Here is a 140867-nt window from a genome sequence, read left to right on the forward strand (position 1 = left end):
AGAATGCTTTCCCTCTGGAGAATTAACACATTTGACCAATAAGATTTTTTTTATTTATAACTCCTTAGATTTTGTAATGAATATAAAGGAATTGCTGAAATACACAAACTGCTGTTTATTGAAGCCATGTACTTGTCTTTGTGCTATACGATAAAATTTGGAAGACAAGTTTTATTCTTGATATGCCAACATTTTCGAATAGTCCTGCCAATGTCAAGGTAATGAAGGTAACCTGTATATGAATCCGTTTTATTTTACTTAAAGAACACAATCGGCAACACAGAAATCCTCTAATACTGGACTGTGGTCACACTTTCTGTGAGGGATGTCTGACTAAGATGGCCAGAGAGACAAAGACCTCGGTGTCATGTCCAACATGCAAGGTTAGTTTCAGAAAAAAACTTTGATGCTTTTCTTGGTCAAATTCAATGTATCACACTGATAGGCATGATTGAAAATTGATTTTAATGTATGATATAAAACATTGAAAGTTTGTTGAATTTGACAATTTGTACAGAACAATACAAACATCTGTATTGTAAGCTAGACACAGGAACTCAAACCTCATAATCTTGAACTTGTTAATAAATTGAGCTGAAAGAAAGATTTTCAAGAGATAATACTTAGAGTAAAAATAGAAAGATTTCAATTTTAATTTACTTTGAAATATCCAAGGTATGTAATAAATTCAAGTTTTACATGTATAGACCAGGGTTTAGCTGTAAATAAATTAGAGTTTAGCAGTGAATTGATATTATGGATTGTAATATGTTTCAGGCAGTGACACAATTACCACAGGGAGAAGCCAGTGTTAAGAATCTGTGGCCAGATGTCTATGTAACAGGATGGATGTTGTGTCAACAGAGGGCGCTGCTCAATCAGTAAGTCTCAATCTTTACTGAACTTTGCATTTGAATTTGAAAAAATAAGTTACCCTTTTGTGATGAATAGAAATTAATACAATAAATGATTCAGTTTATTAGTCTTGAACTTTCCTACAGTATTAATTTTCCCAATATAAAGTATTTTTTTCTCCAATATATTGTAGTGTTTTCCCCTTATTTCAAAGTAAAAGGTTAGAGATCAGTTGTAATAGGCTAGGGGCTGAGGTCTACGAACAAAATCACTTAGGACCTTACAACAAATTTTTATTTCAAAGCTGCATTTTTAGCTCACCTCAACGAAGTTGGGGGAGCTTATGTAATACCCTCAGCGTCGGCGTCGGTGTCCCGGGTTAAGGTTAAGTTTTTTGGAGCAGTTTTCTTTTTAAGTACTTCTATGTCCTATATTGATTAGACATGCATGGAAGATGTTTTTAGTGTGTTTCATTGTACCAGTCAAAGTTTCAGATGCTGCAATTTCAGCAAAGAAATAACCAGGTTAATGTTTTTGGAGCAGGTTAACATTTTTGGTGCAGTTTTTGGTGTAGGTCTCATTTCCGAGTAACTATAAGCCCTATGTTGACCAAACTTGCATGGATGGTACATCTTAGGATGCACACTACTAGACTTGCTTCGGATGCTGAATCTGACCTACATTTTACGAATGAGTGAACAGCTTTATGTTTTTGGTGCAGGTCTCATTTCCAAGTAACTATTAGCACTATAGTGACCAAACTTGCATGGATGATGATACATCTAAGGATGCATACTACCAGACTTGCTTCGGATGCTGAATCTGACCTACATTTTCTGGTTGAGTGAACAGGTTAAAGTTTTGGGTGCAGGTTTCATTTCCAAGATACTATGAGCCCTATAATGACCAAACTTGCATGGATGGTACATCTTAGGATGCATACTACCAGACTTGCTTTGGATGCTGAATCTGACCTACATTTTCCGGTTGAGGAAATAGCTGAAAGTTTTTGGTGCAAGTTTCATTTCCAAGTTACGATGAGCCCTAGATAATGACCAAACTTGCATGGATGGTACATCTTAGGATGCATACTACCAGACTTGCTTCGGATGCTGAATCTTACCTACATTTTCTGGTTGAGTGAACAGGTTAAAGTTTTTGGTGCAGGTTTCATTTCCAAGTTACTATGAGCACTATAATGACCAAACTTGCATGGATGGTACATCTTAGGATGCATACTACCAGACTTGCTTCGGATGCTGAATCTGGCCTACATTTTCTGGACGAATGAACAGGTTAAAGTTTTTGGTGTAGGATTCATTTCCAAGTAACTTTGAGCCCTATAATGACCAAACTTGCATGGATGGTACATCTAAGGGTGCATTCTACCAGGCTGGCTTCAGATGCTGAATCTGACCTACATTTTCTGGATTAGTGAAAAGGTGAGTTTTTTTATACAGGTTTCATTTCCAAGTAACTTTGAGCTCTATGTTGAGCAAACTTGCATGGATGATACATCTTAGGATGCACACTAATGGACTTGATTCAGATGCTGAATTCGATATACATTTTCCAGATAATGGACCTTTTTAAAAGTTATGGGTGCAGGTCTATTACCAAGAAACTATAAGGCTTATATAAACCAAACTTGCACAAATCATGCATCAAGGGATAAACACTCTCAAACTTGCTTCAGATGCTGGATTTTAATTACGTTTTCATGATGGAGAACTAGTTTGAAGTTTTTATATAGGTCTATTCCAAAGTATCAAATCAAAATTGCATAAATTTTGCATTTTTGTATGTACACTTTTTGTTGGTTAATTGTGTGACTTTGCCTTACTTAAAGACAACATTCATTGAGGTGAGCTCTGTAATCTCTGATTACCTATGTTTGTCAATTGAAGCGTTCAATTTGGCCGGTAGCCGGTTCTTAGGGAAAACACTGTATTGGGAGGCTTTCTAACTTTTGACAGTATAAACTTTTAACAGAACTTTAAAGCCTCATAGAAAATATCCTTAGTATGATATTAAAATGGTTTGGTTGAAGATATTTTCTTTTTCTTATTTTACTTGTGGCTTTTATTGCTCCAGAGAACTTGAGAAGTTATCCCCAGCAGGAATGGTACAGAACACTGGGTTCAGGACTGCCCCAGATAAAGGAGGTAGCTCAATAAATCAGGCTCAACTTAAATTCAATTTTCCCATTTTAAAACTCATTGATACAATGTGTTTTGAGTTCACACATCTGTATTGCTTTATTCTAAAACAACTTCAGAAAAAGGGAAAACGATTAGCAAAAAAGTGAGAATAATTTTGGTTGAATCTGTTTTGGATGAACTGTCTTATTTTAAACCATTACTTTATGGCTATACATCTTTTTGCAGAGAGGGAAAAAATGTGCCGAGAGTGTTTTCGGAGATTAGCGATGTGTCGATGTGACAAGTGTGATGTCATCATGTGTCATGGATGCTTTGAAAAGGTACAAGTAAGGGAAATACATCAAAATAAACAGAAAAGGTTCAGTTTGCATGTACATCTAGATGTTGCATTAAATTACATGTGTAAGAAAGATTCAATCTGCATCCAGTTTAATGGTCCAGAAAAATGTCATTAGTTGTAATGATAAATACATTGATGTATACAATTTACATGTTTTTATACGCCCGTCTTACGACGGGATATGTTATAGGCTTCGTGTCCGTCCGTCTGTCTGTTAGCTTTTTCGTTTCCGGCTCATAACTTTAATACTATTAGGCCTAGGATTATCAAACTTTGTCATCTGATGCATCTTGGGTAGAAGGTGTGTCGCGCACAAAAAGTAGGTCGCTCTGACCTTTTATTAAGAAGTTATAGCCAAATATGGAAAAATCCTTTCCGGCCCATAACTAGAAAACTATAAGACTAACAATCATCAAACTTGGCCAGTTTATGCATCTTAGGTAGAAGGTGTGTTGCGACCTATTTCAAGGTCACTGTGACCTTTAATTTAAGTGAAATTAAAAAAAAAATGTGTCTTTTTACTATTCATTTAAGCATCCCAAATAATGTAAGAGTATTGCTCTCTCCCTATTAAAAAAGTGTTAAATCAAGAAAATACTTATTTTTTTAAGCATATACTTGACAGCAATCTATAACAAATATAATGTATGTTAGAGAAATCCTACCTCTCCCTTGAGTGTAATTATCGAGCACTGGTCAAGAAAAATTTCGATAACAGAAAATTGCATGTCAAATTAGAGAGAAATTAATGAGTTTTGAGTGTGAGGATCTAACTGATAGAACATCAGTGTTATCTACATCCCTTGGGTATTGGGCAGATGGGTAAGCCTGTTGGATTAAAAATAGCTCTTGTTGGCTTTAAAATGAATTTGATGAAAAGTAATTAAAACTAATTTGATATTGCATAATAGACTAATCTGACATTATATAATATTATTAATTTAAAAACTAATTTTAAGGGGTGGGGTGGAATCAGCATTTCCATATGAATTACATATTAATACCTGTAGGAAATTAAATCTCAACCAAAAAAAATCGTTGAATATTTTATATGTTTAGAAAAAAATTTATGGTAGATAGTGCAGACCCATTCATCTCTTGGTAGTAATGAGTAGACAAGCATCCAGTTAAAGATTAATTAATGAGTTCAATGTAGGAAGGCTAGCTGATCAAGCGGCTTATCTGTATCCTTTGGGGATTAGACAAAAGAAGTGCTGGTCAGTTTATAGCATATGTCATTTGATGGCCAGGCCTTTTCTTTTCAAAATTAATTTGGTATAGATTAAGATGTTAAGACTAATTTGATATTGTTTAATATGATGGGCATTTGACAAGGTCTAACACAACCAGCATAGAAATCTATTAATGATGTAATATTTATTATAATTAATGCCTAGATAACAGGAAATGGATAAATATTTGAAGGAATGGAAAAATCATGGAAATCTTGGAATCAAGGTTGACGTGATTTTCTTGCACACTAAAATGTTCAAGAAAATTGTATTTTTTTTGACGGGCGTATCATGCTGTGGCGCGGCACTTTATTGTAAATCTCCTGTAGGTCCATTCTAAGTCCAATACTTTAAAACAGCACCAAGCACTTCCAATGGAAAGTGAGGACAGGTATATAAAGTTCTCGAGTACTCTTTTGAATTTATAAAATATTCCATAAAAATGTTTCACCAAAAGTATTTAAGATGTAATCTTTTTTATAAGTGAGTTAATATGATAATGTTTTCTGTATAATGTATAATTTTAAATAGGTATTAGTGCAAATTATTAAGTAGCATATATTGGTATGAATATATAAAATATCTACCAACAGGGCACTCTATAATGTAGACAGTATAAATGGTTTACATATTGCTTTTGCAGTTTAAAAGGGGAGTTAACTCAGGATTGTCCACTGCATGAAGGGAGAGAACTGGAATATTATTGTGAAGATGACAAAATGCCAATCTGCTCCAAGTGTGTGATATTTGGGAATCACAAGGATCATGTCATTACATCTATGGAAGAAAAGGTATCTCGTGTCTTAGTTGGTTTGAACATATTTTATTGTATAAATACTATACAAATAGTTTGAACACAAGTTCTGACAACTTACAAGGTTCTCACCATAAAATGCTACAGTACAACTGTCTATGTTTATAAATTAGGAAAAAAAAGGAAAAATGATATTGATATATAAACATGTTTGTTTAAAATATACATTCTTTACACATGATAAATATATATACCTACTAGTGTCTAGAGTTTAAGTGTTAAGCTGCGATAATTAATCAAATCTACCAGAATCTCTTATAAATTTTTGAACTGATTGAAATATATATTTATTGATAGTGTCTTAGTTGGTTCTAGTTAGTTTAAATGAAGAAAGCAAATTCAAAAACTCTTTCTTTAACACCCTTCCCCGCAGTCACGCATTTTAACGCATATACCATTTCCTATTTCTAACGCAAATTCATGCATTTACCGTTTCCCCGCAATCACGCATTTTCACGCACTTTAAAAAGTTCATTTAATCTTCAATTTATTGCCAAATTCCAACCTATTTATACTTGCTTGAATCTCAAAAAATAAGAAAAGTTATTTTCTATTTAAAATATTATTTCAGAATATTATTTACGCTAAACTTTACTAAAGTCTTTAGAGAAATTTGTACCCCGCTATAAAGTGCTTGCGGGGAAATGGTAAAGTAATATTTCTATGACGCGAGGATTCAATGTATGTTGCATAGCAATTCTGTAAGTTGTAAAGGGTTAAGGCTTTCTGTAGGTGCTGCTTAATGAAATGAAGTTATGTATTGTTTGAGGAAGTTAGCCAGTGTCTTCATATTTACAGAACAAAACAGTTTTCTCTGAAATGGAGCCAGCTTTGCATCTTGCCAACAAAGTTGTAAGAAAATTGATTAAAGTTGACAAGGTAATTTTTATTTCTGTTTTATTGATAAATGAAAAAACCTACACAATAGAAATTTTAAGTATTTAGCTAAACCTTTCTTATGTAGTTTTCTATTAATGACCATTCCTATTTCATATCATACTTCAAAATCTCTCCTTCTGTGTTCTTTGTATGGATACCCATATAAATTAAACTGGAAGAGATCAAAGTTTTAAAACCAGTACATTGTATATGTGTAGGCATGTCTTATTTGTTGTTTTACAGACAGTGACAGATTTTTTCCCTGATACAAAAGTGGAGACAGCTGCTGTGATATATGAGATCAGAGAACACTTCCAAGAATTACATGGACTTCTCCAGGCCAGGTATGAATGGTTTTATGTATTTAATATCTTCTTATACTCAGAGATCAATAATTGCATATTATGTCTGAACAAATGTGCTTATTTTGATATTGTTTGCTTTTAAACATTAATTTACAAAATTAATGAAAATACATGTATATAATTTTATGATTTTACTCATGTCTATACATGTATTATTAGTTACACAGTCAGTTAGTGACCTAATACGGATTCATACAGGGTGTGAAATGGAAATCCGGATTGGGCGAGGCGAAGCCGAGTCCCAATACGGATTTCCATTTCACACCCTGTATGAATCCGTATTAGGTCACTGACTGTGTAACGAATTTATCCCGCTGAAGACCTTTTTCAATATAAAAAAAATATTTGTGCATATTGTGAAAATATTAAGTTTTAATCCAATAAAAATCAACATAAAATGTCGTTACGGTAACAAGAAATGTAACTAAACTACCTACGTAAACCGTTTCTTAGCCGCCATTTTTATTTACAATAACAACGCTTCGAACGGAATCGCGTGCCCGATTTTCATATTACGCCTCGACGGAGACGTAATACGGAAAATTTCAGGGCGTCACGTGATGAACTTTTATCCAATCAGTAATCGACAAATTTGTCTGAAGCGGGATAAAATTTCATATTGATTGGATAATCATATTAACGAGTTGTACATAGAGTGTGCATGTATTTCAGAGAGAAACAGCTGATTGACGAAGTGTTTGCTGCATACAGAGAAGGAGTAGAACCTCTGGAAAATCTGGTATAGATAATATCATCACAAACAAGAAACAGAGTATTTAATTTCTGGTAGACGTATAAATTGGAGACAATCAAAATCTCAGCCATATTTAGTAGGATTTATTATGGAAAATAGATGCCATGTGGGTTCCTTCCTGAACCTAACTGTACAGTCCATAGCAAGGCAACTTTTATGCTTGAGATGAAAAAAAAATGTTTTTAATTAGTCTGTACCAAGAATTGAATAACACATGATAGATTTAAGCATCTGATATTAGAAGAAAATCATTATGTTGCCATTTGTTTTCAACAGAGACAGCAGATGCAGGATGAGAGAATGAAGTTGGAGGTGGCCATTAGAGGTTAGCAATATGATCACAAGTCACATAAGCATAAGTATTTGCCAATTAAGTTGTGTGACTTTAGCATGCTATGAAAAGGTAAGTTTGCATTAAAATAAAGTTTCTTTCAAAGAAGACAAGCTTCATTAATTTCAGTACTGTCTTTTCTCAGTGTCATTACATGTTATATTACAAAAGAGATGTATAGCAAAACAAGCTTATAACAAAGTTCCAGGGGCAGACAAATTTGCTTCTTTATAAGCGTAATTTGTTCCATCCGTTAAGTTTACAATATATTTAAAGTGGAGGACTGAAAATCACTTTGCTGTTAAAGTCAATTCATTATAAGCATGTTTAACTGTATATAATTGCTTTCTTTATGTTGCAGCTGCTCAAAGAGTGTTGAACAATAATAATGAAGTAACGTTGAATGCTAAACAGATTCTGGATCGCTTAAATCAAGCCAAAGAGATTCCCTGTATCATTCTACCCAAGGAAACAGAGACAACTGAAAAAATCAGGTGGGAATGCTGGTCATGACAAGTTGCCTATTAATATTTAAGCTGTGTCCTTAATACTTTACTGATATTAGTGTATGAATGTAAAGCACTTTTATCTATGGTAAAAAATGTGTTGTTTTTATTTTTTATTAACTCACAAATTTTAGAGCCTAGAAACTTTGGTAAATACAGTAAAAAACGAAGTTACTGGGACCTAAGATATTACTTTGCTATATCTTTAATTCGTTATATGGATAAGAAATTCACCAGATTTATTTAGCTGGGAATACAAGATAACTTCGCTCTATCCGTGAATTCTCAATATCCGTGTTTGTACTAAACAAATTTTACTGTATATTATTAGTTACACAGTCAGTTAGTGCCCTAATACGGATTCATACAGGGTGTGAAATGGAAATCCGTATTGGGCGAGGTGAAGCCGAGTCCCAATACGGATTTCCATTTCTCACCCTGTATGAATCCGTATTAGGTCACTAACTGACTGTGTAACGAATTTATCCCGCTGAAGACCTTTTTCAATATAAAAAAAAATATTTGTGCATATTATGAAAATACTAGTTTTAATCCAATAACAATCAACATAAAATATCGTTACGGTAACAAGAAATTTAACTAAACTACCTACGTTAACGGTTTCTTAGCCGCCATTTTTATTTACAATAACAACGCTTCGAACGGAATCGCGTGCCCGATTTTCATATTACGCCTCGACGGAGACGTAATATGGAAACGGAGACGTAATACGGAAAATTTCAGGGCGTCATGTGATTAGCTTTTATCCAATCAGTAATCGACAAATTTGTCTGAAGCGGGATAAATGATTATGCACATTTACATATAGTTCATGATTTCATTGCAGTTTCATTGAAGATGATTCCTTTGCAACCTCCATTCTCAGTCATGGAAAAATAGCAGGGAAAAGTCAAGTCAGGTAAAAGTAACCATGAAGAAAAAGATGGCAAAATTTATATTAAAAAATGTTCTGACGGAGAAGGTAAGCTCCAAATTAAGTAACTAATAAATTTTACAACTCTCTGTTTCTAGAGCTACATGGCACACTTTAGCTGAGATGCCTGCGGAGATAATGAATGATGACGACAGCGTAGGAAGTCGTACCCCTGTAGACACTGTCAGTGTGGTGTCCACGCCCTACTCCCAGGAGTCAGAGGAGGTCATCATTGAAGGTCAGCTATAAATAGATATCGCTCATTTCAGAATGAGTTTCGAGTTCTCATGGTTTGATTTATTTGATAACTGTAGAAGTACTTTTTTCCACGTGGTATTAATTTACGCCATGTACGCAGTCACAAATTTTCCGCGGAAATTTGACAAAGCGTACTTAATATAATTGCAAGGCATATAATGCCAGTCTGAGAAATCCACGTAATTTTTTACACACGGATTAAACTGAAATTGAGATTCCATGGAATTATGACCCCATAAAGAAAAGTACACCTACAGTATGTTAATTTTTTTTATGAGATTAATAATTATTTATGTAAAGTTGCAAACTGTAAATGTTTTTTATTTAGTGTGTACATGTACAATAAGTGCTTCTCATAATTACTGATTGTATTTATGCATGACATTCAGTAATGTAATAGATTTATTAGAAACTGCTTTAAATTTCTGCCAAAGGTGCTAAAAAGCCAATGGTGAATGTTTGTATTGAATATGCAAAAAAAAAAAAAACAACAACAACAAAACAACTTATTAGACAAGGTTAAAAAAAGACTATCAGAGAATGAGAGGGAGGGAGAGAAAGACATGTTTGACATGTTAGATAACTGTTCTTCCATCATAAGGCCAGGTAAAATTAATCTTTAGATTCTCATCCTAATTTGCTAAGAAATTGGGGCGGGTGGGCGGATTTTATTCTTTATTTTTAGCTCACCTCGACGAAGTCGAGATGAGCTTATGCTATACCCCCGGCGTTGGCGTCGGCGTTAGCGTCGGCGTCCCAGGCTAAAGTTTTAGGAGCAAGTCCATTCCCAAGTAACTATAAGCCCTATCTGAACCAAACTTGCATGGATGATGCATCTAGGGATGTACACTACCAGACTTGCTTCGGATGCTGGATCTGACCTACATTTTCTAGATGAGTGACCAGGTTAAAGTTTTTGGAGCAGGTTAAAGTTTTTGGAGCAAGTCCATTCCCAAGTAACTATAAGCCCTACCCAGACCAAACTTGCGTGGATGATGCATCTAGGAATGTACACTACCAGACTTGCTTCGGATGCTGGATCTGACCTACATTTTCCAGATGAGTGACCAGGTTAAAGTTTTTGGAGCAGGTCTATTCTCAAGGAATTATAAGCCCTACCTGAACCAAACTTGCATGGTTGATGCATTTTAGGGATGAACACTACCAGACTTGCTTCGGATGCTGGATCTGACCTACATTGTCTAGATGAGTGACCAGGTTAAAGTTTTTAGAGCAGGTCCATTCCACAGGAACTATAAGCCCTATTTGGACCAAACTTGCATGGATGATGCATCTAGGGATGGACACTACCAGACTTGCTTCGGATGCTGGATCTGACCTACATTTTCATTCCCAAGTAACTATAAGCCCTACCTGAACCAAACTTGCATGGATGATGCATCTAAGGATGGACACTACCAGACTTGCTTCGGATGCTGGATCTGACCTACATTTTCATTCCTAAGTAACTATAAGCCCTACCTGAACCAAACTTGCATGGATGATGCATCTAGGGATGGACACTACCAGACTTGCTTCGGATGCTGGATCTGACCTTTATTTTCATTCCCAAGTGACTATAAGCCCTACCTGAACCAAACTTGCATGGATGATGCATCTAAGGATGGACACTACCAGACTTGCTTCGGATGCTGGATCTGACCTACATTTTCCAGATGAGTGACCAGGTTAAAGTTTTTGGAGCAGGTCTATTCTCAAGGAATTATAAGCCCTACCTGAACCAAACTTGCATGGTTGATGCATTTTAGGGATGAACACTACCAGACTTGCTTCGGATGCTGGATCTGACCTACATTGTCTAGATGAGTGACCAGGTTAAAGTTTTTAGAGCAGGTCCATTCCACAGGAACTATAAGCCCTATTTGGACCAAACTTGCATGGATGATGCATCTAGGGATGGACACTACCAGACTTGCTTCGGATGCTGGATCTGACCTACATTTTCATTCCCAAGTAACTATAAGCCCTACCTGAACCAAACTTGCATGGATGATGCATCTAAGGATGGACACTACCAGACTTGCTTCGGATGCTGGATCTGACCTACATTTTCATTCCGAACTATCTATTATCCCTTCGTGAACCAAACTTGCATGGATGATGCATCTAGGGATGGACACTACCAGACTTGCTTCGGATGCTGGATCTGACCTTTATTTTCATTCCCAAGTGACTATAAGCCCTACCTGAACCAAACTTGCATGGATGATGCATCTAAGGATGGACACTACCAGACTTGCTTCGGATGCTGGATCTGACCTACATTTTCATTCCCAAGTAACTGTGAGCCCTATTTGGACCAAACTTGCATAGAGGATGTATCTAGGGATGGACACTACCAGACTTGCTTCGGATGCTGGATCTGACCTTTATTTTCATTCCCAAGTAACTGTAAGCCCTAGCTAAACCAAACTTGCATGGATGATGTATCTTAGGATGGACACTACCAGACTTGCTTCGGATGCTGGATCTGACCTACATTTTCATTCCCAAGTAACTATTAGCGCTAGCTAAACCAAACTTGCATGGATGATGCATCTGAGGATGGACACTATCAGACTTGCTTGGGATGCTGGATCTGACCTATATTTTCCATACAAGAGACCAGGTTAAAGTTTTGGGAACAGATCAATCCGAATGAACTTGAAGTCTTTGATATCTGCAGTTTTAACAGTTATGAATATTTGTTTACACAATACATGTTTTTCACACTAAACGCATAGAAATGTATATATGCCATGTAGAGGGTTAAGCACAACTTGCAAGAATATTGTTGTTGGGATGAACACTTAATATTAAGAAAATATGATGTAGGATTTGCATTACTTAAACTGATAACATTCGTCGAGGTGAGCTTCGTAATCTTTGATTACCTATGTTTTATAATTGTTAATTTATATACAGGCCTAAGTATCAACCAAACAATGGACGCCCCGTACACATTTTTTTTCATTACCTTACTGCCAATATGAATAGATTTAATTCTTTTCATATTCTTTTAAATATTTAAAGAAAATTTTTGCTTTAAAAATTAGATATTTATTGTTAATTAACAAATTATCAAGTACACATTATACGGCACACCCTGAACAAAATGGGGTGGGGGTACTAATAAATTGTGTATGCGTGACAGTATTTTGCAAAATCTATATAAATGTTCTAATAATTATTCTACTGAAAAATCTAGGCCTTCTCTTAAGTCTGTCTACGATGTTGTAGATTTTTTTTTTATTTCAAAGCAAAGTCACACAGCTGGAGATCGTTATATATAACTTGACCAGGTGTCATTTTCCTCGTCTATTTTTACTTAGTTACAATCTCTCTACATACTTGCTCCTGCCAGTGATGGTATCTATAACTATGTGTTTATGCTATTTTTTCTTCTCTGCTTTCTCTATACTGACAAATTATCTTTTCCTTACACATTTAAGCTGCTTTTATTGCCGATTTTTCTCCATTCTTCACATGGCGTTTTTGCTATAAATAGCGACACGCGACTTTTAATACAGACGGGAGATAACTCTTATACTTTGACCCAAATTCTTACTGAATAAAAATACATGAAAATACCCAAAAATCAAAATAAAAAACATCGGGGCGGGACATTTTGAGAGGGGCGGGCGGGGATGAGAATCTAAAGATTAATTTTATATGGCCTAATGGGTTTAAAGTAGACTAACTTGTGTCAAATTGAGTGAGTTAAATACAGACTTTGCTTCATTTATGAATTAACAATATGCTTTATAACATATTTCAATGTAATAATAAGCTTCCAAGCATAGATTATTGTTAACAATTTAAACAAAAAAAAACCATATACTGTAAACCAACTATTATTCGTGTCATCTTTTATTCGGGAGTCCTCAGTTTAATATCAATCCAGGACAATAAAGTTCCACAACTAATGGGAACATCTGTACAAATGCTTAACAAACTGAATGGTTTGCTGCGATTAATATTCGCTAATTGAAATAGGTCGCGGAACTTGCGGATATATCTTGCACTCAAATAAAAGTTTGTTTACAGTAAATAAAGAAGTAAACAGGTATCACTACAAAATTTGAGGTAATGGGATAAAATGACTGACAATATTTTCTGTTTTATAGCAGAGTTATACTTTGCAGATGAGGAGAACTGTTCTGTTGTGGGCGGGGTAGAGACAGGTCGCCGGAGGTCACGGGAGTCTGGTCCAGGGTCGTATCCACAGGCAGGGCAACAGCTGTCAGCTCCCAGGTGTAGGATCAGAGGTAATTATCTCATCAGGGCTGATTTGACATTTAATATAGATTTGCACATGCAGTGTTGACTTGAGGGTAGCGTTATTTTTGTCTAGAAATTTTCAAGACTTATTTTGTTGTTAAGTAAAGTTGAATAATGTCTGAATTTGTTATTTGTTAACAGTCCTAAATGAATAATAATAGACACTTGAAAGAGAACAACTTTATTCAGGAAAAGTTTTTAAAGATGATGATTATAAACAATCAGAGGTGCTGTTTCTTGTTTTGGGTTGCTAATAGATAATTTGTGAATGTTAGGCAGTGTACGAGTATGTCAATGAATAAATTGTTTGCTTGTTTGAGGAGAAGTACTACGTAATTTTTTTTTATCAATGTGGAGTAGTAACCCTTGTGCATCAATTTTCAGGAAAAAATGAATTTGTGTCGGTGACACACATCATCAATCCTTGCAAGTTCATGGTTCAACTCAAGGAGGATCAGCCGAGTCTGAGGAAGCTCTCCAAACAAATCAACTCATGGGCCAATACCAGCGGGGCCAATGAAATACCTATGGAGGTCAAACCAGGTCAGTTCGCATATCTAATGAGAAAAATACCTCGCTCAAGTCAGGCATGGTGAAATGTGTCTCATTTTTATAAATCTGTAGAAAACAGGAGAATCTCCTTGAGAATAGTTGTTTCACTCTAAAAAATCTTGATGGAAATATACAGTGTACATAAATATTGCTGTTATCTTCCTAGCACAGTATGTAGCTGTTAAGTTAATTGAGGAATGCTATATTTATGCCCTCCTTCGAAGAAGGGAGGGCATATTGCTTTGCTGCTGTCTGTCGGTCGGTATGTCGGTCCATTTAGTTTTTGTTCATTTTCTTCACAACTGTTGCACATATTGAAATGAAATTTGGTATACAGATTTATCTATGAATGTCTAGGTCAAGTTTGTTTTGGGTACGATCTTGCCATTTTGTCAGAGTTATGCCCCTTGGACTTAGATAAAAATTCCAATTCCAATTATTTGCAGTTTCCGTTCATTTTCTTTGCAGAGGTTGAACATATTGAAATGAAATTTCGTATACAGATTAATCAGCTGAATATCTAGGTCAAGTTTTGTTTTGGGTACGATCGTGCCATTTTTGATAGAATTAAACCCCTTGCACTTCGAAAAATTCCAATTTGGGGAAGGGGGGCATAAGTGTTCTACAAACATCTCTTGTTCTCTAGCAATTGCATGCAGTAATTTTTGATATATATACATTGTACATGTATTATAAGTTGTAGATATGAGTCTTGTTACTGAGTGCTTGTTTGTGTAGGTGACTTGGTGATTGTGAAGTACACACAAGATGAGGACTGGTACAGAGGCCGTGTCAAACAAATCATCGGGAAAAACAACGTCAATAACATGCAGCTGGAGGTCCTATATATCGACTATGGAAACTCAGAGATTGTGGGACTGGAAAGGTACAGAAGTGTGGGATGGAATTTTTCAAAAACAAAATTCCTGGCTGGCTACTTTCCTTAAAATATTTGTCCTTCTTTAAGTGGAAGAATAAAAATGTTTAAGAAATAGTAGTCAACCAGTATTGAAATATAATGGAGCTGAAAAAGATATTATTGAAACCATTATACTGATAAAGTTTACTTTTTTTTACTATAACCAGAGTGAGGAGAATGCAAACTCGATTTCAGAACCATCCTGAGTTTATGGTGGAGTGTAGCTTGTTTGACATCATTCCTCCTGATACTGTGAGTATGGACTGTTAGAATGACGCACAATCATTTATATACTGTGTATATTGTCAAATTGAATTCAGTATAAATTTAACAAGTTAACTTCATGTATGATCATTTGTTAGAATATTCATTTTACATATTGAAAAAGGAGGATCTTTTTCAAGTTACCCTGAGATTTTCATACAAAAGGAATACAAATAATTTGAAATGTCATTATTTTTTAGAATATTCATTGTACCCTGAGATTTGCATACAAAAGAAATACAAATAATTTGAAATGTAAATATTGATTGAATTTATTTTTTTAGGGAGGTTGGTCCAAGGAGGCTATTCAACAGTTCTGTAAAATGACGGAGAACAAAACTCTGTACATGACGGTGATACGAGAGGTCAACAACGTACTACATGTCGACCTCAGCAAACCAGCACTGGACATGACGAAAAACGAGGTCCCTGTCTCCATACGTGACGCTCTCGTCTTCCTGGAGTTTGCTCAGTTTGTTACCCCAGATTCTGGGAACATTACAGGTGAGACCGAAAGTTCATGTACATCAGATGGTCATACATGTTTTACAGGTAAGACCAAAAGTTACAGACAACAGATGCTAATGCATGTATTTCAGGACACACAGTTTGTCAATTGTGTATATATTCATCAAGTCAAATATTTTTTTGATGGCAGATGATGCATATGTCTGATTCTAATTTCTACTTTATGCAGCCAACAGTTACTTGCGGAATTGATGAAATTTAAAATGGTATCATTTTTTGTTTGTTATGTTTTAAAGTAGGTGAATCTCTTTCATTTTTAAGTTACTTTAATTCTTATTTTTAATTCTTAACAGGAAAGCCAGCTGTGATGAGACAGTACATAAAACCCGAGCCTCACTATGAGGGGGAGATATTTAATGTGATCGTGACCAGCGTAACAGACCCCCACAACTTCTACATACAAGAGGTCAGTACTTAATGACCAGTTAACAGCATGAATTACATGTACAGTAGATGATAAGTCATTTGTCGTTTTAGGAGTTTTTGTTGTTTTGTATGTGTTTTGGAATGTATCTGTAATGGCTTCATGTTGTCTACAAATTTCAGTGCATGTGTCCTGGGAAGGTGAGAATGTGTTTTGGAGACTCTGGAAAAATAAAAATTGACTTGTTTGTTCTGGATTTATTTGTTTTGCATGTAACTGTCTTGAACAGTGAACAAACTTTCTTTGCTTCTGTTTGATTCTTATTTTTATGCACATGTAGTAATTTTCTCAAAAAAAAAAACAAAAAAAATGGAGAGCACTGAATTTACTTTTGTTCATGTTGATCGTACTGCAGCTATTGTTTAACTGCAATATATTTTAGTAATATGGAGAGAAATTTGATAAATATATGTTAAAAAACAAATTATGAGATTTTGTTAAATTTTGTTTTCAACATTTCAGTTCTTATTTAATCAAAAATATTTTGCCTAGTCATTTTACTGTTGAATCATCTCTGTTTGGAATTGGTGTTAAGGGGTTTTGTGGGTAACCTTTACCTCATACATGCCAACTTTTGAAAATCCCCATGGGGGATTTGGCACCCTCATGCGATCAATTTTCAAGAGCTTTTAAGTTACGGACATTTTGTCTGAAATTAAATGATTATGAAATGATCTTTTTTTAAATTTATAATATTGACAGCGTCTTATCATTACATTAAAAATTAATTTAACACAAAAAATAATGTTTTTCTTTCCAAAATTGAAATATTTCTGCTAAAATAGGTGCCTTTTTATACTTAAGATATGGGGTATTTATTTTTAAAATCATATTTTTTCTATGGTACATTTAATTTAAAGGTGTCAAAACATCGAAAATTTTACAACTTTTAAATCATTTTTTCAAAGGCTAAAAAAAGGTCGCCAGGTTTTTCGTGTGTTGTGTTTAAACTTTTTTGAGATTTTTTATATATATTAGAAATTTTAAAATTTTTAAATTTACAAAATTGATTGTGGAATTGAAAAGAATTTTTAATTATTTTTTTTAAAACTTTTATTTTGAATGGTCAAACTTGTGTATTCTTTAATAAAACCTTGCTTTTGGGAGAAGCGGAGGACAATACCTCGTGCACATTCAAGCATAATAAAATCTTTGTGTTTGCCTTATATTTTTTCAAAAAAATTTCATGCACTTAGAAATATTTTTTATTATAGGTACCGATAAACATCATAGCTAAATTTTAGTTTTCTACTTTCGTTTTCAAAAAACGATCTCTTTGTCCACGATTTTATGGTTTAATTAGTATTTTATTGTCTTTAATTTATGTTTTTAATAAAATGACTAACAGTTATCACGTTAATCTATGTGTTTCACCTTGCATACCCCTTAAAACGGAATGGTATTAATGGGGTCAATTGCCTGAAATATAAGCTTATTAATTACCTAAGCGGACCGACTTATAGGCGAGTATATACGTGAAGTGATTTCCTGGCTAAAAAAAAAAAAAATAAACAGTGAAACTTTTGTGTGCATGAATATAATCGTACTGCAGCTATTGTTTAACTGCAATATATTTCTAGTTCTGGAGAGAAAGTTTGTTCACTGTTAAAAGTTCAATTGTCTTTGTTAAATTTTGTCTTCAACATTTCAGTTCTTATTTAATCAAAAATATTTTGCCTAGTCATTTTACTGTTGAATCATCTCTGTTGGGAATTGGTTAAGGGATTTTGTGGGTAACCTTTACCTATGAATTTACATCCGTATAAACATTGATTCACAATGCAGGTTCATTTAGCACAGAAGCATATTATACCTTATAGAAATATTTAATATAAGTGATGAAAAATATTGCCTACATGGAAACCAGTACATTTAGGTTACTCGATAAACAAAGATGATTCCTCAAAAAATATTTTGTTCTGTGTTAATACCAAGTTAAGTTCTCACTGATAAGACACTACTGTTAACTTAAAAACTGACTCAAATATTTCAAAACATATGTTTTTGTTCAAACATGATTCAGCATATTAGATGAAATTTCTATAAGGAATGAGATGTAAACCATTGAATCAGTTGGAAGTGTTTACAAAGTTAGTGACTGTCTTATGGTAACCATATGTTACTTTTATACAGTTAGGAGATGTGTCCACTTACTTTGCTGAAATGATGAACAAAATGCAAAAGGTCTACTCCAAGGAAAACTCTATGGATCTGTGGAGCATATACTGTCCCAAAAAAGGTCTGTCACTGTGCTTGATGTATTTCTTAAGAGCTTAGTAAAAAGGCATGTAATTGATACATGTATTCATTTTCAGGTTTTATGTAAAACTGTACATGACTGTGTACTGTTTTTGAAGCAAAGTTGATGCTTGTTAATATCAATATTATGACAAAAGTAATATGATTTTAATAAGTATATTTAAATGTTCCAAGTCATATATTGAACTTTTGTTTGCAACCAGACTTTGATTGCACCTTCTGATAGAAGCAAAGAGATGGTGTATAGTCTTAAAAGTAATAAATATTTATGAATATAAAATTTTCTCTCTACATTTGATTCCCTTTGAACAGACATGGTGTGCAGCTGTCAATATTCCCTGGACAAGGTGTTTTACCGGGCCCTCATCACAAACTTGCCTGGTCGTAAGCACGTGGATGTGTTTTACGTAGACTTTGGTAACAGAGAGAGAGTTCATTACAGTCGACTAAGAATACTTCTGGATGAGTTCCTCATTCTACCAGCACAGGTCAGTCAGAGAGGATAGAGATATCAAGCATTCCCACTGGGTCTTTTGTTTGTTGTTATTCAGAAATTTGAGAGAGTACATATATTAAACATTGCTATTCTATCTTTTGTTTGTTGTAATTCAGGAATTTGAGAGAGTACATATATTAAACATTGCTATTCTATCTTTTGTTTGTTGTAATTCAGGAATTTGAGAGAGTACATATATTAAACATTGCTATTCTATTTTTTGTTTGTTGTAATTCAGGAATTTGAGAGAGTACATATATAAAACATTCCTATTCTATCTTTTGTTTGCTGTAATTCAGGAATTTGAGAGAGTACATATATTAAACATTCCTATTCTGTCTTTTGTTTGTTGTAATTCAGGAATTTGAGAAATGTAAGGATTCCAATTTTCCAATTGTTCTTGACTTTTTGTATAAGTTGTTGCTTTAAAAGTCTTGCTGAGAAAATGGAATTTATAAATGTTGGAAAACATTCACATATTTGTATTAATGTATAGTTGGGGGGGGGGGGGGGGATGTATATGCATGCAAATGTGTTGTCAAGAGCAAACTGATCTTCTTTCCTTGTACTTATAAAAATGATAGTGTCACTGTTCAAGGTAAAAAATTTGCAGTTATTGATTTACAGGCAGTAAAGTGCAGACTTGTTGATGTGGAACCTAAAGATTCCAAATCTTGGAGTGATAGTGTAAGTTACCTAAATGTCACTTTTATAGTGCAAGTAGAGTCTACCTTTTAATTAATTTCACTTATGACAGTGCATTTACAATATAAACACAACAGATTTTAACGTAAAAATTAACTATTTTCACTTACATCGTTTCATTGTACATTTTCCAGGCATGTAGTTTTGATATGTTTTGTTTTTTATAACTTACAGGCCAAGCAGTGGTGGACAACGAAAGTATATCTAAACAAACTCACAGTCAGAATTGCAGGTTGAGTTTCATTTGTATTTTAATATTTGCATAGATGTGAAAATTTGTATGAAACTCTTAATGTGATAAATTCATAAAAAATTCAGTTTTAAAAGGGGGAGGGAGCAGAGGAACCAGGGAGTTGATTTCACATATCTTTTTCATCTCTTGGCTCAAGATCAAATTTTTATTTTTTCCTTAGAGGTGACAGATAACAAGGTGTACTCTGTTGTTCTGATGAATGACTTTGATGAGGATAAACCCCAGTACAGCCTCAATAGTGAACTAGTCAGCAAGGGGTATGCCAATAGCACAGGAGACAGGTAGGCAGACTCAGTAGTGAACTAGTCAGCAAGGGGTACGCCAATAGCACCGGAGACAGGTAGGTAACCTCAATAGTGAACTAGTCAGCAAGGGGTACGCCAATAGCACCAGAGACAGGTAAGCAACCGCAATCTTGAACTAGTCAGCAAGGGGTACGCCAATAGTACAGGAGACAGGTAGGAAGCCTACAGGTAGGAAGCCTCAATAGTGAACTAGTCAGCAAAGGGTACGCCAATAGCACCAGAGACAGGTAGGCAACCTCAATAGTGAACTAGTCAGCAAGGGGTACGCCAATAGTACAGGAGACAGGTAGGCAGCCTCAACAGTGAACTAGTCAGCAAGGGGTACGCCAATAGTACCGGAGACAGGTAGGTAGCCTCAATAGTGAACTAGTCAGCAAGGGGTACACCAATAGTACAGGAGACAGGTAGGCAGCCTCAATAGTGAACTAGTCAGCAAGGGGTACGCCAATAGCACCGGAGACAGGTAGGTAGCCTCAATAGTGAACTAGTCAGCAAGGGGTACGCCAGTAGTACAGGGGACAGGTAGGCAACCTCAGTAGTAGTCAGCAAGGGGTACGCCAATAGAACAGGAGACAGGTAGGCAGCCTCAATAGTGAACTAGTCAGCAAGGGGTACGCCAATAGCACCGGAGACAGGTAGGTAGCCTCAATAGTGAACTAGTCAGCAAGGGGTACGCCAATAGTACAGGAGACAGGTAGGTAACCTCAATAGTGAACTAGTCAGCAAAGGGTACCCCAATAGTACTGGAAACAGGTAGGCAGACTCAGTAGTGAACTAGTCAGCAAAGGGTACCCCAATAGTACGGGACACAGGCAGGCAGCCTCAATAGTCAGCAAGGGGTACGTCAGTAGTACAGGAGACGGGTGGCAGCCTCAATAGTCACTAGTCAATAGTCAGCAAGGGGTACGCCAATAGCACCCGAGACAGGTAGGCAGACTAGAAAAGAGCATTGGTTAATTTGTGTGTCAGTTTATTGCATATAAAGAATATTTGTTTCATCCTTTCAACTTAAATTTAAAGGTTTATGTTCTAGGAAATTAGATTTTATTTGAAATATTGATATAATTTAAAATTTATATAATCTGCGAAGAAATCTTTGTTTAGAGTCAGTCTGAGAGAAAACCATGCAAAATTTTAAAAAATCGTCCAAATGGAAGATTGCAACTTTGGGAGTTTTTAGTGGCTTAAAATTTTCTACATAAAGGTAGAAGTCAGAATTGCCACAAAAAAATGTTGAACCCTGCATTTATTTTTAGTAACAGCTCATTTGCATATTTGTCGAAAATCACACAAAATTCAATGGAAAGTCTGTACAAATCATGATCCATTCAAAAAGTTACATTCTGTCATCAATTTATTTTCAAATTTTGTTATATTTTCGAAGTCTTGGTCCAATTTACACAATTAATGAGGAAAAACTTAATTCAAATGAATGTTTTAATTTTTAGCTCTACTGGTCAGAGACCAGAAGAGCTTATGCGATAGTAATGCATCCGTCGTCCGTCCGTCTGTCTGTCTGTCTGTCCGTCTGTCTGTCTGTAAACAATTTTTCAAAATGCTACTCCTCCTACAGTTTTAGTCTGATTTCAATATAACTTGGCACACAAGTAGACTACACTAAGATACACAATTCTGTTTATCTGTTTTTGATTTCGATGAAAGGTGTTGCTGTGGTTACTAAAAATAGAAATTTCTGTGAAATTCTTTCAAAATGCTACTCCTCCTACAGTTTTAGTCTGATTTCAATATAACTTGGCACACAAGTAGACTACACTAAGATACATAATTCTGTATATCGGTTTTTGATTTCGATGAACGGTGTTGCCGTGGTTACTGAAAATAGAAATTTCTGTGAAATTCTTTCAAAATGCTACTCCTTCTACAGTTTTAGTCTGATTTCAATATAACTTGGCACACAAGTAGACTACAATAAGATACATAATTCTGTGTATCAGTTTTTGATTTCGATGAACGGTGTTGCCGTGGTTACTAAAGATAGAAATTTCTGTGAAATTCCTTCAAAATGCTACTCCTTCTACAGTTTTAGTCTGATTTCAATATAACTTGGCACACAAGTAGACTACACTAAGATATATAATTCTGTATATTGGTTTTTGATTTCGATGAACGGTGTTGCAGTGGTTACTAAAAATAGAAATTTCTGTGAAATTCTTTCAAAATGCTACTCCTCCTACAGTTTTAGTCTGATTTCAATACAACTTGGCACACAAGTAGACTACACTAAGATACACAATTCTGTGTATCGGTTTTTAATTTCAATGAACGGCGTTACCGTTGTTACTAAAAATAAAAATTTCTGTGAAATTCTTTTAAAATGCTACTCCTTCTACAGTTTTGGTCTGATTTCAATATACTGTAGACGTACTTTTTTCCGCGGGGTCATAATTCCGCGGAATCTCAATTTCTGTTTAATCTGCGGGTAGAAAATTACGCGGATTTTCTTGACTGTCACTATATGCCTTACATTTATATTAAGTACGCTTGGACAAATTTCCGCGGATTATCTGTGACCGCGTACATAGCGTAAATTAATACCACGCGGAAAAATGTACTTCTACAGTAACTTGGCACACAAGTAGACTACACTAAGATACATAATTCTGAGTATTGGTTTTTGATTTCGATGAACGGTGTTGCCGTGGTTACTAAACATAGAAATTTCTGTGAAATTCTTTCAAAATGCTACTCCAAATACAATTTTAGTCTGATTATAATATAAATGTGGCATGCAAGTAGACTGCACTAAGAAGATAAAGAGACTTAATCCAGGATCATTATTCTATTTATTGCTGTTGAAAAGTTTCAATTTCCAACTGCTTAAGTACTTTTCTCTTCCTTTGCTATAAGTACAAACCAGTAGAGCTTCAGTCTCGACAGAGACTTCTGGTTATACATCTATTTATAGATCGTAGATCAATGAGTATGATTTTTAGCCATTTTTAGCTGCTCTTTACTCTCAAGACCAAGTTTAAAGTTAAATTAAATTAATTGTTACTTTAAGAATGATTTAAGGTGTATTTTGTATTAAAATATTGAGCTTGGGAAATAATATCTACATGTTGTAAATTAACTTTGAAATACCATACTTGGCTACAATTTCACATATTTTAATTAACAGTCTATTATTATATTTATGGATTATTTCTATGATATTTAAATGAAAAATAGAAAATTCTTAATCTAATATATTTTTAGAATAGGAATAACTGATTTGGATACTTCATATAACTTTCCTTTGCTTATTTTAGCCCCATGTTACCAATTTACTGGAAATAAATTGTTATCTCCCCTTGTTGGAACTCTTTAGTATTATTGGGTAAAAAGTGACAGGTGAGTGGTGAGTCAACATTTAATTTAAAGAAGAAAGTCAAGTATGATCATTTTTTTTTCTTCACCTAGGGAGTTGTTTTGGAGCATTATTGCACTATGAAAATGGGAAAACTTTAGCTTATTTTAAGATATTTGAATGTAAGAAAGAAACAACAACTTAGCTTGAATAAGCAAATGGCAGGCCCATAGGAAGCAATTTTAGTGTGAGGGAGGGGGACAACCTACATTATCTGTATTCATTAAAAAGTATATAAAAAAAAATGTACTATGCGGTAATTAACAGTTACAAAAATTTTCCTAACAAGTACAATTGTATAGGAAATTAATGCAGTTTTACTTTAAAAGTCCTTTTAACAACAGATATTTTTTTTTTTCTCAAAATATACATTTGATATTTTGTTTAAGGCACCTGGCCCCATTCAAGTTCAAGTTCATTTTTTCACTCACCATTTCAAATACATGGTGCATGAGGACAATGAAGAATATTTACAACATATAAATTCAGATCAGAGGTACAAGTTTATGATATACATAATCAGAATATGAAAAGGAGGAGAAAAAAAAGAAAAACAAATTTGAAACATGTAATAATGAAATAAACTAGGGGGAAAATCATGGAGGACAGACTATAAAAATACATAGTTTTCTTAGTGTCTTAATTAGCATCTTGTTTTGTCATCAGTTGAAAAAATTTACAAACAGATGAGGCATCCAAATACATGTAGTGATATAATGCTTTTCAAAAGTTTCTACCTTCATAAGTTCAACACCAAACAAACAGATGATTTAGTAATTATGGAAATGAACATAGCAATAGATTTACAGAATATTTTCAATAGTTATATATCTTTACATTCAATATGTAACCCATTTGAGTTTGAGCAATTTTTTTTCGACAAATTGGCAATTTGTAAATTCCTATATGTCAAGAAATTATTAGTTCCCAAGCTTAATATTTTGCAAAGGTAATGTATAGAGTTCTATTTGTACAATAAAATCAAAAATTTTAATTTCAAAGATTGGTCTTGGAAGATTTTTGGCATTATATTTGTAATACTTTTGACAATTTTTAAAAATTGGCATTGTGCCAATTTTCAAGAGTTGTCTGCCCTCTGATATGTTGCATATGATATTTGATTATGACAATATCAATTTTGAAAGAACATAGTCTAATGTTACTTAAAAGTACCTTAAAATAAATGCAAATTTGATTTTGAGTACAATGAATTAAATATGATTTTTACCATTTTGCTTAAAATTTTTAAGTGTATTTGCACTAAAATGTGCAGAAAGGAGGTGGCACGGCCTACAGCTGCCATGTTGAATGAAGGGAATTTTTTGGGGGCTTTTTTTTGAATAAAAATATTATGAAGTCTAACTACCCACCAAATTTCATTAAGATATGACAACCTTTGATTTGTACAGTTTTGCATGGTTTTCTCGCAGACTTCAGTAAAACTTGATTGTAAGAAAGTCAGCAAGACTCTTAATTTTCCTTCCTTATAATTGAGATGATAAAGGTACAAGGAACTTGATGTAAAGTCTTCTAAGGAATTTGTAAAAAGTTCTTTATAAACAAGATTTTCTAATAATAAAGTTTTAACCCAGTTTTACAGTAGAATTGACTTAAAAGTTTGTGTTTAATGATTACAGTTGATTACATCTGTCATTTCAAGGTCATTGCCAATCCCTGAGGATCAGTTGTTGGCTTCTGGGTCACAAGAAAGCTTGACAGACTGCTCCACCAGGGTGAGTGTTCAAAGACCCAATGTGCCCACGATTAGTGATGACTGTTTAATTTATCACATTAAATAAATCTTTTATGCAATGATATATGCGAACAATATGGAGTTTTAAAGGTATCTTGTGGTATTTATGAGCTTTTGATGCCTTATTGTAATAGTAAAGTAATGAAATGGTTCATTGTGTTATATGGAATTGTTCATATAGAAGTAAACAATTTCTGTGGAAAGTTGTGAACAACTGCAATAATTTTTTTTAATTTGCCTTATAAAGCCCTGAGAACCTGATAGCATATGTACATTGGATTCCAATTGAGTCTGATGTACTTCAGTAGTCTGTTCATTTTAAGGGAGGTTACTGTGTACAGGGAAGTTTTCGTCCCCGTTTTATTTTCGCTCCTTTCACCCTTGTGAAAAGTGGGTGAATTTAAAAGGGGCGAATTGAAAGAACAGAGTATAAATTCTTAAACAAAACTGCAACTTGGCGAATTTAAAACAGGGCAAAATTGTTAGCAAGTGTAAAATGGAGAAAATAACACAGGCAAAAATAACCCTATGTGCTACATGTATATTGAATTTGATTCAGAGTTCATCAATGGCGTTGGGAAGAGAGAGCACCTCTGTGTCCACAGAATCCCTACCCTCATCGGCTCTGTCCTTCACCCCAGGGGCATCTCCAAGGAAACTGTGTTCTCCAGCACCAGAAGAAAATGTCTCTGACTCATCCACAGGGGCCAGGAAAAAGTCAAGGCAGGCCTCCAGTCACAAAAAGAAATGTAGGGAACTTCTTTATACCATTTGTGATATTTAACAGATCTTAACTTTTCTAGGATTTACATGTAAATATAGAAATTAACAAGATTGTGAAATCTTGCAGAGATACATCTATTTAATCTAAACTGCAAAAATTAATCTTGTAATGATTTTGTTATTCTCTACTGTAGATTCTTAAATATACGCGTGGAATTAATTATCGCGTAATTTCGGGAGAAGCACCACACGCGAAATAAAATTACTCACCTTTATTCATATGGTGCTGAAATCCATGTAAAATCTCGAGACCAACCGTCCATTCGCGAATTATTATTCTTCCGATTTGACGTTGAAGAGCCAATTCGCGATAATAAGTACTCGCGAAAAATAAGGAATTTACAGTATTTTTGTCACAGCTAGTATAATTTAGCAAAAAAATTGCAAATAAAAGAATGAAAGAATGCATTAACAATACTAATGGATAATCAAATTACATGTTCTGAAATGAATGTAGTCAGGTAATTTTTAGTAATCTTTAAAGACAGAAAAACTCTATTCCAGCAAAAGTTCAGAAGGGCAGTGAAGAAGATCTAGATGTTGAAGTTAAAATTGGTCAGTTTACAGACCCGTCTTGCTTCTATGCTTACGTGGTGGACGACAGCTTAGATAGGTGAGGGGACTGGGTCATTGAAATTATATCAGAAATTTTGACAATGATTGACCTATTGTAGAGAAGACTTTGTTAATTTTTACAGGAAAATCTTAACTGCAATTTGAAAAGAAATATTTTATGAAAAAAATTTTGCAAGTTGTGAATAACTGCTTATGAAATGCCCTCTTTGTTTGTTAATCCCTTATGGCTTACCTTCTCCATTCCCTGGTCATTTGTGTGTGGATTTTTTGAAGAGTTGTAATACCTCGCAGTATGTTCTTGACCGTTTTTTGTAATAGGATAATGGACAATATGGAGGAAGAATATCGAGACTCTGAGCCACAGTGGATTAACTGGGATGAGGGGACGTTCTGTGCGGCGAGGAGACCGGAGGACGGGAAGTGGTACCGGGCCAGGATAGAGCAAGTCATGAACAAGAACGTCGTGGAGGTGAGTACTGGGCCAGGATAGAACAAGTCATGAACAAGTACGTCGTGGAGGTGAGTACTGGGCCAGGATAGAACAAGTCATGAACAAGTATATCGTGGAGGTGAGTACCGGGCCAGGACAGAACAAGTCATGAACAAGTATGTCGTGGAGGTGAGTACCGGGCCAGGACAGAACAAGTCATGAACAAGTATGTCGTGGAGGTGAGTACCGGGCCAGGACAGAACAGGTCATGAACAAGTACCGTATAACTGGATTTTTCTACGGGGTGCTATTTTTTGCGAAATTCTGCGATCAAATCTTAATCGCAAAAAATTCAATCGCAAAAAATACATAAATAAAATCCGGAATTTTCAGTTGCGATCATCGAAGTTCTACTTTTACAGATACCGGAAGTATATGTAAATAATGCCATTGCACGTTTTCAATCGTATTTTACAGGTAATTTACTTGATATCAACAACAATGATTGTTTTTCGATTGAATAAAACGAATTCCTAAAGATTCAATATTTATTTGTTCCTTCATTGTATTTCATGATTTATTTATATGAAACCCGAATAGCAATTGTCGGTTTGGCTATTCCGCGGCTTGATCGGGTCCTTCGAACACCAGTGTTTACCAGATTTTTCTTAATCGGTATTCTGTCCTTGAGAGAAGAATTTCTTGTGTAATATTTCCTCTACTGGGATTATATAAACTCTTTATAATCATAAAGGAAAGTTCGTAGTCTATGGGAACTTACTGAAACGAACTTCTATAAATTAATTTCAAAGAATTATCGTCTCGGTTTCAATTCAAAATAATTGTGACTTTGTTCCTAATTTACCTTGTGAATAATAACCCATTAATTATAACAACACACGGACGACCCACAGGTGTAGTGTCATCTATGTAAACACCCAATTAACAGCCCAAGGCCTTTACTGTTTCCAGGTAAGTCCAGACTGCATCAGTATTTTACGCTTGATTGGCTTGGATTACAAGTGCAATCAAAACTTCGAGAGATAGAGAGTAAAATTCAATGAAATATGTGTAAAGGGACCCAGGTTTTGGTTCGAGAGATAGAGAATTTCGAGAGATTCAAGAGATCAGGAGTAAATCTGCTTAGTTATATAGAGGAAAAAAACGGGACCGGAGGTTCACTTCGAGAGATCGGAGTTCAAGCCATCGAGAGTCACCTGTATTTTAAATTGCTTTGGTTTGTTCAATATAAAAATAAAAATAGATTTATTGTTTAAATGTCTAGTAATAAAATTCAATAAAAATAGACTTTATTGTCAAAGTGAAATCGCAAAAATTAAAATCGCAAAAAATAAATATACCTATTTCAGGATCAAATCGCAAAAATTTGCACCCGCATTAAAAACCAGTTATACGGTATGTCGTGGAGGTGAGTACCGGGCCAGGATAGAACAGGTCATGAACAAGTATATTGTGGAGGTGAGTACTGGGCCAGGACAGAACAGGTCATGAACAAGTATATTGTGGAGGTGAGTACCGGGCCAGGACAGAACAAGTCATGAACAAGAACGTCATGGAGGTGAGCACTGGGCCAGGATAGAACAGGTCATGAACAAGAACGTCTTGGAGGTGAGTACCGGGCCAGGATAGAACAAGTCATGAACAAGTATATCGTGGAGGTGAGTACCGGGCCAGGACAGAACAGGTCATGAACAAGTACCGTATTTCGGGGAATACAATACGCACTTTTTTCCTAAAATAAATTACTGTGAGAAAGGGATGCGTATTTTACATCACAATGGGATTTTGACAAGTTTTTCTTTCAGATGAAACATGGCTATCATACGTACATACCGTAGTATTACCTAGAGACATATGCAATTTCTTTTGTTTATTGCCATATTTTAAACTTCGGAAAGTTATTGTTGGAAGGTATGCTTCTTAAAAATGTCACTTTCACAACCTTTTGATACCAAAATAACATGAAAAATAAGTTAAAAGTAACTTGAACTGCATGTTGATTGTCTCCGAGGAGGCCGCCATTACCGATGTTATTTTTAGACGTTAACTCATGCTTATGTCACGTGTTTCCGTAATGATAGTGCACATGCACCTTATCTGCCAGACAAAGTAATAAATCATTTTTTAATAAAATACAATAAAATAAATATTAATATTAGGTTTAAAATAACTCATTGATAATCTGCAACAATATTTAACACCCCTCCATACGTCCCAATGAAAGGAAGCCAATGTTGTGACACACGTGCGCTGGTCAAATGATAATTACCTATCAACAGTCAACACCCCTCGAGGCAATTAATTGTCTACCGACTCCAAAGCAATGTTTTTACAGTTACAGCACTGATTATTTACTGCCATGTTAATTGTTTTGATTATTTTCTTTGTTAAAAAGGGGGTCGGTTTATGACCTTTCGTATGTGTGAGCATGTGTTGATTACGGCACTTTAAACAATTAAACACTTGTTAAATATAATTTTACCTTATCTTATACTTATCGGCCTCTTGTTTAAATAATTGAGAGTTGACAAATGAAATATTAATTATGCTAAAACTTTTAATAAAAGTGGTATCATTTAGAAAATAAGATATCCGCGAAGATTCAAAAGAGGAAAATCGTAGTCTTCTTAAAGAAATAAATACTTTGATGTTTCAATTTCGTTTCCTGTTAAAATATTGTAAGATAATTTTCAGCATGATTATCTAGAACCAAAATTAAATATGACAACTGATAAAACTTTCGACAATATCTCTTGCTTTGTTGAAATAAAATTATTTCATCTAAGAATATGGCGACGCATCATTTCAAAATCACCGTAACTATTCTTTAAAAAAACCTGTTAATACTTTAACGCAATATTATCTTGTACTTTGTTGAAATAAATGAATAAATAATTTTCTCCAGATTGCCGCGATATGGAATGTCAGGATTAAGAGAAGTTATAAAGTGTGTATTAAAAAAAAAAGTGTGTTCAGTAAATTTTTGACACTTAATCCTCGCGCCGATTTTCGTAACAAATTACCGCGATTTTCAAAGTTCAGAACATCACTTGGTAAATTTTTCTGCTGCGTATAATACATCCGAACTGCGTTTTTTTCCCCAGTTTCAGACTCAAAAAGGGGGGTGCGTATTTTACATCAATGCGTATTATACTCGGCCAAATACGGTATGTCGTGGAGGTGAGTACCAGGCCAGGACAGAACAAGTCATGAACAAGAGGAGGTGAGTGAACAGGAAATGGAACCATGTCATCCATGAGAAGTGTAGGGGCAAGAATAGATTTTTTAGTATAAAACACTCTGGACTAATTCATTTGTATAAAATCTAATTTTACTTGGCAACCAGTGCCTGTGTTTACTCACATGTTTACCTATTGTGATGAAAAATAGGGAGATTCAGACCTGAAAAGCAGTAGCACTTCGAGTGTGTTGTTTTACTCTTGGATTTATGAAGATATATTTCATGATACCCAAGCGAACCAAAACTGCTGTAGACAATTTTGTAGAAAAGTGGTAGATTTATGAATAAAATTAGTAGGCGGGAGATGGAGTAAAGAAGCGGTAGACTCCCGCTTAAATCAGTAGTGTTAACATATTTGGTGTTATTAAAAGCTCAAGTAATATTAAATACTGTAGATCACTCAATTTTCGTGACACCTTATTTCAGCAATATAGCATTTAAACTCTTAATAAGCAAGTAAAAGTTTTCTAAATTGTGGTATCAGCTCTTTATAATCAAATGATATTTTGTGAGTTCACCATCTTACATAATTATGAAAGAAGTTCTCGCAAAAAAAGTAATTTACAGTACTAGCATTTTATGGATCCTCAACATTAACCTTGAGAAGGTCAATTATTAAGATGAAAAAAATTATAAATATTGGTTCTATAAAATCTATCATAAATGAAAAATTGGACGCAAACCCCCCAAAGTCGGATCTCTTTAATGTTAATTACCATTGCTGTTTCTCACAAAAAGAAACAGGATAGGAGAACTAAACTTTGATTCTTCCTCATGTTCCTTGGCTTAAATGTTATAAACAGGTAAACGATGTGCATTGGCGTCACTATTACTTTTGTTTGACAAATGTGAATAAAATATGCAATGTTAGTCTAGATAGAAAATTTTCCTAAGAATATATTGGATACACCCTTTAAAGTATTCAAGTAAGAGAAAAGGGAAGCTAAGATATTTTTATTGTATTTAGTTTAATCACAGAGTTTCCAGCTCTTAAAATATGCAACACCTTAAGTTTCAGCATGTTCAGATTTATCAGAAAAAATTACATTTGACATCAAGACATCATGTTGAAATCTGCATGCATAATAAGCAAAATGTTTAACCTAAAACTAAAAAGTAAAAGTTTAAACTAAAACTGGACTTTAACAGTATGGTGAAATGTTGAAAATGTTAAATCTTAACTAAAAGTTTCCAATTGTACCTCTGCCTTGCTACCTGCAGACAGAGTAAACAATAGTCAAAATCCCCAATACCCTTCACAACCAGAATCTTTCAAATCAGTGCACGGAAAATCACATATTCAGTGGATAATTCTGATTTTGGCATATTCCATAAACTGAATAATACTGATTTTGCTATTCCATATACTGGATAATACTTCATAATGCTGATTTCGTTATTCCATATACTGGATAATGCTGATTTTTCCGTTGGAATGTCCAATCCACAGTTTGCCATCAGGGAAGGCTTCAATAGCATGGGGTGTATAGCTACACTTGTGAAGGATGCATTTGGCTTTTCCCGATATCTTAAACATTTGAATGTTCCTGCTGTATCGGTCGCTCACAACGATGTTTCCTAGGACATCAAAGGCCACATCCCAGGGACTAAATGTGTCTTCATCTTCCGTCTGCGAATGCCTGAAGATCACCTCTCCATCCTTGCTGAGGACTACTAGCTCTCCAGTGAAATCCCCCGTCCAGTTAATGACTGCGATGTCCCCTGTCTGTTCATTTTCAGCGATGCGATAGGGGTAGCTGAAAATGTTGGACGACGTCTGCCGACCAAAGAAAGACTTTTTGGTCTGGTACTGAATTGTCTGTAGTTCCTGGCCGTCGAAGGAGAATCTTTTCAGGAGTCGGGTGTTTTGAGCTGTGGTGGTAGAGTATTTCAAACTGTCTACTAATCCAACAAGAAAGTTACCACTTGTTCTGTTCACATATATGCTGATGGGCAACAAACCCTCCGGAAAGTCTATCAGTGTTGCTGATTCACCCTCCGAGTTTAAGTTTTGAACACAGTGCATTTTCGGGTCAACTGTCATTAACATGCCACTTTTGGTTGTGGCAAAATCATGGCATGTCGGTTTCAAGGGCATTGTCTTGAGCAGTTTCCCTTGCTTGTTGTACATTTTAAGTTCATCCTCTCTAAAACCTTTAACCCAAGCCTCTGTGTTGCTGACTTGGCAGATTTTGGAGATGAAAATGTCAGATTCACAAGGTGTCAATGTCGAGTCAATCCTGACGTAACTCATCAGTTTGAGTGAAGACGCAAGGTCCGAATAAAAGTCCCCCACCATTGACTGCAACTTCTCGACACTCTCTTCCCCGCCAACGAAGCGCGGAGTAGCCACGTGGAAAATCAGATGATCCTCGGACATTTTCATTAAAAGCTTGGCGCATTCTTTTTCTAACTGAATGATCTCCAGGTGAGAGCTGTGTTTGAGCCTGTCCTCAACGCTTTCGAGAAATGAGTTCCCTTTTGCAATGAGGTCTTCCGTTACCTCTTGTGTACCGCTGAGTTGCCTGGCTGTGTCTTTTCGTTGATTTTCTGCATTAGCTATGAGGCTGGATATTATGTTGTCTAGTTTGCTGCGGATGCTCTCACCTGCAAGATTCAGAGATTTTATTGGAACATAATTTTTCCATAAGTTATCTTAGAAAGATGTTTTGCAATTTTAATTCTAACAGATTATTCAGGCATGCTTTATAAAATTAATATGTCTTAATGCATTTTAAAACTACAGTACATTATGATTCTGAAATTTCAAAACAATATTTGGACCTAAAATATATTCATCTTGTAAAAGTTTTATGCCCCCCCCCTCCCCCCTCAATATAAATGCCAAAAATTTACCATGTTAACCATTAACGTTTGCTTTGTGCACTAGCTGAGTTAAATATTGATAACAAAATTGAATGCATGATTCATATAATTTCCCCCTCCTCTTCCATGTTTACGAAATACAAATTAATGAAGCCAGGTGGCCCACTGCTAGGCACTCCTACACATCTATTCTAAATATATCCATGAAACCAAATTAGCCAACAACAAAAAATGGTATTGGGGAAAACCAGATGAACTGATGAATATAAAGTTGTAGTACCTTTTTGTGTGATGCTGGCTATGACAGCCTCGGTATCTCTCTGGTTTTTGTCGTCCTGTATGGAGAGTTCAGCCACCCTCTGTTGTAACACTGGGATCCTCTTCTTTATCTCCAGCATGTGCCCCTGTAGGGAGCCCCTCTTCTCCTCTACCTTGGCCTCGAGGTCTGTAAACGTGTGTCCATTGTGGTGTCCCATCATACACTTGACACACACCACTTCATCACAAGTGTCACACAAGCCCTGGATTGATTCTGTGTGCTTCTTACATTTCCCTCCAATATTGCTCTCCATAACTGCTGCCATGTTTCTTGTCTGTGGGAAATTCAATGCTGCATGTGATGTAAACAAACGTACAGCGCTGTCCAAAAGTTGATATGCATGTAGTGTAGTGATACATGTATAACATCATTTTCTTGTAAAGGGTTGTACAAAAGTGTATATGCAAGGTTGTGTCTATGCAAAAATGCACACTATGAATTTTAATTGAATGGTTTAAGAAGTATTTATAGGTAATTATTAATTAATAATTTTATCATTAATTAAACAAACAGCTCTTTAACATAAAAAAGAAATAATTTATGTTTGTGTGGAGTTTGGATAACTGAGGATTCTTCGAAAGAATAAAACTTAATGATTAATGAAGAGGAAACGTTCTCAAGTCCTTGAGAGAAAAAGAAAGATTCTTTTTTTTTTAATTCTTTGTTACCTGATTTCAATTTTTATTTTTTAAATTGGAAATTTGAGGTTCAACTTTACTTACATTAGTAAGAGCAGTACAGGGGTACAGATAAAAAGCATTCATTCATTTGATTTTTTTGGGGAGAGAAGGTAGGATTGGAGAGTGGTTCTCCTCTTTGAACATGTTGTAGATTAAACTAGATTTTGACATAGATCACATTTAATTGATTAAAGCTCAATAAAATTTCTTACTTGACCTAAAAATGAAATAAAATAAAATGAAAAATCATAGTTTTTAGCTCTACTGGTCAGAGACCAGAAGAGCTTATGCGATAGTAATGCGTCCGTCGTCCGTCCGTCTGTCTGTCTGTCCGTGTTTACGAGAGTGCATTTATTGGGTATTTTTCATGCCAAGATTGTACTTATTGGGTACTTTTTGCTTATTGGGTATACCCAATAAGAAGTGTCGCTGAATATGCTTAAAACACCCTAATTGGGTATTTGCAGGTTAGTACCCAACAAAACTTGGACACGACGATTTGTCCAAAAAAGTGTCCAAAAAAGTTGCTTTCACGGACGCACCGTGTTTTGTTGTTTCAGTTTTACATTCGGAACTCTAAATTCCCGAGAGTTCCGAAAATCAACTTCCGTTGATCCTGATCATGACAACGTTTGTTTTCATGGAAAAAAAATATGGCGACTAAGAAACACTTAATGTCAACAAGATTTTCTGATTGACAAGAGAAAAGGTAAGTTTATTCGATTAATGTTTATCTATTGCTGGGTTCTTGTTTAAGGAAAATAGATTTTAATGTAATTTTGAAAACAATTGTGCACAAAATTAAAATAGATATATCGGAACACTTAATCCTAAGTTGCACTTGTTTGTATTTTGAATTTTCTCTGTCTTTTTAACTCTCTTGAGGGCGAGAAGTATTTAGTAAATGATCGTATATTGTTAGATAATCTTTAATAAATCGAAAGTGTTTATTATTTAATTTTATATCGTAACCAACTAAGTATGTTCTGACAATGTATATTGGAAAGGGAAATGAAAATTTTAACAATCGTGTGTTCATAAATCAGCTGTAAATTATCGGTTCATGTGGACAGTATTACAATCGCAAAGTGAGCTGAGATGATGATAAATGGGATAATTGACAACAACTAAATAATTGTATGTAAGTTTATCTCATCTGATATGTAACTTAAGAGATTCATTGTATTACTGAAAAACTTACAGTCAGAACAGTGCTTCTTTCTGTCTTTGATTTTGACTGAGTGTCTGCTTTATTTTGATTTTTTTTTTAATTATTGTTTTTGTCATTTGTTTTAATTAATTTAAAACAATACTGAAATTGATATAGGGCTACTATAACTATTTCACATGATGGGTGTGTAATTAGCATCGCGCTACACCCGGGGCTTCCATTTTTGAGGATGGGGCTAGTGGTTTTCTGCACTGAGGAATCCCCTTTGGCTATTAAGAATTTTAAAATACACATGTAATGCATGAAAAGCACCACCGGTATTTTCACTCTTTTTTGCTATTAAATTCCCTAATATGGAAATATTCCAGACAGCATGCTCATATTATCCATAAATCTCCACAACTGCATCCATTTTGCAGTACTACAAGACTGATTTACTTAAAAACGATCTTTTATTTCCTAATTTGAATTCCCCCCTTTCCTTCGTTTAATATAGCAATATTTGCTTGTACATATATGCCTCACAGATATCTCATTATTAAATTATATACATTTACTCAATCAGCTTAATGATAAGTGTCATGCAATTATGTAGCGTTTTTTAAAAGCCATATATGGCCTAACTGATCAAAAAATATATTATTGAAAAATACAAAATTAAGTAAAGAAATATAGTTAATACATTTAGATTAAAGCTTTTCATACAATTCGGAGCACGGAGAACACCTCGTTTTATCTAATAATACGCTTTTATCTTTTCTGTAATGTGTTATTCAAATCTTTTGTATTTTCTTCCAAGTCGGAGAAAATTCCGAGAATCCAAATTAAATTTTGATATCTTTATAACGCAATTGACTTAGATTTTGTAATTTACGGAAAATTTCTATCTTTATCATGTTTATATAAAGTAATGATACAAATAATAAGTTCTTATAATTTTAGTCTAATAATTTTCATTGTACATACGCCATATATGGCTTTAAATGATTCAAGATAAAAACAAAATGATTTTTGCTTCGTTTTAATTAGACGAACTAGTGAATGACCAGAAAAGGAATATTTAAAATCTTTTTTTCATTTTTTTAAATCATTAATTTATATATGATTAAATTTTACCAGCGAAAATTAAATTAAACTTTAATTTTAAAGAGAATCATCTGTAGTTAATACCCTGGGGTCCGTTTCATCAAAGGTCGTACGCCCAGTCGTAGCGCTACGCCGGCGTAAAGTCGGGACTAGCACGAATATTTGCATTTCATTAAAGAGCGTATCGTTACGCCTGACTAAATTTAGGCCAAAATTTTACGTCTACTCATGGGTAGGCGTAAGTTAGGGCGTAAAGTTAAAATAAGGCCTTTCTATTAATTTTAGCGAGTTCTAAAGAAAAAGTAAGGTTCTAAGAAGAATTTAAAATACAAACAATGCATTATTTAATTATACATATTATGAAGAGGGGGAGGGGGGGGGGGGGGTGTTGTTACAACTACTTGGGGACGTAGTTGATTTGAGTAATAACGTACTCAAATAATATTTTGATAAATTTCTGCTGAGAAGAAAAGATTGTTTTATTAGAGATTTCTTACGTTTTGACAATGCATTCATACACATTTGATTGTGGTATTGTATGTCTAAGGTATTGTAAATCAATTTACATATATAACTGTATTTCTACACCCCGCTTGAAAAGCGGGACGGTACATGTATATGTACATGTATATACTATTTAGTAATCGGGATGTCCGTCCGTCCATCTGTTACGCTTTGGGGGTACCCATCTCTATCCGCAACTCCTTTCATATCACTGATTGAAATTTGGTGAATTTTTCACAGAATCTTTATTATATATTGCCATTGTGCCTTATTGTACTTTTCACAAAATCTTTATTATATATTGCCATTGTGCACCTCTAATTTTACTTTTTGATCCGTCACGTATTTTGGGTTTCCCACAGCAAAACATGGACACTGCCATTATATTTATACGGAAGGCGGGGGGATATCTTTTATTGAACTCATTGCTTACGGTACCTCTAGTTTCTTTTTCATTTACTAAAAAGAGACCCATTAAAATTGTCTATTTTGAAAAATATTTTCCAACAGCATATTTTCTGAAAAAACAAAAATTCAAAAAAAAAAAAAAAAAAAAAAAAAAATCGGTTTCAAAAGCATGAATATCATCTTTCATGTAATTTTCTACATTTAAGAAAAAAATTCAAAAAAATAACCCATCTTAAAACCAAATAGTTTTTGTCATGTTTGAAGACTCCATTTCTTATTAACTTCTCGTCCACATGCGTGGATCCAGAGGGGGTCGGAGAGAGGGTTCAGAATCTCCCGAATTTGCAGATTAATTAACATTGAATGTACAACAGTGTATTATTTAAAATTGGAATTATTCTGATCATTGGAATTTGGGGTTTTCAAGAAAAAATCCCTTAGTTAGACTAACTTAGACAACTAACAAGAATTTCCATTGCATTTTGTGTTAGTATTTGACTAACTTAGTTAACTAACAGGAATTTCTATTGCAAATTGTCTTAGTATTTGACTAACTTAGTTAACTAACAATATTTCTAATAAAATTTGGCTTAGTTTTAGAATGTAAGTTTTTTTTTCTATTTATTTTATAATTATTTTGTGTTAATTTATTTTATTTGTTTCTGGAATGTTGTTTGTGCTGGTGTTCTTTTTTTTTTTCTTTGCATGCATTTTATTTTTTGGACTTAGCCTAAAATCAAGGCTTAGTCAGATTTTTGTCAGTATCAGCAGGGTTAGTTAGCGCACGCGTAAAATGGGGTTAGTCATGCCAAGCACAACTAACCCCCTACTGCGCCTGTGCCGCTACTTTCTAATCGTAGATTATGATAAAAAACGTTCAAATTAACATCCCATCGTGAATAATGTTCAGTAAATACTCTCAAAAGATTCCAGAATCCTCACCAGCTTGCGTAAATTTCGTAACTCGTAATGTATTTCACACTCAAACGCCGAGGAAGGTCGGGTCATTTCGTTGTCTCCAATTTTTCACTAACCTTGCAGTTTCATTCAAAAAATCCCATCCTTCGCGTCAACATTGCCAAGAAAATGCTGTAGTAAATAAAAATATGTTAACAATAGGAAAATATGCTTTGAAACGCGGAGAAACACGAAGATATGTAGCCTCCTTCGATCTAAACACAGCCAGTGCAGACACAGCTCGGCGTCACTTCCGCTGTGACGTCAGATTCATTCGTATTCAATCGTAGCTACTCGGTTATTTCCGAAATCCTCTTCGGGTCTTGTTCTCCTATACGGAAAAGGACGAGTTTAATCCGACCGCCCCTCCACTATGTAAAAGGAATATTGGGGTTTCATTTGTAATATACTTTGGACAGTGTTATGAATTATTTTAGAAAATGTTAATTAATAAATATACATAAAGACTTGTGACGAGAGTACCTCGAAACACGTATATATTAGATTTAATTAACGTTCCTTTCTTTTGCAGCTTGCGTTACATCACAGGTATATAACTCTGTCTCTCTTTTTCACAAAACTGTTTGTTCGTTTTAATGTTGAATTTAGTTTCTTTTCTCTGGTGAAGGTAGTTTATGTTCAGATTGTAATAATAATTCTAAAAAACATATTTTGATATAGGAATAAAAATCTGGTAGTGTGGGGAGACACCCCTTTATGATAGTGGACACATATAACAGAATGTTTACGATACTACAATGTTTCAGTGCTTAAATGAAACGAAAAAGATTGAAGATCTAAGGTCCGCTTATATCATTTCACTGTCAGTTAAGAGACGCATTTTAGGGTGCAAATCTTGAGTTTTGGGAGAAAAAATGACGTATTATTGCATTGTTACGTCATAGAACATGTAGAGCTCTACAAAAGGCAAAGGAGTGAGCTTGCTGACCTGTTACATATGTATGCAAAACAACAGGATAATATTTAACCGGCACTTGAAATGTGGAAGGGCATATAGTAATTGGGGTATCTGTCTATTACGCTTTACGGTACCCATATCTTATCCTCTACTCCTCATTTACCATGGTCCGAATTAAATAGCTGATAACCCCCCCCCCCCCCGTCCCTGCATTGTGTAAAATGTTGAGGTTTCATTTGTATATTACTTTGCGTTGTCCAATTTTATGAAATATTAATTAAATAGATATACATAGACTTATGATTAGATTACCTCCAAACACGTACATATTAATTTTTATGCACAAATAAATAACACCTTTCTTTTGCAGCTTACATCACAGGTATATCTGTCGATCTAAGTGTTCACCGTGTTCACTCCCAATCGTTTGTTTATTAGGCATTTCGTTTTCTATTTTTTAAGTTGAGTTTTAGTTTGTCCGGGTGATGGTTGTTTTCAATTAGATGAAACACACTAATTCAACAGTTCTGTCTTAAAAAAGCGCTAAAAATCGTAACATTTAAAAAATAATGATCCTGTACCATTTGCACCTTCTTTTTATTTACATGTATATGAGGCTAGCTGCAGAACTGTAGCTCTCTATTTTATCTGTGCGAATTTTCTCAAGCAGAGAGCTACAGTTCTGCAGCTAATATGGGGAACAATTAATTTATAGTCTATATCCTGAATTTAGGGGGGGGGGGAGGTTGATGATTAACTTAACAAAATTGTTACACTTCGAACTATGCTTCTTTCAACGGTGATTATATTTTTATAAAAAAAATATTTGGGGAAAGACTAAAAAGGATTTATTCTATAAATGGTACTTTTAAACTCCGTACCTCTGCATTGTTATCGACATTATGTATAGGTCTTATACTTTTTTTTAATACAGCGTTTATTGCATTCTTTTTATTATTTTAATTCTCTCTTTAAAGAATGCCCATGTTTTTATTTTAATTTGACAGCGGAGAAAGTGAATCTCAGGTGATTGCCTAAATATGAATAATCAACATGCATGGGGAGGATCCAGCAATTTTTGAAAGGGTTTAGATCGGTGCCCCCAGCACTCATGCATAGAATCACATCACGGCCAATTCAAGTCCGTACAAACAAAAAAAAACAACCAAAAAACTATGCAGCACACTTTTAAATCCCTTTGGCGGGGTGTGGGGGTGGGTGGGTAGATGGGGCTTTCTGTTATTTTTCTGTTCGCGGTACATTACTTTCAAATGTTCGAATCTGCGTATTTTCCGGCAACAAAAAATGTGGAGGGAACTTCCAAATAAAATATTGATTAAAACCACAGCAAGAGATTATTCTCAGAAAAAGTGAGCCCCCTCCATCTGCATAGTACGGGAACATCTTAAGGAGGCTCATTACACCACTTTTTGATGACGTACTACACAAAAAAATAAACCTCCATTGTTTCGACCGAATTACTTTGGGGTCGAATCGTATGGGTACCTCACTTATATGACCCTGACCTTTAAAACGCTTTAAAAATAGATGAAACATGCGGTGTTATAAACAGTGAAAACAAAGTAACGGATTCATTTTACATACACCAAGAGGGATTACTTTTTAGCAGAAACAAAAGAAAACAACAGCCAAATCTTCGCCAAACAAGTAATGCACTTGCACAATTTACTGTGTTGGTGTTATTTTGTACATTTGCTTTATTGATTTAAATATATATTATGGAAGTTTAAAGCTTTATTTTGAAATTTAGATGTAATGTTCAAACGTTCCTTTGTGTTTTGAGTCTTGGGTAATTAGGAAAGATAACTCTTGAAAAAGGACATTTTATACCAAATATTTTCGAAATTGGAATTTTCATTTCGTTAAAACATTTTTCTTTCAATTTGTCACAAGCAATTCATTGAAATACATTCCTTGTCTCTTCAGAACTCATTTTTAAAATATTTTATGCGCAGATTAAAAAGATAATGACATTTATTGTTTTTTAGAAGAAAACTATTTTTTCTAATAAAATTAATATTAGGTATTATGAAGTATTTTCATTGTTTGTACTTGTCTAAAGAAGATGTCCATCATTTGACACTGAAAGTTCTGAAATTCTGGGAATAATAAACTTGAAATAAAACATTTCACTAAAATAAAAAGAAATTTAAAAAATTCTCTAAAAAATATTTACGATATCAATATCTCCATTTGGATATTTGGCATCTACATGATAAGTGGTGCTGTCATGAAATCTAAAATAAACGGTGGATGTAATGAGCCACCTTAAACTTTTCTCTTCATTGATTAAAAAATATTTTATGCATACTTCTAAAAGTAAGTTACTTCTGGAAATGGTCCAAAAATGGTATATATATATATATATATATTCTGGATTACTTGTGGATGCTCGGAGCCCTTAGCCGGGGTTGTGAATGTACACGACGGAATTTAGAGCAAATCCGTGATAATCTACAGACCTAGCGAGCAGAAAGGACAGAGATTTTTCATATTTTCAAATTATTAGACGTATTTATGTAAATATCCATTTTATAGAAAAAAATATGACTCTCTCTGTATCTCTCTCTCTGTCTCTCTATGTGTGTTTACAAAAATAAAGGGGGGTCCAACCCCCGGACCCCCCCCCCCCCCTTCTGCATCCGTCAATGATCAAGGCCTTCTTGTATACATGACGAGATTTTTTCCAACATACATGTATTCTCATTATTTTTGTTTTTTGAAATGACCAACCAATATTGATATTTTCTAACTTTAAATATACGAGCAAAGCAGATAGGGAATAGTCGTTGACTTAAGCTTCTTGGGTCAGATAGGGTATAGTCGTTGACTTCTTGGGTCAGAACCCCAAGGAATTTGCAGAGTTTTAAAATGAATATTTTAAACCAAGTACATGTATTGTTGACTTCCAGAGCTTCATATATCTATGAAATATAAATCTTTATTCCAACTTAACACAAATTGATGTTTTCTATATATAAAAAAGGGGGTGGCGTTCACTTTTACTTGATTTAGCCTATACATTCAATAACTTCAAATTCAAGGAGTGGTTTTACTAAACCTGGACAAAGTATTTACCCTTTGCACGGTTGCCGTGCGCAGAACAAGGTATTTTCCACATGTGGAAGGGGGTATCCAAAACTGTTCATCCTATTATAAAATAAAGTACAATAGACCTTATAGTATATTGGGGGGGGGGATAAAAGGGGCTGACGTACATGTATTAATCTGACTATTTGCCTTAATTTCATATATCTCTTCATAAATATCTTGCAAAGCTTCAAAATTATCTGACATTACAATCTATAGGGGTTGAGTTTCCCGAGATGACGAAAAGGGTATTCGCCTAGAATATTTTTTTCACACTGTAAATTAAATAATCCTCAAAATTAACAGAGAAGGGGGCGGAACCGTGCACTCCACTAGATCTATATCCGCGTATATGGGTACATTTCTTCTTTACGAGAATAAGCGAATAATCTTGTTTATAAATACCAAACACTTTGTACCTGTACAAATTGTACCGGTACTAAATCTTTCTATATAAATTATTATTAGGACACCAAATTAATCATATATATAGTACCATTCTTCAGTATCCAGAGATTTGTTCAAGCTAAGCCACTAGCACCTGGCGTTACTTATTTTTCTTATATATAAAAAAAACCCATACCTATTATATATCATTAGGTACGGGGTTTATTATTTATAAAGGAAAAAATAAGGACTGTGTATTAGATATGATTTTTTTTACTATATTTTTTATATAAGGAAAATAAGTAACGTCAGGTACATATGTGGGTAAGCCTCGACTTGTAGCTATTCTCCTGTAAGCATCAGTAGTATAGTGTACATCTACAATTGGTCCTGAATAATATACTAGAAGAAGAAAAAATCCCCACACAGACTTTAAGGGGATTTTTTAAGAAGATGGATATCGAGGAAGAAAAGATTATTTTATCAATTAATTAATTTTATTACGTCTACAGTACAGGGGTGTTGAGGAATCCACAAATATCTGAAACGGGGATTTAATGAATATCATATATGTGCAAAACAGAACAAACTGATTGTAAAGTATAAAGTGAAATTAGTGGGAAAATCCCATATTTTCAAGAAAATTCAGATTGTGGATTTTATTCGCTCAGTGGCTCATACCGCTCCTGGATCAGAAACCCTTAACTTGGGAAAATGTGGCTCATATTAAGGATATCGAATACTAGCCGTTCATAATGTTTCAATTAACATTTTTCCAATCATCCATATTTTACCACGACATGTACGGCATCGGATATTTCCAGTTCCGTTTTCCGTACCCAATTCTTGATCTTAAAAATGGTTTTGATCATGACTAACTAAACTCAGACTTAATAATCACCAATGAATAAATAAATATGAAAAATTAATGTATTCTGTTTCTAGTTTAAAATTTATATTTTAAGTGATTTAACATGGAAGTATTGTTTCCGTTTATTTTGAATTTTTCGAGTGGAAGTAAATACAAAATATACTTTATGACACCATTGTTAAACTCATTTGCTCCAGAATATATTTATATATTTATTTAAGACCCCCCCCCCCCTCCCCATCAAAGATCCTTCAACTAGAAGTAAACGAGTTCGTATATGCACGCATCTTAACAATCATTTTGTCTGTCTGTCCGTCCGTCAATCTGTCCGATTTTTAGACATAATTATTACTAGTATGGTGGTATGTATATACGCTTTTCAGAGAATCCATTTTGTGTTGATCAGTTCATTATAGAGGCTTCTGTTTAGAGAATATTTAATCGTCCATCGAAGCTTTTTGAAGTCAATACACACGTGAAGATCGACTACTGCTCATGAACATGTTGAAGTCGCCTGGCTGATCCTCTGGCTTCCATGTTTTAAAATATTTGACGCCTCTTATTTCTTTGCTGCATCTCCATTCGTAAAACTGTGACTGCCCAGGAGTACCAGCACTCTACTAACCAATCTCTCACCAGAGGGCGTTTTACGCTCCGTTCCACCACATGTGTAAGCGGAGCGCGCCCTCTGGTGAGAGATTGTTTACTAAATAGTGATTCCTTAAATAGAACGTGTTATCGACTTAAACATATTTATTTCTCCATTGATCACAAATATAAATTTATTAATTGGACAATCTTAGCATTTTTTTCTATAGTTTAGCAATCAGTACCAATACCTATCCATCAATATTTTGTGGTTTTTGACTAGTTTGGAGGAAGAATATGGAGGGATAAGTACGATGGTCAGAATGATAACTCAGTATTTACACCTTTTGATAGTCCGAAGAATCTTACGTTTTCCTGACTTTTTACGAATTTGCTATTTTACATGCCAGGAAAACGTCAGAACCGGCGCCATTACGAAAACTGGGAAATCGCCGCCTCCAAGCGGAGGCGGCATTCTCGAGTTGATTTTAGATACTTGCGAACCGAATTAAATTTCAAAGTCACAAGGTAACAATAGTACAATAAATAAAGTACTCACCAATATAGTTTTTATTGTTCATTTATAAAACATACAATCCGTTGAAAAGATTTTATCACACTGTCGAGATTTGTCATCATTTCGTGCATTTTAATATCTTGCAACTCCTTTGACGAAATGTATAGAGATATTTTCTTCACATTGATATTGGTGAGTGCTAAAGGCAATTTTTTTTTATATAAATTCTGAATTCGACATTTAGTTCGGTTTGCAAGTATCAAAAAATGAACTGCGGTTGGAGACGACTAAATTTCCAGTTTTCGTAATGGCGCCGATTCTGACGTTTTCCTGGCACGTAAGATATCAAAATCGTCAAAAATCCTGTAAAACGTCAGGTATTTCGGACTAACCTTTTGACTACAATTTTGTTTAAATGTTCAAAGGCAATTCTATTTTCATACATGTATAGAGAAGAATCCTCAAGAATTTTACTCCAATATACACCTAGCTGTTCCAATTTTAATGCATGTAAGTATGAGCGCGTCATAAAATGGTGACAGTGTGTTCAACATTTTACTAAGAATGCTAGAGATAACGAAAATTGTCATATGATGCTCAGTCTTTTTCTTTTTTTCTAACAATTTAAGTAATTCAGTTTATTGGTATCTGCAACATATTGTCATATTTTGTTATTTCAGATACTAGTATTTTGGAAGAGCGGGAAATGGGAAATGTCCTAAGATTGAACTTAATTCAATGCTGTTTTTTTAAACGCTACCATTTACATGTAAACTGCACTGTGTCTGTTGAAGGTTGGAAGGGTGTGTGTAAGAGAGAGGGTGGAACTACGCCCAAATGTTCAATGCATAATAATATATATCTTTGCAGAAAAGGGGGTGGGGGTGGGTGAGGGAGGCTAAGCCAACCCACCTTAAAAAGAAATGGAAGGGGGGGGTCCTGCCTCGAAGTGCCTGTGGTTTTATCACAGTTTTATTCATACACTGACAGCAATATTATCAGTCGTTGTACACTTTACTTTTGGCAGCACTCGAACAATTATTTTATAAAATACAAGGAAGGACGGCTCGTTCTTGCTTTTGAAGGAAACGATCAACATTGTGACTAAAAATGAAGGTGTCAATATAATCATACAATCGGATAGAAGTTTTACATGACTTTAAAGCTCAAGAGATGCTGGGATAGAGGGGGGTGGTGTCAAGCAGGGGTCATTCAACTGACATGCACAAAGGAATTCATTTTTATATGTTTTCAGAACTTGAAATCCTTCGGCCCAATTACAAATGACCTTGATATGTATTGAAGGACTACTCAAGAAAAATATGCTTCGTCTTATTCAAGTCTTATTTTGAATTCATAAACTGTGTGAACACATCCATGTAGAGCTATACTGATACGCAACAAGCAGTAATCTACAAATGTTTGAATTTCTTATCTAATGATTTTCAAGAATGTATACAGTAAGGTAAAACTCACTTTTCAAAGCATCAGATATTTGAAAAAAATGTTACAATATTTTTTTTTTACTTTAGAAAGAATCATTTGACTGTTAAAAGACCTCTCCCAGCCATTCAATCTAAACGTGCAAAACTGCCCTACACAACAATTGCAGATTAATTTCTACGTTCATCAATATTGAGATCTGAGCGAAAAAATTATACTTTGTCACTTTTAGATGCCTGTTTTAGAGTTTTTCATATGTTTGGGTCGAATTTTCTCTAACCTAGCGCAATGGAGAGTGTAACCATTGGACTTTCGGTCCAAGGACTGTAATTTAATGCATAGGATACTTAAAAGTCTGCCTGACAATTTGGTTCGAGGGTCGACAAAACCCATTTTGCCGTCAAACGCGGTCAATAAATGTTTTGTTATACTTTTCATTGATTTTATTTATTTTTTTTTTTGACTTACATGCATTTTGTACTGACTTCCGTGCATGTGTTGTTACTGTTGAACATCAACGAATGAAAATGAGATTATACACCGCCCATCCTGTGACATAAGCGGTCTAACATCTCATCGAACGGTCCAACATCTCACTCGGCGTCCAACATCATTTTTTTATGCCTGCTCAGCAAAACATTAGAAATGTTAGAGTTTTTTTTTCGAATAGATTTTGTAGGAAAAAAATTATAAAGGTATAACAATAGAAGTTAATGTTGATTATGCTATAGTCGTTATTGACTAATTGACAAAAGAATTTTCTAACCAAATATGAGGGATTGGTGTTTACTGGGAATTGGGGAGGGGGATGTACAAGGTATTACATGCATATGTTATCACAGAACACTGAATTTGAAACATTTTTATTCATTTAAAAAAAAGACACTGACATAATGTATCATGGCTGCGGTGTTTTACTTTTGAAGTAATTTAAAAAAAAAAGACACTGACATTATTTGTCATGGCTGCGGTGTTTTACATTTGAAGTAAAGTGTATAATAACTGCATGGATATACAAGCGATGGGCGGAGCCAGGAAAACATGTGCCGTGTAAATAGATTATTAAACACCAAGGCAAAATTACATGTATATTAAATCTGAATTACAGTATGAAATGGGCTTTGTTATGTACAAAGACAAAATTTCTGCAAGTGAAATATAAGTCTTTAACAAATTACAGTGCGTAGTACAAACTACGAAATGCTTTTACGGAACCCTGCAAATATTCGACCAATCGCAACGAGAAATCAAGTTTTTGACATGAATTCCACACAGAAATATATCAAAATATCACACCTATTGTAATATAGCATTTTAGCAGAATAATCCATCTTTGCTGTGTTCTTTGCTCAACTAGAATAAAGTGCAGCTGTACTTCATCCACAGGTTTAGAGTTATCGACCCTGATACAGATTTGTCGTGAATGTCACAGCTCTCGAATATGTGAAATGATCAACGGGTATCTTTTTTCTTGATTTTCGAACAGCACCTGAATTTCGAATTTTTCTTCTGTAATATTCACAGGTTTTTTGTGAATTTCTTTACAATCCGTGTTTATATTAAGCTGGACTTCTGAAATCCGACGTCCTTTCTCATGAACACACATACGTAAAATGTGTATATTTAAAATACTGTAAGGAAGGAGATATTATCCATGCGGTCACTTGAATGACAAAAACTATGTGACATGAGGTTTTATTGAACATGATACAAGAAAGTTATTGAATTTTTTATTTGAATGTTTATTATGGATTGGGTTTATGATTGGGATGATTTATATTGACGAATGGCATAGACTCGTGTTTCGCACTCGTCATCACATGTGCCTGGGGACGTGACGCCCCCCCCCCCCATCTTCCGTGTTCCGTACTTCAAGGGTTCTTTGACTGTTCTGATTAACACATTCTTCTGTGACATATTCACAAAGCATTACTACTAAAAAATCCAAAACAAAACCTTTATCAAAAATCCGTACCCTCTTATTCTAAAACAGAAAGGCTAGTTTTAGCTTAAATTTTGGAATTTAATTGTAGTATCGTAAACATTCTGTTATATGTGTCCACTATCATAAAGGGGTGTCTCCCCACATTACCAGATTTTTATTCCTATATCAAAATATGTTTTTTAGAATTATTATTACATCTGAACATAAACTACCTTCACCAAGAAAAAACTAAATTCAACATTAAAACGAACAAATAGTTGTGTGAACAATTAGAGAGACAGGGTTATATACCTGTCAGCCTACCTGTGATGTAACGTTAAGCTGCAAAAGAAAGGTACGTTAATATTGTGGATTAAATCTAATATATACGTGTTTCGAAGTAACCTCGTCACAAAACTTTATGTATATTTATTGATTAACATTTTCTAAAATATTGGATAACACTGTCCAAAGAATAATACAAATGAAACCCATTACATAGTGGAGGGGCGGTCGGATCAAACTCGTCCTTTTCCGTATAGAAGAACAAGACCCGAAGAGGATTTCGGAAATAACCGAGTAGCTACGATTGAATACGAATGAATCTGACGTCACAGCGGAAGTGACGCCGAGCTGTGTCTGCACTGGCTGTGTTTAGATCGAAGGAGGCTACATATCTTCGTGTTTCTCCGCGTTTCAAAGCATATTTTCCTATTGTTAACATATTTTTATTTACTACAGCATTTTCTTGGCAATGTTGACGCGAAGGATGGGATTTTTTGAATGAAACTGCAAGGTTAGTGAAAAATTGGAGACAACGAAATGACCCGACCTTCCTCGGCGTTTGAGTGTGAAATACATTACGAGTTACGAAATTTACGCAAGCTGGTGAGGATTCTGGAATCTTTTGAGAGTATTTACTGAACATTATTCACGATGGGATGTTAATTTGAACGTTTTTTATCATAATCTACGATTAGAAAGTAGCGGCGCAGGCGCAGTAGGGGGTTAGTTGTGCTTGGCATGACTAACCCCATTTTACGCGTGCGCTAACTAACCCTACTGATACTGACAAAAATCTGACTAAGCCTTGATTTTAGGCTAAGTCCAAAAAATAAAATGCATGCAAAGAAAAAAAAAAAGAACACAAGCACAAACAACATTCCAGAAACAAATAAAATAAATTAACACAAAATAATTATAAAATAAATAGAAAAAAAAACTTACATTCTAAAACTAAGCCAAATTTTATTAGAAATATTCATGTTAGTTAACTAAGTCAAATACTAAGACAATTTGCAATAGAAATTCCTGTTAGTTAACTAAGTTAGTCAAATACTAACACAAAATGCAATGGAAATTCTTGTTAGTTGTCTAAGTTAGTCTAACTAAGGGATTTTTTCTTGAAAACCCCAAATTCCAATGATCAGAATAATTCCAATTTTAAATAATACACTGTTGTACAGATTACTTAGTTAAGGACGAAAGTAATTATTTTCCTAGGTATCTGGGACAAGTGATGTTCCCGGCGAATCATAGACCCCAACCCAGGGAGGGGGTTGGGGTCTCATAGACAATAAGAGATTTTTGAAAGTGGTAATAAATTATTGCTTTTATAATATCGATGTAAGATGGTGATAATTACACAGTTAAGTTCAAGAATGAATTATTCCTATTTTTTTTTTCTCAGACAAACATTGATGCAGAAGACATCTTTAATGTTCATAATTTTGTTTAAAAGAGCAAATCTTACATAGTATAAGATCATGTGAGTGCATATAAAGCACATAAGATGAAAATATACATGTTTTTGATTTCCTGCATTACTTACATTTTAATGAAAACAAAATAAAGAGTAGCTGTAACTAAATTTTAAAGACAGAGACTACACAAGCAGAGAATTTTTGTAAGAATATCTTTGTAGTCATTTTTCCAATCCCCCCTCTCTCTCTCTCTCTCTCTCTGCGTACTTTTAAAACGGTACTTCACATTTAATCTGCAGATAGTAAAGAATCTTTTTCTATAACTGAACAATTATGAATCAATTGAATTGACAAAAAATTAATAAATATAGACAGGATTATCTTACATGTACCATAGTAGTAAACGTGTAAAATTTATTTCTTGACTCAAAATGTGTTCATATATATTTACATCCACTGAATATATTCTCCTTTATTTCTTAAGAAAACCCATTGCGTTTATCACTGCATGAACTAAAGTCGGAATGTCGCTTGTACAGATTTCTTGATCAGTGGCTGTTCTATCAATGAAACGTATAAAGACGTTCGCATCATTAATACAATAATTAATCTTTTTAATCCTACTTTAAATAATTATTTAAACAGATATAAATATAAACAATAAAATGTCTTTCTTTGATTGTTATTACTGGAATGAACGGTCGCAGCTATTACAGAAAAAATTTACATAACCCCCGCTTACGCGGGTTATGTATTTTTTCTGCAACAGCTGCTTCCGTTCATTCCAGTAATACCAAACAAAGAAAGCATTTTATTGTTTAAGTAAACCGTTTGCATTTTGTTTTCATTAATTTTGCTTGCATATGCATTTCTTATTAAAATTTTTAAAAATCTTATTATGTCTCAAACTTAATTATTAGTATTTGTCAGTAGAATCAGTATTTATCGAATCATGAAATTTATTATCAAAGGCGAAGTTATTAACCTGTATCAATTTTGGGAAGAGGGGGTATGGCTGTAATTAAATTTCCAAAATGAATAGTTTTGCTTAATTCCGAAATACAAGTACATGTACTGTCCTTTTCATCCTTTCAATTTATTAGACTTTTATTATTGAAATATTGTAAAAAACTAAAATTGGTTTCTTAAAAGATGCATGTCTCTTACATAACACTATAAACCCATGCATGTTTCAATTAGTGCAAGTATTAATTTATCTATAACTTGTGTAATTCTGTACTTTGACGTGCTACAATTTATACATGTTTGTACGCTTTGGGCAATGTTTATGTTTTTGCGCCTGCGCAATGTAACGTTGTCAAGGACTTAATCCTGTGACTAAGCGTATCTTTTACGACTAGACTTACGCCACTTGGTGAAACGCAAATTACGCCCGACTAAATTTTGGCGTAATCCCCGGAAGTACGCCTAAGTTAAGGCTTAACTTTACGACTTTTGATGAAACGGGCCCCTGACTTTTTTCACGATGAACTTTTTTTTCAATGTTACTTTTTAATTTTTGCCTCTATATTTGGGCTTGTCACTTTTTACTCGGGGATAGTAACTTTATTGCCACAAAGCTGTGGATTAGTACTTGATTTCCTTTATTGCACAGCGATGACTTTGATTTAATAGCACAAAAAGCTAATGGGTTTACGTATGTGAATTTATGATTAATGCTTACTTGTGATAGGATAACTGGAGATAATGATTCCTTTTTTCCATTGATATTACATAAATATTTTCCTAAGTATTATGTTACAGTAAATTGGTTTAGATTTTTTTAAATAAAAGTAATCAATAATTACAATGGAAATTAAAACCATAATCATGTTCATTGAAGATTTTCAATATGTAACAGGTCAAACAGGAACTTCAATTGTGAACATTGCAGAGAACACACCCATCAGAAGATGACCCTCAGAAATAGGACAATTGTAAGTAATCAGTAAAATGAACAGGAATACTTCATGCCAACCATAAGATTTTTAGAGACATTTTCGCTTCTTAAATTTAGAAGAGATAGAGGGAAAAACTTGTACATACTACATAACTACTAGGCAACCAACCTTTAACTGCAGGAAAGCTTTTGGTATGTGCAATACAGCTACATAAAACCTCTTTAGTATTCATGTTAAGTTTGAGAAAGTACCTTAGTATTTTTTTCTAGTGTTTGCCAACATTTTCATGCACACTGTTTGCTTGTTTGTACTATCATTTTATTTTAAATTCTTCAGATGCCCTTTACCTTTGCCAGTTTAGAATCATTTGTTTTAAGGGCAAGTGAGGGTTGGTTCCAGAACTTAATTAATTGTAAAGTAAATACTGGGCTACTATATGGTCATAGGTTATGTTAATACATGTATAACATTTTGTTCTGATAGAGGTGGCATACAGGAAAAGAAACAATACTAGATATCACTTCAAAGGAATAAAACAGCTACATCTTGTAGGTGTATTTTATTTAAGGATCACTACTTCATCTCTGATGTGCTGAAAGTTATTCATAATCTGTTTGACTGTAATTTTTCATATTTTCAACTTCTATCCAGCTTAGTCAATTTTAATTAAATTTTGTGCAAAGCATACCCCAGGAAGGGGGGATGGAGTGTCAAGTGTGTCTCTGTCCCTGTCAACATAATTTCAAAGCAGTTAGTAAGGTTTGGGTCAATTTTAAATCCTCTTTAGCAGAACCATTGGGCTAAAAACAATACTAATGTGAAAGCTTTATCGTTAAGTGTAGAGATGTTTTTGAAGATTATGTACCCCTAATGTACTGATAGTGTTACATTAGAAGTCTCAAATTTGCAAAGAATAGGTGTAAAATCTTTTTAAAATCTACTTCTTAACACTCAGAAACTAACGTACTGTCTAATTCATATGCAACATCGTTTTGTGTGTTGAATGATGATTCCATTTTGATAAACTTATGGCGGATGGGGGGTATGATGAAGATGCAGTTAGACATAGAAGAAAAAAAAGAGTTGATAGAATTTAGTTTTTCTTCCATTTTATTTATCAATACATATTTCTGAATAAGAAATATACTAGTACTTCTACTTCTTGGTTGGGTTTGATCAACATAAAGGGTGATCTTGCTGTAGTCAAGAAAAACATGTTTTATACGGCAAAGAAATGCCTTTATCTAATTGCAGAATGAATAAAATGGACAGAGGCAGAACTGAAGGAGATGCATGAAATGAGGAATATTTCAAAGATTGCCTGAGCATAACCACTGCTACTGGATAAACATATGGCAATATAAAAGAGCAGGGTCAATCATACAGTATGGGCCATGAGAGACCCTGAAGAAGAAAGTATTGAACAGAAACAAAAATAAAACCATTTTGACATTTATTGAAATATAGGATCAAAGTCTTACATGTAAAATTTGGGCATGTAATGACTTTTCTCTAGCTCTAAGACTTATAACAGTGATGATTTGATTTAATATCTTTATCCCGATTTGTCGAAAAGATTTGGACATAGTGCATCAATTATTTTAAAGTTTTGATACAACGAATTCATTCATTGTACTTGTAACTGAGTTTTCTGGTGCGACACTGTTTTATCGGCTTCAAAACTAAGTTTGTGATTTCCAAACCAGATTAATGAGATCATGTAATATCTTTTAACATCGGTGACTATTTAATCCATTCTTTGACATCCCAGAAGTATTTTTATTATTACAGGGAAAATATGTCTTGTACATGTATCTGTAAAAAACAGGATTATAGAAATTTTCCATATAATACAACACAATCTTAGCAACTGAAGGCAAATATTTTATCAAGGGTGTGATCTATTTATCAATATGGTTTTCAGCATCTTGCTCTACCTGTAATGACTTGCTCCAAGTTCCAATATTTAAATTTAAATTTTGCAAACATGGTTATAAAATTCTTTAAAAGCCAAATAGTTTAGGCACAAAATGCTTATATATTTCCTATCATTTGTAAAGTGTACACTGAATGAGATGTGGAATGTTAGAATTAAAGTATTAAATATGTTTTGGACTTATGTATGCTTATGCAGATAAATTTGAATTCAACTAGGGAAGGTAAATGTCATACTTATTGGGTTTGCAATCTAATGCAAGAGTATAAATATCCAAGACAAATTTGACAATTTTAATGAAGGGTATAAGTAACCCAAGAAGAATTCGACAGATAAACATCACCTGTTGGGTTTTATTCTAATGTTGGGATGTAATATCCAAGAAGAGTTGAACCAATGTCCAATACCTATTGGGTTTTCTTTCTTATGAAAAAAAATTTGAGTAACCCAAGAAGAATGTCCAATACCTTTTAGTTTATATACTATTGAAGGGATGAAGATATCCAAGAGGAATTGGACAGGTGTCCATTACATGTTGGGTAGTATTCTGATGAGGGGATTCTCAAGAAACCCAAGAATTAGACAAGTGTCCATTGCCTGTTGGGTGGGATGTAGATATCCAAGAGGAGTTGGACGGATGTCCATTACCTGTTGGATGGTATTCTGGTGAAACAATTCAAGAAACCCAAGAAGAATTGGACAAGTGTCCATTACCTGTTGGGTGAGATGTAGATATCCAAGAGGAGTTGGACAGGTGTCCATTACCTGTTGGGTTGTATTTTGATGATGCAATTCAAGAAACCCTAGAATTGGACAAGTGTCCATTACCTGTTGGGTGGGATGTAGATATCCAAGAGGAGTTGGACAGATGTCCATTACCTGTTGGGTGGTATTCTGATGAAACAATTCAAGAAACCCAAGAAGAATTGGACAAGTGTCCATTGCCTGTTGGGTGGGATGTAGATATCCAAGAGGAGTTGGACAGATGTCCATTACCTGTTGGGTGGTATTCTGATGAAACAATTCAAGAAACCCAAGAAGAATTGGACAAGTGTCCATTGCCTGTTGGGTGGGATGTAGATATCCAAGAGGAGTTGGACAGGTGTCCATTACCTGTTCGGTTGTATTTTATGAGGAGATTCAAGAAACCCAAGAATTAGACAAGTGTCCATTGCCTGTTGGGTGGAATGTAGATATCCAAGAGGAGTTGGACGGATGTCCATTACCTGTTGGGTGGTATTCTGATGAAACAATTCAAGAAACCCAAGAAGAATTGGACAAGTGTCCATTGCCTGTTGGGTGGGATGTAGATATCCAAGAAGAGTTGGACAGGTGTCCATTACCTGTTGGATTGTATTTTGATGAGGAGATTCAAGAAACCCAAATAGAATTGGACAATGTACACATGTTCAATTGTTCTTGGGTAGTTTAATTCCTTCGTCAAAATACAACCCAACAGGTATAGGACACCTGTCCAAAGCCTGTTGGATACCTTCATTCTGCCCAACATGTAATGGGCATTTGCTAATTATTAATTGGTCATGACTCAAAAAGGTTTCTCCTTAAATACTTAATTTTGTTATTCAAGAAAGGTTGAACAGAGTCTGAGATGTGTTGAGTTGTGTTTTCAAAATTCAGTTTTTTTGCACTTAGGTATTCATATATTTTAATATTAGTTATTTTGAAATACACAGGTGTATATCCTTATTGCTAAGAACAAATTAGTTAGGTGTTACAATAAAAGAGCTATATCACAGAAATTGACAAAAATATGGGTTCAAAACCAAAGGTTTTCAGTCTTGTCTGAATTTACCAGCAAGTATTAAATATATAATAAATTTGAAATGAATAAAAAACAATAAGAAAAAACCCAATAAAATACGGACACGAGGATTAATATCCAATAAGATTTGAACAGAAACTACCCAAATAATGCTCTCTCGTGTGTACACTTTTTTTGTATCCAATAAGCAGTATCCAATAGGACTTGGACTTGATGTACCCAATATATAACCAAATGTGTGTCCGTCCGTCTGTCTGTCTGTCCGTCTGTCTGTCTGTCTGTAAACAATTTTTCAAAATGCTACTCCTCCTACAGTTTTGGTCCGATTTCAATATAACTTGGCACACAAGTAGACTACACTAAGATACATAATTTTGTGCATCGGTTTTTGATTTCGATGAACGGTGTTGCCGTGGTTACTAAAAATAGAAATTTCTGTGAAATTCTTTCAAAATGCTATTCCTCCTACAGTTTTGGTCTGATTTCAATATAACTTGGCACAAAAGTAGACTACACTAAGATACATAATTCTGTGCATCGGTTTTTGATTTCGATGAACGGTGTTGCTGTGGGTACTAAAAATAGAAATTTCTTTGAAATTCTTTCAAAATGCTACTCCTCCTACAGTTTTGGTCCAATTTCAATATTACTTGGCACACAAGTAGACTACACTAAGATACATAATTCTGTGCATCGGTTTTTGATTTCGATGAACGGTGTTGCCTTGGTTACTAAAAATAGAAATTTCTTTGAAATTCTTTCAAAATGCTACTCCTCCTACAGATTTGGTCCGATTTCAGTATAACTTGGCACACAAGTAGACTACACTAAGATACTTAATTCTGTGCATCGGTTTTTGATTTCGATAAACGGTGTTGCCGTGGTTACTAAAAATAGAAATTTCTGTGAAATTCTTTCAAAATGCTACTCCTCCTACAGTTTTGGTCTGATTTTGATATAACTTGGCATACAAGTAGACTACACTAAGATACATAATTCTGTGCATCGGTTTTTGATTTCAATGAACAATGTTGCCATGGTTACTAAAAATAGAAATTTCTGTGAAATTCTTTCAAAATGCTACTCCTCCTGCAGTTTTGGTCTGATTTCAGTATAACTTGGCACACAAGTAGACTATACTAAGATACATAATTCTGTGCATTGGTTTTTATTTTGATGAGTGGCAAGGATCATTTTTCTATTTATTGCTGATTTAAAGTCTCAAGTCCCAGCTGCTACTTTTCTCTTCCTTTGTTTTAAGTATAAACCAGTAGAGCTACAGTCTCGACAGAGACTTCTGGTTAAAAACATATCGTAACTTATTTTTCAAGGTATTTCTGGTGGATTTTGGGTTTACGGAGACCATTCAGACCTCCGAGTTACGGAGTTTGAGGAAGGATTTTTCCCAGGATGCAGCATTCTCCTTCCTTTGTCACCTGGCGGAGGTTGTTCCAGCTGGGGACCAAAGCACCTGGTCCAGAACTGCTTGTGAGTTTATGTTAGAGGAAACCCAGGGCAAGAAACTCTACATCAAGAAAAAGGTAAGGGGCTGACAACCTTGTGAATTGGACTTCCAGAAATAAAGATTAGTTTTGTACATAAAATCTGAACAGTTATAAAATCTTCAGGTGGAAGATAAGGGGTCGAACTTTTTGTAATAAAGAAGAGAAAATTTATTTATTTAATGAGGCAGTGGATAATTATAGAAAATGGGAGAGACTTCTTGAATTTTCTTTCACTTTACAATTTTTTTCATCAGGGTGAGAAAATAAAGATGTCTGCCCCTGTGGATCTGATCTTGGAGACGGAGGTTCCAGAGAGTGCCCTGGAGCCGTCCAGAAAATCTTACACCAGTCTGATCGAGATGATGAAGGATAGAGGCCTGGTCATCCCAACTCCAGGGTAAACAAACACTGAATAAAATACAGATTTTCAAAAGGCTTGTTTTGAAATATTTTGAAATGTTTGAGATCAAGCTGAAAGTTATCCACCGATGTCGGTATAGGCAAAATGGCATCATTTGAACTTTTACCAAATTTTTTGTGCATTATAATAGGTTGGTTAATCAAATACATGTAAATAGTATCAGGACACATTCATGTAGGAAGTAATGCTGAATACATTGATAGTGGCTGTACTTAGAATTTGTAGGTTGTATCTGATCATCATACGCATGTCAGACTTCATTAGATACTGCTGAATATGCCTCTTCAATCTTCATGATAATAGCTTTGATAATTTTAAACCGGACATCTGTAAGGAATAGACGATAGGTTTTATAAAAAGGATTTAGTGATATATATATTAAGTACATTTACTTCGGTTCTTGACTCAAAAAAAAAAGTATACCGGGGTACTTGTATAGTGTCTGTAATGCTAAAAACCCATGCAAATAAAAAAAGTGCTTTACTCTAATGATACCTATGATGCCTGTCAAAGTCAATATTTTTAATTATTGAAAGCAGAAATCTTGAATAATTTTGATTCTGGTACACAAATTTAAATTGAAGAAGTACTGTTGAAGAATTTTATATTCTGTTTTTATAGGGCTTTGTCCAGGAAGAAAACCCCAGTGAAGGTACAACCCAAAACCTACCCCATTATGTTTTATGACCCACCCAATCTGCCTGAGGATAGCTCCTTTATCGGAATCCCAGTCTATGTCAACTTTGATGCCGTCATCTTTGTTCAAGAAGTCAGACAAGGTAAAGATACTTTCACCATGTTCGCTTTTCTGATTTAAAAATGGATGGTTTTTTTTATGCCCCTGTCATTCAAGGATTGTGGAAAAAGAACATTAGCATCGAATTAATTCAGTTCTTTTATTTCCTTTCATGATTGAACTTCTTATTTACTTTTAGATGAGGAATTTAAGGAAATGAGTGAAGTTATTCAAAAGAGGTTCATGGACAGTGACCCCCACAAGTTTGAGGAGATGAACTGGCAGCTCAATCAAGCTTGTATTGCTTATTTTCACCTGGATGAACACTGGTACAGGGCAAAGATTCTCTCCCTTGAACCTCACAGGGTCAAGGTAACTTGAAATGGCATTTTTAGCTCTACTGGTCAGAGACCAGAAGAGCTTATGCGATAGTAATGCGTCCGTCGTCCGTCCATCTGTCTGTTTGTCTGTCTGTCCGTCTGTCTGTAAACAATTTTTCAAAATGCTACTCCTCCTACAGTTTTGGTCTGATTTCAGTATAACTTGGCACACAAGTAGACTACACTAAGATACACAGTTCTGTGTATCGATTTTTGATTTCGATGAACGGTGTTGCCGTGGTAACTAAAAATAGAAATTTCTGTGAAATTCTTTCAAAATGCTACTCCTTCTACAGTTTTAGTCTGATTTCAATATAACTTGGCACACAAGTAGACTACAATAAGATACATAATTCTGTGTATCAGTTTTTAGCTCACCTCAACGAAGTTGGGGGAGCGTATGTAATACCCTCGGCGTCGGCGTCCCAGGTTAAGGTTAAGTTTTTTGGAGCAGTTTTCTTTTTAAGTACTTCTATGTCCTATTTTGATTAGACATGCACGGAAGATGCATCTAGTGTGTTTCATTGCACAAGTCAAAGTTTCAGATGCTGCAATTTCAGCAAAGGAATGACCAGGTTAATGTTTTTGGAGCAGGTTAACATTTTTGGTGCAGTTTTTGGTGTAGGTCTCATTTCCAAGGAAATATAAGCCCTATGTTGACCAAACTTGCATGGATGGTACATCTAAGGATGTACACTACCAGACTTGCTTCGGGAGCTGAATCTGACCTACATTTTCCGGTTGAGTTAACAGGTTAATGTTTTTGGTGCAGGTCTCATTTCCGAGTAACTAGAAGTCCTATGTTGACCAAACTTGCATTGATGATACATCTAAGGATGTACACTACCAGACTTGCTTCGGATGCTGAATCTGACCTACATTTTCTGGTTGAGTGAACAGGTTAATGTTTTTGGTGCAAGTCTCATTTCCAAGGAACTATAAGTCCTATGTTGACCAAACTTGCATGGATGATACATCTTAGGATGCATACTACCAGATTTGCTTCGGATGCTGAATCTGACCTACATTTTCTGGATGAGTGAACGGGTTAAAGTTTTTGGGGCAGGTTTCATTTTCAAGTAACTATGAGCTCTTTAATGACCAAACTTGCATGGATGATACATCTAAGGTTACATTCTACCAGGCTGGCTTCAGATGCTGAATCTGACCTACATTTTCAGGGATTTATCAGTGCCTTCTCAGGGGCCGAAATTCGGCCCCATTCCCAAATGAAAATGAGTTCCCTTTTTCCCAATTTGGCAGTATTTTTTCCCAATCGCAGAACATTGTTTTTTTAATTATCCTTGGAAAAACACAAAGAAAATTAGTCAGATTGTCTGTAATTTTCCTCAGTTTAACTCATTTAGCAAAGCTACAGTTGTAACACATGTTTAAAAACATTGCCAACTTTTATTCCGAATTTCCTCAGTTTTTTATGAAGTAGTGATATTGTGTATTTCTGTTGGTTTATATACTCATTTTGACTTGCTCAATTGATCTACGAGTGAATGGTAAGAACTGCAGGCATTATTTCAGATAGAAAGATATATTTTCAATGCATATTTTAGAAAATGTGCATTTAGTTTAAATTATTTTGTAGGAGGTTAATTATTATATTTCCCCAGGGACTTAAGTTCCCTGATCTCCCATGACCTGAATTGGAATTTCATGGCGCACAAATATACTACCTTAAGTTGTATAAAATGAATACTCATTAAATTTAAATTTACATAGCAACTTTATTAGTCTATTTTTCATACTTGATCTTGTATGGTGATTAATGAAGTTGGATCATATTTAATTGTCTGTAAATTGGTAGCCTAAATAAAAGAAGTAAATATATTGAACCTGAATAATGAATACATGGTTTAAGCAGCATATATATTTTTCCCAATTTCATCAAAAAGCCGATAACTTTTTCCCAATTTCCAAAAAATGGCGTTTCCCAAAATAGGCTGATAAATCCCTGATTTTTTTCTGGATGAGTGAAGAGGTGAAATTTTTATGCAGGTTTCATTTCTATGTAACTATTAGCCCTATGATGTGCAAACTCGCATGGATGATACATCTTAGGATGCATACTAATAGACTTGCTACGAATGCTGAATTCGACATACATTTTCCAGATAATGGACCAGGTAAAAGTTATGGGTGCAGGTCTATCACCAAGAAACTATAAGGCATAAATAAACCAAACTTGCCCAAATGATGCATCAAGGGATGAAAACTCTTAAACGTGCTTCAGATGCTGGATTTTGATCACATTTTCGTGATGAAGAACTAGTTTGAAGTTTTTATATAGGTCTGTTCCAAAGTATCAGATCGAAATTGCATAAATTTTGCATTTTTGGATGTACACTTTTTGGGTAATTGTGTGACTTTGCCTTACTTAAAGACAACATTCGTTGAGGTGAGCTCTGTAATCTCTGATTACCTATGTTTGATTTCGATGAACGGTGTTGCCGTGGTTACTAAAAATAGACATTTCTGTGAAATTCTTTCAAAATGCTACTCCAAATACAATTTTAGTCTGATTATAACATAAATGTGGCATGCAAGTAGACTGCACTAAGAACATAAAGAGACTTAATCAAGGATCATTATTCTATTTATTGCTGTTGAAAAGTTTCAATTTCCAACTGCTTAAGTACTTTTCTCTTCCTTTGCTATAAGTACAAACCAGTAGAGCTTCAGTCTCAACAGAGACTTCTGGTTTGTGAATGAGATAACATCTCAAATTGTGAGTACTATACTGATTTGAACTTATAGTGCATTTTAAACATCCAATGGTAATCAAAAAAAAATAGACATAATTTGGTAGCAGAAATTGTCTTTGGCATAATTTTGAGCTCTTGGGGATTAAGTATTTTTACAATTTCAGAATACACAAGTGTCTATAAAAAAGTGCTCAGTGTATGTCAATATTTAACTCTTTCTGTTTGATGTAGGTAAAGTTTGTGGACTTTGGGAACTGTGAGAACCTGTCCTATGACAAGATAAGAGCTGATGTAAAGGACTTTATGTACCTACCTCCTCAGTGTTTTGAATGTGTGCTGTACAACATACTGCCAGTAAGTCCACAATCCCCCTTATACTCTATCCCCTTTCTCTAGGATACTGCAGAGTCGGAACATTTATTTTGAAAATATTCTGTCAGTATTGATTTGTTTTCTTTATTGTGTAAACATGCAAATGTTTTTAAAATGTTTCTTTTTGGCTTTGTATTTTTAAAGTTAAATATATTTGATAAGATTGAATTTATTTTTTTTAAAGAAGTGTAATTTTTTAACTTGTTTTATCAGAACTCTGAAAGTGGCAAGTGGCCCAAGAAAGCTCTGGATTACATGCATAAATTATGTGTGACCAAAGCCTGTGTTATTGATGTCATGGAGGTATACTTAATATTTGTAGATATCCTTTTCTTTAAAGTTATAGGAAATACAAAAGTGTGTACTGTGTAAAGTAAGATATGACATGTCTTTGAGTAATGAGATTGATACTATAATTCCAAACGTCAGTGGTGTCAATATAAATAACCAGTTACAATGAATTAAGGAATGAATTTAATAGCTACCCATTTTATACGGTATAAACTGGGTTGGGGCAGTTTACGCTTTATAAACCGCGAAGCGGTTTATAAAAAAGCGTAAACTGTTCCAACCCAGTTTATACCGTATAAAATGGGTAGCTATTAAATTCATTACTTATAATTTAATTTTCATTCATTTGACATAAGAAAAAAAGATGATTGTTCTAACAAAATGACTTCAATTTGTACAAAATTTGAATGTAACGTCAGGCGGATTGATACGTTTTTGACGTAAGTCATTGTGACGTAGGCAACCCATTTTATACGATATGAAGTAAATTTTTTATCCAATCAATTACAGCGTTACAACCAGAATTAAATTATCAAAAACTAAAGTTTACTCAGTAAATTGCTCTTCCAAATATTTTACATATGAAAGAAACTGTAAAGAAATGAATGTCCGTTGTCAAGAACTGTGAAATCTCATTATCTCAAACTTGGTGGGACTTTGGAAAAGAGCTATGAGACATCCAAGGAAATGAGTTATTGAGGTTATACCAGAAATAAAATATAGTTGGAAGTTTCAACTCACCTAACATATCCTTAATACTGTAGAAGCACAAATTTTCATGAGGTTAAAATTTTGTGGAATTGTGGGCATTTAATTTCATTGTTTTTAAAGTAACCCTATTTAATTTATAGTCATATAAATTTTGTGTGGGATTTAATTTCATTGATAATTATTAAGAACAAAATAAACCATATTTAATACCCCATGAGTATTTCTGCTTTTACAGTATTCAAGATGTTGATGTTCTGGATACCAAAGTTCTGCTTTATAATGCATATATACCATCTATAAGAAGATCTGTTTCATTTACAGGATAGAGTTGAAGGAGAGCCGTTGAAGGTTAAGATCATGTTACCGGATCATCAGGACTTTGCCTCTGTCTTAGAGAGGGAGGGGCTGGCTGTGAAAGAAGACAGTCTACTGGAACTGATGCTCAACAGTCAGGAGATAGAGAAAGTACTCAAGGTACACAGGTCAAAATAGAGAAAGGCCTAAAGGTACACAGGTCAAAATAGAGAAAGGCCTAAAGGTACACAGGTCAAAATAGAGAAAGTACTCAAAGTACACAGGTCAAAATAGAGAAAGTACTCAAGGTATACAGGTCAAATTAGAGAAAGTACTGAAGGTATACAGGTCAAATAGAAAGTACTCAAGGTATACAGGTCAAATAGAAAGTACTCAAGGTATACAGGTCAAATAGAAAGTACTCAAGGTACACAGGTCAAAATAGAGAAAGGCCTAAAGGTACACAGGTCAAAATAGAGAAAGGCCTAAAGGTACACAGGTCAAAATAGAGAAAGTACTCAAAGTACACAGGTCAAAATAGAGAAAGTACTCAAGGTATACAGGTCATATAGAAAGTACTCAAGGTATACAAGTCAAATAGAAAGTACTCAAGGTATACAGGTCAAATAGAAAGTACTCAAGGTACACAGGTCAAATAGAGAAAGTACTCAAGGTATACAGATCAAATAGAAAGTACTCACGGTATACAGGTCATATAGAAAATACTCAAGGTATACAGGTCAAATAGAAAGTACTCAAGGTATACAAGTCGGATAGAAAGTACTCGCAGTATACAGGTCAAATAGAAAGTACTCACGGTATACAGGTCAAATAGAAAGTACTCAAGGTACACAGGTCAAATAGAGAAAGTACTCAAGGTATACAGGTCAAATAGAGAAAGTACTCAAGGTATACAGATCAAATAGAAAGTACTCAAGGTATACAGGTCAAATAGAAAGTACTCAAGGTATACAGGTCAAATAGAAAGTACTCAAGGTATACAGGTCATATAGAAAGTACTCGCAGTATACAGGTCAAATAGAAAGTACTCACAGTATACAGGTCAAATAGAAAGTACTCAAGGTACACAGGTCAAATAGAAAGTACTCAAGGTACACAGGTCAAATAGAGAAAGAACTCAAGGTACACAGGTCAAATAGAAAGTACTCAAGGTACACAGGTCAAATAGAGAAAGAACTCAAGGTACACAGGTCAAATAGAAAGTACTCAAGGTACACAGGTCAAATAGAGAAAGTACTCAAGGTACACAGGTCATGTAGAAAGTACTCAAGGTACACAGGTCAAATAGAGAAAGTACTCAAGGTACACAGGTCATGTAGAAAGTACTCAAGGTACACAGGTCAAATAGAGAAAGTACTCAAGGTACACAGGTCAAATAGAAAGTACTCAAGGTACACAGGTCAAATAGAAAGTACTCAAGGTACACAGGTCAAATAGAAAGTACTCAAGGTACACAGGTCAAATAGAGAAAGTACTCAAGGTATAAAGTCAGGAGATAAGAGAACATGCTCAAGGTACACAGGTCAAGAGGTCAACAGGTCAACCTTTTGATCTTGTTCATTCATAAGTTTGTCTTCACTTCCATTGACATTCATAAGCTAGTGATTGAATCAATTTACAATCCTTATGTTTTTCCAATTAATTAGGGTTAGAACATTGTCAAGAAATGCAGACAATGTCTCTGAGAGTATAATTTTCTACTCTCACGAACATGTACAGTATTTTTAAATCTGAGTTAAAATACTCAGATATATATATTCATATTCACAGTTTTTGAAGACATGGCTCAAGATATTTACATGTAAATGGATTTCTTCTCCATTTGCAGACAAATAACCCATACCAAAGTATGCCGTCTTTCTCCATTGGAGAATATTTTACTGTTCTGATCACCCATGTGGAGGTTCCAAATGTGGTAAGTTTGTCTGTCTTATAAAGCCCAACAGGCCAAAATAAAATAGGAAGGGTATTTACTATCATGAATATACATTAATGTTGTATTAGATAGGATTAGGGAATACATGTACACAACATCCAGATTGGTCAAGTTTCGCTGTATATATGCGAAGAATGCTCCTTGAATTCTTTTTTCTTGCCTCTTCATGTTTTAATACTTGTATATTTGTTCTTTAATACAAACAGGTTTATTACCAGCATACTAGATATAGTGGCGATGAAGCTGATGAAAGGACAGATGAAATTAATGAACAGCTAACGAGACTGGAACAGATGTGGGTGGAGCTTAATGAGGCTGGACCTGTAGCTCCGCCCCTAAAGAGACCAAGGCCAGGTAGAAATTATTAAATTAACCTGCATCAAATCAGACTAGAACAAAATTAATGTGGGTGGAGCTTAACGAGGCTGGACCTGTAGCTCCGCCCCTAAAGAGGCCAAGACCAGGTAGAAATGTGGATGTTGGGTAACATACACTTGCTTCATCTGAAAATGAAATTAATTAACAAATACTTATCCCAATGCGATTTCTTTTTTTTTTCAATCGGAAGAAGTGTGATACTGTATGCAGGGAAATTTTCGCGCCCGTTTTATTTTTGCCCCTTTCGCCCTCTTCATGATAGGTGAAATTTAAACGGGAAAATTCAAAGAATACCACATAATTTCTTAAACAGAACTACAACTCTACGAATTTAAAATGGGGCAAAATTGTCCGCAAGTGCAAGAAGGCGAAAATAACACAGGTGAAAATAACCTTGTGTACATTACACAGATGACCAATGGGGATCTGTGTATCTGTTCCAAGTCACAAGTGTTCAATCATGAGAATTCCAGAAATCTTTTAAAATAAAATAGGTGTGGGAATATACTGTAAATCACTTTTTATTTGCGAGAACTTTATTTTCGCGTAATTATGCGAGACGGAATGCTCGCGAAAATTTCATTCTCGCGTATTATAGAATTCCTTAAGATTATATATTCGCGAAAATTTTGTCTCACTAATAAAGAGTCAATGACTATCTCGCGAAAATAAGATGTCGCGAAAATTAAGTGATCTACAGTACTTGAAGCAGACTGAAACAAAGATACCTCATCGTCATACAAGCATTAGGACCAATTATCTATGGACAATATTTAGAGAAGTTATTCAGTGTTATTATTCTTCCCCAGGCCATGTTGAATTTAAATGTACAAATCAATTGGTTTCATGTTACAGGGATGATGTGCTGTGCTCAGTTTGCAGTTGACCAGTGTTGGTATAGAGGGTTGGTCATCACGGCTCCAGACCATCAGAGTCAGGTCCTGGTGTTATATGTAGACTTTGGTACTTCTGAGATTGTTACACTGGACAGGTGAGGGTGTGTGTGTGTGTGTTACACTGGACAGGTGAGGGTGTGCGACTGTGTGTTTTAGGCACATACTGGGCTTCTGTGGTGTGTTTACTGTGATGTTGAATTTGATATTGTGTACTCCTAAATACAGTGTACAAACATTGATTAAATTTTGTGACTGCATGCTAATTGATTTGAATAAGAAATACATTTACATACATGTGATTTGGATGCACTTGAAATAGAGGGTTTGTTCTTTAGAACATAGCATAATGAGTTATAAATAAAAAATTATGAAACATAATATAAATGGATTTTTGAATTAAGAAGTATATAAACCAGTTTTGAAAGTCAAAATGTGGTCCATTTGAAATGTAACAGAACATTTGATTTATACAGGGTTAGGTCCCTACCTCGGGAGTTCCACAGGCTTCCGGCTCAAGCTAATCGCCTCGTTCTGTCTGGGATACAGCTGCCCCAAGGTCACTCCACCTGGAGTCGACAAGCCCAGGAAGAAATGCTGAGGGTGGTGGGAGCTCAAGTGGCACAGTGCTGTCTGAAGGTGGGATTTTATACATGAAAATTGTTGACCAAATGGGATGTGAAAAAGACACTTGTACTTGAAAGATTTTTTTTTATTACAAGACACCCAACACAGATTTTTTTCTTGATGTACATTACAATTTCCATTTTAGAGACACAGTGTGCAATTATTGACTCTAAAAGCCTTTCAAATAGACTGATGGAATTATCTGATAAAAAATTGATAATTTATTTTAATAACTTTGTCAAACATGCACTTCTGCATGTTAGAGCTAGGAACTAAACATGAAATTTTTTTCAATATTAAGTTTTTGGAGGTGGATGTTCTTGATATTTTGCTGTATGATATGAATTCTATTGAATTGTTTTCTTTTTCTCAGACACTAGATCCGTTAGAGGGTGAACTCTTCTTCACGGAGGACTGGAATAACGTGAAGCTGGTGTATCAGGAGCTTATTGATAACGGCGTGTTACATTACTGCGAGGAGACAGATTTGTAAGTATAAAGACTACTGTAGTTATGTGTACATGATTATGATAGAGAATGTCGCATGGATTACTGAATATGTTATTCTTAGTCAAAGTTAGTTTAATACTGTAAAATACATAATATATTTTGTCAATGCTGCAACATTCTGATTTTAATGTGGATCTCTTTAAAAATAAAAAATTGCTTCAAGGAAGTAAACACTAGAAATACTGGTATCAGTTTGTGAATTTTTGTAAATTTAATTAATAAAGTGAATAATGATATTTTTAAAGTAACTTTTATCCTGGGTGAAAAGGTAAGTCAATCATTGGTTTACATGGGTTAATATACCGCCTTCATTCACTGTAGTGGCAAGCTGTCTGTATAAAATCTGCTTTGCTTTCTTTTGCATGCTGTATATGTAGAGTATATACCTAGTATGTACATGTGTTTGATTGATATGAAAAGGAAAATTACACACAAACCTGCTTGGTTGTGAATGCTGTAAAATGTAGTGCTGCTGACGTACACAGACTAACATCTCACTCAAAGATGTAATCTTTAAATTGGACTATTCTGCATTTGAGAATGTACAAAATTCTGATTAAATTGATTTCTAAAGGAGTAAATGAAACAGCACTTCAGATTGTATACAAAATATACACTTTACCTCAATATTTTGACAATGAAAGTATAATCAATTGAAATGAGCTGTTTAAAGAAAAAAGATGTTGCTTTTAAATGTTTTGTCTTCATCTATAAAATAACCTGTTAACCAAGATCTGCTCTTATACATACAGTAAAACATGTTTAATATAATGAAGTGCCAGGGACGACAATTTTGCTTCGTTATAAATGTAATTCATTATGGCATTTAATGTTCAATATATTTCAAAGTCAAGAGGGAATGACAATCACTTTGTTATAAGCATCAATTCATTTTAAGCTTCACTTAGTATAAGGGTGTTTTACTGTAGGTGTATAGTCTGGAATTAGCATTGACGCTGTACTTTAGAAAATTGGCGTTATATAAAGGTGTAGACATACAAGAGAATACCTATTGACATTGTATGTAGACAGTAGAGATCACACATGAATATATCGGAAATCTGGTTAACCTGTAATCATTTTGTGGCTGTGTTTTAAAAATAATAGTTGATTACATGGAAAGCATTCTATCTTTTGTCAAATACACCCGTTTTCTGCAAAATTCAAGAACATTGCATTTTTACAAAGCATGTTTTCCTAAAACTGGATTCTCAAAATGAAAGTTTGTTATAGGAAACTTGAGCACTAAGTCTACTTTATTTTGATACAATTTAACTAATTGAGATAAAGAGAGGACCATTTTATTCATAAAGTGAACCTAGCTCGGGGTCATCTCCTGTTACAAGATGGATAATCTAGAAAAATGGAATGTAAAAAAAATTCCATCAAAATTGTAAGGATTTTGTGAAACTGATTATGTGATATTTTGTCAAAGTCCAAGTTTAACCTTAATTCTTTCAGATTATTCTTACATCCAGATCACCCTACTTCTGACTTGTGCTTTATTTATCAAGTCCTAGGTGTGGTTGTATGTGTAATGGCACTTAAATTCTGTTTTTTGTATTAAACATGTTTCTTTTTTTTAGTTTGTACATAGAATTCAAAAATATATATTTGAAGATAATATATGGCTTCTGTTTGGACAGTCACAACAAACTTCTGATTATGATAAATTCTTCAGTCATAATGACTGAAAGTTTCTGTTTTTGATCAGTTTTACTATTGGTGTAATTGTAATTTTTAGCTCACCTGAGCCGAAGGCTCAAGTGAGCTTTTCTGATCACATTTTGTCCGTCGTCCGTCCGTCTGTCTGTCCGTCTGTCTGTCTGTCCGTCTGTAAACTTTTCACATTTTCGACTTCTTCTCAAGAACCACTGGGCCAATTTTGACCAAACTTGGTACAAAGCATCCTTGGGTGAAGGGGAATTTAAATTGTTAAAATGAAGGGACATATCCCCTCGCAAGGGGAGATAATCAAGAAAAGACAAATATAGGGTTGGATCATTAAAAAATCTTCTCAAGAACCACTGGGCCAGTAAAGCTGAAACTTATGTGGATGCATCCTGGGGTAGTGTAGATTCTAAATTGTTCAAATCATGACCCCCGGGGGAAGGGCGGGGCCACAATGGGGAATCAAAGTTTTATATAGAAATATATAGGAAAATTCTTTGAAAATCTTCTTCTCAAGAACCACTGGGCCAGAAAAAGTGAAACTTATGTGGAAGCATTCTGGGGTATTGTAAATTCTAAATTATAGGAATCATGACCCCCGGGGGAAGGGCGGGGCTATTATAGGGAATCAAAGTTTTACATAGAAATATATAGGAAAAATCTTTGAAAATCTTCTTCTCAGGAACCACTGGGCCAAAAAAGCTGAAACTTATGTGGAAGCATCCTGGTATAATGTAGATTCTTAATTGTTCAAATAATGACCCCCGGGGGAAGGGCGGGGCCACAATGGGGAATCAAAGTTTTATATAGAAATATATAGGAAAATTCTTTGAAAATCTTCTACTCAAGAACCACTGGGCCAGAAAAAGTGAAGCTTATGTGGAAGCATTCTGGGGTAGTGTAAATTCTAAATTGTAGGAATCATGACCCCCGGGGGAAGGGCGGGGCCATTATGGGAAATCAAAGTTTTACATAGAAATATATAGGAAAAATCTTTGAAAATCTTCTTCTCAGGAACCACTGGGCCAAAAAAGCTGAAACATATGTGCCCATGGAAGGATCATGGGGTAGTGTAGATTTCAAAATGTCTAAATTATGATCAGTGGGGTAGGGTGGGTATGCATTATGTATAACAAGCGGGAAATCTGGTAAAGAACAGAATGGTCAAAGCTTCTCAGGTGAGCGATGTGGCCCATGGGCCTCTTGTTTCAGATTAGGTTGATTGCTGGTATGGTGATGCTCTCTCATATATGTGTTGGTCATTATAATTTTTCATTGGTTGATTGCAGGTATGATGAGGCTCTCTCATTGGATGATGTCATAGAAACTGAGGAGGATGTTGTTATTGAGGAGGAGGAGGAAGAAGAAGAAGATGACGACAGCCAATCAGAAAATGAGAAAGTATCATCTGATCCCATCACTGAGGAGGACTCAACACGAGAGGTCCAAACAGAAGAATAGTGTATAGGGTCGTACCATTGTTATATGTTCACATCAGATAGATTTCTGCATAATTGATGTTAATGACTCAGCAAAGACTTCTTATTGTTTAACTTGATTACATTTTAATTGCTGGAAAGATATTCCTTTTTTTTACTGTGCCTATTGTACAGTTTTTGTTCTTGAATCTGTAATAAAACATAAGAGCGGAGCTGGTTCTTTGAAATTTGCATTCATTGAGATGAAGTATGTGTATATGATTCTTATGCATGTTGAATTGTACAAGTTGAAGTCCACAGAAAGGCATGTCAATTTCCTCGATCTATTTTCAAATTAACATGTAGTGACTACATGTATTTTTCTCAACACCTTTTGCTTGTTATAAAGGTCCCACACTTTTTAAAGGAAGTTAGGGTACGTAGTTATCAAGGGACTTGTTTAACTTGTGCTTAACTTCTGAAACTAAAGTAAATAACAAATATTATCCATTTTCTCTTCCTGTTGAATTTTCCTGCCATGTCAAGATGGTATAAGAAACCAGTTCCTGTCCAATTTGTCAATTTAATCTTCTTTAGTTGTCATATCTATGGAAATCCTTTAGTTACTAAATATTTTCACGCACAGGAGGACGAAAGAACTATTCAGGATTTTATTCTCGCCTTTCTGGGTACGATATATGGTATGTCAATAACTATTTTGCCTATGCTGCTTGAATCATAATCAACATGATCAAGTGAAGGAATTGTAGCCAAATCTTGTGTTGATTCCACATTCTGTGTTTGGTTCCTGGGGCCCATGCTGGGTCGTGTTGAAATGGGATCTGGATGCACTTGTGAACAACATCCTGTAACTAAAAACACATTCCAAAAAGTAGAAAAGAAATCTCATGGGCTAATCCTTTTAATGTTAAGATTTAAATTTTTTATTAATTTTAAGAAATTTTTATAAGAATTAAAACCATTGTAATCTCAGCTAGTACTACTGTGTTTACATCTTACCACTCGCCTAATACACCAACAGCAGCCAAGACAAACACAGATCATTGACAGAAATATAAAGCATCCTACTAGTGTGCTCTCCACATCCATTATCATCTATTCAAGAAGTGATGTCAATTTTATAAATTGGGATGATCTGTAAGAAAAGGGTGTCTTATTGAGAAGAAACTTTACAAGAGTAGCTCCGCCATTCGGTACTTTATTTCGGTCTGTTGTGTAAATATTTGTGTTATCAGTCTAAATGTTCAAGTAATCAAATGTCCAGAAAGGTCATGTCGTCAAATTAAATGATATATATGTATGTACGTAAAAGTGGGGAATTCCAATGCTTTAAAATGGCGTGATAGATTAAACATGGCGCGACAACAAAATCGGTCTATACTTGCATTTAACCTGAATTGGTCAATCTTCAAATAACGAAATGAATTCAAATTTGACCTCCATAGCAAATTTAATTGATAAAAGAATTCGGACATTGTGGTCTTTCACTTAATAATAAATCAATATAGATTATTGAGAAAAGACTTCAGTTGACTAATACAACTTTTTACTTTTAATTTTAAAATTGTCTCAAAATCCCCAACAAAGGTAAAGTTTGACAGCTGGGGCATTACACTGTGTATTAAATCGCTTCCTGTGTGTAAGGATTAGCAGACAAATGGCAACAGGTAGACTGCTAGCCCCCAAGGCATTCACACCTCTACAAAATAAGCCCCTCCTTTACCTGGAACTTACCACCCGGTAAAAAATCTCTGCCTTTAAAATCGCTAAAATTACATCTCGCGAAAAATAAAAAAAAACACTTTCAAGGACAAATAGTTAAAACGTCTTGCTAAAATTTCCATTTATACGGTTTTAGTTGGAGGGAGGGGGTGATAAAGAACTTTTTATTTAAACAATAAAATGCTTTCTTTGTTATTACTGGAATTAATGGAAGCAGCTGTTGCAGAGAAAATACATAACCCGCTTATGTAATTTTTTTGTGAATGAATTAAGTCTACCGGTAATTTGGTTGCTACTGGCTTTTTTTAATTAACACTTGTAATACGCTAACATCTAAAATAATATTTCTTTTAATATTTGAATTTATAGTATTATGTCATAATAATTTTTTAAATCTATTAGGTAAAAGAGTTTTCAAAAAATTCAAAAATAAATCAATATAGATTATTGAGAAAAGACTTCAGTTGACTAATACAACTTTTTACTTTTAATTTTAAAATTGTTCAAAATATAAAGTTTATATCTGTGTATTAAAAAATCATTCAAAGTAGCCCCCAAGGATTAAAAGATTAACGTAAAAAAATGGGTTTTCAAAAATTACATCTCGCTAAAAATGAAAAAAAACAAAGGACAAATAGTTAAAGAAAATATACGGTATTAGTTGGATGTAAACTTTTTATTACAGATTTAACTACATGTAATGTCATCTACGAGAAAAGTCTTCCCTTGAAATAATCTCAAAATTTAAAGTATACATGTAACAATACTTTAAATACAGCTGTAGTTGGAAAGATTAAAATGAATCTAAGATTTTTCAAAACCGTAAGCAATTCTATATCACTAAACATAAATAATTGTGAAAATATGACATTTTGATTACATGTATTTAATTGTAATATATCGTGTAGCAATCTTAATTTAAAACATGATTGTTCAGGAGAATATAGATATTTTTAAAAATTTGACTTTAGACTCTAAAGTTTGCTCTCAGCTCATGACCTAACCTTGGCATCTTTTTAGTAAAATAAATATTTGATTCACAACTCTTTAACCCTTTTAAAGTCTTTTTTTTTTTTTTTTTTTGTAAATTGATAACATTCTTTAGTTTTTATGTCAGTTGTGTCTTTTCTTTAAAAACACGAATTAAAACACGCTTATAATGAAAACGCTTAGAACGAATCGACGCATACAACGAAGTGATTGTCATTCCCCATGGCTTTAAAATATGTTGTGCAGATATTATAGCGAATTACGTTTATTACGAAGCAAAATCGTCCACTCCTAGCTAGCTGGCACTTCGTTTTTAATGTGTTTAACTGTATTTGAGTATAGACTTGCTGACTCACTGTGATGCAGCAATTTGCCTTCTTGTTTAATCGTTCGTGATGATTACAATTCATAGGGCGTCAGAAGCAAATTAAAAGTGGAGTGGTTAATTGAAAAGGGGGGATGGGGCTTAACCAATGAAAAAAGGTGTAACTCCAATTTTCAATGCCTATATTATGTCTATCTTTGCAAGAAAAAGGGGGGGGGGCTAAACCAACGCCTATGCATTTAAAAATCCAGTTCCAGTGGCGGATTTAAGGGCCCCCACCCTAGAATAGTCAAAGTTAACGTAAATCACAGTTTCGTCTAGAAAATGTAATTATGTCTACTTCGTAGACCTCATTTTTACTCTACAAAATCTCTAGAACCCAGGAGCTTCCGGGGGCTTCGCGCCCCCTGGGCCCCCACCAGGGCTTTGCCCTAGACCCACTGGGGGCCTCAAGGCGGCCCCTAGACCCCTTGCCTACTTTTGGCGCCCCTTCTAACTTCAATTCCTGGATCCGCGCCTAAGTTCTATCCACTGGCCATCTGCAGCTTCTCCTATGCCGCTGAAGAAAATTAAAAGTTACGTTCACAGATTTGTTTATTACATAATGCAACTGTGCAACTCCTGTTTTACTTTCTTGGACTTAATTTAAAAATCCTCCTTAAACTCCTCAGTCGTGGTGACTTTGCGGAAGGATTAAGTACATTTTACCGAAATATTACGGGTCGATTACGTTCGGTTTTATCTTTCAAATAACATTTCTCGGCCTTGGAGGTTATTCTGTAACATTAACGAAAACGCGGACTTAATTTCTTAAGTAAATCAGACTTTCAAGGTGATTGGAACATGTAAAGAGTCACCGTACGTTGAATCGGCTAATTTTCACAACCATGCACTTCAATGTGAAATCTATACCTGCCCTTAGACTAAGGTCTCATTTTGGCAGATTTACGGTTTATTCTTGTACTATGTGAAACATGTTGAGATAACGAACAGAAATCAAGATCAAAAGTCCATGTTTCAGTATTTGTATAGCGCTGACCAATTCAATTGGAAGTGGCAGGATTAGGGGTAAGAGATCTTTCCTTGCTGTTTGAAGTAGTGACAGCAATGCAAGATCAATGCATTTTTCAATAACATATTTTCCAGCTCCTTACCTTACATATAGGCGACGTAACCGGTGGGCGGCTTTTAAAATTTTTTTTATCTTTTTTTTTTTATTTTTGCATAGGTACTAGTAGATATACATGTATCAATTAGGTATTAAAAATTGCGGCATAGCCCTCAAACGTTTTTTGTTGACCTATTCCCTGACCCCTCCCGATCCCTGATCCCCAACATTCAATTTTTTTTCTGACCTCTATTCTTGTATCATACAGACTCGTAGATTACTATATTTTGAATGAGTGGTTAGATGGCCCCATCCTCTTTTAGGAATTATACTCGGTATTTGATCCGCCTTTGCACAGTTTTTAATGTTCCAAACACTCGATATGTGAAGGCTTAATGCTTTCCTTTACTAATATATTCAAATGCAAATTTGTTTTATAAAAATGGACCAAGAAAAGTAGTAAAAAGCACATGAAATGATGTTAAACTATGCTTTATTTTTATACGCCCGTCTTAAGACGGGACGTATTATGTTATAGGCTTCATGTCCGTCTGTCTGTCCGTCTGGTGACGTGTCCGGCTCATAACTTGAATACTATAAGGCCTAGAGTTATCAAACTTTGTCAGCTGATACATCTTTGGGTAGAAGGTGTGTCGTGCACAAAAAGTATCTGACCTATAATTAAAAAGTTATAGCCAAATATGGAAAAATCCTGTCCGGTCCATAACTTGAAAACTATTGTAATCATCAAAACAACATAGAGGGTGTGTCGGCCTATTTCAAGGTCACTGTGACCTTTAATTTAAGTGAAATTTAAAAAAAAACATTACACACTCCAAAAAATGTAAAAGTATTGCACTATCCTTATTAGAAAAATGTTAAATCAGGAAAAATACTTATTTCTTTAGCATATACTTGACAGCAATATATAACAAATCTAATGTATGTTAAAGAAATTCCACCACTCCCATGAGTTTAATTATCAAGCACTGGTCAAGAAGAATTTTGATAACAGAAAATTGCATGTCAAATTAGAGAGAGAAATTAATGAGTTTAGTGTGAGGAAGAGCATCGGCTATCTAATTTTCATGGGTAATCCTGTTGGATTAAAAATAGCTCTTGTTGGCTAGCATAAGTTTTAAGGATACACCAAAGGCTTTTTTCACGATTTTTGTCAATTTTGAGATTTTTGCCTAAAAAAAACAATGCTAATCACTGCTTTATAATGCATGAAAAAGTCTTGCTGATTATTGAATGGTTTTCTAATTATCTAACAATAATCAAACATAAACACTAACACATGTGGAAGCTTCTGATTTGGTCTGTAACTGCCTGCTACTGAAAGGAGCAATAAACACTGTGTTGGGGAATTCTTCACTAGCCACACAGAGGCTATCAGTAATTAAACTACAGGGACAATTTAGGGAAGGAGATCAAAAATCCATGAAATTTCAGTGCCATTTGTGTGGAAATCTTTCTGATTCAAAATTGAACCTATTGAAATTACTTCATTAAAATGAAGAATTCTTGTGAATATGCATAGGAAATATGGATAAGTGACAGGCATCCAAAGCTGAATCTCCAAGGTGTCATATATTTTTAGCTTTGGCAGATTCTGTTGTGTAATGGGTTTTTAGCCCTGACAGTAAAGTAAGATCAGACAAGGTATTATTTCAAAGGATTCAGCTCCCTTGTTTATTGACCAATTTCTCTGAAAACTGGCCAGAATGCGTCTCAAATGTGTGTTCACAAAACTGTATCTCAGATTTTTGATACCTTGCTCAGTTCTCCAGTTATTGGGGGAAATGTAGAATTGGGCTAATAAATTGGTAACATTGAAAGACAAATGGATGTAACTTTTATAGAAGATTTATCAAAAATCTGAGATACGGTTTTAAAGTTCAATCTTTAATCTACATTGGCAAAATTTTGACTTTGAGAGGTGGAATACAAAAAAGTTGATTTATAAAATATAAATCTAATATTTTTAAAATTTAATAACTTTTAAATAAGATTGAAAATTTTTAAGATCATTAAATAGTAAATTTAACAAGCTTTCAAATGATATATACTTTTAATAATCTTTATTAATGAAAGAATTAAAAATTGCCCTTTGGAAACCTTTGGTGTATCCTTAAAATGAATTTGATGAGAAGTAAATAAAACTAATTTGATTTTGCATAATAAACTGTTTTGATATTACATAAAATTATGAACCCAGCATGTCCATATGAATTGCATATTAAAACCTGTCTGCCATTAAATCTAACAAAAAAATCATTGAGGTTTTATATGTTTTAAAAATGGTTTATGGTAGATAGTGCAGATCCAATAATCTCTTGGGAGTTTTTGACAAGCATCCAGTTAAAGATTAATTAATGTGTTCAATGTAGCAAGGCTATAGCTGTCTCAATTATTTCTTCAGAGCATTATCTTAACTATATCCTTTGAATTAGAAGAACTGTTGGTCATTTTATATTTGATGGCCAGCCTTTCTCAAAATTAATTAGGTATAGATTAAGTTGTTAAGCCTAATTTGATATTGTTTAATATGATAGGCATTTGGCAAGGTCTAACACAACCAGTATAGAAATCTATGAATGATGCAATACATGTATATGTTATAATTAATTTTAAACAAATTTTTTAAGGAGTTTAAAAATCATGGAAATCTGAAATCAAGGTTGACATGATTTTCTTTCACTTTTGATTGTTTAAGATCATTGTAATTTTTTGACGGGCGTATCATGCTGTGGCGTGGCACTTTATTTTCAGTTTTTATAATTAGATATAATTGAAAAATGATATATTCAAATTGTGCAATAAAATTTGTGTTATGCAGCAAACTGTCTGGATGTCAGCATGTTTTGTTTAATAAAAATGTAATGAAGTAGTAATGGACAACAGCAGGTTATGTCGGTATAATTAACCTTCTACATATCATGGTTATTTTGACAAGCTCGATTTTTATTGCCATGTAGCAGCCTGGTTCCCGAAACCTTCCGATTACTGTATAGGGGATTAATTTCACGGGTTGTAATTTTCACGTTTTTCTCTCATCCGAAACGATCGCGGTTTCTTGAATTCGCGGAATTTGGTATGTAATAAAAGTTACTTCCCTTGTCTCCATTTAATCTATACCATATCTACATGTAAACGACATTAATCAGCGTTATGTCTTTATTTCACGGACAACAGGGTAAGTTATTATAAAATTGTTTAATTTTATAAATAATTAATTACCACAAGTGCAGTTATTAATAGTCCCTAAACGTTCAATGACTTTCCTAAATGCTAACGATGAGTACATGTGGATCTTCAATACAACGCAGCTAAAAACCACTGGACGGAAATAAAAGTTTTTATGTAGTTCTACGAAATAATATGCTTCCACACTTCCTTCGTCAATAAGTTCGATATTTATTTGAATGATTGATTAAAACCAAAATGTCGATAAAAAATACACGAACTAATATGCATGATAATGCAGGTAACAAATACACGTGGTAACATTAGTTACACACGGGTAATCAAAACCCATGGCCCACGTGATTTCATTGATGAAACATGTAGCGTTGGCTATTAAAACAGCTTTTGAACAAACACAAATTATTATCTGCCGATTTGAATTTTTAATTAAAATTAATTTGCTACTCGCAATTACTGAAATGACCATGGACTGCACGAACACCTATATAAATATATCGTAGTCTATTCTCCGTTTTCCAAATAAAACATGAAAATTATTGAAAATTTATTCACTGTTTCTTGAATTCACGGATTTGTTAACACCGTGAATATAGCGAATATTAACACCGCGAGTTAACCTATACAGTATGTAACAGCCTGTAATTAACGCGCCATGCGAGGTGGTTCCGAAACCGAGTTATGCAACGTACAGTTGAGCATTACTTCGTATACACATAATCCGTTTCACTTCCCCGTTTAATTTTCCTTTTGTGTCGAAATGGTATTGAAATCCAAATTGCAGTCCGCGATTTGTCATTTCATGGGCTTCATGACAGTCATTATCAACTAAGAACAATGAATTGATTTGTATGATTGATTGATTACTGTTTCACGTCCCTCTTCAGAATATTTCACTGATATGGAGACGTCACCATTGCCGGTGAAGGGCTGCAAATTATTATCAACGGCCTTTGAGCAGAAAACATGAATTGATTTGTATGAATGTAATTAATAAATGGAGATAACGAACAGTATTCAAGCTCAAAAGTTAATAAAACAATACAAAACAGGAGCGAAGCAAACACGGACTTCCATAACATCAGAGTTGGAATCAGATGCCATGATGAAAAATTTAAGGTCTTATTCTCGTCTGCCTGGGTACTATAAGAATAGATGGTAAATCAATCCCTGTGCTGTTTGAATCATAGTCAAGTGACGTAATGGAAGCCAAGTCTTGTGTTGATTCCATATTCTGTGTTTGGTTTCTGGGGTCGATGCTGTGTTGTGTTGAAATGGGTTCTGGATGTACTTTTGAACAACATCGTGCCTTGTAAAAAAGGAAAGAAATTCCATGTGCATGTTAATCATTGTATTGTTAAGATTTTAAAGTTTCTTGTTCAATCTCAAGAATACCTCATTTATCAGGAAAATGAGAAAAAAAATGAATATATCTTAGAAATCTCGGCTTAAATAAATAGAGATACATGAAGTACAGGCATTTATAGTAAGTAAAATACATGTACTTGAAATAAGAAATATGTATATATGATGATAACTTGATAATTGACCTTGAGTACTAGTGTAAGCAAGCAGCCAGTTCAAGAAGTGGAATTTCTTGCAATGATTTTGATCAAAAAAAATATTTTAATGTGTAAATTAAAGTTCCCGATTTTTCAACCTGAGTAAAATGGACATCTTTTAGTTTGATATAAAATTAAGTTGGACAATTAAAACTGACAAAAACATTATGTTCCTCGTACTTTTTGAACAGCCCTTTTCGGACATTTATGTATCAGAGAGAGAGAGAGAGAGGGAGACTTATCATAGGCGTCGGAACCAAAATTTTCAATAATATACATTATATAGGAATTGAAAATTGGGAATTACATTTTTTGTTTGTTTAGCCCCCCCCCCCCCCTTTCAATTTCCTTCCGAAGCCCATGCATTTTTATAAGGAAATCTTACCTCAATCTCTGATTTGAAATAACAGCAAAGGCAACAAACAATACAAACACCCAATATTATTGAGATACAAATAAAGCATGATAATAGTATCTCAGACTCTGTCATTCTAGCCTTTTAAAGTGAAAATCCAACTTGATTTTTTAGAGATGATTGGGGTCAATAAATCTCGTACTGCTTTTAAATAGTGTTAATTCCTTTTTTCCAAATGTTACATTGCTTAAACTTATTTAGAACACGGAAAAACTGGAAAGGAATACATTTGTTACATAATTTTAATCTTTTGTGTACAGGTTATTTCTTATCGCTATCTTGCTCAATGTTTAATTAATCGAATAGAGAAAAAAGTCGATCATGTACTATGTTAAATTTGTAGGTTGAACTGCTAGTGAATAGTTCCTTTTCGTTGAAATGCGAAGCATGGAAACAAATTTTATCTACGTTAACATTTGACCTGCGGATGTAGTCAAACTTCAAATCTAAAAAATTCAATTCAAATTTAGCATATTTTACCCATATATTTACTAAAATTGATTTAAAAATTGCGTAATATGATTGATAATATTAATGTCAATTTTAGGTCAGTTGAGACACTCTTCTACACGTACAGTTACAATGCATTTTTATCAGTATACGAACATATAATAAATAAAGAAAAAAGAAAACCCGGAAGAATGCAGACTTTATACATGTAATTGTTTTGAACGTGACTGTGTATAACTGCAATACACTATAAAGGCTAGAAGAAATGAAAAGCGCGGTTATGTTTGATTAAGTTTATTTACAAGTTGTTAAAATATATGCGATAAAAACCAATCGAAAACACGACGTACAGGTATTTCTATAGTAAGTAATGAGAAATATATGCTGTTTGTAATGTTAACTTGATATAATAAATATTTGCTAAGCAAGAACAGTCAAAATAGTTTTGAAGTAAAACTTGCATTAAAAAAAAATTATAGAGCACATGACTATTACTCAACTAAAGCCCCTAATTGTTGAAAGAGGATATCTTAGTAAAATATACATATTTTCTGAAAAAAGAAATGCAAAGATACGTGTATATAGTATATTTTAGAACAACCGTGTTTACAGATATCTTACCATTCGTTTAAATAGCTGGCTACAGCAACACCGAAAATAGAACATTGACAAATAACCAAGTCTTACTTTCTGTGTTCTCTCATTGTCTATTCAAGATGCAATATCAATTTAATTATTTGCAATATATGTGTCTATCGTTCTCCCTTCTGCTTTTAAATGGTGACCGTATATGTATGTGCATTCTGTTTGAAACGAACAAGAGAAAGAAATTTTTTTTTACAGAACTCAACTACAATGTATATCAGTTCCCTTTGATCTTTGTGTATATGGATATCAATTTCTTGCTCAATGGTCAAAACTAATATTGTTGCCATGCCCTGATTTTAAACGAAAACGAACGGACGACATGTAAAGATAATCTATTTGTAAACTTAATGGCATTATATTAATTATGGATTGGCAAAAAAAGTTTACTCCCACATTTAACATGATCAATGAAGTTAAAAAATTAAGTTTCTTCAAATTCTCCTCTGGGTGACTTTTTATGTAGTCATTTTAGTTAAAGTCATGTTTTTACGTTAAGAACTTGAACGAAACATACAAAATCATCTGCATCAATTGAGGGCATCACAATTAAATACAAACAAATTAAAGCAAAAATAAACTCCAGATGTACTTACAGTAAGATTGCAAATCTTTACTTCTTTATTAATTTGTTAGTTCTCATAAGACCTCTGGTCAACAGGTCAAGAGTCTCCTGTTGTAAGCATTGTATCTTCTACACAAATAGGAAAGATTAGGAAAATTATTTTTTTTAAAAGTAAAAAATATTTATTTCAATAATAGAATAATCTAAAACCGTTAGAAAAACCAGATACCTGTCGGTAAAGAATAACTAAAAATTATGTGTCAAACTTATTAAAAATTGGCTTGTACTGTCCACCTTGATACCCAGGAGAAGGTCTTGTCACAAGAAATAAAACATATACTATTATAATAGGTAATCAGAGATTACAGAGCTCACCTCAACGAAGGCAAAGTCACACAATTAACCATTATTCTAAAAGTGTACATCCAAAAATGCAAAATTTATGCAATTTTGATCTACTAGGGCTTGCAGTTACTTTGGGATAGACATATCCAAAAACCTCAAACTAGTCGCTGCTCAAGCATGTTTGGGAGTTTTCATCCCTTGACGCATCATTTGTGCAAGTTTGGTTAATATAGGCCTTATAGTTTCTTGATGATAGATCTACATCCATAACTTTTACCCGGTCCATTATCTGGAAAATATATGTCAAATTCAGCATATGAGTCATTGGTGCAAGTTTGCTCAACATTAGGCTCATAGTTACTTGGAAATGAAACCTGCATGAAAACTAACCTTTTCATTCATCCAGAAAATGTAGATCAGATTCAGCACCCGAAGCAAGCCCATTAGTCCGCATCCTTAGATGTATTATCCATGCAAGTTTGGTCATTATAGAGTTCATAATTACTTGGAAATGAAACCTGCACCAAAAACATTAACCTGTTCACTCCTCCGGAAAATGTAAATGTCAGATTTAGTATCCGAAGCAAGCCTGGTAGAGTTCATCTTTTGATGTATCGTCCATGCAAGGTTGGTCAACGTAGAGCTTAACGTTACTTGGAAATGTGGCCTACACCAAAAATGTTAACCTGGTCATTCCTTTGCTGAAATTGCAGCATCTGAAACCTTGACTTTTACAATGAAGCACACTAGAAGCACCCTGCATGCATGTCTAATCAATAAAGGGCAAAGAAGTACTTTAAAAGAAAACTGCTCCAAAAAACTTAACACTAACGGTATCACATAGGCTCATCCAACTTCGTTGAGGTGAGCTAAAAAGGTCTTGTCACAAGAAATAAAAAAGGTCTTGTCAAAAGAAATAAAAATCAGTAGCAACAATCGTTCAAAAGTTAAAGCGAAGGTAGACGTTTTTTAAAAGCAAGCCGAACCTTAATGTCAATGTTAAAAGGTCAAAATTGTTGGATTCTAAATATTAAGGTCTTGTCACATGGAACACACATACATGTATGAATACAAAAGCCTTAGTCTATCTGTTCAAGAGTTACATTCGAAGTTTTTTTTTAATATGTTGAACTCTAAGTTCAAGATCAAAAGGTCAAAATATATTTTTTGCACGAAAAGGTCTGTCCACAATGATAATACACATGAGGGATGAAAGACCTCGCGCCAACTATTCAAAAGTTATGGCCAAGGTCATAGTTTAATTAATTTTTGCAAAAGTGGGTTTAACTCCAAGGTCAAGAGGTCAAATATGTTGGTACCAAAGGAAGGGTTATGCCACAAAAATATACTTGTACGAAAGCCATGGGTTCAACCTATCAAAAGTTGCGGTTAAGTTTTTTAAAAGTTTTTGCGCACAAACAGACGGGCGGACAGGTTAAAAACAAATATACATATATCCAGATTTTTTATTATGGGACATAATAATCATAATGTGTTAGTATGTCACAGTAATGCTATTTTCGGATTTTTCCACACCTTAAAATTTTTCGAAACAATAATATAGTATATATACTATACGAATGACTATAATTTTGTGTAAACATATTTATTGCACACTGTTTTGTCAACAAGAAAAACTCACATATATCTTTGGAGTTTGAGTTACTGTAGTTATTCAGTTAGAGTTCATATCAATTTCGCATACTTCACCCTCTTAAAGTTACAGTAAGTAAATTCTTTTAAGATAGAGTTAACAGGTGGTAGTCCTAGCATCAAATAATTCATTCACTATAGGCAAAATATTTTTGATAGATTCTTAATACCTTTGTTTTTGAATGATTTTATGAACTTTATGGGTTGTGTTTAGACGGAAAATTGTTTGATTTCTTCGGCCTTAGTATTCATACTTTAGATTTGTTCTGTTTTCCTGATCAATACATAGGGCTCACGCCTGGTGTGACCAGTCAGCAGGGGATATTTAATTGTCTCCTGCTTTCGCGAGGGGACATTAAGTCTCATTCGTCTGTCTAGCTGTCCGTCAGTCCGTCCGTTACCAAAACTTGAATCTTGCCCATAACTTTTGATTTAGTGGAGCTATGACTTTCATATTTGACATGTGTATTCCTTGTGACGAGACCTTTCTTTGGGTACCACCACATATGACATTTTGACCTTGACTTTGGATTTGACCCATTTTTACACAGTATTTTTTTTTTCACTTTTAATTTGGCCATAACTTTTGAACGGTGGATACTAGGACTTTCATATTTCACATATATATTGTTTGTGGGAAGACCTTTCATTGGATACCAACAACTTTGACCTTTTGACCTTGGAGATTTCCGTATTTATGTAAACTTTTAAATTGTCCATAACTTTTGAACGGTAAGGGCCAGGGATTTCAAACTTCACATGTTATTTTTGTGAAAAGACCTTTTATTTGATACCAAGAAATGTGACCTTGACCTTGGAGTTTGACCTACTTTTTAAAATCTTTAACCTTGGTCATAACTTTTGAACGTTAAGGGCTAGAGCTTTCATAGCTGCAGATCTGTAGCGTTATGGTTTTATACATTTGTCTTTGATTATAACGCTACAGATCCCGTAGTGCAAAAAAGGTGCAATTTACAGCGCAATGTTTTTTGCGCTCTTTTGGGGAGAATTTCTCCACTTTCCAGCATCGTTCAATCAACTACCTTTCAACCCCTAATTTTAGACTCATTATTTAACTAATCTGTATATTTTATCCATTTCCCAACCCTTTATAGTCGTCTCTACAAGTGATAAACTCGCTTGATTAAAATTATTTGTTAGATTACTGAAAATTCACTTCCAGCGAGTTTATTGCCTGGAGAGACAACTATAAATGGTTGGGAGGTGGATAAACTATACATATTGGCTACAGAATGTGTCTAGAATTAGGGAGTGAAAGGTAGTTGATTGACCAATGCTAGAAAGTGGAGAATTTCTCCCCAAAATTGCGCAAAAAATATTGCGCCGTAAATTGCACCTTTTTTGCACTACGGGATCTGTAGCGTTATGGTCAAAGACAAATATATAAAACCATAACGCTACAGATCTGCAGCTAGAGCTTTCATACTTAACATCAACTTTCACCTTTGACCTTGGAGTTTGACCTAAATGTACCTTTCAAATACTTATCCTTGGACATAACTTTGACCTCGACCTTCACGATTGATCTTATTTTTTTTTAAATCCAACTTCGGTGATAATTTCTGAATGACATATGATATGACGTTCATATTTGACACAATATGTCATAAAAAAAAGACATCTCACCCATAAAGACACCGAAAGAGGGGGACAAAATTTTCTTTGATTTTGCTTGTTATTTATAACTCTTAGGCACCTCGATCGATCGGTGGTTGCTTTCGTCACGTTTTACACTCTAAGAAGTTATCATGGGTTTAGCTATGAGTTATGAGTTTTGAAATAAGATGGAAATATCTAGGTTACAGTGATTATATTTACACGTTCAGCAAAGAAAAAAAGAATTTTAACCCACGTTGAATGTAACCTTACGTTCCTCTCAATGTAAAATGCATTACTTTTAAGTTCTGGATTAAGAAAATCTAGATCTATCTCCATGTTTCAGATAAACGGTCAATCGTTTTGGATAGATTTTAGATAGTGTCTTAATACCAGTACATGGAATGGCCTTATCCTCCACAAAATCACCATGCTGGTTTTTTTTTCTTCTTGGTGCATAAACCTGGAAAGACATAACCTTTTCTCACAAGTTGTCAAAAGTACCTGGAACTTTTGATTCCAAGGTTTAATTGTGACAAAACCATAAAAACTAGACAAGATAAGAAACACATAACACTGCACATTTAGTTGAACAGAACTGCAAGACAGACCATGTATGTATTAGTCTTCATAGGACTGTTCTCTTTAGTCACAGGTGTCGCCGGACAGAAGAGGCAGGTAAAAAAAATCCATTTCTTATAAAGAAAATAAGAATACATTTTACTTTGATAAATTTTTAACTTATTCAAAAAGGATTTCAAACGTATTGAAATTTTGCACATTTAAAGTTATTATAATACTATTTTTATTATATATGCATTCTCGATAAAATATTTGCTAGACATAATTTTTAATCTTGCTATTTTGAAAAGAATACCCAATTTGCTGATGATTCTAGAGTAGTTTTTAAAGGGGCCTGGACACAGTTTCATCTGATTTTTTTTAAAAACCAATTGTAATGTTTACAATTCCTACATAAGACATCATCTATTGATTAGCAAACATTTGAACATCATTTGTTGATTGACAGACGAGATACAGAACTTAAAGTTCTTCATAAAGTAAACAAGGCTCGTGCCTTGTTTTTGATTACATATAGAAAATATTGTATTTATAACAAAATGAAGTTCAGCAAATCAATAGTAACTGTTGAAACGTATTTAAAATTAATTTTATTTGAAATTATCTACCTTGAACGAACGTATATTTGTTTATTTACCTGTGTAAACAAAAACATGACACTAGCCTTGTTTACACATGGCAATTAGGTTTGGAGCTCTAAATCTGACTTGTATCTGGACATCTGGCGATCAAATTTTTGAGGATCATTAGAAAGACCCTAGTTATATATTTGAAAAAATGGAAAAATAAATTTTGAAATTTTAGCTTAAACTGTGTCCATGCCCCTGTAATGTTAAATACGCCTGAGCCTAAAAAAACACTAATTTTACTTTTAAAAAATTTCAGGATGAGCATTATTTTATGGAGAACAATTGCTCGATGTCAGACCGAAGCGCTAGCTGCCCATACGGATTTTGTTGCGCGTATGACGAGTTTTTCCGCATCCTCTACTACTGCAAAAAGCTTGGCACCGTAGGCAAATCGTGTTCCACTGTGTCCAGCGATTCTGATTGTCCCTGTGAAGAGGGCCTCACCTGTGTCCCCACCGTCCACGGGAGTACTTTTGTTACTATTTATGGACACTGCCAGAAGCCTGATTCCTCCGCTAGTCCTGGAACGACGAATAATGGCCATCACGTACCAATAGTTGGATGATATTTCTGAAATATACTTGAGATAAAATCTGTGTAGCAAACACAAAATAAATCATCACCATACTTCTGGGAATTAAAATTTAAAGAAATGTTAATCTATTTACAAAATCACAGTCATTTAAAAATCGGCACTCATGGTATTTATTCTATAAATGAGTATATAATGTCATGATAGAAAAGGTCACAGACTAAAAGTTCTATCGCCAGACATTGATAACTTCGTGCGAAAGAAGTAATGATGTAATAATTTGCAGTTCTTACACGTCTGTTATCAAAAATGGTCAAGTACTTTCAACCTTAATTGTGTCAAGTCTTTGAAATGTATGCGTAGGGATCCAGTACAAGATTGTCTTTCGAGCACTTCAGTGCATAGGGATGGAAAATACTTAAATGATTCATGAGTGAACTTATGTAACCTAACTTGTATTTTCAGGTCCAGTATGTATTGTGTTTTGATCGTTTACATACATGTAGATGTATATTTGGCATTGTTAAAATTCTAGACACTTAAATATGTATATGCTTCAATTTTGGTGTTGATAGTTCCTTAATTCGCCAAAATGGAACTTAAGGAGGCTAGGGGGTCAACAAAGTATTTTTTTTATTAACCACCATATATACCTTAATTTTTTTTTTTAGATATGACATCTTAAGCTATCAACTATCATTTGGCAAAGAAAAATTTCATAAATCTTAGTTTTAAATTTTGATAATTTTTATTTTATCTTTATATGGAGCTCTTCTTCTAAAGGAGATCAAAATAGTATAAAAATAGCCACAACCACACAACTCCTCTAAGTTTGAAGTTGGCGTTTTGTGCATTTTAAAGGCTTTATTGCAATATCTTAGCAAACAAATATTCCATTATTAATATTGATTCATTGGGGCAAATGTGCTTTAAGTCTCAGTTAAGACTTCCTCAAGGTAGCACAGAATTATATTCGTGTTATATACTAGCAGGTTTAGTACCCAAAATTTCCTTGTAATAATTAAAAGTATGTTCATTTTAGCTGGAAATTGGAAACCTGGGATGTTTTGCGATTTGACCAGTTTGAATTGTTTTGATACACCAATGAACATAAATGGAACATTTATTGACTGAGTTCTCGGGCAACATGCGTTTTGTCGGACCCCAAATCCAAATTGTCTGCCAGAGGCTCTTAGGCCGAAAGCTTACACTTTGGTTCAAGGGTCCCACAAAACGCATTTTTCCCGAGAACTCAGTTAATAAATGTTTTGTATCACCTTTCATTTTATTCTAATTCTTGACATACGTGTATATTTTGTACTGTCTTCCGTAATGTAACATCAGGTCCGTCAGTGTTGAACACCAACAAATGAAAATGAGATTATAAGCTTCGCCCATTCTGTAACATAAGCGGTCCAACATCTCACTCAGCGGTCAAACATTGATTTTTTTTATGCCTCTCATAAAAACATCAGAAATGCTAGCTTTTTTTGTATAGACTTGTAGAGGAACAAATTTGTAAATGTATCACAAAAGCTATTGTCAATTTATTTGCGTAGGCGTCGGAACCGGGGGGAGGGGGGCTTAGCTACCCTTTTTTCTGCAAATATATAAATTATATAGCATTGGAAATTGGAGTTTATCTTTTTTTATTGCTTTAATCCCCACCCACTTTCAATTAGCCCCCCCCCCCTTTTGATTTGCTTCCGGTCCGACACCTATGATTTGAATGCACTAATCTGACTTTTCCATATGAAACTTGATGAACCCTCGTGTCCTTGCTTTAGAGCCAATGAAATGTGAATCCTGGTACTGTTTTGAAAACAATAATGAAGGTGTTCCACAGGGCTTGGCATTATACATGTATATATAAGTGAGCATTATTACGGAGTGTTCATAATGGCCAAACAGAAGGATAGCCGAACACGTATATATGAGAAGAAACAAACAGCGAATCGAATGAGAAGGTGGTAAAGTCTCCTTAATTTGTGATATCAGAGTTCTATTTTTGTGTCAGCATTCCGGGTACAAACCAACATCTCTGTGTATATACGTTGAAAGAGAAACATTAACTATACATTCCCGAATCCAAGATTGTAACATCGTGTAATAACCTCTCGGACTGTATACCCTTATCCCGACTTTTTGTCTATAGTAACAGGAATATGACCTCAAGACTTTGGGGATCGTGTCAGACATAAAAATTAAGCCGAGATAAGAAAAGCAATCGTTGCACAATTATTTTTAAAGGACTGTAAAGAAGAGTATGTACTTTTTGGCCATCATTGGACTATTCTCACTAGTGGCTGGTGCCCCTAGGGAAAAAAGACAGGTAACTGGATTAATTAATTTTTTCTTGTTAATCCAATGTTGATGTAATTATTCTTTGGATTTTTAAAATATTTTTAAAATAAATTTTCATCCCATCAGGTCACCAATAAGATTTGATAATGACTGACGATATGTTCATTAGTACATCCACCAAAGTTGTGGTACACTGTAATACTAATGGTACTTTGATAAGTCTTGTAAAGTGACCTAATGCGACCTTAAATGTCCTACTTAATGGAAATTTGGTATTGGAAACCGATGAATGTCCAAGATTACTTTCTGCCCTATTTAAGAGGGTTGGATGCATGGTCACTGGTCATGGCTACTTTTTGACTACTTGTATTTAGCCATTCTTGTAAATTAAGGCGAATTTGGAATAACAATTAAAGTAAGGGCTTTAAATATGTTATATTTTTTATCATGCGTTTTTCATCACGTAAATTTAGTTTATGACTAAAACGGTTTATTTTCAAAATATTTTCAAGAGGATTTATTGGGTACACTGTAATTTGTTAAATATTGACCATTAGTCTTTTTTGACATTGTAGTCGGTATATGTAAATTAATATAACGTAACTCATAAGAATTTAAATAAGAAAATAAAGTATAAATATATTATTCAATACTTAAATGTTGTTAATAGAACCCAACATTATCATTTAATATTTTAACATGTTTTAGGACAATTTTTAATAAAAATTTGTTATAGCTCATGTGTGAAAATAGATTTGATCTTGGGCTTTGGAAAGAAGTTAGAAATGTATATAATTAGGTATTTATAGATCTAACGTTATACAATTAATTCCTTTGCATGGTTTGATAATAGACCTACACATGTAAATGCACCAAAGTAAGTTTTTGAATGTATGGGGTCATTTGATTTTCGAAAGGGATATACGAAAATCATACAATCGTGAAAAATAATTAATAATATAAACATATATATAAGAAAAATAATAACACTTTTTTATGCAATTAATTAGTTAAACCTCCTGGCCCAACGGGTGTACTAAAATCAGATTATATATCTTCAAACATAATATTCAACATAAGAATCAAATTTATCGTACTGTATGGGAGAAGCTCTTAAAAAATATGGGTCTCGGAAATTAAAAAAAAAAATATCTTTAGCAATTTGACCTAACTCGTTTTTTTTATTTTATGTATTTATTTTTTGATTATGAAATTAAAATGAGTTTGTTCGAGTGATTTCTTTTATTTTAGAATTAAACTCTACATTAGCAAAACCTCAATTGGAACGGTATTTTTTTTCGTTCAGCATATTACAAAGTATAATTTTTTTTCTAACAATATAAAGACGCAATTTTAAAGTTAATTTTCATTGTTTTCGAGGTATGGAAAGACCCACGAATTCATGACTACCACGAAATGTAAAATTTAAAATGCAATATTAGCCTACTTTGTTCCAAACTCGAAATCAAATCCCCATATAATCCTATCAATATTTTTTTCTCAAACCTCGAAAATCTCCACCCACTAAATTAAAATACGTGATTTTACATTATATGTTTAATTTCAGGATGAGACTTATTTCATGGAGAATAAATGTTCGATGGCCGCCCGAAACTCAAGTTGCCCCACCGGATATTGCTGCGCGTATGACGAGTTCTTCCGCATCATCTACTATTGCAAAAAACTTGGCGTCGCAGGCGAGTCGTGTTCGACTGTGTCCAGCGATGCTGACTGTCCATGCGAACCCGGACTGGCGTGTGTTCCGACAGTTCAAGGGTCAAGTTTTGTTACCATATATGGAAGGTGTCAAGTGAAGTCCCAACCCACCACTGTTGCTGTGACAACAGATGGCGCTGTAACGGCAGGTGGCGCTGTAACGACGAATAGTCCTACAGACAATCCGACAGACAACAAGGGACATAACACGCATCACGTGACGCACAAGCCACACCATGGATAATCTTTTACAATTGTCATTTTTTGAAGTAAAATATATATAATAATATAGCAGGAACCGAATTTTGTCTTGATAAATATAATCAGATAATCTGCCCAAACCTAAAGGGAGCGGGCAAGATTATTAATTGTTAGGGGGAAAAAAATGCAAACCCCCATGGAGACACGGACCCTTAAGTAATCAAGAAGAGCTTCAATTATCTGAAGAAAATAGGCTTTTAAAGTCTGTTCGTGATACCTCCCTCGAAATAGATTTTTTTTTAAATAACTTGACAGGATTAATTTTTTCTTGTTTGTGAAGACAACAAGAGGCCCATGGGCCTTATAGGTCACCTGAGTATTATGTAGCAACTTTCGAACAATTGAATTTGGTTCGGCACCCTACCCAAAGGAACCACTAACCATGGGGCCACTTATTTCAAAATTTAGGAAATTTTATCATAAATTTCATTTTATCATAAATGGTTGATTAATACCAAAGAGCAGATTTCAAAGCACTAATTTATTTTCAGAATATGTCCCACCCCACCCCCCCCCCCCCCCCGATACCCCTGAAATAAACCATTTTGCTACATGCATCTTTTTTCATCATAAATATATATACTTAGATCATTGACATAATACCCTGGAGCAAAGGAAAAGCTTATCAAAGATTTTATGTATTTTCTCTCTATAATCAAAAGAGCACCCCCCCCCCCCTTACACCAAAAGGGAAAACCCCTGACACAGAGGTCATGAAACTCACTAATTTGGTTGAGGCACTCTTGCTCATAATAAGTATATATTAAGTTAGTTCATTTAATACCCAGGGGCAGAGAAGAAGATTTTCAAAGAATTAATGCCTTTTCACTACGTAATCAATAGAGCCCAACCCTAACACCAAAACCCCCGACCCCGAGGCCATATCCCGGTAACATTCACAATTTTAAAAGAGGCATTCTTGCTCATCATAACTGTATACTTAAAGTTAGTTTATTTAATACCCAGAAGCAGAGAAGAAAATTTTCAAAGAATTAATACATTTTCACTATATAATCAATAGAGCCCCGCCCTAACACAATAACCCCTGACCCAGGGCCATAAAATTCACAATTTTGGTAGAGACACTCTTGCTCATCATAAGTATGCACTTCGTTAGTTTATTTAATACCTAGGAGCAGAGAAGATTTTCAAAGAATTCATGTATTTTCACTATATAATTAATAGAGCCGGCCACGCCCTAACACCAAAATCCCCGACCCTTAGGCCATAACATTCACAATTTTGAAAGAAACATTCTTGCTCATCATTACTTTATACTTAGTTCGTTTATTTAATACCCAGGAGCAGAGAAGAAGATTTTTGAAGAATTCATGTATTTTCACTATATTAATAGAGCCTCGCCCTAACACCAAAAGCCCCTAACCTTGGGCAATAAAATTTACAATTTTGAAAGAAACACTCCTGCTCATCATAACTATGAACTTAGTTAGTTTATTTAATACCCAGGAGCAGAGAAGATTTTTGAAAAATTCATGTATTTTCACTATATAATTAATAGATCCCCGCCCTAACACAAAAAGCCCCGACCCTGGGGTAATAAAATTCACAATTTTGAAAGAAACACTCCTGCTCATCTTAACTATTTACAATGTACCTAGTTAGTTTATCTAATACCCAGGAGCAGAGAAGATTTTTCAAAGAAATAGTACATTTTCACTATATATATATATAACCTATATAGCCCCGCCCTAGCACTATAGAACCCCTGAACCTGGGTCATGAATTTCACAATTTCTGTAGAGGATTCAATGCTTAGTACATTCATACCGACAGTTTGAAGACATGAAGATAGTTGTAAATTTCATTTCCTCTGGGGTGGGTGGGGTGGGGATGGGGGTCACAGGTGGCATCGTTTTAATACTGCATATATGAGTTTCAATAATATAACTCATGAATTAAGAGGCAAAATCAAATGGAACTAGTTTTTGGTTTCGACGTTAAATAGGCAAACTAGAAAATACACTAGTACACAAGAAAAAAATACAATATATTATTTCACCTTTAAAGTTTACCCTGCGTTTCTTTTTCCTTTCAGTAAGATAAAATAAATGATCTGACATTCATGTTAATTAAGAGGGTTAGCTGCGTGATGTATACTTTCTCCAGAAAGCATTAAAATATACAATTATTATTGCATGCATTGTTTAAAACACGTACGTTTTATCTTATATCATCGTCGCAAACCACGGCCATAATATGTACGAATTTTAATGCCACCTTGAAAGGCTTCTGAATTAAAGATTCTTTTGATCGCGTCTCATTCACTGTTGAATTAAACACAGAATTAAGTAAACACACTTTATATATATATATATAGCACCCAATATCCCATTTAAAATTTCCATATTGATGATTAAAAATCTTGTCAGCATATATATTTTAAGTAATTCTTATCTATGCCACGTGACCATTTCGATTTAGTCATCACTACGATATATTTTTAACATTTTGGAAAATGCAGGAGACTATTTTTAGCTACACGTTATTTTTATCTTGTTTATGTTCGCAAATTGAAAATAAAATTCATCTGATACATATACATATTTTATTGAACATTTTATTAATTTGTTTTTGGCAATTCGGTCTCATCACCATTGCTACATGTATATATACTATATATCTTCCAGTTCCAGTTTATCTGAAATCAATATTGTGCGACTAATATTGGTAAATACCGTAAAAACCCGAAACTATTTTTAGACACACCGTAATGCGTCCTAGTTAGAATTGTTTATCGATAGTACCACAATCAACTAAAGAAGCAGTCAGTACAGCTGATTTTTCAATAGTAAGTATTTGTAGATGTTCAACCTATTACTTTATTAATTATCTAGAGGTATACATTTGTAAATAGACTGCTTAAATCATTTTATATGATTTAAAATCCATAATCGTTTTGTATTTTATGTTACTCTTTCTCTGTGCACTAACTGAACTTCAGTATAGAAATTTCTACAATATTAATTACCAACATAACGTTCGTAAGTAAATCTTAATTCTATATTAAAAAAAGGTGTTATTTAGGTGAAATTGAAATTTGTCACAACTTATAAGTGAAAGAACATATACATTGTACTATAGTACAACTGCACCGAATAACTACTGCACGGCATTCCTTAGAAAAATTCTTAAAAGTAATAACATAAAGCGTGAAATAATCAATACATTCATTAAATTGAAACGTAAGCAATCAGTAATTTTTGGGTTTATTGCAGTAATATTGTTTGTTTTTCAAAATTTATTTAGTATTAACTATGAATTTCCGGAAGAAAAATCCAATATGTTTTTGCGTGGGTTTTGGGTAATTCCATTTTTGAAAATCTTTTTGATAAAATCTTATTCAAACGTCCAAGTTATTGTAGTTAAGATATACGTATATTACGTACACAATTAATCACTTAAGTTCAAATTCAATATTCTTCCAAACTAATTATAATGGTACATGATCGAGGTTTTATTTACAACATTTATTTTGTACATACATGTAGAAAAAAATAAACATATTAAAGTACACGTGAAATGGCGACTATATATACAATTCAAATTATAATTTAACCACCTTTGGAGTCAGCGTTTGACAGCAATATTCTGAGGATTTGTAAAAATTTGGTCTAAAATTACAATATTTACTGGATAGATACTTTCTTTTTTATTCAGAAAAAAACGACATTCTATAAATACTAGTAGTTGATTCATCAGCATGCATATTTGTTAAGAATTGTATACATAAAGAATTAAGTTATTAATACGTACTAAAATCGAAGGCATATCAGCTAAGTATTGAGACATTTTTAAAAGGGAAGAAATAATGAAAAATAGTAAATTATAAATTTTAACTTCAAATAATGCTAGAGGAAAATTACAATATCCTTAATTTTGTAGATTTTTATGGATCGTAAAGACAACACAGGGATGAGGTCCCGTCCCCAGCAAGTCTCGGTCCCTCCCCCAGCCTTCCAAGTCCCCGAGCCCCAGTCTCTTAGCGAGGGAACGTCAGTACAAGTGTCCGAGGACGATGACTGTCGATCTAATTCCGAGTATTTCATACTGAGGCTAAATTCGAATGTCAGTCGTAATAGTGTGGCGTCTAACGGCGACGTAGAAACGGACAGTCATGTGTCTTCATTTTTTACGTCAGACTTATCAACTTGTGATGATGATTTAGAACATGACGGAGAAACTCAAACTTCACCATCGATTGTGTCATCGACCTTATCACATTTGTCATCACTTTCATCAGTTTCCACGGATTTTTTGTCATCAATATCATCGAATCCTTGTAGCCGACCTTCTTCAGAGTCGTGTTTCCTCGCATCCATGACAGAAACAGATTCTGTCAGTGACAACATGTTATTTGCCGATTCCAAGCTCTCAATGTGGACCCCGAACACCCCACCACAGATCCCCATTTCCCAACGCCGGGCCCCCATCACCCCACAACGAACCCCTAGTCTTGTTGCTTCAAAACTTTCAGAACTTAGAGAAGATTTTCATGTGTCTCCGGGATTTAATGTTTCTCCTGGATTCAATGTGTCGTCAGGATTTAAAGTGTCTTCGGGTGCTAACATCCCCTCTAGTTCTTTAGGAACACAGAGTCAATATCCTGAATATGCCGACGAACAAAACCGACTAGACTCTTTCAAGCACTGGCCCGCTCATTTAACCCAAACAAGTCATCAGATGGCTTTTGCTGGATTTTTCTATACTTGTAAGTCGGTTTTGGAAAATTGAATTCCTGCTCTTGACTTACGAGGGTTTCTTTTTTTCCAGATAACCATTATTTGAAATTTAAGTGTCATTGGTTAAACTTTGGTTTTAAAAGTTAAATTTTGGTCAATGGACCTAATTCCTGAATTGTATGTGTATTTAATTTTAAATAGATTGGCCTTTATTTGATTTTTCTTCCATTTCAGCATTCAGTGATTGGGTTCGCTGCTTTTGCTGTGGAATCGGTGTTCGCAACTGGGCGGAGGAAGATGACCCCTGGGTCGAGCATGCGCGATGGTCTCCAAGATGTGCTTACGTACGTCTAATGAGGAATCCCCAGTTCCTGGATGACGTAGAACGTGCTGTGCAGGAGAGAGAAGAGCAGCAGGAGGTGGGTATCGTATAATTTTAGGTTCAATTCATATTTTTGTTTAATTTAAATTTACATATCTTGCAGCAAATAAGACAGTATTGATGTTGAACAAACAGGGTTATAAGATAAGCAATATTCTTAATATCTTTATATTTTTCTTTTTTACTACAGATAAGAAATCAAGCGAATGTACCACTTGCAATACCCTCCCGAGTTGCAGAAGATATTTCAGGTAAGGCCTTCTGTCTATGATAAAGCATACAGTGTCAATAATTACTAGTATCCAAATAGCTTATGAAAGCTTATATGAATGAAAAATATTGATTTTGAGAAAAATTAATTATATATTTGAAAACCGATTCTTATACATTTTCAGATGTCAAAGCTAGTACTAGTAATCCAAAGACTGCCGAGGAATACCCCGAGAAAACACTGGAGAAAAATCCACTCTTAACAGATGCTGCCCAAACCGTGTTAGACATGGGGTTCCTACCCAAACAAGTCAAACGAGCAATAGATGTTGTCCTTCAAACGAAAAGTAAGATTTCTTTTTTTTTAATTTTCAGATTGAAGTTCTTTGACCACAAATATCGAAAAGGGAAAAATATTTCAGTTTTAAGGGGTGTGAGCTAACTTTTTGCGCCAGAATAAAGGAGAATTTGTAGAAAGGGTATCCTAAAGCTATTTTCAGTAATTTTTGCATGTGGTATTACACTGTAAAATCTTATCGATATCCGGATGCCCACATATGCTGTTGGAATTCTCTTCTTCCCTAAAAAAATGGAATAATTAAAATTGTTGCAAAATCTTTGTTCAATATGTGAAATTCACTAAATTATAATTGCTTCATTCGACGATCCTCTTTCAGCATGGCAGAAAATGACGGCAGAAGATATTATTGACGTTCTGACCGAGATTGAACAAGACAGCGCAGACTCATCCTATAGTCAGGAACCGGAAACAGGAAACGGAAATCTTACCGGAGGTATCTTTTGTTTTCAACGAATTTTTCTTTGGAACTACCAAACTTTATAAGATATATAGATTCAATAATTGAAAATCAAAATAAAAATTTAAGGCAATCGCATAATTTTGTTGTCTGCATAATTACTTAAATCATATACGATGTTTTTTTCAGATATGGAAAAGCTTAAAGAGAGAAACGAAGACTTAAAAGAACGAACACTATGCAAAATGTGTTGTATTGAGAAGGTCTCCATTGTTTTTCTTCCCTGTGGTCACTTGGTCAGTTGTGGTCAATGTTCCCCCGCGCTCAGGAAGTGTCCTATGTGTAGAAAGGAGATCAAGGGCACGGTGCGGGTCAAGTTTGACTGAAAGTATTATCATGAAATGTTCCAGACAATAACTGTGATACTTATATTTGGGGGATATATTGCCTGTGCAGCAAGAAAGTATACAAATAAAAATTGCTATTGATCGACCTGTTTAATTTTTTGAGAGCTGATAGCTTTGAAGTGAAATTCATTTTGCTTTTGTTTGATTAAGGGCTTTCTGGCTTGGGAGTTTGACTGTGAACATATGACATGCCTGTATGATGTACAAATTTGGTATACAAAAAATAAATATGATTTAATTATAATTGTGTATGTTGATCTCAATATTATTCTCAATATGGTTGTGTAAGTCTACTAATTAAAATATTATATTAACTTGTACATTATAAACATTGTGTTCTTACTTACTTTATTAATTAGATTGTTATTTTTGAGATATATTAAATAATTAAAACAAAGTACGATCTCCTCATGATCCTTTGGTGGCATTGGAAAAGGGAGTAAGTAAATAAAGCAATTTACATAATAATGTTATCTTCAATACCCATGTCAAAAATCAGATAACGATAAACATCGCCGTCTTTATCCAATCAGTTAGATACATGCATGTGTATTAGAAAAGAGGATTGAAGGGTATTTTGTCCTTACCAGCTTTTGACTTAATCAGTCAAATGTAAACAATTCCTTAGAAATTTAACCTGATTTAAAAAAAAAAAAAAAACTAAAAAGGGATTAGAAAAAAAAATAATTTCGAAAATGAAATGGTTGGAAAGGCTTGTAAACTGCAACGTTTAAGGAATATGACCTAAAAAATGAAAAGCACCAAAATCGTGGAAATAAAAAATAATACAATTTTAATTAGAATTTTTGCCGTAAGTATGTTGCAGAAATTGTATATTTGTAACAGGGGGTAAAGCTATGTGGGGTGGCATGACGGATGATGTCACCCCTTCCCCTTCTGTTGATGATTTTTATCCGAATTCCTCGTAAAAATAAAAGAAGTTATATGCTCATTTTATAAACTCTTCTAATGATATCCGATTTGTTTTCAAAAACAGTGCATGATCGAAATGTTTGGACAAAAATGTTTTCACGGAGCCAGAAAAGGGTTTCTTTTTCAACATGTTTAAGTTTGGTCCGAAAAATATGACGTTTTTCTGGCCAGGAAAACGTCCTGGCATGTAAAATACCAAAATCGTAAAAATGACAGGAAAACGTCAGATTTTTCGGATTACATGTTGTTCAAGTTGGGAAATGTTTTTGGATCCGTCCATGGCTAATGTGTTATTAATTTGCTTTAATTAGAATAAAAACAAGAGGCCCATGGGCCACATCGCTCTCCTGAGAAGCTTTTACCATTCTGTTCTTTACCAGATTTCCCCCTTTTAATACATATTGCGACCTCACCCTACCCTACGGATCATAATTTAGACATTTAGAAATCTACACTACCCCAGGATGCTTCCATGTGCTCATAAGTTTCAGCTTTTCTGGCCCAGTGGTTCTTGAGAAGATTTTCAAAGATTTCTCCTATGTATTTCAATGTAAAACTTTGATTCCCCATTGTGGCCCCACCCTACCCCCGGGGGTCATGATTTGAACAATTTAGAATCTACACTGCCCAAGGATGCTTTCACATAAGTTTCAGCTTTTCTGGCTCAGTGGTTCTTGGGGACGAAAAGATTTTCAAAGACTTTTCCTATACATATCTATGTAAAACTTTGATTCCCCATTGTGGCCCCTCCCTACCCCCGGGGGTCATGATTTGAACAATTTAAAATCAACACTACCCAAGGATGCTTCCACATAAGTTTCAGCTTTTCTGACTCAGTGCTTCTTGAGGACGAAAAGATTTTCAAGGACTTTTCCTATACATTTCTATGTAAAACTTTGATTCCCCATTGTGGCCCCGCCCTACCCCCGGGGGTCATGATTTGAACATTTTGAAATCAACACTACCCAAGGATGCTTCCACATAAGTTTCAGCTTTTCTGACTCAGTGCTTCTTGAGGACGAAAAGATTTTCAAGGACTTTTCCTATACATTTCTATGTAAAACTTTGATTCCCCATTGTGGCCCCGCCCTACCCCCGGGGGTCATGATTTGAACATTTTAAAATCAACACTACCCAAGGATGCTTCCACATAAGTTTCAGCTTTTCTGACTCAGTGCTTCTTGAGAAGAAGATTTTCAAAGATTTTTCCTATATATTTCTATATTAAACTTTGATTCCCCATTGTGGCACTGCCCTACCCCCGGGGGTCATGATATTAACAATTTAGAATCTACACTACCCAAGGATGCTTCCATATAAGTTTCAGCTTTTCTGGCCCAGTACGTGGTTCTTGAGAAGAAGATTTTCAAAGATTTTTTCTATATATTTCTATGTAAAACTTTGATTCCCCATTGTGGCCCCGCCCTATCCCCGGGGGTCATGATTTGAACAATTTAGAATCTACACTACCCCAGGATGCTTCCACATAAGTTTCAGCTCTTCTAGCCTGGTGGTTCTTGAGAAGAAGATTTTTTAATAACCCCACCCTATTTTTTGTCTTTTCTTGATTATCTCCCCTTGTGAGGGGACTTGGTCAGGACTTCATTTTAACAATTTAAATTCCCCTTCACTCAAGGATGCTTTGTACCAAGTTTGGTCAAAATTGACCCAGTGGTTCTTGAGAAGAAGTCAAAAATGTGAAAAGTTTAGAGACGGACAGACAGACGGACGACGGACAAAATGTGATCAGAAAAGCTCACTTGAGCCTTCGGCTCAGGTGAGAAAAAAAATACTGCAGCAAATGCTTTTTGTTGATTTACTGAATTTTGAAGAAGTGTAACATGTAGGCGTTTTGTTTGCTATAGTTTGGATTTTGGCTATTGAAATCGGCGCGTCGGCGCGCCAGCTGGATTTTTTTAAAATTCAAAAACCGCTATCTACATTATCTATACTTTTGAAATTAAACTACGTACGTAACCACCACCCCCCCCCCCCCCCCCCCCCCCAACACACACAGTGACACATACACAAAATATATCTACCTGCATGTATTTCATGTTTGGACAGTTTAAGCTTTCTTTTCCTGTTTAATATCTAATCAAGAAATAAAAGAGTGCCAATTAACTTTTTTGCCTGTGTTTACACAGCTCTGACCTAGTTAAAAAAAATATTACTCCATCGACAGAAATAGCCCTAACGTAATGTTTTGTGTTAGAACACATGTTTACATCAGTCAACACTGCTTACTGCGTAATTCACAGTAGCGCAGTCATCATGGACGAATGTGCTGATATACGCCGGATTTTGACAGAAATTTGGGAGAGGATGGATGAAGAAGATTTTAGAAGACTGTCTTTTCTCACCAAAGACGTCATTTGCAACAGAAAAAGGAAGGAACTGAAGAACAGTCTGGGATTATTTATAGCACTAGAGGAGGGAATGGTGATCCACATCAAAAGCGGTGATCTCTCGTTCTTAGAGGAAGCATTCAGTCTGATGCAGAGAAACGATATTGTCAGAATATTAAACGAGCAAAAAAGAGATCGAAATCATCTCAGTATGGCTACAGCTGATACTTCAAATAGAAATCTATTATTAGAGAAAAGGTGATTCATGGGAAAATCCAATCTATTTTGAACTTTTAAAAACGAAAGTACACTACACAAGTTTAGCTTAATAATCATGTTAATAGATCACGACTATATTTGTCTTGTTATTCTGGTTAAAAGGGTACACATATGTAATAACTTGGTATGCACAGTAAGTATACAGTATAAAAGCTTGGCGTGGTGTAAAAGGCCGAGGATGGAGTCTCTAAATTTGACCACAGGGGCTTGTGAAGAGAAAATAAATCAGTTCAAAAAAACATTAGTACCTCGGAGTGTTTTTTTTTTCTCTCCGAGGTGCTATTTTTTTTTTAATAACTGATTTATTTTCTCTACACAAGCCCCTTTGATTGTACATATAAGAGTGTCACGAAATGCAAGGGGTGAAGCCTATGTAAATTTTAATAAGCTTATTTTAGCCTTCATTCAGTGAAGAACACAAAAACTTTTGTAAATCTGTCAAGACTAAATAGCAGGGCAGAAATCTTGCCAATTTAATAATTTAAATCAAAAGCACTGGTTTTTTCAAAGCCCCCACATAAAAGTCATTTTTGGACTGAATCTAATTTTGTTGTTTCTCTCTTTTTTGAGAAGAGGGAAAATGAAACATTTATATTCACTAAGGGATAATACACTGTAATATATGTATTGATATTGGTTCGAGATGTAGCTGTGTCATTCAGCATTGTTCAGCCTCTGCTATGTAAAGAATTAAATAATTTAAAATAATAAACTCACTGGTTAAGCTGTTCCCCTGATGTTGACAAATGAAGGTCATATATTGTTTCACTGTCTCCTAGCTGTTTCTCATTTCATACCCCGAAAGATATTGTCAAATGGTCTACACAACATTGACTTTTGGCAGTAAAAAATGATGAATCATTCAGAAAACATCAAAAGGATTTTCTTGAAATTGTTTGGATAACATATGACATTCTAACAATTTCTCATGAAGAAAAGACTGCTTTGGCAGATTTGATAAGCAAGAGCTAAAATTTAAATAAAAAGAATATTCTCCATTCCTTGGACTTTGTGAGTAACTCTAGTTTGGAGAGACAATCCTTAGCATTTTACACCAAGCCTAAGAGATATAATTGTATTGTAGTAAAACAACACTCTTCATTTAATTATTTTAGAAAGCTGCTTTTCAAAGTTGGCGAAGAAACAGGTAAAGCTGAATTAAAAAATTTAAAGGACCAATTATCAAGGTGTGGAGTTGGGAAGAGAACATTAGATCAGGTGAAAGATGTTTGGGATGCTCTGGATTTGCTGGAGGAAAGAGTTTCAGAGAGAGAACTTCTTCGCTGCTTGAGAACTGTTTATGAAGAGGAAGGTGTACAAACAATGTTGGATGGCGTCATTAACAAAGGTATAGAAACATTTTCTTGGTGTGTAGATGAAAGCTGTATGAATTAGCATTCAATTTCATTGAAAGATGAAGATCTTAGGCATTATTTTTATAACCAGTATGCTTTCCCCTGTTAACAATTTGCATAAAATTAAATTAAGAAATAGTCACTGTTAATTTAGCTAATTTAATTAAAAGCCAGATATTGTTAAATACAGTGTGCATAACATCAATTAATTCTAGTCTCAACAATGTAATATACATACATGTACAGCGTGCATGTATTTCCTGTTACTGTAACAGATAATGCCAATGAAGCTGGGTGTACCCCAGATAAAGTCCCTGTACAAGAGATTGGTGAGGAGAACTGCACCGCTAATAAGAATGATCCACAAAGTGAAGAGGAAGGCAGTGAAAATCCTCAAACAACATTGACCCTGGACCCTAGTGGATTCTCCACCTTAGGAGGTTCAAGACTAGGAGCTTACAGCAGGGAAAGGCACCCAGGTTATAAATAGTCTGATAATAGTTAAATAATACATGTAGCTGTACACACAATTACTACAAGTGTAGTATGGTCAGCTGCATATTTGTTTTCATCACGCCTATGGTGGAAAGCAACTTCTGCTAATTTAAGTACAATAACAAGATAATCATTCTTTAAGATTTACCGCTAAATAAGAATTGTGTGTTTTTAGGGATCTGTGTCATTATCAATAACAAGGAGTTTGCAGATGACAACATGCAGACCCGTACAGGAACAGAGGTAGACAGGGGTAAGGGCATTTAAAGTAAAAACATCCATAATATTTCCTCACAGTAATCAGGTCCTATTATAGATATGTCTGATATATTAAACATGATCTTTGAAATTTCTTTAATTATGGATATGCCTGATATCATTTTTCATTAAACTGTGATAATGTACATGTACATGTATACCAATTTCGTTATGATTTCAGACAACCTAGAATGGCTTTTCACAACGTATGGCTTTAATGTCCTGGTACATAATAACCAGAGCTGTGAAAGAATGTTGCAAATACTGCAGGAAGTATGTAGTAGGAACCATGAGGATTATGGCGCCTTAGTTGTCTGTGTTTTGAGTCATGGGAAGCCAGATGCCGTGATTGGAAGTTGTGGTGGAGCCATCAACATTACGACCTTGACCTCACTGTTTCGTTCTGATATGTGCCCATCTCTTGCTGGAAAACCAAAATTTTTCATTCTACAAGCGTGTCAAGGATATCAAATTCAAAACGGTAATTAGACATGTGTACATTTTATAAATACTTAAAGGACAGAAAGTAATTACATGTACCAGACACATTTTGCCTTTATGCTTAAATAAAATTGAACATTGCATTGTATCTTTAATTGGTATTTTTCAATTCCCTGCATATTTCAATGGAAATTGATATGGAAGTCCCATCATTCTTTGTATTTTTTTCATCTCAGTATCTTAAATCTTTTAAAATAATTATGCGTATTCTTGAAATTTTTTTTTCATAGGAGACAACAAGTTTTGACTGTATAAGTTCTTTGTTTTTCCTTTTACAGTTTGGCATAGAACACCTATAGCTACCCCAGTTGAGTCAGACATTACCAGGATACCTCCAAATGGAACAGAAGAATCTGAGGTTTCGGATCCTAGTCCAACTCTACGCTTGCCTTCACCATCGCTGCTGAGAAACCTGAATCCCTATCTTTCCTACTTCTTACCCAATCAAAGGCGACATCCTTCCCTGAACTTGACTACTGGAAGCCCTCTGAGAAACCTGGGGCTCCTGCCTGCGTCTGATGGATTCACTCAGCTGGATCTTGCATCGGCGGAGGCAGATTTTCTGATAGCCCACTCTACCATGCCGGGGTACATGTCTATGAGAGATGAGAGGGAGGGGTCCTTTTTCATCCAGTCTTTAGTCAAACATCTAAAGGAGCACTCACCAAGGTTAGTATTTATGACAAAATTGATTGGTATCTCGATAGTTATCAGCATTTTGTTGATTTTATTTACCAGGGGTATTTCTGACGTAACTTAATGTGTTGTTCGAAATATTATATCACTCTCTATATGTTTTAAAAGGCAGTTTAAAGGGTTTTTTTCATAAAGGGAGGGGGGTCCATTCACTTGAAAAATAAAATGGAGGATTCAGAAGACTAGCAGTTTTTTAGAAACATTTTCTATACTTCAAAGATTACATTGGTCATATCCCTCAAAAATCCCCCAGTTCAGGGCTCGACATTAACACTTGTCCGCTTGTCCGGTACCAATGAAAAAAAATTACGGACAAGTGAATATTGCTGGGCACTTGTCCGATTGGACAAGTGATTACCGGCCGCCAGGAGGCGGTCGGTTATATGATATGAAAGTTTGAAGTCGCTGTGCGTTTCTGCGGAGTTAAAACAATTTAAATAAATAAATATTTAACATTAATATAATCGTATATTAAAATGAGCGTCTAAATCTTTAACATGAACGCACAATAAAAATAAAATTATTTTTTTTATAAAGAATGAGGTAAATATTTCATCCAATCCTGATTGAGAAACTTTGACATGTTTGAGGTGCGGAGAAAATTAGGACATGTGTTGGGCATAGTCTAAAGCAAAGACCGCGATATGAATGTTGCACAATTTTACTTTCTCAATTTAAACAGGATTTGTTGTAAGTATTTATTTTAAAATGACGTGTACACATATACAATATAAACATGTTCAAAAATATGGTTAAATGTTAATTCATCAAAAGACCTAGCAGGCTGTAGAATATTACAAGATTTGGTCCCTAGCATATGAGGATAATGCACGTTTTATAATGTGCCAAGAATTTTCCCGCTGCAACTCAAAGAAATTGAAAGAGAAAAAATGTAGTGGCGGATCTTGAGGGAGTTCAGTTTTTTCCTCTAAAAGAGAGCAAGAAGCCCCACATATTTGTTGCGTTTTATTAAATTAAAAAACACTGCATATCTAGTTGTAGATTACATTAAACTTTAGTTTTAAACTTTTAATGTACGTAAATGCCTCCTAATTATACAGGCCAACGGTTTGTTGACGCAGAGGTCCAGGGGTACTTTGCTTATACATGTAATACTGAACATGCATTATAATTAAGAAAATCATGCAATGTCGAGCACAAGCGTTTAATGTCACGAGGATATATATTAACAGATAAATATAAGATATTTTTAAAACAGATCACCAATTCAGTCTTAAGTTGCTTCATAGGAAAAATTAATTGGTTTGCGGCCGATTTTTGACGCTTGCGTCAATATATGTTTCTTGTTTTTAATGTAACGAATTCTTCAAATAATAATAATATTAAAAAAAAAACAACGATTGAATTAAGTTTATCGAATAAAAAAGGAAACATTACATATAAGCCGAATTTCGATCCCGATATCAATCACTATTTAAGCTCACACTTGATCGGGATCGATGTTCACTAATTGCAGCAATACTATTGCATGGCGTGGTTCTTACGACATTTGCGGGTTTGGAATATATTTGATTGATATTACAGATTCACTTGCAAACATTTATATTGTTGTCAGGACAGGAATTCTAGATAAAATTTTGTTTTATAAGTTGTTTGTCTTATTTATCCATAACAACACTAATTAATTAAGCATGTTTAATTTTTTAATTTTAGTAATATTGATTTCAAAATATCAATTGAAAATTTTTTGGACAAGTGAAGTTGAAGTTTGGACAAGGAAATATCTTGGTCACTTGTCCGAATGGACAAGTAGGAAAAAAAGTTAATGTCGAGCCCTGCAGTTGATCTGCCTTGCATACTTTAATCTAATGAAAAAATATTATATGTAACTTAGAGTTTCATTCAGCTTTAAAATCCAGTTTTAACAAATTACTTTCAGGGAGGATGTTGTGTCAATCCTCACAGAGGTCAACAAAGAGGTCAGTCAGAAAATTGGAAAAACCAAGGAAGGTCAAATCGCGGTCCAGATGCCGGAACCTAAACTCCGCTTGACCAAGAAATTTTATCTGTATCCTGTAGAAACAGAAGTCTGAGATGGGGGAGAGATCACGTGGTGTATCTGTAAAACCTGTGGGGAGGGCGGCCATTTTTGCGTTGTAACCCGCCGCTGGTCAGAGCATGGTCAGCGATCGTCCCAAGCCGATATCGTGGTTTTTGGCACATATCTACCACAGCAAATATTATATAATTAGTTATTGTATCATTTGATTGTAAAAAAGCTGTTGAAATATTGGTAATTTTTTCTCAATTTTTAAGTTTGATATATAGGAAAAAATGTGGAAAATAATAGGTTCATTTTCATGTATTTGTACAGTCCTTTTATGTTATTATATACTAGTACAGTGTATAGTTCTACATGTACATGTAAATATTGTATCATTACATATTAAATAAATCATACAGTCTGAGAGCATTATGTAAACTTTTTATAATAATAAACATATTTATTCACACAGCAGTGTTGTTCTTTAAATTTCTCCTAATTCTCAAGAAAGGAAAATATTTCAAAAGTGCTTTTTCATACATGGAGTACTGTAGCAAGCGCGGTTCCAGGATTTTTTCGGGGGGGGGGGGGGGGGTGTGTTCAACCCCATTCAAAAAGAAAGATCCAAACCAAATATTTCTTGAAAAAATGAAAACAAAAAACAAACAAAACAAATATTAAGAAAAATAAACCCACCAAACGTTAACTCCTATCTGAAAACTTATTTCGTGTCGAGAGAAGGGGGGAGGGGGGTCGTCGTTGAATAAAATTATAATGCCATCGCAGATTCCAGTTTTTAAACGGGCCCAAGGTCACTTTTAAATGGTGAAGTATATACGATTAGTAACTCTGCAAATTCCAGGGGGGTGGGGGGAGGATATCGCAGAATTTGTTATTCAATATTGCTGAATTGAACAATTGGGTTTCATTTTCTTCACAAAATTAAGGTGCATCTTACACGGCTGTCATAAAAAGGGGAGGGGTTGGGTGCCAGTGCACCAGGTAATTTATCTTAAAAAATTCGTTAAAATCTTAAGATAATTCAATATTTGCCTTAAAATTGAGTTTAATGCTACTCAATTTTGTTTTAAAAACAAACCCTTTATAAAGATATTTTGAGTGACACGTGTTTAAGTAGCAAATCTGGTTTAATTTTCTATATTGATTTTATAAGAAAAAAACAATTTTTCATTTTCTGTGTTTTAAGATATTTTAAACATGCACAAAGCAGTATGTCGTCAAAGTCCAACTGATACATAATAATTTAATTCAAAATTTTAAGACTATCACTGTTTTGGGATTTTCTGACATTGTTAGATGAACTTCGAATCCATACATTTTTGGATTTTTTTTTCCACTAAGAAGTTTTTAAGTGAATTAAATTGTTATTTTTACATGCACGGTCTGCACTTTGCTTTTCGCTGAGATATTCGCTGAAAAGTGAATAAAATAAAATCAGTTTTTATCGACGCTGTTCAAGTTTTAATACATATATACGATGTATTCATTTTGGAAAAATTTAGTGAGTGATGATAAAAAAAATTAAATGATAATTCTTCCTTGATTATTATTAAGTCATTACATAAACATGAGAAAATCGCTTTTCTATGTAACTATTGTCAAGATTAGAATAGACCTTGATTGAACTTTAGGTCTATATATTGGTAATGTATAACTGACAACACTACGATAAAAACCGCGAATATTTTCAAGAACGAATTGACTCGACTCCGAATCGCCATTTTTGACAGTTTGAGGTAAACAAATGAAAAATCTAAAAAAGGTAAGAAACTTTCACCGACTTTATTAAAATCTTAGTATATTTTGATGCAACTTATGCCATTTAAATTGTATATATCATGCATATATTTACTAAGACATGGGGTACCAAGCATCATTAGCATGTTGATAAACCAAACCCTCGCAGTGTTTTACTGATTGATGCCATTGTTTTTTTTTTTTTATACTATCGATCTTTGTAACTTAGATGTTTTTGAATAACTTTAATGATTGAAATGTACGATTAAGCTACATTGTAAACTTTAAAAGGCTATATTATAATCACAAAATTTATATTTGCGTCATCACAGAACTGTCCAAAACCAAGGGGACGTAAATCTTAATAGCGAAAATCATTAATAATGTTTTCATTCATGTATATAATAAAACTGATAATGAAAAAATACCATGAAACATGATTTTTGTTTTTAATTGTGGAATTATGTCATAAATTCTGAGAATGAATAAACTTTTGTACAATTATTTTCTTTTCACATGTTTCAGGTGAAGATTTCATCCACAAATAAAACAACAAATGAACATGAAATGATCTGAACCAGAATGGATGTAAAAAGGGCTTGTTCTTCATCTGATGCCATTTCTCCTAAAAATCCCTCAGAGGAAACAATAGATGATGGAAAGCACATTGTCAATAGATATCAAGAATTGTTTGACAGCGAATCATTTAGTGACATTGTTTTGGTTGTAGGCTTAAACCGTTTCTCACTTCACAAGTTTGTGTTAATATCAGCTAGTGAGGTCTTCCAGTAAGTATGAAATTTACTATGAATTTTTTTAAGTACAACAAAATCTGTTGCTTTAGATTAGGTGATTCATAATTTAAAGCTATTAAAATACATAATAAGAATTTAAAGAAAATGTTGAAAAGGAATCTCAAGCTTATAAATACTGAAAACATATTACATTGTTATGTATTCATTTTAGTACTTTGGGTGGAAAGAAAATTGTGCTTTTTCTAGTACAACGCTAAATGTCTTCCAGTTATGTGCATAAATAAGAATATCAAGAAATGCACTAAGGCCTAGAAAAAAAATATGTTTGTCTCCGCTTTCCCGACCGACCCTAATTTATAGTGCCGACCCTAAATATTTTTTTAATGCTTTTGTCCCATGATGAACAAGATTTCAACCTGGGAATTATAGCCTCCAATTTTGCAAGTTTTTCAAGACAGAAAGAAGTTTGGGTCACCTTTCTATTAGGCCTACACGTTTTGATTAAAGAAGCAAAAAAAATTTTTTCAAAAAAAAAAGAATTGCTACCTACCTACCCTATATTTTTTCAGCCTGAAAGCGGAAACAACATATTTTTTTTCTAGACCTAAACCAAATTTATGCTAACTTGTTCAAAAAACAATTTCCACAAAAATCGTACACGCTTAATATAGCACATTTACATTATACAGCTCTAACAACTGTTACATATGTTTTTTTTATTCTGTATATAGAGCCATGTTGAATGAGGACAGATGGCATGAGGCAAACCAGCCAGAAGTCACCCTTACTGAGGATGAGGAGTGTTTACCTGTCTTTAAAGACTTCCTCAGGTACATCTCCAAAAATTTGGTACTATTTACAAACATTAATGCTGATTTAACTGCCTTAAACAGGGTTTGTAAACCAGCAATGCTAATGGGCCCATGTCAAATGTATTATTGATATACATTTACTGTTATACATAATTATATTAATTGAAAGCCAATATATTTGAACAGTTTCAGTTGCATATAATTTCAGTCTTAAAAAAACATTAACTTCTTTGTACACACATTTATTTATATTTGCAATATTTTTTAACTTAGGTATTTGTATTGTGGAAGCATTACTCTGACCACTGCCACTGTATATATATGAAATGTTTCATAAGAGGAATAAAAATAAGTTTTTCTAATATTTTAAAAAAAAGGAAATTCAGAATATTTAAAATTGCTGATTTATATCTTTAAAAATTCAATTTTGGTGTATTTACTGTGTTAAAATTGTAGAGAATGCTACAACACATATTTGTACAAAGGAACTCTTCACACTTGGGTAATAACAACAGAAAGAGAAAATTATCTATTTCAAGAATGATTCCAGCTATTAAAAATAAATAGAAAAACTAAAGAAAAAAATTATAGAAAAGCATTCTGGAGTAATAACCATTATAAAAGCATTCTCATTTTTCATCATAGTGTTAAATTTATTGATTTTTGTCAGAGTGTTTTAATAACGTTGATCATCACCTCTCAAAACAACTTCCAGATAACTGTGTTTGAGAGGGAAATACTTTATAAATTGTTTGTGATTTATTAGAGAAAAGGAGCATTAATCCTGATTTTGGCTGTATGCTGAAGACAAGAAGCTGCGTCGTTATGTAAGTCAGGAGTTCCTTGAAAAAAAAAATCAAAGAAGAGTAATAAACAACGATATAGAACATGGCATTATGAATAGCAATAGTGCTGGCATACCATTTGTGGAAGAAACTGGCCGAGTGGTTCACTCATCTTAAATAGAAGATTTGGTCACCTGAGTCACTCAGGTGACCTGTTATCTGTTTCGTCCGTCGTCGTCCGTCGTACGTCGTTCGTCGTAGGTTTAAACTGAACATTTTGACTTCTTCTCTGCAACCACAACCAATTTCAACCAAATTTGACATTGTGAAGCAAAAATTGTGAATTTCAGATGGGGCCTGTATAAGGAAAATGCATCTTTAAAAAGCTTCTTTACACCTGGACATCAAGCAGTCAAATTTTTACAAGCATACTTTACCAAAATTGTGAAATTCATGGCCCTCACTTCTCAGTGAAGATGTGAAAATGCATTATTTCTTTAAAAATCTTCTTCTCTGCTCCTGGGTATTAAATAAACACTAAGTACATAGTTATGATGGAGAGTGCCACAAAACATTTTAAACCAGGGTGCAGGGTTCTGCCGATTATGTAGTGAAAATACATTATTTCTTTGAAAATCCATTTCTCTGCTTCTGGGTATTTAAACCTTAGTAAAAGTTATGAGGTCAAGTGCCAAAATTGAATTTTACAGCAAAATAATATAGTGAAAAAACATTAAATCTTTGAATATTTTGTTCTTTGTTCCTAGGTTTTAAGCAAATGAACTACTATATAGTTATCAATCCATCTTCAAGAACAAAACTGGCCAAGTAAAAGCCACCTATATACTGAAAATGAATGAATTGTTTGAAATGTGCTCCAAAGGTATTAATCAAATTTTTTTGAAAAGCAAGGATGCCTTTCCAAAAATTGTGCAATGTGTGGATCAAAGCCTAAGAGTCAAGGATTCCTGTGTGGTAGCGGCACTACTGATTATTGCTGAATATTACTGATTTGTTGAAATGCATTTTTTGTTTCCCTACCCTGCCTATGGGTATTAAGCAAACTAAGGAACTGCTAAGTGTATAGTTATGATTACCAAATTGTAAATGCTATAGCATCTGGCTTAAAACAAATTCAATCACTAGAAAGTTGTTGAATAATGCTCAGGTGACCTATAAGGCCCATGGGCCTCTTGTTTAACTTAGGTATTTGTATTGTGGAAGCATTACTCTGACCACTGCCACTGTACTACCAGTTCTAATTTTGGCCGACAAATACCAGGTACTCTGTATTCCTGTGCACATGCTACAAGAGAGGGAATTCCAGACACCAACAGAGCTTTATCCTGGTACCAGTATGCTAAAATCACAGGCTATAGTCAACTGCAGGAGGAAACCTTTAAGTTCATCCTCTCCAACTTCCATATTGTGCAGAACTCCCCTGATTGGCTGATGCTGAATAAGGTCGAAGTTCAGGAGTTCCTGAAGAGTTCTGATATAGTGGTGGAGAGTTTCTTGGAAGAAACTTGAGTGGTTATCCAGTTTAATCTTGAAGGAATATATTTCCATATGAAACAGTTGTTTGACATTGAGCATTCAGATCTGTATAAGGAAAATCATCAGCTGTTTAGCGAGAAATTTTTACAAGCATACAAAACTTTCAGTGAAGATTTTGGTTTTGTTGAACCACACAGAAATATTTATCAATTTACTGCCCTTTATTGAAAAATTGTCAAGGCCAAAATTGACAAAAATTACAACCAAATCTTAATGTAACAAAACTGGCCAAGTAAAAGCTACCTTTCATGTTGAGTTCTTCCCAAAGGGATACTTTCAACCCCACATGCTGTATCAAACCTACCTCGGAAAACATAATTTTGTTGTTAACAATATTGAACGAAATTAAAGTCGTTACTGTAGAAGTGACACTAGTCATTTATGGGAAGAAAAACCAGGTATATTCATTTGCATGAGAGAGAGGGTTTTCATGAAATAAAAATTAAATGTATAAACTGAAAATTGCTAAATTGTCTTGTGTTTCTGGAATTTATTTCTTATGATTATCTAGTTTAATCTTGAGGAATTAATTTCATATGAATCAGATTATCAGTTTATTAATTTAAATGCTTATAGAATTGGAAAACTTTCTAAGATGTTGGTCTTATTGCATTTTAATCAATTTACTTTTTATTAATGCAGAAAAAAATAATTACAATCAAATCTTAAAGGGAAATTTATATATCTAGAAGTATACATGCATTTATTTTTGTATATCTTTTATAGGTACAATATGCTGCCCACACTGTAACTAAGACCTTTGATTTCTGCCAGAAGACCCCTAAACTAGAGATAGAAGATGTTATAGCGGTGGAGAAGTTTCAGGAGAACAACTCATCCTATCTCGTCAATGGAAGTTTCCAAGCCATGTTGTTTCTCAAAGTTCTGAATGTTATTGAAGGAAAAGAGGGAATCAAGAGATAACGCATTTATTAACCAGCTGAATAAAATATTTTAAGATTTTGTTGTTATGCATGTTTGAGCTTTTTTTTATGCAGGATATTTATTATTTTCATATCCTGGTATGATAAAATTTCTATTTTACATAGCAGTCTTTTTACAAGAGAGAAATTGACTGTACAAGTTTGATGTGTTTCTGTGCATTTTAATTTTCAAAGTCTATTACTTATTACAGGTAGATTTAAGAATTTATTTTGGTTATAATCTTTTTAAAATAATATTTCTTCATTTTGTTTTTTAACAAATTTTTAATTTTTAAGAAATTATATTATTAAAACCATATCATTTCCTTCTAAGCAGTAGGTTTTTCAGCCTATTGCTTTATTATCATGTACACATATCTTTCATGTTTATAGATTATTGTGTATTATAATTTATATGCAAGCATGTGTTCATTATTTATGATATTTATTTTTTTATGTAGCCAATATGCTACTGGGTATTATTATTAGAGCTGTTGAAAAACAAACTCAATTTTCATGTAGTAGATGTAAATGCATATTCATATGTTTTTTTACACTGAATATATGTTTTAAAAAAATAATGGTATCAACCTTTATGGAAAAAAAAATCTTTGACCAGGGCTAAGGGTATTTAAAATGACAGTAGAAAAGTTACAAACCTTTTCAACAAGTCTTTGGTATGAAGAACCATGATTAAGGTAGAAAAATCTTCCTTTCTGTGTTTTTAACAGAATTTTTCATGGGATTTTTTATACCGTATAAGTGGAAATTTTAGCGAGACGCAAATTTAGCGATATCTACCTAAAATCTGGTATTTTATTTTTAGTAATTTTAGCGATTTTAAAGTGCTAAGTAAAGAATTTATTACAAATAATACACAATTAATTTTTAGCGATATTCAATTTTGTTTTTTGCTAATAATGCCAAAATTTTTAAAAATTTTAGTTTTATTCCAATTTTACATAACTTTGCACTGTTTTAAGACTTTGATTATTAGTTCCCCTGAGCTGAAAGTCTTGTGAGCTTTTCTGATTGAAATTTGTCCTTGGAATGTACATGAAGTTGTAGTTTTTATCATCATTGATTTTTAATAGAAAAATTGAAAGGGGACATTTTTTCATACATGTAAGTAAATACAGGGTCAGAAAAGATGAAACTTAAGTGAAATCTTTCTAACAACATATATTCAGGAATGTTGAAATCCTTACTGTGTGAGGTGATTTTTGGCTACTGTGGGTGATCAAAGATTTTCCATAAGAATACATAGGAAAAATCTTCTTCTCAAGAAGGCAAAATCACGATTTGTCATATTTATATGGAAGCATCCTCGAGTACTATAGATTTTAAAGGGGTAATATTTTCTCTAGTGAGCATTGTTGTATATGGGCCCTGTTTTTTTCTTAGATATGTGAACCACAAATAATATCTACAGTAAACTTACTAGAATTAGTATAGATTATGTTGTTATGTAGTTGCTTTCCTTTACCAATGGACTTTCATTTATTTATTTTGTTTTAAAAACCATCTAATTTATATACAATGTAATAAAATGCTATAAAGATTATTTTGTTTTCTCTTTCTTTTAATGCTTTGTATGAAAGATGCTTGATCTCGTGTACATTGTGGCTGGTAATAATGTACAGGTATTTCTATGCTAGAATCACCTGCTCACGTAATCTCGGTGAAGATTCTGCTGGGCTTGATAGTTGGTCTGATGTCTGTGGGTGTTGTAGCAACCACTAATTATATAACACTGCTTAATGATACAAATATCATTAAATCATTGTATTAATGGTTGACCTTTTCAACTGCTAATGCTAAATCGCCGCTTAATGAAAGAATTATATCATTAAGCAGATGAGCATGTCAACCTTTTCTGCAAAGATTTTATGACATTAAGCGATGCATTGCAACGCTTAATGATATTTGTATCATTAAGCGGGGTTATATCATTACCGGTTGCTATTATATAACAGACGTTAGACCAAATATCTAGCCCAGCAGAATCACAACAGAGATAATTACTGTTGAAGTGATAAAGAGGTACATGTACTTTGATGAAAAATAGTACATGTATATGACAAGTAAATTATTTTCCACCGGAAAATATGTTGGATTTGCTTATTAAAAATAACTGGAGCTTATACATTATAGGATAAAAAGTAATCAACAATAGACTATTCCAAAGATTTATAATGGAGTTCTAATTCAAACTGCATTTGACAGTTTGATTGACACATTAAATTTCCGGAGCATTAATAGACTAGGCATTAATTATTTTGGTTGTCTCGCTTGCTCATGAATGCTATATCGATATTATGCCTTGTGTCACAAGAAGGCCATATTTAAAATAAGGAGCCTTGGTCATCTGGTTTGCCTGAAATTTAATCAATAAATTTATACACGCAGTGTACTGTAGGGGGAAAATCCTAATCCTACGAGTATATTCCACTTTCTGTGTAGTATAAATATATAAATAAACTAGATGAGATCTCGTTGCGAGCAACGAGTAGGTCTTCCGTCCGATTTTTTGAAAAGATATATGATTTTGACTATGATCTTTGTTAGATCATAATGATATCAAGACTTCTTTCCTTTGATTAAATTCTTTTACTTTCTATAAAATTATTAAATACATGTAGTTATGGATGAAAGTCTTTTGGCCCCTAAGGGCCCCTTATTTGAGGGGTCAGACCCTTTCTTCCTATCCAATGATAAGGTTTTTAATTTTAAAGATTTTTTTTGTTCAACAACTTTCCAGATATTTCTTTTCGTTTTCGAGCTATGTAAGAGAGAACAATTTAGGGGCCAGTCTTTTATATCCTTGAGTCTGCACATCTTTTATTCGATACCGCTTATTAAAATAAGAATCAATAAGAGCTATAAAGAATCCAAGATTGAGCATTTTGGCCTCTTATGGCCCCTAATTACGTAGCATATGAATACAATTTTACAATGCATTGATGCAGATTGTTATGATAATCATTTTTGCTTCAGTAACTTATTACAAAAAAATTGAAAGATAAAAATTAAAAGAGTTCCAGGTGAAAGTCTTTTGGCCCCTCTTTGCCCTTTATTTAAGAGGTCAGACCCCTTTTCTTCATTTCAATGATAAGGTTTCTCATTTCAAAGATTTTTTGTTCAACAACTATCCAGAAATTTCTTTTCGTTTTCGAGCTATGTAGGAGAGAAAAAAATTATAGGCAATCCCTTTACATCCTTTTATGGATGTTTTTGCATATATAGGATGGTTGTATTATGTTTAAAAGACAATTCTGAGCAACTTTTATTCAATACTGCTTATCAAAATATTTGCCCTTTCGGAGATATAAGATTAAGCATTTTGTCCCCCAATGGCCCCTTATTACGTAATAAATTATCAAAAATTTACAATGCATTGATGCAGATTGTCATGATAAACATTTTTGCTTCTGAGTAAATATTTATAGCAAACAATTGATAAAGAGTTATAGATGAAAGTTTTTTGGCCCCTCTTTGGTCTTTATTTGAGGGATCACACCCCTTTTCTTCATACCAAATAAAAGAAAATGTAATACTGCACAACTTTTACTATGTATCTTTTAATAAATTATTGACAGGTAAAAAGATATCCGAAAAAACGTGTTAAATTTTGCGAGATATTTCCGAGCCTATTTTTCGAGCTCAGTCGAGCTTCAACGCCTTTTGCGCTGGAAAGATAAACTCAAAAAAGCAATTCAGCAATCCTTTTTCTACCTTCATTGAAAATCTCAAGTCAATATCTTCATTCATTTTGGAGTGATTGCTATCATGTATGACAAGCTGACCCTCTGAAAATCAGTAAATCGTCCATATCTCACGACCGGAAGTGAGGTCGTACATATGAGAAATTTCCAATAAGGTTCAGACCATATCTATCAGATCTAAAATTGTTTCGTGAAAATCGACCGAGCCATTTCCGAGAACTCGCGTGCACAAAATCGGTAAGAAAAAAATAATTATATAAGGAAAAAGAAACCGAACGAAAACAATAACGGTCTTTCGTTGGAAACGGAAGACCTAATTAATCTATTTAGAAAAAATCATCAAGTTTTCTTAATATTAAATTAAAAAAAAACAACAACAACCAAAAAAAAAAAACAAAAACAAAACAAATTCAAAGAATTGTGGCCCTCACCTCTGGTATGTAAGAGGAGGGTACTAGTATGTCATTATTTATTATGGCATATTGTGGCAAATATTCAAACCCTACCGCATGTCATTCAAAACTTATGACCAACATATTTTTTAAATTAAGTTAAACAAAAATATTTAATTTGAGTAGTTCCGATGAATATTGCTTACAAAACTAATTGTTCGATTTTTTGTCGACTGAGTTTTGAAATTTTATTCATAGCTTTTCCGTGATTTTGCAATTTTTGCCTAATGTTTTTCCCTTCGTGTTGCATAGTATGCCTTGCCGAATACTTATCTTTCATTAGAACATTAAAAGCGCTTAATTACTAATTTTGTCAGACATGGCTACAAAGATTGAAGGAGAGAAATAAAGAGCTGCATAAGGTATCACTAGCTTTATTGTTTTAAAAAACAAATTTCTTCTTATTTTGACAGAATGTAATAAAAAAGGAAAATTATATGGAAAAATTAATTCAATTAATTTCTATATTTGTATTGGGACTAAGTTTTATAAAGAATCAATAATATAATGTAAATATTATTCCGATGAATTGATTCTAAATACAATGGTAGAATTCAATCTAAGTGCTCTGGGATATTAATATGTCCTACAAACGAGCTTGTTTTTTTTTGTAATACCCAAGAATGATATATAAATGTCAAATAAGTATATGACTAATGACACGAATATTTGTATTTTTTTTTTCTAAGAAGACAGTTATTCTGTTCCGCCAAACTGCATCGTTGAGTGAAACACTTGACTTATTTATACATTACACTAGTACTCCTGTACTATACGTATGTATGTTTGGAAGTTGATACATAAAGTACATAGATACATGTATATATCACTACATATATTTATTTTGGCACTTCGCGTAAGCATGGTTCGCCTTGTCTCATAGTAAAAGTTCAAATGTTATAGAAATCTATGTTGTATTGTAGAATACAAATTGAAATTACAGAATACAGGTGAAAAATTCAATGCAAATCGAAAATTTTAGAATATAACTTGATGCGATAGAATTGAAAAAAAAACTAGACTAATATACAAATAGACAATACAAATAAAAATGTTTATAATACAAATAAAACATTATAACAGGTACAATGCAAATGGGGAAAAATGAATATTTTATGCTTTTTACATAGTGTTATATTATTGTAGATGCATATATGAAGTAATGTAATTTTCATCTTTAGAATCGACACCATGTATTTCAATCTCCACCTAAAGTATAAGTCACATTATCCAGCGATGGGGTATACGATGAGAAACCGATGCGTTTTTTGATGAAAATGGCGTATTACTAATGATCGGACGGTGTCTGAGGCCATTTTGCGAATCGGTGGGGAAAAAATAATTTGTAGTTAAAATTCAGCGATGTCTCCAACGATGCCTCACATCGCTCCTCATCGGCAACCCATCATTAACACACTTTTCAAGAATCGGCCGATGTATAGCCGAGCATCGTCCAATATCCGTTGAATCTGAGGTCATCGGGGAGTTTAGTGATGTTCAACGGATTACAAACGATCATCGTCCGATGTTCGACCAAACACTGGCCCGTAGTCGACCGATGTACGAACGATGTTCACCAATGTATGAGCGATGTAATATACATCGGCCGATTATCCTGGAACATCGTTTTATGATTAGCAATGCATCGCTGGGCCTTTGTAAGTCCGGCCGGCAACCACACCATTTTTCTCATAAAACGCATTGGTTGCCCATCGTATGCACATCGCTGGATAATGTGACTGATACTTTTAGGACTACTTGGCCGATGTGTACCAATGTTGGGGCATCGTTAACACCACGGATTACCACCGATTACCACCGGTCTACGGCTACCGGCCGGGAAATGTGACCTAGGCATTAGGTAGGGGTGTTACATGTATGAACAATATCGAGAACGTTCATTTCACTCCCTAAGCTTCCCCCTTAAATGCTTTAATGATTTGATCGTGACTTATAATTATTTCTATCTTTATGTTACTTTAAAACATGAAATCCACCTTGAAATTGTTCAAATGTAAACAAAGAAAAGTTTCATGATCAATTTTCTTTATGATTACAAACATATATGATAAAAAAAATAATTATGATTACAATAAGTTGCCTTGGTATGAAATCCAATCTCTATTCCAAATGATTAGAACAACGCTTACTGTGACGTCCTAAAATATCGACACAATGTTTAAAAGTTCAAGGTAGAAAATAATGAAATGATCATTTATAAACGAGTATCAGCTAACTTAAATAAATAGCTACATTGTCCTTCACAAGTTAAATATTAACAAACAATATAAACACCTTATTGTCACTCTCAATGCTTTGTTCAGTTTTTGAGGTTATCCGTTTGTGCTTCATCTTCATTATCTAGACAATTTTAGACATTAAAAATGATTTTAGATTATCTGTATATAAATACCACACTTTGGAGCCCATTTTCTTCTTTCGTGTTAGAAGTTTGATAAATTTAATATCAAAATCATTTGAGTAAAATTTTAATTGTGGACCTAAATGAAAGATCGAATTGAACACAAACTAATAATTATCAATACCAATAAAGTCTACAAACAAAACAAATATGATATTATGTTCATTTATTATTTTGCCAGTTCGAAGATGGTTTAAAAAGAATTAAATAATAGCAGTATTGATAGTGAAGAAACAAAAATGTCATTTATTAAAGTAAACGACACAAAACAAAAATATACATATCATGGGGGCCAGAAGAGACTAGAAAAAAACTTCTAATGAACACAAAAATTTGATATCATATTATGCAATCTGACCCCATAATATTAAACATAGTATAAAGCAGGCACTGATATGCCTGTCATAAAAAGGGTGAGATAAAAGAAAATAAACGCCACAAATATGCTTAGAAGACACTGTTCACCTAAGTTGCATCGTTAAGTAGAACACTTGACTTATTACTGTGTTCTACACTCATGTACTGCACATGTACGTACGTATATCTGTTTGGATGTATCAGTACATAGGCAATTGGCGTTGGTCTTGTGCCACAGTACAGTAAAAGTTTAAGTGTTGTAGAAATCTATGTTGGATTATATAAAACACAAATAAAAAATACAGAATACAGTTTAAAAAATTATACAATGCTCACAGAAAATTATAGAATATAAATTGATGCGATACCATTGAAAAAAAAAACAACAAAAAACTAAAAACAAACTAATATACACCCCGTGGGGATCCGGGTTAGAATAGGTCCTCAGTACCCCCTTGCTTGTCGTAAAAGGCGACTAAATGGGGCGGTCCTTCGGATTAGACCGTATAAACTGAGGCCCCGTGTCAAAGCAGGTGTGGCACGATAAAGATCCCTCCCTGCTCAAAGGCCGTGAGTACCGAGCATAGGCCTAAATTTTGCAGCCGTTCACCGGCAATGGTGACGTCTCCATATCAGTGAAATATTCTGGAGAGGGACGTTAAACAGTATACAATCAATCAATCAATCAAACTAATATACAAATAGACAATACAAATAAGATATTTATAATACAAATGAAACATTATACCCGGTACAATGCAAATGGGAAAAATGAATAGTTTTTACTTTTACATAGTATATATTATTGCAGATGCATATATAAGAAGTAATGTAATTCTAATTTATATAACCTTGGTGATGCCATTGTTACCGAAGAAAAAATGTGCCTACCTCTGAGTTGATCAAGTACATCATGAAATAGTCAGATTTGAATGTGCAAAATTATTAGTACTCAGTGATTTTAAGTTGATTTCTAATTATGCATGTAATAGGAAAACTGGTTATAATGTATGTCCTCGTTATACAAGTTCACTTTGGGTGGCAGTATGTACAAACATTGCATGCTTGTACTTTGGCAGTTTTTGTCTGCCACCATTTTTGCTGATTGTTATTTTTTACATTCTGGATTGTTTATTTGGATTTTCTTGATGTAATATGTTACACTGGGGAGATCAACTAATGTTTTGTACAAATTTACACATTTTTTCAAGAGTGATTTCCCCTTTATCTGATGTATCTTTTGATTATCTTTCGTCATTTATACATGTATAATAAATGACAAATTCATCCATCAAACTTTGTGTTTGTGTTACCTTAATATGGATGTGATAGGGTCTACATAAATTTAGAAGTGTGTGCAAAAAACTAGCTTCAGTGAACTTGTAAAATTAGTTAAATTACACTGGAGAACATAAATGTAATTTTCATCTTTATAATCGACACCATGTATTATGCTTGTTATATGAACAGTATTGAGAACGTTCATTTCATTCCCTTTTCCCCCTTAAAAGCTTTTATGATTTGATCGGGACTTATAATTATTTCTATCTTTATGTTAATTAAAAAGATTAAATCCACGTTGAAATTGTTTAAATGCAATTTTTGTTATGATTATAATCATTTATGATATAAATCATTATGATTACAATAAGTTGTCGTAGTATAAAATGAACTCCAATCTTTATTTGAAATAATTAGAACAGTGCTTATTGTGAAGTCTTAAAATATCCACACAAGGTTTAAAAGTTCAAGATAAAAAATAATGAAACGGTCATTTATATACGAGTATCAGCTGACTCAATTAAATAGCTATATTGTCCATCACAAGTTAAATATTCATAAACAATACAGTATAAAAACATTATTGTTACTCTCAGTGCTTTGTTCAATTGTTGAGCTTATCTTTGTGTATTTCATACTCACTCTCTAGACAATTTCAGTCATAAAATGATTTTAGAATATCTGTATATATGTACCACACTTTGGGGCGCGTTTTCTTGTTTCGTGCTGGAAGATCGAAAAATTAAATATCAAATCATCTGAGTAAAATTTTGTAGACCTAAATTAAAGACCGAGTTGAAAACAAAAGACTGTCGATATCAATAATCTATAAATAAATCAAATATGCTTAGAAGGCAATTACTGGTAAAATTAACTCCTTGAAATGCCAAAGGTGATCGGAACAGGTGCTTTGGAGGAATAAGCATTCTTCCAACAGTATTCAATAGGGATGGGTATCGCCAAAAATTTTGTATCGCGATATATCACGATTTTTTTCCCAAAATATCACGATAATATCATGATATTTTTACAAGCAATTTTTACACTGATTTTTAATGAAGTGTCATTATATTTCTTTAAAATGTGCTAAAAAAAACAAAATTTCACTTTTTTGAAATTTTCATTTACATAAAATTAATCATGGTTGGATGGTAAGATGCCGTTCTTTTCACCTTTTTCAATATTTCTAGACATTTTATAATTGTAATTTGAAAGATTGAACAAATAAATGGAAAAATTTTTGGACTTTATAATATGTATGTAAATACCGGTATTTAGGTCTCCGTATCAGTATCACGATACGTATCACGCAACAAAAAATCGTGATATACCGGTATACCGATAAAATCGCACATCCCTAGTATTCAAACCGTTTGTCAATCAAAAACTCGAGCATCATTTAAATATGAATGGGGATACGAAAATGTCTGACCATTGTTTTTTATTGAAAAAGCCATCGCCTCTGATATTAAAATTACTCAATCATTTAGTTCGTTTTGGAAATTGTACATACGTAGAATATGCTCTTGAATATCGAATCTACTGAGGGATATAAACCATATGCAGGCAATGAAGACATATTAAGTAATGGAAGTGAACGATTTTAAAGTTAGAGTTATCAAGTTTATTATAGAGTTTTGCTGTTAGATTTTCCATTAACGTCTCTAAGTCCAATATCCGAACATGAAACAGATATGTCAGGCTCTGTGATATCTGTTATCTCAAACACACGGAATATAATGCAGGGAAATCGTCAGTTATGATATAATTTTAACGAACTTAGAATTTTTTTTTTGAGTTTTTGATAACCCATATCTGATTTACGCCACTTTTAGAATATGTTTTAACAGAAAAAGTCTGAAGCTCCACATTTTAAACAATTTATAATTTTAAGTGATTTAAAAACAAGGTAACTCTGTTTGTAAGAATTTTAATTATGCTTATGAATACAGTACAGATAAAAGTATTAATAATAAACACTGACATGTGATTTTGAAGAATTTAATTTTCAGAATTAATGTGCATTGTGAGTATAATTTGGGTGACCAGACGTAGAATGTATAAGGTTTTTGAAAAAGTGACAAGCTCTTTGACAATGTGCCTTTGCAATGGAGAAAATATATCAATATGAGTATACTAAATAAGCTGATGACATGAATACATGCATTATAATCATTTATAAATGCGTTGAATATAACAATATATTATGTGTAATAGCTAGTGCTTAGAACATTCAACGAAGCGCACTAAACTGAGTCGAAATTCTGCATCAAAAAGACCGTATACAAAGGGATTTATCACGTGATTCAGAATATAAAGTTGACGAATAAATAAATAAATATGCAGTTTCCAATTTTGAAGTTCAAGCCATAATTCAGGATGCGAAAGTTCGCACATTTTAAGAATGTTTGAAGGCATATAAGTAAAGATAAACAAGAGTGCAATGGTCATAAACATGTAAGAGAAGCGGTTGGATCGGTTTCTGTTACGGAATGAGACGCTAAATGAGGCAAACCGCCCTGTGTCGTTGGCGTAAGAAATTTGCCTGCTTGTAACGAACTGAGCATTTTCCTCTGAGAATATATTTGTCATCTCCCTCGGGAGATGACACATTAAGATTGTATGCCGGAAGTGAAGTCCTAGTGTAAGCCTCCATTAATCTTTCGGGAGTCCTCGATGTTTTACATAGTTCCAAGTAGCCTGTAAACTGGTTTTCTTTTAGAAGAACTAGCTTAGGAGTGTGTGATCTACTTTCGGTTTAGGCCTATTTGAAAGCCAAGGAAAATTTAGAAAAGAAGTACGATGCTTATAAATATCTCTAGTTTCGGTGTGTCGTATATACATTGATTTACTATGCCTTATTAAATGGGTAAGCCACAAGGAGAATTGACAATGACGTGATTTCTATATATAGATTTGTTGACGGGAAGCGAAAACTGGTTCTCGCACAAAAGAACAAGCTTACAAGTAGATTCTGCAAAAAATGAATGGAGTGGTCAACGCTAATTTTATGTTAATTTTTTAGTCTGTAATTGGATTTATTAAATTAATTCCTGTCAAACTTAAATGATTAGCTGCTTTTAAATGAATGATAATTATTGTTGATAATTCCGGATTGTGTTAAGAAAATATAGTTCAAAGAAAGTATTTGAATTTAAGTAAATTGTAAACAGTAACACCCAGAACCACAAAGACCGCTAGAATGAAATTTCACGAAAAATCGCCTTGGGTGCTCTCGCAGACGTCCATGCTTTCCATATACATACTGCTGCCAAAAGAAACTGCGTACTTTACTGTGGAGTTTGCTGAATACCGTAAGTCATTTGGGAACTTCAGGTGTAATAATCCATATATTCATTGCATTAAAATATCTCCCTTTCTGTTTTATTTCTTTGACATTATTGATACCAAAGAGATGACATTTCAGGCTTTCTGGAAAGCCAAACTTGTGTCAAGATTCAGATCAGTCTTACGCGCATCAATCTGTTTCCTAGAAGTCGATGTAACTGTATTTGAGTACGTCGTTCAACTGAAATGTACGGATTGTCTCTTGCAGTCGATGATTTTCTTGGCACTCGTCTTTATTTTCCTAGCGATAGAAATGTAAAGGATACTGATCACCAACATAGCAGCTACGATCATTGCAAAAACCAAAACATCATAACTTGTCATATAATCAGAGAAATGACTGTTATGATGAATATGGTCACATCGATGACCAAGTATGCCAGTACCATGATGGTGCACTTGATGCAATTCATAAAACATAAATACTGGCAAATTCAACACAACAGCTGCCAGAAAAACGAGAATCACATTTATCCGGTTTTCAAAAAAGTACAATTTTGAATTAAATGGTCTGCAGATTCGGTGATATCTTTGAAAGGCAATAAGCAAAAGTATTCCATCTCCCGTTGCTGAAAACACACGGCTGGAAAAGTTCAATATCTGGCAAAGACTTTTGCTCGGATAGTCGACTGGAAATACGTTTTCGACTGTTTTGTCGACGGTGGTCATAAGAGTTGCCAAAAGATCAAAGAAAGCGAGGTGGGGGATCAGAAACCGGTCCTCCATTTTCCCTTTTATTCGAAATGTATAAAAGAAAATAACTACTGTACTATGTTTCCAAGTATACCGACTATACAGTAAATCCACAGCAAAATGGTGTTGAAGAAAAGCCTTTCTTTCACATTGTTGTTCCAGTCTTGCAAAGATGTTTGGTTAGATGTACCTGTAGATGTTGACGGATTGTTTATAATCATTAAGGTAAACTGGTTATTCATGATCACAGGGGTTGATTGGTTGCTTGTGAGCACTGATGTTATTGTGCTCAGGTGTGGTAAAAAATGCATTCTTTAAGGTAATCTTTTAAATATCTGAAGGATTCCTTGAAATAGATTCTTTGTGCAGTTTTCACTGTCCCTTAAATCGTAAAGGTTTTGTATTCTTGTTTCAGTTAGAAGAAGATTCAGAACTCTCAACTAAAGAGAAATGCAAATTTATATTACTTTTCTTTGTTTGACTAACAAGAAGACTTTGTATTGGGAAAACTAGGGTATTATAATTGATGATATTTGAACTTCCGTCAATTTTAAATCAACAGGAGGTTTTGAGGTGAATATAAATCAGTGAACTTTGAATCAATTTACATCTCAATTTCTGTTGATGTACGTTCAAACGAGTTATAAAAGTAAATTGATAAGGTAGAGGGATTGACGGGGGGTTTTAATACCGGTATAACTATTGTGCAATTCTTTCAGATAATCACCCGCTTTTAATGTTATGTCTCCCAACTTATCCCCCACTGAAGGGCTTGCTCTGAATACGAGCAATCTTTAAAGCGAGACAGGCTACTCACAGATAAGTTGATGTTACCGGGATTTTAACACCTTAGTTAAAAGTATGCATTTCGTAAATTTTATAGTCATTATACTGACCTTGTTAGCAAATATTATCAATATTTAAGTGTACGTATCCTTGGGTGTTACTTTGGTTAATTTCGTATACATGGTTCATGTGATTCATGAATAGGTCTCACGCCAGGTGTGACTGATCGATCAACAAATCACTCCACCTAATCACCTGACCCGATCCCAGGTCTGGAATTTCCACGGGTCCTTGTTTTATTCCCTTTTCATATTTATTTGTATTGTTTCTGGAACTTTTTTAAAGATAGACCACTGTTTTTTTTTATTTTTACCCTTTACATATGCTCAGCTTCATGAGATCTAACAACTTCCTTCTGGCATTTATTAATGGCAATGAATGTTTAAAGTTCTACTGTTTGATGTACAAGATATACCGCCAACAAATTTTACACGGCTTAACTACAACAAATGCGCATTTATTTCTTACAAATATTTTTATTTAAAAAATCTTAATGTTATACAATTATGTTATATATGTTTTCAATTTACATCTGTGATAACAGACCTTTCTTCAGAGCTGAAAATACTAGGTCAAATCAAAGAATCTTGTTTTCACCACCTTATTTAATTAACTTTGATCAAAATTGATAAAAGAGAGTTTTTTCCTGAATTTATTCTATTCTTGTACATTGAAACATCGGTTTCTTAATGAGCTTTTAACACCTGAATTCTCTTTAGGTGCAAATGGCGAAGATATAAAGTAAACACGAAAAAAATACATTTATTATTTTAATCCACCCACATTCCATTGATTTTCTCTTACCTTTAGACTATCAATGTATACTAGATTAATCTGAATTGATGCTAAAGTGCACTGTATAATGTTCAAAAGTCCAGTTAAAGAAATCAAATCATAAGCATGGAAAACGTGAACATCAGAAAGAAGAATCTTTTAATTTATCTCTCCAATAGCTTTGTTATTTTTTTGTTTAACGCGTCATTTATAGAGAATTTTATACTCATTCTAAGATGTTGGAGTGTTGCAAATTTTAATATTTACATTTCCAATGTCTTTGTCCGAGATAAAATTACAAATTGTAAATGTACTTTATTTTCCCATCAATGTATTGGCGTGGTTCCAAAAAAATCCATGTGCAGGGTGGAACAAACAGCTAGACAGAAGCAGGGTTTAGAGCAAGTGGATTGGCGGAATCAAAGCATTTAAATATAAGGAATAACTGTCAGATTTTTCAATTTCATGAAGATGATCAATCGATTGGATTGCGTGATAATTTTATGCATAAACGCCTTCGGCGTTTATGCAAATTATCACGCAACCCAATCGATTGATCACATCATGAAATCGAAAAATAAAACAGTTATTCCTTAAATATCTACCTGGCATTTTGGCTATTATGACACGAAACTTCAATTTATACATACGGTTTTCATCTGAAGAACCGCGGTCTCCACGTCCCACAGTGAGATCTGAACTCGCGACTTAAAGTTCAATTTCTTACTCTGCGTCTCAGGAGGAAACCCTGTAACCACTGCGTAACTTGGACGATCTTTCTGATAACATTTACCAATTCTAATATTCTTGGCAATCATCATTTTTATCTATCCTGTTTTGGTAATTTTAAGGGTTGACTCTTTTACCGAGTACTTTATTTAGGATTGTTTCCTTTTCGTTTTTATTATATTAATGTTTTAGTTTTGGAACATAAACTGATTTTCCAAAGATAAATCTTTATGTAATCGATTGATTCTAATTTAACTTTTAAAACAGACGATTTTATGTAAGCTTTCTTGCTCTTTTTTGTACACCAACTACAGAGAATATTTCATCTAAGTAAACCTTTATCCGTTAATACAGACAGAAATAAATCATTTAATAAAAAAAAACTTTTTTACTAGATTAAATTGACAATATTTTGTAATTAATTATTCGGAATAATTATTCGGAATAATTATCATAATAATAATAACAAGACAGAGTTTTCCTTCAATGCCTATGCAAATTTGTTTATATTTTTTAATATACAATGAAAAAACACTTGATATCAGAGGAAGCATCTTTAAGGAGGATTTCCTTCTTTTCTCCCGTTTTAATTTGATCCTGAATTAGTCAACCGGTTATTGGAAACCAAAATCTGACAGTAAATAAACTTGCTTCACTCTATTGCTTTCTTGTCATTCTTTTTTGTTGCATTAAAGTCGTCAATTACGGAATATCGAAGAAATGTAGTTATCTATTTAATTTTTTCAATCCACGGAAAATAAAATATTCATATAAATACAACCAATCGATAAATAACATGAATAATACTACATGTAATTTCTCTCATGTATATTATTAGAACATCGAACAGTAAACATTTTTTTAACTGCCTTTCGGAATTTAGCATGGAAGAGAAAAAATATGAATGGATTTAAGACATGGCTAAATAGAAACATTCGATGCGCGACAAGTACGCTGTTTAATTTGACTTTGTTGTCAATGTTATGAAAAATGTCTGTTTTTGTCTGTTCTGCTAATAGGATAATTACAATCGTGGGTAAATATGAGGCAGTATAAACAATAAACACAACAATATACATCAGAGTAAAATTGAGCCCTACTCTTCTCCGATATTCCCTGGAATGTCGACTTTCATTTCTTGGTTTTAATAGCTGATAGGTTTTGATGCCAATTTTCACATATAAAATAGTAATCACAACTATATTAATGCACGCAATAAATAGAAGGCCGTGAAAGTATGAATATTTGAGTGTCAGTTTCCTGTTGTCTTTTGAGTCACCACAAACTTCGCCTTTCAATCCCTGGAAAGAAATTTTTCTCAAATCCACAACATAGAAAACTGGTAACGATATTAGAATGGAAAATAGCGTAGTCATCAGAATGGAAATTCGTCTCCATTTTAGAGCCATAGACGGCTTATTAAATACATAAATATATCTTTGAACAGCAATTATCAAAAGACACGCTGCCCCAGAAGTGGTAGAAATAATGACACTAAACCACATAATTTTACACAAATACAGTGATGGAAAATTTAAAGAGAACATGTCCTGGATAAGTGCTAGAGACGCACCTAAAATAGTAGCAATAAAATCAAAAAATGCCAACCATGGAATAAAATACCACAGCTCAGGTTGAGTATGTAGTTTCTTCCTGTATATGTATATCACAACCAAATTTCCTATAACTCCGATGAAAATTAGTGTCCCTAAAATGGTCATGCTTGGAATTCGGGCGTTTAACATTTCTAAGTTGTACCGTTTTTGTAAGTCGTCAGTTCCATTTTCCGTAGTAAGATTTCCTACTGCTACTTGCCAACTTCTCATTGTCGACACACTTTGTCCAATAATTTTAGGAAACGTCGTCTATGATATACTGAAGGCGATTCCCCGATTCTGTCTTATTCAGCTAGAGAGGAATCTGGTAAGTTCGATAGCTTCAAACGTTTGCATTAAGTGTCATCAGTCGTAATTATGCATCACCTTTTAGCCTGACTAATGATCTAACAGATTTCTCTCCACATAAAAATCCCATTTATGGAATGCATCATTGTTAATCTGAACAAATATGGCGGCCACTGATGTGCATAATGCGTTGTACATGTATATACTTCATTAACTAGAATCCACTTGCACTTAAGTGTAAGTGATAAACTATGACCGCAAAGTCATGGGAAAATGTTATTAGTTTTCTATGAAACATAAAATTTTTAACACGCGTGAAAGTTATATAATACAGTCAACTAACTTAAACAATCTTAATCGTCTTTTGAGACAATAGAAACCATGGCTACTGAACTGACGTAATTAATATACTGGGAATTTGACAGACTTGCCTGCAATTTCTAAGTAGACTAAGAAGGAAGAATGTCTGCTATTCTTGACAATCTAATTTTTATATGAATGGAATACTTTACAGCATCAGAGGATTAAACAAGAAAATCTGTACAGAATCCAGGAACCTTGCCAAGATCGACAGGGAATCATAATGTCGACATCACGAAATGTCTAGAAATAAGCTTGTAAACCTTTCCTTCGTATTTCAATCTAAATTTACATTTTTTTCTACATGAGATACTGTATGTTACGGCGCCGCTGGAGGGCCAGGTAAAAAAAAAATATATTTATTTGTTCGGACAAATAAGAAATTCGTTCGGACGAATTAGATATTTGTTCGGACAAATAAGAAATTCGTTCGGACGAATTAGTTATTTGTTCGGACGAATTAGATATTCGTTCGGTCAAATTAGGAATTCGTTCGGACGAATAAGTTATTTGTTCGGACGAATTAGATATTCGTTTGGACGAATTAGAAATTTGTTCGGACAAATAAGTTATTTGTTCGGACAAATTAGATATTTGTTCGGACAAATAAGAAATTCGTTCGGACGAATTAGTTATTTGTTCGGACGAATTAGATATTCGTTCGGTCAAATTAGGAATTCGTTCAAAAATTAATATTCGTTCGGACGAATTAGAAATTTGTTCGGACAAATAAGTTATTTGTTCGGACAAATTAGAAATTCGTTCGGACGAATTAGTTATTTGCTCGGACGAATTAGATATTCGTTCGGACAAATTAGAAATTCGTTCGGACGAATTAGAAATTTGTTCGGACAAATATGTCAGGACACCGCGATTAATGTGCGATTTGCACCAATACGTCCATTTTATTTTGATTCTTTGCAAAATAACTTTAATGAACAACATTCAATAAATATTTTGAAGATAAGTCGTTTTAACGTTGATCTCTCTCTTATAATTTTTATGTACATATTCACTACCCTGCATTTATTAAATTAATCATGACATGTAAATGATTTTTGAAATACATTTCTAATACATATGTCGCCGATATGTGGCTGAAATATTGCCGATTCGGCGTAAAATATTCAATCAATCAATCTGGTACATATGCGGTGTATAAAATGAAAAAAAATCGTTCGGACGAATTAGTTATTTGTTCGGACGAATTAGATATTCGTTCGGTCAAATTAGGAATTCGTTCGGACGAATTAGATATTCGTTCGGACGAATTAGAAATTTGTTCGGACAAATAAGTTATTTGTTCGGACAAATTAGAAATTCGTTCGGACGAATTAGTTATTTGCTCGGACGAATTAGATATGCGTTCGGACAAATTAGAAATTCGTTCGGACGAATTAGAAATTTGTTCGGACAAATATGTCAGGACACCGCGATTAATGTGCGATTTGCACCAATACGTCCATTTTATTTTGATTCTTTTCAAAATAACTTTAATGAACAACATTATCAATAAATATTTTGAAGATAAGTCGTTTTAACGTTGATCTCTCTCTTATAATTTTTATGTACATATTCACTACCCTGCATTTATTAAATTAATCATGACATGTAAATGATTTTTGAAATACATTTCTTATACATGTCGCCGATATGTGGCTGAAATATTGCCGATTCGGCGTAAAATATTCAATCAATCAATCTGGTACATATGCGGTGTATAAAATGAAAAAAGGTCCTCACTGAGTTTTTAATTAAATATTCCTGTTTGTGAATTAAAAAAACTTCACAAAAATGAACCTGTTCGTATTGATCTCAAGTTGTTCCTCTGACTCGCGAGCCGGTGAATTGTCATGTTGTAAATTTTGAATTTACCGCGTGGCAGTAAATACAAAATTTACAACATGACAACTACTTGTAAATTTTGTATTTACTGCCACCCGGTAAATTCAAAATTTACAACATGACAGAATTAAGATGTCAACCGGTCAATCTGGTATATTCCCTAGTCCATTAATTTACAGAGCATAATTATAGCCCCCTCCCCTTATTGGAGAGGTACATGTAGTCGAACAAACTATTTATTTTCACTTTCAGCATTTCTTAATTTTGTTTATAGGCTTTTACAGTTGAATACCAGTTCGAAGGTTTGAGAGGCCAATGACTCACTAGAAAGGGGAATTATGAAACCAACCCCTTTTATGGGGAAAATAAATCATGAATGAATGAATGTCAAAATATTTTCAAGTAACAATCCCCCCTCCCCTATTTAAAAACGATCGATTGTCTTAATCATTGAGAAGCTTAACTTGTATTAAATTTTGATGTGTTTTTAAATTTAGCTGCACTTTCTAGGAACGTACATGTATTCATCTATTTTTTTTTTTATCCTTTTCCCGGAAAGGGACGTGTGTTTAATTTGGTCAATATTATACCTGCATGTTTTAATTCATGCGCTTTTCTGATATTTAAATATAAAATAAAATTTATATAGATAATAGTTTTTAACGATCTTAGAAAGAATCCATTGCAGATGGACTTATGAGATTCCCTCTTTTTTTTGTACATGTATAGAAGCAAAACTGCAAATGTTCTAGCAAGTAAGCCCCACCTTAAAAAATTAAGACCCATCGAATGAGAGGCTTCGTATTTTGAGTCCGAAGTTTATTTAATAAAATACAATACAGCCACGTAGCAACGTTTTTGAAAGGGGGGGGGGGGGCTGAGAAAAAAATACTTACCTGAAAAGTTGACAAGCAAAAAAAAAAGGGACACAGGAAAAGTTGCCCAAAGTTGACAGTCCTATTTCGTGGGGGAGAGGGGGGCTTACTTTTTCAATGCCAATTTTTTCCCGTTTCCTGCAGTATGAATAAAACCTTGAGGAGTGGATCTCATCTTTTCAATGAAGCGGTATCTGACCACTTGCACCCCAGTGTTACCAATTTAACACCACCAGCAAAAGTTGGTCTGGTAGAACCAGATGATGTTTATGACAAATCTTATGAGTGTGTCAGGGATGGGAGTGAAAATATGTTTGATAAGAAGTAACTGACCCTTTGAATTTACTAGTGGGGTCAGATAATATACTTTTAGAATGGCAGACTTTAGGCCTATAATATATACCGACATAGAACCATTATTTCCGAATATTTACAATCAACATACCGACTTTAATGGCACATGTCTAGTTGCAACGTGTGTATTTCATGGTCCTAAGAGCTATTTATGTATTAAAAAGGGATGAATCTTCCTCAATAGACAAATTATATATCTCTCTTTACAAGTGCAAACATCGAATTTGTCCGAACGAATATCTAACTCGTCCGAACAAATAACTAATTCGTCCGAACGAATATCTAATTCGTCCGAACAAATAACTAATCCGTCCGAACGAATTTCTAATTTGTCCGAACGAATATCTAATTTGTCCGAACAAATAACTTATTTGTCCGAACGAATTTCTAATTTGTCCGAACAAATAAAAATATTTTTTTACCTGGCCCTCCAGCGGCGCCGTAGTATGTGTACTTAAATTTTAATAGCGTCTTTGGCGCGGTTATCGATATGCGCTAATTCATGAATACCGCGAAGGAAACATATATAAATACAATATACAGTGCCTTAGTGTGTAGCGCTAATTCATGAAAACGCCAACAATTTTCAGTCAATACCCAATAATTGTGCTAAATTTTGAATACACCAAATTATGTACAGTATATAAAGACAAAGAACAGTAATCAATCTCAACCCCCCCCCCCCCAAAAAAAAAAAAAAAAAACAAAAAAAAACAAAAAAACAACAACAACAACAAACACCTAAACAAACAAAAAACAAACAAACAAACAAACAAACAAACAAACAAACTCGAAATAAGAGCAGAGCAAACATGGACCTCCAAAATAGGTGGGATCAGGTACGATTGAGGAGTGAGCACTCCCTGTCAACTGCTCACACCCGCTGTGTGTTCCTTGTCAAAATCGGGAAATAACGTAGAATCTGTAGTTAATTCATTGTGTAATTTAAGGAATCACTGTGTAGATAGTATAGTATGCCAGGGCATCAACGATAGTGGGAAACATGGGATAATTTGGATAACGGGCGAAGCCGGTTATGCATAAATTATCACATGTTTCCCACTATCCTCGATGTCCCTGGCATACTATACTTACTAGACAGTGATTCCTTATACTTCCCTTTCATTGTGAAATAAAATTGTAGATTTAGACTTTAAAAATTTACACCTAAATTACACGAGGACTCCCATGCCAATTTCAATAGTCCTCGCCCACTGACGTCAAACACAAAGGCAGCCACACGAGATTTACATGCATATTTGGCCTCCTTAGCGTCAGACACAGAGACAGATGCGCACGAGATTTGCATGCATATTAGGCCTTCTTAACTGCTGACCTGCCTAATTTTACATTCCGGTAGAATTGTCAAGAAATCAACTCTGCTAAATTTCTAAGAGTTATTACATAGAAAAAAAAATAGAAATGGAAATATTAATGGATTAACAATTTGTATAAAGCATTAGACTCAATGCCAAATTGTATTTGCTGAAAGAAACTGTGCTGGTATGCTGGTATGCTGGTATGCAGGTATGAAGGTAAATTGCACTTTATGAATTCGATATGACTTGAATATTTTTGTTGCTTTCCGAAACATAAATGGACAATAACGTAACGTAAGTGTACTTCAAATTGAAATGCATACACATAAGAAAAATAATGTAAATTTATGTTACCGAATACAATGAAAATGTGTGCATTATAAGAAAAAAATTCTGCTGAATAATGCTCTTATCATGTGCTGAAAGATTGATACATGTAAGAAGCTATATTGAATAAACTGTGATCGACCGAAACCATCACAAAAATATCAGATATATCACATTTTATATAGAGGATTTAAAATGATAAATAATACGATTGAAAATAAAAAAAGTGGCTTTGCAAAATATTTTAGAAACAAAGTCGACCCATAATTTACCGGAAAGATTTTTTGAAATAGCTTAGTAATTGGAAATACAATCAATTAATTAAGCTAAGCATCACTATCTTCTTTTATTTAAAGTACAATCTATAAATTTAATCTATTCACCTTCACTTTACAATTACTTAATTTAATTACCAAATGCACATAAGAGATGTTATAAAACTTGTTGGCTTTTGTCGAACACACTTTAATACCACCTTTGATTTTACTATCAATTTTAAAATAAAATTTACTATAGAATGTACTATAGAAATTTAAAAATATATTATTTCATATTTTTATCCGGTTTCTTTAAAGTTTATCCCCTTTTAAATAGTGAACAAGAATTTATCCCAAAGCCATTTACCGAATTTGTATTTAAATTGTAGTGTCGTGTAATACAATATACAATATGATTTATTTTATTTATTATAAAAAGTCAGTATTATAACATCAAGCCAAAACATTTAAATTTCAATTCTGCAATAATAAACCCTAGTATATGTTCAAGGTGCGACCTGTATTTCTATTGGTATTTCTTTAAACACTTTAGTCAAAAGAACGGAATACGTAATCATTTTACGCAACTATATATATTCAACATAATCAAATTTAGTCTCACTGAGATCAGTACAATGCTAGACTGACATTTTCCTGTCCTCCTTCTAGATCTGGAAATTGATAAAAGAAACGTAGGATGTACGAGGGCTGATCCAGAAGTAATGTCACAACTTCAATAAAATTGATAAAAGTCGACGTAATGCAGCAACATTTAAAATGATCGAAGCTAAATTGCATTAAAAACTACTGATGCCAAGGTACTGCCATCATTGTATTCAGTAAAAGGATGAAAAAGGTGTTTTTAATTATGGATCTGTGAGTTGGAGACATGCCTTTGTCAAACTAGTTCTGATATCGATATTCTTCTTTTACTTCTGCAACTATATAAGAACGACTTAAAGTTACTACACTATATGTTTACAGAAAGCGATGATCCGTTGAAACGCCCGAAATCATGCAGAATATAAGAAAGGCCTCGGATTGAAGTTTTTTTTTTTTTTGCTTCTTTCCGAGCACAAAGGACATTTTTTATTGAACAGCCCTCGTATCTTTGAGATGCTAGAGAAATGTTCTACACGCGTCAACGATAATACCAGACGATTTGTTTAATGAATAAAGTAATTCTTTAAAGATAAAATCAATCTTAATTCAATCTTAAGCTTCTCTATCTGTCCTTCTCATTTGTAATTTATTGATACAGTCATGTATTCAGCTGTCATTGAGAGCGACAAATGGATCTTCGTTTTAAATGTAAACATGTACATAGTCGATAAAAACCAATTATAAACTCTGGACATTCTGTCATTATAGGAATGGGCTAATGATATGTGTGTTTATTACAAAATTAGTATTACAAAATATAATGGTTACTCTATATCTAATTATTCTTAGAGATCAAAGCTCTAAGGTACTTTTTAAAATTCCAAAATACCTATCGAGCTAGAAATCCATTAAACCTGTACATGTATTCAACAGAGTACTTTGCCATGAGGTGGTACTAAACATTGTCTAAGATGTTTATATTTAAACTGTACATCCCATTTAAACGAGCTTGATTATCTGATCTTAAATTTTGAAGAAAACAATGTAAAGTTAATATTTAAGTTAATATATTTCAGGTATAATCAATTTACAAATGCAGTTCGAAAGTGGAAAATCAAGCCAACCAAAGGCACAGTTAATATCTGCATTATCAATCAATCAGTTTATTCCAGATATTTTGAGGTGGAAGAAAGAGAGACATGCAGTAAAATGCAAAATCAGTACATCTTTCTGAGGATGCAAATTAACATGTTAACAAGTTCTCAAGTAGTAAGAATATCAGATAAAAATAAAGATTTTTCTACGAAAGAATCACGCATGAAACCAAAATTATGATCAGGTTTAAACCTTAACGTTCTCAGCACTTGTGAGAAATTAATTGCTAATGTAGTGCAGAATTCTCTATGAAATTTTTTCTGAAATTACGTAAAATGTTCTCCATGTTTTAGTTTACTGATTATCTTTGTTTCTTAAATCCTAGCTGATTTATCCTAGATTATGCAATCAGAACCCTATTTAACAATAACAATTAGCTATTTTTTCTTCGTTGATGTTAAATACTCTCAACACCTGTCTCAAGTTAGATGGGTATTCAAATTCTTAATACTGAGCATAAACTCCGTGTGATGTTAAATTCTTATGCTAGAGATATGCAATTACAAAATCAATAACATCAGAGAACTTAAAACGTGAAATATATGGGAGATTGAAATTTATTCTATATTGCGTAAAAATCCGACAATTAACTCTTATCTATCCTGACCATTTGTCACTCACGCTGCAGCACATTTGATAAAGTGGTGAATTCAGAGATCATTGCGCATAGATATGCATAAATGGCTTTTTTTAAAAAAAAATAAATGTTAACATGAAAAGTCGATAAAAGAACAATTATGAATAAAGTCTGGAGTTTTAGATTGTGATGAAAGAGAATGGAAAGTCTTTTAAAATTAAAGAAAATGGATAAAGCAAGGCCAATGAAATGCCTATTGTACAACAAATATATGTCGATAAAAAATTTCATCTGAAATATATTTTTCCTCAAATTTCATTGATACTAGCTAGTTTCTACAGTACATGTATGTGGTTTTTGTAGACTAGGTCTTCAAAAAATCTGTTGGAATCCCCATGGATATCAATTGGGAAATATCAAATAGCAAACCGATTTTTGTATTCGTACGAAACAGAAATTGTCCAAAATCTTTTACATGAAAAGACTAAGTATGCTATATTCTCCTGGCGGTATAATATCTGACTCTTTAGACAATTTTTGTTTTGTTCATTCTTCTTATTTATGGAAATTATTGATATCAAAGTCAATTCAATAAAACGTGGCTCTCTATTTTTTTTTTATATTCAATATTTACTGTTTAATAAAAATTAAAAAGAAAGTATTTGAAAATTTATATAATATTTTATGTGTTTCAGATATTTGTATAACTTTGAAATACAAAATGTATATTTGTTTATATAATGAAGAATCATATCAGAGTTGGTAATAAAACTTTAATAATCCCCCACCAAAAAGAGCTAGAAATAAGTCAAAATAAAGGATTCAGGAGTTACCTATCTTTTAATGTGCAGTTTATAGAAAATCAGGAATCCGGGTATTATATTTCTCATTTTATGCATTGCGTCTGTAATGAACGCTATTTCCCCCCTGAAAAGTCATTTCCTAGAAGACATTGATTGGAAATCGTTTATAACTTTAAAAGTATATCGCCATCTCGCTTCAAAGATATCTTTCATATATTTTGTTTTTATATTTTCTTTTAAATTTATTACCGAAAATATCCTTCTAGACAAACAAATTGATAGAGACATTATTGCCTGCGGTAACTCTAAAACGCCTTTTAACTCTAATTATTAAAACGTCTTAATTATGTCCTCCTTAAATTTGTAATTTGGGTTTAAATTTATTAAATTTTTGTAAAAATAACAATATGTATTTATTGAATGGAAGATTAGAAGAGGGTAAATTTACTACAACAAAATCAAGTGTGGTCGATTATTGTATATGTAGTGTTGAATTTTTGAAACATATGCAAAATTTTTCTGTACTAGAATTCAATAGGTTATACTCTGATATCCATATGCCACTACTTTGTGAAATAAGTGTGAACTCATATATCTCAAATGATAACTACCAAACTAAAGAAGAAAGTAAGAAAAATAAAAATAATTTTTCGTGTCAGAAGATAAAACCATGGGATAATGAAAAAAGAGAAGAATTTTGTCAAAATATTGATTTAAATGTTCTAAGAAAATTAAAATATGACTTGAGCAATATTGATATCAATGATTTAAATAAAAACCGGGTTAATGAAATCTTTTCAGACACTGCAGGTCTACTGCTTGACTCGGCACGCACAACTTTTGGAATATTTAATGCTCGCCAAACTCACAATAAACTACCACAGAAAAGAAAAGAATGGTTTGATAAAGAATGCAAAATAGCACAAAAAAATATAGGAAATCAAAACGAATGTTTAGGAAATATCGTTCAAGCATCTTAAAAGAAGAAATACGTATCAATGAACGTAAATATAAAAATACTATGGATAAAAGTATGAAAAAACATAGAAATTTGATTATGAAAAAAATTAGAAAACTGAGAAGTAACGATCCAAAAAGTTATTGGAAAATAATTAATAAAAGGCCGAACAACAAAAAATGTGATATTAATATTGATGAATTTTACAATTACTTTAAAAACGTCAATAATGGTGATGTAAATAATGACGAACCACTATCAAATGAGATTAGAAATATATATACTAATGAAGAACTAGACTCAGTGATAACTGAAGATGAGATAAAACACGCAATTGAAAATATTAAAAATAACAAAAGTTCTGGAAGTGATGAAATTTATAATGAATACATAAAATCCTCTGCTAGTATTATGTTACCGGTATATGTTATGTTATTTAATATTGTTTTTAACTCAGCAATTTTACCTGAAGCTTGGATTGTTGGTGATATATTGCCTATTTATAAAAATAAGGGGAAAGACAATGACCCTGAAAACTATAGACCTATAACTTTATTAAGTTGCATGGGTAAATTATTCACATCCATCTTAGCTAAACGATTAAATAATTATGCTGAGCAATATGATATACTAAATGAAAATCAAGGGGGTTTCAGATCAAATTATTCTACAATAGATAACATTTTTACTTTACAATCGCTAATCGAATTATCCTTTTTATTGAAAAAGAAACTATATTGTGCATTTATAGATTTTAAGGCTGCTTTTGACAATGTATGGAGAATAGGACTATGGCAAAAACTCATTCAAAATAATATTACCGGAAAATGTTTTGAAGTTATAGTGAAAATGTACTCTGAAAGTAAATCCGGAATAGCTGTTAATGATATGGTTACTGAATATTTTCCATGCAAAATAGGGTTACGACAAGGGGAAAACTTATCGCCCTTTTTATTTGCTTTATTCCTGAATGATGTAGAATCTTTTTTAATTGCACATAACAATATTGGTGTCTCAACAATATCAAATGAGATTGAAAAAGAACTTGGTGTCTTGTTAAAAATGCTGATTATTTTGTATGCAGATGATACAGTTTTACTATCGGAATCACCCGAAGATTTACAGAATCATTTGCACAGTTTTTTATTGTATTGTGAAAAATGGAAGCTAGAAGTTAATATAGAAAAAACAAAAATAATGATTTTTTCAAAGGGACGTATACCGCATAAAGTTTTTTATTACAATAACAAAGAAATTGAAATTGTTAAACATTTCAAATATCTAGGAATTATATTCTCAACAACAGGCTCATTTATTAAGACAAAACAATATGCTACTGAAAGAGCAACGAAAGCTATGTATGGTATTTTGAAAAAGGGTAACCAATTACATCTTTCTCTTTATGACCAATTGTATTTGTTCGACAAGATTGTAATTCCAATTTTATTGTATGGTTGTGAAGTGTGGGGTTATGGTAATGTTGAAATGATAGAAAGAGTACATTTAAAATTTTGTAAAATGCTTTTTCATTTAAAACCAAGTACTCCAAATTTTATGATCTATGGTGAATTAGGTAGAGTACCTTTAAGTATACATATCAAAACAAGAATTATTGCATACTGGTCAAAAATTTTATATGGAAAACAATCAAAATATTGTTTTTTAATGTATAAATTACTTCGTGCAAAATTTGATAATGGACATGAATCTAAATGGTTAAAGAATTTGAAATCAATTTTAGACAATTGTGGATATAGTAATATTTGGAACCAGAATCAATTATTTAATAGAAATTGGCTTATTAAAAGCTTGAAACAAAAATTACTAGATCAGTT

At 33.7% G+C, this 140867-nt stretch overlaps 6 protein-coding genes and 1 pseudogene across 6 annotated transcripts; 6 read left to right on the top strand and 1 right to left on the bottom strand.

Moving 5' to 3' along the window:
* Positions 1-264: 264 nt before the first annotated feature.
* On the top strand, positions 265-70733 carry LOC134269018 (RING finger protein 17-like; the record flags this gene model as incomplete). Its single annotated transcript, XM_062751242.1, has 42 exons — positions 265-383; positions 778-881; positions 2950-3020; positions 3243-3337; positions 4919-4980; positions 5233-5380; positions 6202-6282; positions 6526-6626; positions 7320-7386; positions 7678-7726; positions 8094-8226; positions 9086-9157; positions 9271-9410; positions 13558-13698; positions 14096-14254; positions 15002-15149; positions 15350-15434; positions 15731-15950; positions 16268-16380; positions 16521-16538; positions 18532-18637; positions 18970-19145; positions 19781-19840; positions 20033-20090; positions 20272-20392; positions 25444-25516; positions 26096-26285; positions 26824-26932; positions 27214-27364; positions 56953-57162; positions 57381-57523; positions 58169-58326; positions 58483-58655; positions 61612-61734; positions 61966-62055; positions 63076-63228; positions 64898-64984; positions 65212-65359; positions 66239-66374; positions 66753-66915; positions 67277-67392; positions 70374-70733. Coding segments are annotated over 42 exons (5042 nt in total), but the record flags the coding sequence as incomplete, so codon positions are not given.
* Positions 31526-34028, bottom strand: LOC134269027 (uncharacterized). Its single transcript, XM_062751250.1, has 2 exons — positions 33694-34028; positions 31526-33194 (listed from the first exon to the last, which is right to left on the bottom strand). The coding sequence occupies exons 1-2, from the start codon at positions 33995-33997 to the stop codon at positions 31984-31986; spliced, it is 1515 nt and encodes a 504-aa protein (XP_062607234.1). The 5' UTR covers positions 33998-34028; the 3' UTR covers positions 31526-31983.
* A 14955-nt stretch (positions 70734-85688) lies between the features above and the next one.
* LOC134269019 (uncharacterized) lies at positions 85689-86935 on the top strand. The gene is made up of 2 exons (XM_062751243.1): positions 85689-85805; positions 86595-86935. Exons 1-2 carry the CDS (start codon positions 85740-85742, stop codon positions 86901-86903), a joined length of 375 nt encoding a protein of 124 aa, XP_062607227.1. The 5' UTR covers positions 85689-85739; the 3' UTR covers positions 86904-86935.
* Positions 86936-88736: 1801 nt separating this feature from the next.
* On the top strand, positions 88737-91189 carry LOC134269021 (uncharacterized). Its single transcript, XM_062751244.1, has 3 exons — positions 88737-88837; positions 89121-89202; positions 90742-91189. Exons 1-3 carry the CDS (start codon positions 88770-88772, stop codon positions 91132-91134), a joined length of 543 nt encoding a protein of 180 aa, XP_062607228.1. The 5' UTR covers positions 88737-88769; the 3' UTR covers positions 91135-91189.
* Positions 91190-93875: 2686 nt separating this feature from the next.
* LOC134269028 (death-associated inhibitor of apoptosis 2-like) lies at positions 93876-97593 on the top strand. Its single transcript, XM_062751251.1, has 7 exons — positions 93876-93960; positions 95055-95880; positions 96086-96270; positions 96424-96484; positions 96629-96790; positions 97121-97237; positions 97391-97593. The coding sequence occupies exons 2-7, from the start codon at positions 95061-95063 to the stop codon at positions 97585-97587; spliced, it is 1542 nt and encodes a 513-aa protein (XP_062607235.1). The 5' UTR covers positions 93876-93960; positions 95055-95060; the 3' UTR covers positions 97588-97593.
* Positions 97594-100786: 3193 nt separating this feature from the next.
* On the top strand, positions 100787-106891 carry LOC134269029 (caspase-8-like). The gene is made up of 7 exons (XM_062751252.1): positions 100787-101147; positions 102284-102516; positions 102799-103002; positions 103194-103271; positions 103458-103757; positions 104056-104446; positions 106374-106891. Exons 1-7 carry the CDS (start codon positions 100816-100818, stop codon positions 106525-106527), a joined length of 1692 nt encoding a protein of 563 aa, XP_062607236.1. The 5' UTR covers positions 100787-100815; the 3' UTR covers positions 106528-106891.
* Positions 106892-108208: 1317 nt separating this feature from the next.
* LOC134269023 (galectin-3-binding protein-like) lies at positions 108209-113888 on the top strand (annotated as a pseudogene).
* Positions 113889-140867: the final 26979 nt, after the last annotated feature.

This window comes from Saccostrea cucullata, unplaced genomic scaffold (genome assembly GCF_032062105.1).
Source record: "Saccostrea cucullata isolate Sc308-1 unplaced genomic scaffold, CSIRO_AGI_Scuc_v1 ctg2293, whole genome shotgun sequence".
NCBI classification, from domain to species: domain Eukaryota; kingdom Metazoa; phylum Mollusca; class Bivalvia; order Ostreida; family Ostreidae; genus Saccostrea; species Saccostrea cuccullata.

Bases quoted from the DNA above. Each gene is read 5' to 3' on its own strand.
- LOC134269029 (XM_062751252.1), top strand. From the start codon at position 100,816: ATGGACGAATGTGCTGATATACGCCGGATTTTGACAGAAATTTGGGAG. The intron at 101,148-102,283 runs GTGATTCATGGG...TAATTATTTTAG, and splicing joins AATCTATTATTAGAGAAAAG to AAAGCTGCTTTTCAAAGTTG. The intron at 103,758-104,055 runs GTAATTAGACAT...TTCCTTTTACAG, and splicing joins AGGATATCAAATTCAAAACG to TTTGGCATAGAACACCTATA.
- LOC134269019 (XM_062751243.1), top strand. From the start codon at position 85,740: ATGTATGTATTAGTCTTCATAGGACTGTTCTCTTTAGTCACAGGTGTC. The intron at 85,806-86,594 runs GTAAAAAAAATC...AAAAAATTTCAG, and splicing joins TCGCCGGACAGAAGAGGCAG to GATGAGCATTATTTTATGGA.
- LOC134269028 (XM_062751251.1), top strand. From the start codon at position 95,061: ATGGATCGTAAAGACAACACAGGGATGAGGTCCCGTCCCCAGCAAGTC. The intron at 95,881-96,085 runs GTAAGTCGGTTT...CTTCCATTTCAG, and splicing joins TGCTGGATTTTTCTATACTT to CATTCAGTGATTGGGTTCGC. The intron at 96,271-96,423 runs GTGGGTATCGTA...TTTTTACTACAG, and splicing joins AGAGAGAAGAGCAGCAGGAG to ATAAGAAATCAAGCGAATGT.
- LOC134269021 (XM_062751244.1), top strand. From the start codon at position 88,770: ATGGCCAAACAGAAGGATAGCCGAACACGTATATATGAGAAGAAACAA. The intron at 88,838-89,120 runs GTGGTAAAGTCT...TTATTTTTAAAG, and splicing joins ACAGCGAATCGAATGAGAAG to GACTGTAAAGAAGAGTATGT. The intron at 89,203-90,741 runs GTAACTGGATTA...GTTTAATTTCAG, and splicing joins CCCCTAGGGAAAAAAGACAG to GATGAGACTTATTTCATGGA.
- LOC134269027 (XM_062751250.1), bottom strand. From the start codon at position 33,997: ATGGCAGCAGTTATGGAGAGCAATATTGGAGGGAAATGTAAGAAGCAC. The intron at 33,195-33,693 runs GTACTACAACTT...TGAATCTTGCAG, and splicing joins AGCCAGCATCACACAAAAAG to GTGAGAGCATCCGCAGCAAA.